We start from the raw sequence: 110,401 nt of genomic DNA on the forward strand, positions 1-110,401 counted from the left end.
AGCCTCAGGCAGTCTGGAAAGAGTCCCCTGGCCTAGGGAAGCCAATGGCCTCCAGCTCCAGGAGGTGGGAGGGAGAGGGAATGGAAAAGTCCTCATAGGCCAGTCTCAGAGAACTAGACAGTTGGCCCTGAGGGCTGGACGGCTGTGAGAAGGGCAGGACAGTGGGATTGGCCCAGGGGCTGGTCCACCCCGTTGTTTCCGTGCCCTCTCCTGTCTCCCACAACTTATTGTGCCCCATTCTGACGCAGAAGCCTGGCCTTTGCTGAGGAGGCTTGGGGCACAGAGCTCTTCCTCCGCTCCCTGTTCTTGAGAGGACGTGTTGAGCCCCAGAGCACTCTGCGGGGGATGTTTCCCTTCTCTGTTCTTTTTGGTTTTTCAAGGCACGGTCTCACTCTAGCCCAAGGCTGACCTGGGATTCACTATGTAGTCTCAGGGTGGCCTCGAACTCATGGCGATCCTGCTACCTCTGCCTCCTGACTGCTGGGATTAACGGCATGCGCCACTGTGTCCGGCTCATTCCTTTGTTCTCATTTGTCCAAAACTCCTGGCAAAGGACAGGGACACCCTGGCTTGTGTTTCTTTGATTCTTTTAATTATTTTTCCCTTATCCTCAGTTTACTTTTTCACATCTTTGTTTCTGATCATTAAAAAAAAAAAGACAAAACACCTTTGGTTCCTGATGGTTTCTCAGCCCCAGCCCGGAGGCTGCTGTTGTCCTGCAGAAGCTCAGAGGAGGGTAGAATTACTGGGCCTTACTGTGTTCTAAATTGGATTTCACAGTGTGCTGAGAAAGTTGAAGGTAGGGAAAGCTCTCAAACCCAACTTTCCTGACCTGTGGTGCCTACATGGGCTCAGGCCTGGGGACAGGAGACCCAGCCTGCTCCTGACCACGCCCAGCCAGCACTGTCCCCTCACTGTCTTTTGCTATTCAAGAATAGACTGTTTCGGGGGTAGGCGGATGGCTCAGCAGTTAAAGGTGCTTGTTCCACAAGCCTGCCAACCAGAGTTCAGATCCCTGTACTCATGTCAAAAAGCCAGACATAAAAAAGCCTGGTGTGGCACATGCCTTTAATCCCAGCACTCAGGAAGCAGAAGTAGGAGGTTTGCCGTGAGTTCAAAGCCACCCTGAGACTACATAGTGAATTCCAGGTCAGCCTGGGCTAGAATGAGACCCTACCTCAGAAAAACAAACAAAAAAAAAGAAAAGAAAAGAAAGAAAGCCAGACACAAAAATGGCACATATGTCTGTAGTCCCAATGTAGTTAACCCAGTAGGAGATGGACTCAGGAGAACCCCGAAGCTCACAGGAGCAGCCAGTCTGCCCTTCCCAACAGCACACACCCCATCTGACAGGGGATTAAAGTTCAATATCAGTACTTTGAGCACTGTCCACGAGCCACACATCAGTTTTGAGGATGCAAAGTCCATGGGAGGGACTGGCCCATGAAGGCCATCAGAAAGTACGGGAGAGGGCTGGAGAGATGGCTTAGCAGTTAAGGCGCTTGCCTGCAGAGCTTAAGGACCCAGCTTCGATTCCTTAGGACCCACGTAAGCCAGATGTACAAAGTGGTACTCGCATCTGAAATTTGTTTGCAGTGGCTGACGTCCCTGGCACACCCATTCTCTCTATCTGCCTTTCTCTCTCTCAAATAAATAATTGTTTAAAACAAAGAAAGCAGGAGAGAGTGAAAGTTGGCAGGATTGCTGTGCCCTGGGGAGGGAGCCGTGGAAAAGGTGCTATTGTAGTTCATTTCTCATTGCTGGCACGAAGCACAACCAAAAGCAGCTGGTGGGAGGAAAGACTTTTATTTTGACTTACAGACACAAGAGGAAGCGCCATGATGGCAAGGGGAATCATGGCCTGAGCAGAGGCTAGCCATCACCTCTGTCACGGCAGATGGCAGGCGCAGCAGGAGAGTGAGCACTGGATTCTAGCAAGCGGGGAAACTGGCTATGACCCCCACAAGCCCTCCCCCAACACCACACCTTCTCCAGCAAGGCTCCCCCTGCCCAGATTTCTACCAGCCAGGGTTCAGGCATTCAGAACCTGAGTTTATGGGGGACATCTGATTCAAAGCACCACAGGTGCATTATCCATGGCCAAATATGTCCCTTAACCCAGAACTTGGGGTTCACAGAGCATACCTATGGGACTGTGGGCTAGCAGAGACTTGGATGCATTGGCTACTCCCCAGAGCCTCTCTCCTAGCCAGTGTCTGTCTGCTCACTGGCCCTCCTCCAACACTGACCTTCTGCACCTAACAGCCCGGAGGCCAAGGGCATCTCTGCGGGCCCCAGGAGGACAGCTAGTCCAAGTGCATGGGCCAGACTCCTCAGTGGAGTACTGTGCGCAGCTCTGTGCACCCCAGAGCAGACAAACACTCGGATACCTCAGGACTCCTGGGGGGACAGGAAGGGCTGCCTGCACCTTCGCCTGGCTTCCTTGTGAGCCCTGTCATGAAGGCGCCAGAGAAGCGCCTTGAAATGCTTCGCTTTCCACACTTGATACAGGAAGCTGTTGGACAGAGAGAAACTGTCACTCACTTTCTCAGCTTCCTCCTGAACAGCGTCTATGTGTCAGAAAAACTGCCATTACAAATGTAAATACCGCAGGCGTACATGGCGAGCAGAGATCCAGCCTCCTCTGCCATCCTTCAGAGTATTCTGAGACAAATAGAGCTTCTTTTTTTAAATTTAATTTCATTTTAGCTTTTTAAGTTTTTTAAAATTATTTATTTGAAAGAGGCAGAAAGAAAGGGAGAGAACGGGCACGCAAGGGCCTCTAGCTGTTGCAAACAAACTCCAGATGCATGCTCCACCTTGTGCATCTGGCTTACGTGGGTCCTGGGAAATCGAACCTGCATCCTTTGGGTCCTTTGCTTTGTAGGCAAGTGCCTTAACTGCTAAAACATCTCTTCAGCCCCACATGGGGCTTTTTTTGGGGGGTGGGGCTTCAAGGCAGGGTGTCACTATAGAGCCCAGGCTGATCAAGGACTCACTATGTAGTCTTAGGGTGGCCTTGAACTCTAGGTGATCCTTCTACCTCTGCCTCCTAAGTGCTGGGACTAAAGGTGTGCGCCCCCACACCCGGTTTAGGACAAGGCTTCTAGAGCACAAGTCTATCCTTCTTCTTCAGGGGTGGTGAAGAAAGGTGTGCAAATGATGAGGCACCCCCAACAGTGCCTCTGCAAACTCAGAGATGCCTTCGAGACTGGGGGCCCTGACTTGGGAACAGATTTCTAGAATCTTCTGCTGAAATGGGTGCCAGGGAAGAAGCCCAAAATGTGGAGCCCCAACTTCCTACCTCACCCATGAAGCACCAGCCAGGCTTCTCTAGATCTCTGTAGAGTGTAGAGGGAAGAGCAAGGCAGAGCTTGGAGGTCAGGGAGCTGAGGAAGGGGAAGGAAGGAGCAAACCTTCTCAAAGGACAGTGCACTCCTAGAGCTGCTGCTCATAAACACCACCGGCGGCGGAGGAGCTTAAACCCGGGGTTCTGGAGGCTGAAAGCCAATATCGAGGTGCGGGCAGGGAGCTGCTCTGCAGCCTCTCTCCTGGGCTTGTGGATGGCTCCTCTCCTGCTGCTTCTTCACGTGCCAAGGTTCACGGTGGTCCACACTCAGTGAGCCCACCATTGCTAATGTCTACACCAGCCACGGGCTTGTTTGCTAGAGACGTGAGCCACCGTTTGCCCACAGTGAAGCTCACGAAATGTCATATTGCATCAGTAGCAAGTGGACACCTTTGGACTAGTGGCCCAGCTAAGCAGGGAGTGGCTGCTGAGATGCAGGCTCCTGGGCTCAGGCTGCCTCTTTGAGGGCCCGAGGTGGCAGCGAGGTGGCAGCAGGAGAGTTGTGGTCATCAGGAAGGACAACCAGAGACGCGGTTCAGGGCTTGTGATCTGCGAAGAGGCGACCCTGCATGGAATCATGTCATTACAGCCACCTTTCGAAACGAGGACATGACAAATGTAGGGATCAGGAACCCCTGTCTGCTAGTGACCTTTGGACCTTTGGGCTGAGATGGTTACTAGAGTCTCCACTCTTGTCTTCTTGAGAGAAAGACTTGAGTCAAGAAACCGTTTATGGATTCCTTACAACGCACTCCTCCAGACACAAAATGGCCTGGATATCCATGACCTTCAGCAGCTGACACTTCCTACACAAGACTATCAGAAGAGCAGGAAAAAATCATGACATCAAAATAAAAGAGAGACTGATTGAGAGGGGGAAGGCGGGCGATGGAGAGTGGAGTTGCAAAGGGGAAAGTAGGGGAGAAGGAAGGAATTACCATGGGTTATTATGGGTTAATTATGGAAGTTGTCAATTAAAAAAATAAATTTAAGAAAAAGAAGCAGTTTAAGGACTGGAAAGGCTCCGCAGGTAAGAGTACTTGCTTTGCAAGCATGAGGACCTAAATTTAATCCCCAACACTCAGGTGAAAATCTGGACATGACCATGCATGCCTGTAGCCCCAGCACTTAAAGGGTGGGGGCAAGACAGGAGAATGGTAGGGTTCACTGGTCAGCCAGTCTAATTAAAAAGCAGTGAGTGGGCTGGGCATGGTGGTGCACACCTTTAATCCCAGCACTTGGGATCCAGAGGTAGGGGGAGCGCTGTGAGTTCGAGGCCAGTGTGGAACAGCAGAGTGAGATCCAGGTTAGCCTGAGCTAGAGTGAGACCCTACCTCAAAAAAAAAGAAGGGGGTTGGAGAGATGGCTTAGCGGTTAAGCGCTTGCCTGTGAAGCCTAAGGACCCCGGTTCGAGGCTTGGTTCCCCAGGTCCCACGTTAGCCAGATGCACAAGGGGGCGCACGTGTCTGGAGTTCGTTTGCAGAGGCTGGAAGCCCTGGCGCGCCCATTCTCTCTCTCCCTCTATCTGTCTTTCTCTCTGTGTCTGTCACCCTCAAATAAATAAATTAATTAATTTAAAAGAGGGGCTGGAGGGATGGCTCAGCAATTAAGGCGTTATCCTGCAAAGCCAAAAGACCCAGGTTCAATTCCCCGGGACCCATGTAAGCCAGATGCAAAAGGTGGCACATGCATCTGGAGTTAGTTTGCAGTGGCTAGAGGCCCTGGCCTGCCCATTCTCTCTCTCTAATAAATGAATAAAAATAAATAGAATTTTTTTAAAAAGCAGTGAGCTCCAGGTTCCATGAGAAGACCCTATTTCAAGGAAATAGTGAGAGAGTAATAGAGGACAGCCTACCCTACAACTCCTCTGGTCCCCACAGGTATGTCCATCTGTACATGTGTGCATATGCCACATGCACACTCCACATCACACATTACACACACACAAACACACACAACATGCACACACGCATGAGAATAAAAAGGGACAATTTAAGCCACATATTATTTAGCAGCGCTAAGCAAAGTAAAACACTCCAAAGAGAGATCCAAGAGATTGCGATGGGCTGCCTAAAAGACAGGGAGGCCCAGTAGAGTCTGTCGTACAATCCCAGTAGTCAATTTTACAGAAGCTTTATGAATATTTATGAGGTGATAGCATATTCATAGAGTAAGATAACCCTTTTTCTCTCCCAAATCATGGTGGACCACATCTCCTTTAAAAATATTTTCTTAAATTTTTTTTGCAAACAGATGGATGGATGGATAGATGATAGATACAGATGATAGATAGATAGACAGACAGACAGACAGATAGATATGGGCATGCCAGGGCCTCTAGCCATTGCAAAGGAATTCCAGATGCATAACACCACTTTGTGCATCTGGTTTTACATGGGTACTGGAGGATTGAACCTGGGCCATTAGGCTTTGTAGGCAAGTGCTTTAACCACTTGATAAGCCATCTCTCCAGCCCACACCTCCCTTTTAAGATATTTTTTTCTTCAGGGGCTGGGGCGATGGCTCATAAATTAAAGGTGCTTGCTTGTGAAGCCTGCCGGCTATGTGTAATTCTCCAGTACCCACATAATGCCAGATGCCCAAAGTAACGCATGTGGCTGGAGTATGTTTGCAGTGACAAGAAGCCCTGGTGTGCATATTCTCTCTCCCTCCAATAAATAAAATGTATTAAATATTAAAAATATTTTCTAGGGCTGAAGGGATGACTTAGTGGTTAAGGCATTTCCCTGCAAAGCCAAAGGACACAGGTTCAATTCCCCAGAACCCACATTAGCCAGATGCACAAGAGGACACACACAATTGGAGTTAGTTTGCAGTGGCTGGAGGCCCTGGTGTGCCCATTTTCTCTCTCTCTCTCTCTCTCTCTCTCCCTTTCTCTGTCTAATAAATAAATAAAATAAAATATTTTTTAAAATATTTTCTAAAAAAAAGATATTTTTTTCATGATGCTCTAGAAAAGCCCACAAAAGGGGGATGTCCAAATGACAAGGCAAGTGATATAATGATGTCCGGATCCTTTGGGGCTGCAGACCCTTCTTAGTGCTCATGTGTGGGAAAGTGCCCTGGAGAGTTGGTGTCTAATGTAGCAGGAACAACCTCACTGCAGCACCAAGGCGGGTTAACCACAAGGGGCGCTCTGACCAGCAAGAGACCCAGCTTTCCTTGTTTGCCTCACATCTAACCCAGCCGCCCCAGCGTCAAGATCTGTAGAAAGGATTGGAGAGCTGGCTCAGCAGCTAAGGTGTTTGCCTGCAAAGCCTAAAGACTTATGTTCAATTCCCCAGCACCCACTAAAGCCAGATGCACAAGGTGGCACATGTGTCTGAAGTTTGTTTGCAGTGGCTGGAGGCCCCAGAGTACACATTCTCTCTCTCTCTCTGTACTTAATAAAACATTTTTTTAAAAGATCTGTAGGAAGCAGAAACAGGCTTGGGTGTGGGTTGCAAGGGGGAATATTGACAGCGTATGTGGGAAAAGCTCAAGATACCAAGGAGTGTGGGCAGCAGCCTGAGCCATTACCTAGAGTGAGCTGGGCTGCCGTGGGGTAGGACCTCACAGACCTCATGACAACTTTGAGAATGACCTGCGTAAGCCCTGGTTCCAGCATGAAGACTTGGAGGTGGGCAAATGTAAAAGAAAACACTGTCACCAGCTCAAACACCCAGCAGACTCCCCTTGGGAGAAAGGGCTTTTGGGAGAACAAGAGATGGTAAATCCTTGGGCTGAGGGATGGCTTCACCGTGAAGGCATTCACCTGCAAAGCCAAAGGACCCCAGGTTCGATTCCTTGGACCCACATTAGCCAGATGCACAAGGGGGTCACAAGCATCATTTGCAGGGGCTGGAGGCCCTGGCATTCTCTCTCTCTCCCTCCCTCTTTCTCTGTCAAATTATATATGTGTGTGTGTGTGTATATGTATATATACATATATATACACATACATACACACATACATACATATACATATATATATACACACATACATATATATATGTATATATATATGTGTATGTATGTGTGTATATATATATATATATATATATATATCTTCAAGTAGAGTCTCACTATAGCCCAGGCTGACCTGGAATTCACTATGTAGTCTCAGGGTGGCCTTAAACTCACAGTGATCCTCCTACCTCTGCCTCCCACATGCTGGATTAAAGGCATGCACCACCACACCCGGTTTGATAAAATATTTTTTTTAAAGGAGAGGGTACATCCTCACTGTCGGCTTCAGGACTTGGAATCATCTAGGAAGGAACCCTCTGGACTTGTCTGCGAAGGTGTTTCCAGTGAATTTCACTGAGCCAGGAATATTCACCGTGAATGTGGTCTGCGCCATCCTATGGCTGGGGCCACCTGAATAAAACGGAGGAGGCGAGCTGGCCACAAGCATTCGTTTCCCTCTGCTTCCCGACTGCACACACAATGCAGCCAGGCGTCTCACGTTCCTGCCGCCAGGCCTTCCTTGCCACGGTTCGCGGTCCCCTCAAACCGCGAGCCAGAATAAGCCCTTTCTTCCTTCATTTGCCTCGTGTCAGGTATTTGGTCACAGCAATGAGAATAGCACCACGGGTCACAATGCGCCCCCCCCCACCACCACCGAAGTACCGATTGTCACACCCGTGACAGCCACATGCTCATTTCCCAGTGATTCATTCACAGGCGAGAGCGTGGGGGGCGTGAACACACAGGCCTGAAGACCTTTCTTCAGCATAGCCAATGCCCAACTCATCAGCTGCCTCAGCTGTGCTAGGACTGAGCATGATGACATTTTTAAAAATATATTTTGGGCTGGAGAGATGGCTTAGTGGTTAAGCACTTGCCTGTGAAGCCTAAGGAACCTGGTTCGAGACTCGATTCCACAGGACCCATGTTAGCCAGATGCACAAGGGGGCACACGCATCTGGAATTCGTTTGCAGTAGCTGGAAGCCCTGGTGTGCCCATTCCCTCTCCATCTGTCTCTTTCTCTCTCCCTCTCTCTCTCTGTCACTCTCAAATAAATAAATAAAAATGAACAAAAAATGTTTTTTATTAACAACTTCCATGATTACAAAAAATATCCCATGGTAATTCCCTCCCTCTTCCCACTTTCCCCTTTGAATCTCCATTCTCCATCATATCCCCTCCCCCTCTCAATCATTCTCTTTTATTTTGATGTCATCATCTTTTCCTCCTATTATGATGGTCTTGTGTAGGTAGTGTCAGGAACTGTGAGGTCATGGATATCCAGGCCATTTTGTGTCTGGACGAGCACGCTGTAAGGAGTCCTACCCTTCCTTTGGCTCTTACATTCTTTCCACCACCTCTTCCGCAATGGACCCTGAGCCTTGGAAGGTGTGATAGAGATATTGTAGTGCTGAGCACTCCGGTCACTTCTTTCCAGCACCCTGGTGCCTTCTGAGTCGTCCCAAGGTCACTGCCACAGGATGACTTTAAAAATATATGTATTTAAGCCACCTGATATTCGATAAAAATGCCAAAAATACTCATTGGAAAAGAGACAGCCTATTCAGCAAATGGTGTTTTGAAAACTGGATATATATCTGCAGAAGGATGAAAATAGATTCTTCTCTCTCGCCATGCACAAGAGTTAAGTCCAAATGGATTAAAGACCTTAACATCAGACCTGAAACTCTGAAACTGCTAGAGGAAAAAGTAGGGGAAACCCTTCAACATATTGGTCTTGGCAAAGACTTTCTGAATACAACCCCAATTGCTCAGGCAATAAAACCACAGATTAATCACTGGGACCTCATGAAATTACAAAGATTTTGCACTGCAAAGAACACAGTGAAAAAAGCAAAGAGGCAACCTACAGAATGGGAAAAAAATCTTTGCCAGCTATATATCTGATAGAGGATTAATATCTAGGATATACAAAGAACTCAAAAAGTTAAATATTAAGGAATCAAACAAGCCAATCAAAAAATGGGCTATGACCATCATGAAAACAAATGATTATAAATGTTGGCGGGGATGTGGAAAAAAAGGAACCCTTCTGCACTGCTGGTGGGAATGCAATCTGGTCCAGCCATTGTGGAAAACAGTGTGGAGGTTCCTAAAGCAGCTAGAGATTGATCTACCATATGACCCAGCTATAGCGCTCCTAGGCATATATCCAAAGGACTCATCTCATTTCCTTAGAAGTACATGCTCAACCATGTTTATTGCTGCTCAATTTATAATAGCTGGGAAATGGAACCAGCCTAGATGTCCCTCAACAGATGAGTGGATAATGAAGATGTGGTACATTTATACAATGGAGTTCTATTCAGCGGTAAAGAAAAATGAAGTTATGAAATTTGCAGAAAAATGGATGGACCTGGAAAGTATTATACTAAGTCAGGTAACCCAGGCCCAGAAAGCCAAGCGCCACCTGTTCTCTCTCATATGTGGATCCTAGCTACAGATGACTGGGCTTTTGTGTGAGAATGAAAATACTTAGTAGCAGAGGCCAGTAAGTTGAAAAGGAGACATAAAGGGTGGAGAAAGGAAGGGAGGAGGATACTTAATAGGTTGATATTGTATATATGTAATTACAATTATTGTAATGGGGAGGTAATATGATGGAGAATGGAATTTCAAACGGGAAAGTGTGGGGGTGGGGAGGGAGGGAATTACCATGGGATATATTTTATAATCATGGAAAATGTTAATACAAATTAAAAAATAAAAATAAAATAAAATAAAAAAAATATATATATATGTATTTATTTGAGAGAGCGAGAGAGGGAAAGAGGCAGAGAGAGGGAGAGAAAGAGAGAGAATGGGTGCACCAGGGCCTCCAGCCACTTGCAAACGATCTCCAGACATATGTACCACCTTGTGCCTCTGGCTCACATGGCTCCTGGGGATTCAAACCAAGGTCCTTTGGCTTTGCAGGCCAACGCCTTAACCGCTAAGCCATCTCTCCAGCCAGCAGTATGACTTTTGTGTGATGGAACCCTGCAATGCCCTATCCTCCTGATGCCCTTAGCCCCTCTCCATGGCACTGGAGGCTTCTGAGCTCAAAAGGCCTGGTTCTGTCATTACCATGGCAGTGCAGGAAGGTGTTTGGGTACGAATGAGGTGTGGACAGAGCCTGTGGAAGCCGGTGGACCATGGGGTATGGGTGGCAGGTCTGGGAGGGGAGACAGAGCACTAGAAGGGCAAAGCATAGACGAAGTTGGCAAGGGGCTGGGATGAAGCATGAGCCAAGGGCTAGGGGAGAACAGGTGACCTTTCTAGGAAACCTAGACAAACGGGGAAGGCTCAGCTGCAGAAAGTGAATAGGCAGGTGCCAGGATTCCCTTGGCCTGCACCAGATCTACAGAGTATTGATCTTTCAGGTAAGATACTAATCAATTAAATTAACAATTTTTGTGTGTGTTTATTTGCATAAAAGCACACATAATTAACAGTGTACATTCTCTGGCTTGGCAGTTAAGGTGTTTGCCTGCAAGTCCTCAGGACCCATGTAAGCCAGATGCACAAGGAGGTGCATGCATCTGGAGTTCATGTGCAGTGGCTAAAGTCCCCGGCACATCCATTCTCTCTACTTGCCTCTCTCTCTTAAATAAATAAAGAGTGTACATTCTTATGCGCATGTGGAGGTCTATGTCTTCCTCAATCGCTCTCCGCCTTATTATTATTTTTTTTATGAGAGTGAGAGCACATGCGTGAGAGAGAATTGGAGCGCCAGGGCCTCCGGCCTACTGTAATAGAACTCCAGACACGTGTGCTAGCTTGTGAGCACGGGCCGCCTTGCGCATGCAATCACTTTGCTCATTTGGCTTACGTGGGATCTGGGTGGTCAGATATGGGTCCATAAGCTTTGCAGGCAAGCACCTTAACCACTAAGCCATCTCTCCAGCCCCACCTTGGTTTTTGAGTCAGTCTCTCTCTCACTGATCCTGGGGTTGACCATTTCAGCTAGACTAGCTACCCAGCAAGCCCAAGAGGCCCTCCTGTCTCCACCTCTCTTGCGCTGGTCACAGGCATGCGGCACTGCACCCAGCTTCCATGGAAGTGCTGAGGATTCAGACTCAGGCCTTCATGCTTGCTTGGCACTTTAGTGACTGAGCTATTTCTTCAGCCCCCAATCCAGCAATATTTTAAAAAGTAAGTATTTCATGAAATGCCAGGCAGTCTGCCCTGGGGATACAGATGTTCACGATAGTCCTTGACTTTACAAACACCTCGGACCCAGCGCTGAGGTCTCTTCCTTCTGCTGAGAAAGACTAAAGACAGGGCTGGAGAGGTGGCTTAGGGGTTAAAGCATTTGCCTGCAAAGCCAAAGGACCTCAGTTCGATTCCCCAGAACCCACGTAAGTCAGATGCACAACGGGGTGCATGTGTTTGGAGCTTGTTTGCAGTGGCTGCAAATAAGAAATAACAAAAAAGACTGAAGACAAGCTGTGAAGGGTAACATGGGATGAGGTTTGGATTCATTACATTCACCTGTAAGGAAAGCATCCATCCCCAATTATTCCTGAGTAAGAGAATGGCCCTTGGGGTGTGTTGATGACATCAAAGGTGGTGATTGGTGTGGCTAAAGGATGTGACAAGGCTCTACCCATCTCTTCTGAGACTCTCGGTGCTCCGTCCCAGACTACCTTTCAGGATGGCTGCGTAGCAACAGGCTTACAAAGGAGCTGGTGTCTCCCTCTGAGCAAGCGTGCTTACTGCCCTCCTAAACTCGGGGCCCCTCTCCTGTAATACAAGCCAGCACGCGCGTAATGGGAGGCAGCACTGATCGTTGCGTGACCAGAGGCATTCACACGTGTGTACAGCAGACAAAAGCAGCTTATCCTGCTTGCTGGGTCCTGCATAATGGAATGCTCCATCTCTGAGCCAGGAGTATTTACCTGCTGCCAGTACCTGGGAACTGGCAGCTGACGTGCTAGCTTTCAAGTGGGGTAAAATCTCAGATCTTTGTACCTCCTGATACACCCTGCTTAGCTTAATCTCACACTTCAAAATTCTTGGTCATTCCGGGTGACTCGGTAGCTGGGCTCCGCACCACTAGCTACAGCGCACAGTCTAAAGTCTCTTGCTATGTTGTTCCATTTTTCTGAGGAAGGCTCTCGCTCTACCCAGGAATTCACTGTAGTCTCCGGGTGGCCTAGAACTCCGTGATCCTCCTACCTCTGCCTCCCAAGTGCTGGGATTAAAGGCGTGCGCCACCACACCCAGCTCTCTTGCTGTTTTGAGTAAGAAATGCCCCCTAGGCTCACTGTCTCGGTCCCCAGCTGGTGGTAAGTGGGAGAAAACTGGAATGGTAGGGACAAAGTAGGTCACTGGGGTCATGTCTTTGGAAGCTAGTGTGTCTTGTCCCAGGCCCCTGTGTCTCTCTCTGCTTCCTGACCACCACAGCACAAGCAACTCTGCTCTGCCTTGCCCTCACCATCATGGTGAAATAAAGCCTCTGAAAGCATGGGCTGGAAAAATCATCCTCCCTTAAAGTTATGTCGGGTATTTTGTCACAGCAAAGATGAGGCTACCATACTCCCTTCATATGCCTCCCCAACAGACAGCATCTAAGCAGGCAGAAGCTAAGGAGGAGGGACAGCAAAAATCTGAAAACACAAAATAACAAAAGTGCACTTGGAATAGTCCAGGAAATAAGCCATTTTTATAAAAAAAAAAAAAAATCTTTATTTCAGTTTTCTATGATTATGCTGGAGATCTTGTCTGAAGTAAACGAGGACACTGATACACAGCAAGATGTTTTTGTTTTTAAATGGTCTTCTAAGCCAAGATTGGTATCTCTGTGTGGAACTGATCTTCCAAAGGACAGAGACGGTCTTTGATCTTTCTAAACCACTTGTCTTCAAATTCTCGGGAGGATGCAGTCACCAAGGCAGCCAAGGCCGCAGGGCCCACACACTTCACCTCCGAGTGAACTTCGTCTTTGATTCTTTCCGGGACGATGTCTTCTCCCATAACCTGTGGCAGGGAAGGACGGAGGGGGAGGTGTCCCGGTTAGAGGCGGTGGGCACAGGATGGAGGGCACTCAGCAGCTGTGAAGGCTTTCATACCAAACTCTGGAGCAGCCTGGGGACACTTCCAACCCACTGAGCTGCCACACAAGCATTAGAGATGTGAACTTCCCCACTGCCGTCCTCATCCTCCCCCTGTGAGGGCCTAACATGGCAGCTGCACCAGATACAGCGTGTTTGTGGGAAGGCAGCTGAGGTTTTCCCTCCTGGTGCAAGGCTGAAAGTAAGAACTAGGTTAGAATGAGGTGCTGGGGGGGGGGGCGGGGCACAGATCTGTCTTCTATAAGTTCACAAAGTGACAGATAGTAAGGAATCAAGCAGCAAGTTGCTGGGGCCACCCTCTGCCCCCAGAAGTGGACTCCAACCCTCCACAGCCAAAGCAAACTTCGGGCATTGGCACACCCACCCAGCAAAGGCGCAACACTGCTCTCTTCTGGCGAGAACAGCTCTGATGAACTCAGGATCCAGGCCCTGGATAAGACGCCGCTAAGTCAAGGGTCTAGGAAACCTTTATCTACCACACTAGGTGATCAGCCCTACCTTTGGGAATGGCTGAACTCAAATGAAGTTCTAATACATTTCATGTCATTTGGCATGTAAGGTTATACAGTCACCTAGCGGGATGTGGTATGGGCATTCAAGACACATGGACTTGGGCTAGATTAAGATTTCTGCAGCTCCTGAAAAGCTAATGTGTTCATGAAAACCCTAGTTAGAAGCGCAATCTAAGAATGGGAACTGCCAATGAGATGCAGAATATCGATTAAAGCATCAGTATTTCATTGATTCTAAGAAACCCGTTTTTGTATTTCGATATCTCGGAAACCAAGATGTTATCTTATAACCCCTGGTATGTCACGTGTAAATGGCAAGTTATTTTTCTTCTATTGGCACATCAATGCCATAGTCTCAAAACTGATGAATCTTTGAAATCAAAGAAAGTCAGTATTTTTATTATTATTTTATTTTTGAGAGAGAGGAAGAGATAGCCAGAAAAAGAGAATGGGTGTGCCAGGGCCTTTCAGCCACTGTGAACAAACTCCAGACACGTGCGCCCCCTTGTGTGTATGTGTGACGTTGTACACTCACATCACTTTGCATCTGGCTATGTGCCACCTGGAGTTTCAACACTTAGGCTTTGCAGGCAAGCTAAGCCATCTCTCCAGCCCAAAAGTCAGTATTTTTAGATCTGAAATAAAGAAATAAAGCTACTTGGGATGCTGAGACAGGATTTCAAGTTTGAGACTGGCCTGGGAAAAAAGCAAGACGGTGGCATAGTCAATCATCAGCAGACATCAGCAACAGTGACACTCAAGCAAAACAGTACCAAAGAAGAGGACAGGTCAGGACAATGTCCACAAGCTCCCTGATGACAGGGAATTTTAAATTTCTGTATCTCAAAAAATCATAAACATAAGAATATACAAGGCTGGAGATGCCTCAATGGTTAAATAGTTTGCCTGCAAAGCCTAATGACCCAGGTTCAATTCCCCAGTACTCACATTTAAAGACAGGGCTGGAGAGACGGTTCAGTTGTAAAGCCTAATGACCTGGGTTCAATTCCCCAGTACCCAATAAAGACAGATACACAAAGTGGTGCATGCATCTCGAGTTTGTTTGCAATGGCTAAAGGCCCTAGCAAGCCCATTCTCTCTCTTCCTCTGACTGTTTTGCTGTCTCTCTCTGCTTACAATAAATAAATAAATAATTTTGTTTTGTTTGTTTGAGGTAGGGTCTCGTTGTAGCCCAGTTCACCTGGAATTCACTGTGTAATCTCAGGGTAGCCTTGAATTTACAGAGATCCTCCTACTTCTGCCACCCAAGTGCTCAGATTAAAAGCATGAGCCACCACACCTGATATAAAAAATTTTTGAGGTAGGGTTTTATTCTAGTCCAGGATGAGCTGGAATCCATTATGAAGTCTCAGTGTGGCCTTGAACTCTCAGCAATCCTTCTACCTCTGCTGCCCAAGTGCTGTTTGGATTAAAATCATGCACCACCATGCCAGGCTTAGTTTAGCAATTCTTTAAAAAGTTCAGGGGGTGGGGGGGGGCGGGGCATAGTGACATATACCTTTAATCCCAGCACTAGGGAGGCAGAGGTAAGAAGACTGCTGTGAGTTCAAGGCCACCCTAAGACTACATAGTGAATTCCAGGTCAGCCTGAGCTACAGTGAGACCCTACCTTGAAAAAAAAAAAAAAAAAAAAAAAGCAAAAGAATAAAACCAAGCTTAGTAGTTAAATGTGCTTGCTGGGTTGGAGAGATAGATGGTTTAGTGGTTAAGACATTTGCCTGTGAAGCCTAAGGAACCAGGTTCAATTCTCCAGGTTCCACGTAAGCCAGATGCACATAGTGGCATGCATGTGGAGTTCATTTTTAATGGCTGGAGGCCCTGGCCTGCCCATTCTCTCTCTTATAAATAATAAATAAAAATAAAACATTTATTTTATTTATTTATTTTTTTTTTAAGGTAGGATCTCACTCTAGCCCAGGCTGACCTGGAATTCACCATGCAGTCTCAGGGTGGCCTCAAACTCATGGCAATCCTCCTACCTCTGCCTCCTGAGTGCTCAGATTAAAGGAATGTGCCACCATGCCTGGCCAAAATAAAATATCTTAAAGGCACTTACTTACAAAGTCTCACAGCCTGGTGGCCAATTTTCCATTACCCACATAAGCCATATGCAAAAAATGGTACATGCATGTAGAGTTCATTTGCAGTGACAAGAGACCCTGGTATGCCCATTCTCTCTCTCCCTTCTTCCCTCTTCCTTTCTCTTTGCAAATAAATAATAATAATTACTATTATTATTTTTGGTTTTCCAAGGTAAGAGTCTCACTCTAGCTCAGGCTAACCTAGAATTCACTATGTAGTCTTAGGGTGGCCTCAAACTCATGTCCATCCTCCTACCTCTGCCTCCCAAGTGCTGGGATTAAAGGTGTGCGCCACCGAAGAAAGGGCTGGGGAAATGGCTTAGTGGTTAAGGCATTTGCCTCTGAAGCCAAAGGAACCCAGCTTGATTCCCCAGGACCCACGCAAGCCAGATGCACAAGGGGGCACACACGTCTGGAGTTCGTTTGCAGTGGCTGGAGGCCCTGGCACACCCATTTTCTCTTTCTGTCTGCCTCTTTCTCTCTTGGTCTGTCATTCTCAAATAAATAAATAAACAAACAAACAAACAAACAAAAAAGTTTAAAAAAGAAAGGAAAAAGTTAAGCACAATTTACCATATGACTCATTTATTCCACTCCTTGATACGTAACATAAAGAACAGGAACTTAAACACACACATGGTGGTAGTTGAATGTTCTGACTAATTGGTTCCCAGGGGGCAGCAAGTTGGGAACGCTGTGGAGCCTTTGAGAGGTGAAACCTTGGGAGGAGGTATGTACTGGTGGGGAGACCTTGAGCTTTATTAGTCCAGCCCTCTGGGTGTTCAGAGCTAACTCAAACTACTTCCTTCCCATTGATGTGTGCACACCTTTAATCCTACCACTCAGGAGTCAGAGGTAGGACTGCTGTGAGACTACAGAGTGAATTCCAGGTCAACCTAGGCTAGAGTGAGACCCTACCTCAAAAAAAAAAAAGAAAGAAAAGAAAAGAAAAGAAAAAATAGAGGGTAGGCATGGTGGTACACACTTTTTATCCCAGGACTCAGGAGGCAGAGGTAGAAGGATCATCGTGAGTTCAAAGCCACCCTGAGACTACATAGTGAATTCTAGGTCAGCGTGAGCTAGTGAGGCCCTACCTCAAAAAAAAAGAAAGAAAAGTTGACAAAGGTTTAAGAATGACATGTGCATTTCTCCATAGCCATCAAAGTAGTGACAGGGTGAGACAGCAAGCAAACAACCTGTGGCTGGCCACATAGGCTTTTGGCCCACCTCTGTCTACCACTGACAATCTGACCTCAAGAAGTCATGACCTTGGGCTGGAGGGATGGCTTAGCGGCTAAGGCGTTTGCCTGCAAAGCCAAAGGAGCCAGGTTCGATACTCCAGGTCCCACGTGAGCCAGATGCACAAGGGGGCGCACACGTCTGGAGTTCATTTGCAGTGGCTGGAGGCCCTGGCGCGCCCATTCTCTCTCTCTCTCTCTGCCTCTTTCTCTCAAATAAATAACTAAACAAATAAAATATATTTAAAAAAAAAAAAAAAGAAGTCATGACCGCTGTGCCTCAGCCCAGCTCTGCCTGGCTTTACTGATGATAGGAGGCCAAAACAAAGTTGGAAATCAATTAGCTAATTAACTAACAGTACTGAGACAATCAACCAGACGTTTGTTCGGGACGTGAGAAGCAGGCAGGTGCTAACTTGCCCTGACAGCCCAAGAAATCCAGCCCTGCACTCTAGCACACCGCAGGATGATGATGCAGGGGCTGCTGTGGTGACTGCTGGATGTTCAACATCACGTAAGGAGGAAACAGAAGTCCTTCCATAGATGAGATCTGCCTTGCTTAGTACAGGTCTGAGCCCTGCCACACAGCCATGCTGCTGTTTCCATAAACCAGAGGAGTCACAGGGTTACTCACCTCAGTGAAGAACAGCAAAGTGTCTTCCTTGAAGCAGAATCCCTTCATTTTATCTTCAATTTCCTGCTGAGTCCTTAAGTTCTTCTCCAAAGCAAATGATGTTTGCTGAGACTGGGTGAGCTGAAGCAGAAGCCTGAAAAACCCAAGTGTTTCAGAGTGCGGGCTGAACTCAGAGGACAGCAGCGAAGCTATTCGAGGGAATTGACAGCTACGTTGCACTGAGTAAAACAGCACTTTCACTTGCTGGAGACTCATCTTTTTCTTAACCAAAAAGTTAAGGACAAAAGCTGCACAGATGGCTTAGTAGCTTAATGGAGAGATGGCCTGTGAAGCCTAAGGACCCAGGTTCAATTCCCCAGGACCCACGTAAACCAGATGCACAAGGTGGTGCATGTATCTGGATTGCATTTGCAGTGGCTGGAGGCCCTGGCGTGCCCATTCTCTCTCTATCTGCATCTCTCTCAAATAAATAAAAATTTTAAAAAATGTTAAGCAGGTGTGGTGGCACACACCATTTTAATCCCAGCACTCCCTTCAGACGCTGAGGGATGGGCCAGACACAGCTATAGGTGCTGAGAGACTGGTCAGCAAGACACCCAGGTGCCTGCCTCTTGGGATGCCAGAAGAGATCGCTCAGGTAGTTCAAGTGTCATGATCGAGGCAGGATGGCTGCAGTGTCTCCTTCAGCAGGGTAGATGTAGGGAGGCCTGGTGCCGTCCCCCCAGCCCCTGCCCCCAGTTCTTTTCACATTACACACCATTCAAGACCTAACTGTTGAGGAGCCTAATGGAGAAGCCATGAGGGACAGGCCTGGCGGGGACAGGGAGGCCCTGATACAAGAACTAGCTTGATGTATGTGTAATCTAAAAGACCATCACTGTAGCCAGAACATAGAAGAAAAAAAAAAAACAACTACAGTTGAATGGGGTGAAAAGAAGGGCAGGGCTAACATAAATAAGCGTGGCCAGCCATGGTTTAAATGTCCTCCAAAACTCACGCTGAGATTTAACTGCCGTCAGGGCAGCACTGAGAGGCGGGTCGGTGCGATCGCACTCAGGTGGTGGACACAGGATGCCACAGTTCAAGGACAGCCAGGGATACGTAGCAAGAGGCAATCTCAAGAAAAGAGAAAGTGATCAGCAGTACTGGGCACGCTTGTAATCCTAGCACTGAAGGTGCTTGAAGCAGGACTGTTTTGAGTACCAGGCCAGCCTGGGTTACAGACTGACCACTCCATTTCAAACAAACATAAGCAAGCAAATGCGTGATCAGCACAAGCTGCTGTGGTGATGCACTCCTACAATTCCACACATGAGGACTGTGGGCCAGCCTGAGCTACACAGCAAAACGCTGTTTCCAAAGAAGAGGGGCCGGAGAGGTGGCTCAGTAGTTAAAGGCACTTGCTTGCAAAGCCTGATGGCTGGCTCAGAACTGATTCCCCAATATTCATGTAAAACCAGGTGCACAAAGTGGTGCATGCAGCTGGAATTCATCTGCAGTGGCTGGAGGCCCTGGTGTGCCCATTCTCTCTTTCTCATATATCTGTCTGTTTCTCCTTCTCTCTCAACTAAATAAATAAAATATTTAAAAAAAAAAAAGAGGGCTAGAGAGATGACCCAGCAATTAAAGGTATTTGCTTGCAAAGCCTAACAGCCTAGGCTAGATTCCCTACTATCCACATAGCAACAGATGCAAAAAATACCCATTCACAGTCTCTCTCTCTCTCCTTTGCAAATAAAATCAATAAATAAAAACAAAAGAGTGATTGTCATAAATGTATCAATGCTGTTACCTAAGGAATGGGTCCTGACAACAAGAATGAGCTCAGGGCTGGGAGATGGCTCCGTGGCCAAGGCACTCATTATACGTGCTATACATGTTCAGACCCCCAGAACCTATGTCAAGCCAGACGCTGCAACGTGAGCATCTCTAACTCCAACAGGCCTATGGCAAGGAAAGAGGCAAAGACAAGAGAATTCCCCCAGAAGCTCGCAGGCCACCTAGCCTGGTGAACAACTCTGCCGCATTTGAGGTGGGGGGTGAGGAATGACACCTAACGTTGTACGACGCCCTCCACGCGTGTGCTGTGGTATGTGTGAGCCTGTACTTACACATATGAACGCACACACACACACACACATACACACCAGGAAAGGAGGAAAGGGGGGAAGGAAGAAGGGAGGGGGGAAAGGAAGAAAGGAAGGAAAAGGAAAAGGAAGGGCAAGCTTAGCTAATTAATCTCTTGTCTGGTCCTCTACCATGTATGGAACAGAAATGAGGCCCTCATGGAGTCATTGAGGCTGGCACCTTCAGCCTGGGCTTCCTGGACTCAATATTGTAAGAAATAAAATATGAGCCGGTGTGGTGGCGCACGCCTTTAATCCCAGCACTCGGGAGGCAGAGGTGGGAGGATCGCCGTGAGTGCTCCCCTCTTCTAAGCCTGGCTCCTAATTAGGAGCTCTAGCTAGATGTCCCAGAGGTACCCGACTCTCAGTACAGCAAGCCCAAGTCGCTGCCTCCATCCCGAATCCGTCCTGCTTGTCCTTTCAGACTCTTCCGTGCACACAGGGATGGCAGACTCTTCCAAGTCACATCCCTCCTCCTCTCTCCCATCCTTCCCACCTGCTCATCTAGTCACCAAGTCCCAGCTATTCCATGTTGCAAGAACATTCTTCTTCTTTTATTACCCCTACACTAGCCCAGGCAGGACCCCATCACCAATCTTCAAGTCCTTGTGGTCTAAGCTCCAAACGCCTTCTCCCAGCTCATCGTGGCACCGCACATCCCCTCTCTGAATCACAGCTCTGACCACACAGCCCAACTCAAAGCCTTCTAGTATTTGCTGGGCCTCCAGCCCAAGTACCAAATCATTAAGATGACACCCTAGCCAGGGGTGATTGCTGAGGCAGGAGGACCACAAGTTCTTGCTAGCCTGAGCTACACAGTGAGCACTGCCTCAAAAAACCATCAAACCAGCCGGGCGTTATGGCACACGCCTTTAATCCCAGCACTCAGGAGGCAGAGACAGGAGGATCGCCATGAGTTTGAGGCCACCCCGAGACTACAGAGTGAATTCCAGGTCAGCCTGGGCTATAGTGAGACCCAACCTCAAAAAAATCAAAACAATAACAACAAATACCAAATACAATGTAGCCAGGCATGATGGCACACCCAGCACTCGGGAGGCAGAGGTAGGAGAATCGCCATGAATTCAAGGCTACCCTGAGATTACATAGTGAATTCCAGGGCAACCTGGGCTACAGCAAGACCCTACCTTGAAAAAAAAAAAAAAAACAATGAAAATACTGATAAGTTACATTGACTAAGTACCTGTCACATACCACACTGTTTCACTAAGCACTTTAGATAAATTTATTCTCCTACCTCATGAGGTAGGCATTTTCCACATTCTTCCATCTGCTGAAATGAGGAATCTACAGCCCAGAGCGTCCGTAGCTTGTGTAAGGTCAGGTAGCTGGCAAGCAGAGAAGTCCAGCCTCATTGGCTCCACACCAGCAGTTTCCTTAAGTTCTTCAAAATTAGACCTGACTCCAGGTCTTATCACCCTACTTTCTCTGTCCCCTGGGGTTGTGGTCTATAGCCCACCTCAAGCTCCCCCCACATGACTGCTTCTCCAATCCTGCAGGGGTGAACATAGGGACAAGGGAGATGCTGTTTCAAGCAGGGTGGAAGGAAAAGACAGCCGCCCCTGCAAGGTTGTCCTCAGCTCTCCACGTGTACACCAAAGCAAGCACACACACTCATATGCACACACAGTAAAAAAAAATAATAATAATAAAAACCCTCGTGATCCTCCTGCCTCAGGTTCCCAAGATTCTGGGCCTTCACCAGCAGCACTGAGGATCTTTAGCATTGCCTTGTGTCCTGTTTGGTTTTAGTTTCATATCTCTGATCAGCACCAGCTTGGGCATCCTAAATGTTAACAAAATGTGAGAGATAAAAATAAAAAAGAAAGAAAGAAAGAAAAGGGCTGGAGAGATAGCTTAGCAGTTAAGCGCTTGACTGTGAACCCTAAGGATCCCAGTTTGAGGCTCGATTCCCCAGGACCCTCGTAAGCCAAATGCACAAGGGAGCACATGCAACTGGAGTTTGCAGTGCCTGGAAGCCCTGGTGTGCCCATTCTCTCTTGCCTTTCTTCCTCTGTCTGTCGCTCTCAAGTAAATAAATAAAAATAAACAAAAAAAATGAGACATCATCACATGCATTTCTTAGTTACTGTAATACCAGAAGTAACCGTGGATATCCAAGAATCTCAGTGGTATATTCACTTAGGCCAATAAATGACCAGGAGTGAGGTAGCTGGCTCACATGGTACTTCTATTTTTGTTTTTTTGATGGACTTTCCTATTGATCTCCATGGTACTGTACCAGTTTATGTTCCCACTAGCAGTGTATAAGGCTTCCCCTTTCTTCTTTCACCACATACTTTAAAAATGTATCTAAAAAAATATATATAAATCTAGGCAGGAGAGATGGCTCAGCACTTACCTGCAAAGCCAAAGGACCCAGGTTCAATTCCCCAGGACCCACATATAGCCAGATACACAAGGTGGCCCATGCATCTGGACTTCGTTTGCAATGGCTAGAGCCCTGGCCCACCCATTTTCTCTCTCTTTCTTTCCCTCTTTCTGTTTATTTTTCTAATATTTTATTTTTATTTGAGAGGGAGAGGGAGGATGGGTGTGCCAGGGCCTCCAGCCACTGCAAACAAACTCTAGTTGCATGTGTTACCACGTGCATCTGGCTTCCATGGGTCCTGGGGAAACAAACCTGGGTCCTTCGGCTTTGTAGGCAAGTGGCACCTTAACGGCTAAGCCATCTACCCAGCCCTTTTTATTTATTTTTGAGAGAGAGAGGGAGAGAAAGAATGGGTAGGCCAAGGCTTCCAAGTGCTGTAATGAACTCCAGACATATGCTCTACCTTATGCATCTGGCTTACATGGGTCCTAGAGAATCGAACCTGGATCCTTTGGCTTTTCAGGCAAACGGCTCAACCACTAAGCCATCTTTCCAGCCTCCTGTCTGCCTCCTTCTCTCTCTCTCTCCCAAATTATAAAAAATATTTTTAAAATAATAAAATAACCAGGTATAGTGGCACATGCCTTTAATCCCAGCACTTGGGAGGAAGAGGTAGGAGGAAAGCCATGAGTTTGAGACCACCCTGAGACTACACAGTGAATTCCAAGTCAGCCTGGGCTAGGGCAAGACCCTACCTCATAAAACCAAAATAAATAAATAATAAAATAAAACAAATCTTTTTTCCCTTTAAAGAAAATAAAAAACCTTCCCTGAGCTCACTGCCATGCCCTGGCATATCCTCTCAGGTTACCTGGTTCGAATCAGAGAGGCACAAGCTTTCATCTGGGTCTCCCTCCATACCGCTTCTCTCCTGCCTGCCATCCAGTTCTGAGTATTTTTAGGTGCTTTCTTGGCCTTCTGGTTATTACTGCCACTTGCTTCCATGGAAAACACTGAGCTCTCAGGCAAAGTTTCAGGGAAACACAAAGGACAGTCTTTCCCTGGGTGGGGAAAGGAGCATTCAATAGCTTTGTCATTTGAGGTGCAACCGTTCTGTCCCTGAGATGGCGCAAATGATGCTGAGCATGCTGGCTCCAGACTCAAGTAAGCCTCTGCCAGTCGGCCCCAGCTCCAAGGGTCCAAAGGATGCAAGGAGATCAGCCTTTGCAGGTACAGTATCATTTTTTCCACATTCTGCAAACTTGAACAAACAGCAAACTGGAGGTGGAGCACAGTGGTCAGATGGTCTGTGTTAGTTGCTTTCTTTTCCTGAGGAGGGGAAAAAGGCAAAAAGCATTAAGTTGCAAAATGTTTTCCACATAAAAATGAAGGTGTCTAAAGCCCAAGCTGTATATGCCATGAATTTCAAGTATTTTCAAGTACATGTACAAGTCAATCAAACTAAATGTACCTCACGGATTTCATGTTTAAAATCAAAAACCTAGAGAAACACATACTACCTAGCAAAATGGTCCCCAGCCATTCTCAAACATCTTAATGTCATAATAATTCTTACAAGAGTGACTTGACAAAAGTTCACCAAAATGTAAATGGCAGACTAGTTTCAACTTTTACTAAAAGCTCATTGTGGTTTAAGGAGGAATGTTTGGGGTGTCATGTTGACAAGGGTGAACTTATGATGGTTAGTCTTGATGTGTCAATTTGTTTGGCTTGAAAAGCACCTAGATTCATGGAGCATGCCTCTAGGTCTGTCTGGGATGGAGTCTCAAGAAAGGACTGACTAAGGAGGAAGACCGCATAGGCTAAGGTCCCAGATGAAGTAACAGGGGACAAAGGAGAGAGCCAGCCACCGTCAGCATCCTCTCATCTCCCTGGCAGCCAAGACAGTCTGACACGCACTGCCCAAACGAAAATACTCTCTGGCCTCACTACAGGCCCAAAGCCACGGAGCCCAAGAACTGAAACCTCTTTAACAGGAGCTGAAATAAATCTTTTCCTCTCAAACTCATGGCTTTCCTCCTACCTCTTCCTCCCAAGTGCTGGGATTAAAGGCATGAAATAAATCTTTTCTCTCACAAGTTGTCTATGTCAGGTATTGTCACAATGATGCAGTCTAACACAAATCTTTACTGTCTTCAGTGGGATCCTGAAAAAGTAAAAAATAAAAACAGCCAATGTTCTTAGAACCTGGTAGAAATGGTTCCATTTTAATACATGTTGCTTTCTAAAGCCCCATAGGTGCTTTTGTCAGGATGTGAACAAACCCATCTGCACATCTGACTCAGCTTGGCCAGCGCACAGGGCAGCCTTGAAGCTCTCAGCGCTTCATGAGCCAATGTAATTGAACACAAATGTCTTCTTTCCCTGCTGTAGCCAAGGCCAATTATTTCTGGCCAGAGGCGGCTTCCTGGGTTTCTTCTGACCAGAAAACCCTGCTCCAGTCTCCTTAACTGGAACCACCATCTCTTGCCTAACCTGCCATCTGGAAAAGCCCTGGAGTTAGGAAAAAGTTAAGGTTGAAGTCTGCAGAGAGCAGATGGCAAAGCAACACCACCTTCGAGAGCCTATGACGTCTAAGGAAAGCCGGGCCTGCCACAGTATGCAGGAAGCTCCTGCCCGGAGCTGTGAGCATGAAACAGGGACCAAGCTATCCAGCATGCAGCCCAGTGAGCTGTAGACTAGCCAGAGAAACATTGCTTTATTGAGTGCAGAGATGAAGCAAAGCCCCACACTTACTCGATGAGAGCACACCGCATTTTATTAGTACTGTTCAGTATCTGTCCTTCCCAAAAGCCTACCCCAAAGGTCTTACGAGAGCCTGGAACACAGCACTGCACCATCCACCACGGATGTCAGCTACTGAGCAATGGCTTTTATCGTCAGATTGGGCCTTTTATGTCTAATAAGGAACATGCCTAGACCACCCCATAGCAAATGTTCCTCTTCTCCACAACGAGCCCGCAGTACACTGTGTTATTCAAACACATGTTCCCGTTAAGGAAGCAGCTGTATTAAGGTGAAGACGCCATATGCAGACTACGATTGTCCCTCCTTTTAAAAACTTCTTGAGGGCTGGAGAGATGGCTTAGCAGTTAAGGCACTCACCTGCAAAGCCAAAAAGGACCCAGGTTCGATTCCCCAGGACCCACATAAACCAGATGTACAAGGTGGCACATGCATCTAGAGTTTGTATGCAGTGGCTAGAGGCCCTGGCACACCCATTCTCTAACATACACACACACTCTCTGCCTGCCCCTCTCTCTCTCTCTCAAATAAATAAATTAATTAAATTAAATATATCTTAAAATATTTTTGGGCTGGAAAAATGGCTTAGTGGTTAAGACAACTGCTTGCAAAGCCAAAGGACCCAGGTTCAATTCCCCAGGACCCACGTAAGCCAAATGCACCAGGTGGCAATGTGTCTGGAATTCGTTTGCAGTACAGGAGGCCCTGGAGCACCCATGCTCACTCTATCGATCGATCTATCTGGCCCTCCCAAATAAATAAATAAAAGATAAAATTCTTAAAAAATGTTTAAAAAACTTCCTGAGATATACTATCACAATGTAGCCCAGACAGACTGGCCTTTAACTTGTGATCCTCCTGCCTTGGTCTCAGCTTCCCAAGAAGTTACAGTCAAGTGTCACCATGCTTGGTTCCACACTGATTCTGACAGCATGGTCAATAAGCACAAGTCTACTACTGAGCTTGGTTAATACACTAGGCTCTCAGAGTATGACTTATGAACTTCTCTTGTAGCTTAGGTCTACTTAAGTGCCCGCAAGGGATTCCTCCAGAATACCTCAGCTACTCCTTCAATAAGATGATAGTAGTGACAGTCACTTGCGGGCCTGCCACACGCCAGGCACTATTCTAGGTGCTGTATTCATTTAAGCCTCATGACAATCTTTTTTTAAATTTATGTATTTATTTACTTATTTGAGAGTGACAGACAGACACAGAGAGAGAGAGACAGAGAGAGAATGGGCGCTCCGGGGCCTCCAGCCACTACAAGCGAACTCCAGATGTGTGCGCCCCCTTGTGCATCTGGCTAACGTGGGTCCTGGGGAGCCTCAACCTGGGGTCCTTAGGCTTCACAGGCAAGCACTTAACCGCTAAGCCATCTCTCCAGTCTGACCACCTTGTTTTTATTAATTCATATGCATGTGTGTATGGGTGTGCCAGGGCCACTTACCACTACAAATGAATGTCAGATGCTTGTGCCACTTTTTTGTGTCCACCTTATGTGGGTGGCTTGGGAACTGAACAGGCTGGCAGGTTTTGCAAGCAAGTGCCATCTTCCCAGACTCTATCTTTTAAGACTGTTACAAGCCGGGCGTGGTGGCGCACGCCTTTAATCCCAGCACTCGGGAGGCAGAGGTAGGAGGATCGCCGAGAGTTCGAGGCCACCCTGAGACTACAGAGTTAATTCCAGGTCAGCCTGGACCAGAGTGAGACCCTACCTCGAAAAACCAAAAAAAAAAGACTGTTACAGATGAGGCAGCCGAATCACGAAAGGTTAGATAACTGGCCTGAGGTCATAGAGCTAGAAAACAGCAGAGCTATAGTCAGGTAAACTAGCGGTATACACTTGCTTTTCTTTCTCTATTCTTTTCAACACTATAGACTAACCTGTCCCCTACAGAGTGTGTCAGGACAACCACCACCAAGACAAAACAAACACGTGCCAAAGCTAACAACAAAAGAGAGTCGGGGCTCGAGAGACTGCTTAGAGATTAAGATGCTTGTCTGCAAAACCAAAGGACCCAGGTTCAATTCCCCAGGACCCATGTAAGCCAGATGCACAAGGTAGTACATGTATCTGGAGTTCGTTTGCAGTGGCTGAAGGCCCTGGCATGCCCAATCTCTCTTTCTCTTTCTCTCTCTCAAGTAAATAAAAAATAAATCAATAAATAAAAAAGAGCATCTTCAAGTATAGAATTATAAAGAAAGGTGAGAGCCACTAGCTCACTGTCCACTTCCAAACCAGCAGTCCTCTACAGTAGGGGGATGGAAATGCCAATGAACAGCTCTCAAGTCCTGACATGCTGCCTATACCTTCAGACAGGCCTTCTCCTGCCTGTTAATTTACCTGAGCTCTGGAGACCCAGTGTCTGCTGACTGGCAACAGCCTCTCTCTAAGCCACACAGCCCCTATCAGTACCCTAGATGCCAGGCCTCCTTCAACAAGGCAGAGGACAAAGCTCAGCAGTGTGTGTGTGAGAGATGGAGCTGATAGGAAAGCAGAGTGGGTAGTGCTTGGAAAGGACCCAAACTGAGAGGGAGACTAGAAATGCGCAGGATTAACCCAAGCTCACCACTCATGCCAGCGCTGCCTAACCAGGGCCATCTACCTACCTGATTAAAAATCAACCACACTTAGGGATTCCCCAGATGTTTCCTAGGGACCCCTCCCAGATGTAGCAGGGCCACTCTTCTCAGCTCGGGAGCTTTTCTACTTCTGCTCTCTTAAAATAACTATCATAATTTAAAAGAAAATTAACTCCCAATAGTAGAGAAGGGAAAAGAGAGACCCAAACACAGCTGTTCCCTACCTTTGTGTGTGTGTGGCGGGGGGGGGGGGGGGTGGTATGTGAGGTGTGGTATGTGTGCAGGGTATGCATATGTCTGTGCCCAGAGGGCATACCAAGAGCTTGCCGACTGTGGGGTGCACTTGCTATGGGAAATGTCGGGTGACCCCCTCCCTCACTCTAATGCTTATTGTGACTTGAGCTGGAATCTCTTACTGATGCTGCACTTTGACATTCTTTCCCTTCTGCAAACCCCAGGGATTTTCCGGTCTCTGCTCCCCACAGGACTTGGGCCTACCTGGCCACACCTAGTTTATGTGGGTCCTAGAGGTACAACTCAGGTGGTCTCTAAGGCATTCTCAGGCTCTCATGCTTGCACAGGAAGTACTCGGAACCACTGAGCCATCCCTCCAGCTGTTTCCCACCAAGGTTTCCCCACACTGCAAAAGGCTGGTGTTCTAAGCGGTGAGACCGAGAGGCTTGTCTTACCTGCATAAGTGCTTCTAGCTGACCTCTGGTTGGCTACACCCTCAGGGCTCCAGATAGTGCCACCATGCTATATTAACTCCCAGGGAAGCAAAAATAGGCACGATGGTATGGTCGTCACAGACTAGGGCCAGAGGACAGATGAAAGCCCACAGAACTTCCCGAAACAACATAAGTAAGCTTTGCATGTCTTAGCCAGAAAACAGAAATGAGCAGAATCTAGAATTATTAAAAAACAAAAAAAAAAAAAAAAAACTTCCTCTAGCCTTTAAAATTCTACAAAGTCTGAGCTGAAGAGTTGACACCAGCCATTAAAAGCACTTCCTGTATGCGCGTAAGGGTACCCACATCGGTGACCCCAGTCCTGAAGGAGAGCAGAGATGTGAGTGAGAATCACCAAACCCTGTGGAAAAATGACAAGCTCTGGGATCAATAAGAGATTCCAGATCAAATAAGAACAGGCGGAAGAGCAATGGAGTGGGTCACCCAGTATTCTACTCCGACCACCACAGGTGAGCACGCAAGGCACCACCTGGGCCCAAACATGTGCATACACCGCACACACAAAAGCAAGCAAAAAATAAGGTAAGGGCTGGATGGATAGCTTAGCAGTTAAGGCACCTGCCTGCAAAGCCAAAGGACCCAGGTTGGATTCCCCAGGACCCACATAAAGCCAGATGCACAAGGTGCCTGGAATTCATTTGCAGTGGACTAGTGGCCCTGGTATGCCCATTCTCTTGCTTTCTGCAGCTCCCCCCCCCATTCAAATAAATAAATAAAAATATTTTTAAAAATAAATAACATGAGCAACTAGGGGAAAATAACCAACATCTATCCAAGCAACTAGTGGTCTAAGCTACTCAGCAGCAAACAACCTGTTGTGATGCTCACACAAGTGCAATAGTGGCACGCAGCCATGGTGGGAAACCAACTGCTCTTGATTTGGCTAACTGATCTGCTCAGTGGAATAGAACCCACAGCTGGTTCTGGGAAACAAGTCATAACCATAGCCAAAAAATGAGCCTGCTCTCCATTATCAAGCTCCCACCAATTGTGGGCTACAAGAGAGCCTACACCTATTAAATTCTCTCTAAGATAATAATGGTTATCCCATTTATCTGGTACTAACTTTACTTTCAGTTGGAGAATTTGCTTCTCTTTTTCAGATGGATGCAGATCCTGAGGAAAGAATCTGCCCATTGTACCTCAACAGCGCCCAGCTGAAAACAAGAGGAATTGGGGAAATGAGCAAGAGTGCTGCTTTCTTGGTGAAGCTGGTACCAGCACAAAGGTGAAGGATATCAACACAGAGAACACTCAACTCCTACAAAAGCAGAGATCCAGAGACACAGAGGCTCCCAAGACCTCATCACTGAAGTAGACCTAAAACAAACCCAACATGGCTCAGAGAAATTTGCGGAAGAGGGGGCAGAAAGAATGTTAGAGCCACATATTGGGTTATTATGCACAGAAACATTGCCTCTTACCCATAACTGATGGCTAACCCCACAATGCACAACCCATATTCCCCAACAAAGAGGGTCCCTGTGGAGGGGGAAGGCAGGGAGGAGGCTAACAATGGTATGGTACCAACATGACTGTATACACACAGTGTACATAACTAATAACAATAAAATAAAAATAATAAATAAGGACTGGAGAGATGGCTTAGCAGTTAAAGTGCAAGCCTGCGAAGCCTAAGGACCCTGGCTCAATTCTCCAGGTCCCATGTTAGCCAGATGCGCAAGGGGGTACATGCATCTGCAGTTCGTTTGCAATGGCTAGAGGTCCTGGAGCTCCCATTCTCACTCTCTCCCTCTCTCTTTTTCCCTGCCTCCTCTCTGTTTCTAATAAATAAATAAACTATTCAACAGTCCCTGGCATAAGAACGTGTATGAAAACAAGTGGCAAAAACACTCACCAAGTTTGCAGCAATCTCCAATGCTTCCACATGTCTCCCTAGGTGAGCCAGACACCGGGCCTGGCCTTCTTGGACATCCCTTTTCATGGCAAAATTGGTAGGTGACAATTTTTCAGAGATATAGGAGTATTCCTCCAGTGCCTTCTGGCAAATAATTGTTAAAAGGGGGAAAAAAGAGGGGAAAAAAAAAAAGATTTAGCTTATAGGGATGCTTTTTTCCTATGCAGAAAGTCTTATGATAATTAACCTCCAATAACCTAAGGGAGATCTAAGTGTTTGTGTATATATGTGCATGATATGCATGCATGCACATACATGTTTATACATGTATGGGCACATGTGGCATGTGGGTGAGCATGTGCATGGAGGCCAGAGGGGACATTGGTGTCTTCCTCAATCTCTCTCCACCTTTTTTTGTTTGTTTTTCAGATAGGGTTTCACTCTGGCCCAGGCTGACCTGAAATTCACTACGTAGTCTCAGGCTGGCCTTGAACTCACAGTGATCCTCCTACCTCTGCTTCCTGAGTGCTGAGATTAAAGACATACGCCACTGTGCCTGGCCTTCTCGACCATTTTGCTAAATTTTTTAATATATTTTTTATTGATAACTTCCATAATTGTAAACAATGTCCCATGGTAATACCCTCCCTCCCCCCACTTTCCCCTTTGAAACTCCATTCTCCATCATCTCCCCTCCCCCTCTCAATCAGTTTCCCTTTTATTTTGATGTCATCATCTTTTCCTCCTATTATGATGGTCTTGTGTAGGTAGTGTCAGGCACTGTGAGGTCATGGATATCCAGGCCATTTTATGCCTGGAGGGAGCACGTTGTAAGGAGTCTTACCCTTCCTTTGGGTCTTACATTCTTTCCACCACCTCTTCTGCAATGGACTCTGAGGCACGGAAGTTGTGATTGCTTCTCTACCATTTTTTTAAACAATTATGTATTGCGCATGTGCGTGTGTATGGGCCAGGGTCGCTTGCCACTGCAAATGAATGCAAGATGCTTTATTGGATTCACAGTTGCATATGCCACATTGCATCTGGCTTTATATGGCTGCTGGGGGATTGAACCTGGGCTGGCAGGCTTTGCAAGAAAGTACCTTTAGAGCCAGGCATGTTGGTGTACACCTTTAACCCCAGCACTTAGGAGGCAGAGGTAGGAGGACTGCCGTGAGTTTGAGGCCACCATGAGACTACGGTAGTGAATTCCAGATCAGCCTGGGCTAGAGCAAGACCCTACCTCAAAAAAAAAAAAAAAAAAAAAAAGAAAGAAAAAAAAGAAAAAGAAAAGAAAAAGGAAAACAAAGAAAAGAGAAAGTACTTTTAATTTCTGAGCCATTTCCCCAGCTCTCTCCACCTGTTTTTTGTTTTGTTTTGTTTTTGTTGTTGTTGCTGTTGTTTTGAGACAGGGTCTCTCTCTCTGAACCTAGAGCTCATCGATTTGGCAGGACTGGCTAGCCAGCTTGCCTTGGAGATCCTCCTGTCTCTGCCTGCCCAGCTCTGGGATTACAGGCATGAGCCACCATGCCCAGCTTTTACATGGGGGCTGGGGATCCAAATTCAGGTCCTCATAAACTTGTTCAGCAAGCACTTTGAAAACTGAACCATCTTCCTAGCTTGAGACCTAATTATTATCTTTTAATTTTATTATTGGTAGGCAGAGAGAGGGAGAGAAAGAAATGGGTATGCCAGGGACTCTAGCTGCTGCAAATAAACTCTGCTTTTGGGTAACGAAGCTTCTACTTTCAGATGGTGGTGACTACCAGGATGATTTGAAAGTTACCATAGTTGATGCAAGTGTGCAAGGTCACATATGTGCACAAAGTGTCACAAGCATCTGGAATTCAATTGCAGTGGCTGGAGTCCCTGGCATACCAATTCTCTCTCATTAAAAAAACAAAACTGCAAAAACAAAAAGTCACCATAGTGCTAAGAAGTGACAGAGGAAATGTTCAGCACTGAGGCATCTCGATCACACCTTCCAAGGCCCAAGGTCCATTGCAGAAGAGGTGGTAGAAAGAATGTAAGAGCCAAAGGAAGGGTACAGCAGCTTACAGTACAATCTTCCAGACACAAAATGGCCTGGATATCCATGACCTCGCAGTGCCTGGCATTACCTACATAAGATCTTCCTAACAGGAGGAAAAGATGATGACATTAAAAAAAAAAGAGAGAGACTTATTGAGAAGGGGAGGAGATATGCTGAATGTTGGATTTGTGAAGGGGAAAGTGGGGGTGGGAAGGGAATTATCATGCTTTATTTTCTGTAATTATAGAAGCTGTCAGTAAAAAAGTTTTTAAAAATTTAAAAAAATATTTATATAATCTGGCCAGTTAGCTTAGTTGGTTAGAGCATGGTGCTAATAATATATATATATATATATATATATATATAAATAACAGACTTTGAAAACTGGTTTTATTGGGACCTTGCTATACAATTTTTTGCAACAATATCTGCATGAAGATGAAATGGGACAATTATGTGAAGCAGCCTACCAACCAGTTGTTTATTCTTCCCTTTTCTTGCACATTTTCGGGTGCCTTGCACCTGTGACTCAAAGTGTCTAAGCTCAGGACTCACACAAAATGAGGAAACTTGGGAAGGGCTGGAGAGATGCTTGGTGGTTAAGGCATTCTGTGAAGCCAAGCACGCAGGTTTGATTCTTCAGGACCCACATAAGCCAGATGCACAAGGTAGCACATATCTGAGTTCATGTGCAGTGGCTAGAGGCCACGGCATACACATCCATTCTCTCTCTTATCTCTCCCTCTCCCTTTCTCTCTCATTGTGTGCGTGTGTGTCAAATAAATTAATTAAATTAAAGAAACTTAGCCAGGTGTGGGGGCGCACGCCTTTAATCCCAGCACTCAGGAGGCAGAGGTAGGAGGATTGCATGAGTTCGAGGCCACAATGAGAATAGAATGAATTCCAGGTCATCCTGGGCTAGAGTGAAACCCTACCTCAAAAAACAAATTTTAAGGGGAAAGTGTTGGGTGGGGAGGGAGGGAATTACCATGGGTATTTTTTTATAATCATGGAAAATGCTAATAAAATATTTTTTAAAAAACAAATTTTAAATATATAAAAGAAATGGACAAACTGACCTACAGGGACCCCAAAACATAGTTTTGTTAGTTACAAGAAACAAGCTCTAGAGCAACGGCTCAGAAGTTAAAGATGTTTCCCTGCAAAGCCTGACGGCCTGCATTCAACCCTCCAGTGCCCACAGAAAGCCAGGTGGACAAAGCAGCGCATGCGTCTGAAGTTTGTCTGCAGTGTCAGGAAGCCCTGGTGCACCCCTACTCACACGATCAGTCTGCCTCTTTCTCTCTCTCTCCCGCTCTTAGAGAAAGAAGTGAAAATATTTTACTCATGTGGACCCATACAGAACAGTACAGAAAGGCGAGAACATGACTCATGAAAGATCAAGTTCATCTGCACAAGCCACATTCATAACTTCGTGCACTGCCATTTACAGAGGCCGTCACTGGTGAGAGCTCACTTCAAGTACCACAGTCCTACACATGTCGACACGTACCTGATACTCCTGCCGCCTGTAGGCCAGGTCCCCTTTGAATTTCTTCACAGTCACAGCTTCGACCTCGTCGCTGCTCTCTCTTTCTTCATCAAACCACTAGCAATCATAAACACAGCATGCAATACAGAATGAAGCGATGCTCTCCCCAGAAGCAATTTCCCATAATGCAATTGATTAAACCCTAAAAAAGACAGGTCTTCATACTCAGAAGGTATCATGGTGATGGAAAGAAATGACTGCAGTGCTCAGTACTGCAATATCTGTATCATACCTTCCAAGGCTCAGGGTCTAATGCGGAAGAGGTGGCGGAAAGAAAGTAAGAGCCAAAGGAAGGGCAGGACCCCTTACAACATGCTCCCTTCAGACACAAAATGGCCTGGATATCCATGGCCTCACAGTGCCTGACACTACCTGCATAAGACCATCATAAGAGGAGGAAAAGCTCATGTCATCAAAAGTAAGACTGATTGAGATGGGGAGGGGGTATGATGGAGAATGGAGTTTCAAAGGGGTAAATGGGGAGAGGGAGGTTATCACCATAGGATATTTTTTATAATCATGGAAGTTGTTAATAAAAAAATATAAAAAAATTTTTAAAAAGACATGTCTTCAGAATAAGCTTCAAGGGAAAACACTAAGCAGAGAATGGCTGTATTTTGGGCTAGAGATGTAGCTTGATTGTATAAAGTGCTTACCCAGCATGCACAAAACCCTGGGTTCAAACTAAGCACCCCAGAAATCAGATGTGGTGGTTCACACTGGTAATTCTAGCACTTAAGTGAAGGCAGAAGAATCAGTAGTTCAAGGTCATCCTTGGTTACAGAGCCACTTGGGATTGTCCAATATACTGTAACCCAGGCTGACCTGGAATTTATGATCCTTTTGCCTGAGTACTCCCAAGTGCTGGGATTACAAGTATGGCCACCACATTGGCTAAAGAGTAACAATCTTGCTGAGCGTGGTGGCGCACGCCTTAAATCCCAGCCCTCGGGAGGCAGAGGTAGGAGGATCGCCGTGAGGTTGAGGCCACCCTGAGACTCCATAGTGAATTCCAGGTCAGGCTGGGCTAGAGTGAGACCCTACCTCAAAAAACCAAAAAGAAAAGAAAAGAGTAACAATCTTAATGATAGCCCAGTTTAAAAAAAATAATTTAATTAATTATTTGACAGCGGGAGAGAGAATGGACGTGCCAGGGCCTCCAGTCACTAAAACAAACTCCAGACGCGTGCGCCCCCTTGTGCATCTGGCTTATGTGGTTCCTGGGGAATCAAACCTGGGTCCTTTGGCTTTGTAGGCAAACACCTTAATCGCTAAGCCGTCTCTCCAGCCCAATAGCCCACCTCCTACTGTAATTACCACAAGAATAAACATACCATCATTTTTGTGTATGTGCTGTGGGCATGTGTGTGTAGACGCACATGGGCAGAGGCCAGAGGCCAACATCAGATGTCTTCCTCCATCATTCTAACTTACGTTCTGAGGCACAGTCTCTCAGTGGACTTGGAATTTACTGATTTGGAATCTTCCTGTTTGTACTCCCCCAGTTCCAAAGAAATATCTCATATACACATAATAAAACACACTGGCTGAACAAAGTCTATACACCACTAATTCAAATGCAGCTGTCACTCCTCATGAGATAATGAGCTGATATCTACACTCATCCCCAGCTTCTTCAATCTGTTTCTCTTCACTCTGAGCTACCACAGCGGGGAAAGCCAGGAGCCAGCCTTTTCTGCTCTCCCTCAAGAGCCACACACAGCACAGGTACTTGACCCATGACCCTCAGTCCTCTACAGCTCTTAGTCATATGTTTTATGTAGCCATTCACAACTTTGTAACAATAATGGATGAACCTCCAATCAACTGTCATCACCCTACGAGGAAGTGATGGTACAACACTGGCTTGCACATATGTATGTATGTATAATTTTGTTTGCTTTGGTTTTTCCAGGTAGAGTTTTGCTCTAGCCCAGGCTGACCTGGAATTCACTATGGAGTCTCAGGGTGGCCTTGAAGGCAAGGTGATCCTCCTACCTCTGCCTCCCGGGTGCTGGGATTAAGGGTCTGAGCCACCACACCTGGCTCTCATATATATATATATTTTAATATTTTTTGTTCATTTTTTATTTATTTATTTGAGAATGACAGACACAAGAGAGAAAGACAGATAGAAGGAGAGAGAGAATGGGCGAGCCAGGGCTTCCAGCCACTGCAAACGAACTCCAGATGCGTGCGCCCCCTTGTGCATCTGGCTAACGTGGGACCTGGGGAACCAAGCCTCGAACCGGGGTCCTTAGGCTTCACAGCAAGCGCTTAACCGCTAAGCCATCTCTCCAGCCCTCATATATTTTTTCTCCCAGGAAACCCATAGGCTTGAAGAATGCAGGCAGATGATAAGTGGAGGGAGAACGGAGGGAAGAAAGAACTCAGTAAACAAGTGTATTGGCTATTTTGCTGTGACAAAATGCCTGACAGAAGCGACCTGAAGGAAGGAAGGGGGTAGGGAAGGATGTATCCTGGCTCACAGTTTTGGGAATATGTCACAGCAGCTCAGAACATGACAACTTGAGCTCACGGGTGGCCTTTTCATCTTTTTTTAATTTTGTTGTTTTATTTTAATTTATTTGAAGTGACAGACAGAGAAAGAAAGAGGCAGATAGAGAGAGAGAATGGGCGCACCAGGGCCTCTAGCCACTGCAAACAAACTCCAGACGTGTGCGCCCCCTTGTGCATCTGGCTAATGTGGGACCTGGGGAATGGAGCCTCAAACCGGGGTCCTTAGGCTTCACAGGCAAGTGCTTAACCACTAAACCATCTCTCCAGGCCCCTTCTCACATCTTGAGAAATCAGGAGGCAGAGCAAATGAGCCTGGCTATGTCCTCCAAGGCCTGTCCCCAGTGACCCACCTCTGCAGGGCGAAACAGGCAAAGCAGGCCCACTGGTAGCATACACACAGCCTGTGGGGGACATTGCAGATCCAAGCCCTACTCAGGGCAGGCGCGCATGGGGAAGGCAAGCAGTGCTGAAGGCTGGAACGGAAGCTTTCTGACCTAAACCCCTAAGTTTTAGTCCAGCAGAAACCAAAGTGACTTCAATAAGCCCCTTTGAGCTTGTCAGCAGTATAGTTTCTTTTTTTCTTTTTTATTTATTTATTTTTCAAGGAAGGTTTTCACTTTAGCCCAAGCTGACCTGGAATTTACTATGCAGTCTCAGAGTTGCCTCAAACTCACGGCGATCCTCCTACCTCTGCTTCCCAAGTGCCCAGCTTCATTCATATATATATATATATATATATATATATATATGTATATATATATATATATATATGGTATGTATTTTTCAAATTTATTTATTTGACAGTGGGAGAGTCAGATAGAGAGAGAGAATGGGCGTGCAAGGGCTTCTAACCACTGCAAATGAACTTCAGACACATGCGCCACCTTGAGCATCTGGCTTATGTGGGCACTGGGTAACTGAACCTGGGTCCTTAGGCTTTGCAGGCAAGCGCCTTAACCACTAAGCCATCTCTCCAGCCCAAGCAGTGTAGTTTCGTATCCACATAACATGTGCTATGTGGACAGCTGTCCGGGTGTTACTTTGTAAGGTTACAGCTCACCACACTCGACAGAACTTTCCTATGCACTATCTCACTACATTCCCTCAATGACCCTGGACTGTTTTTCACAAGTGACAAACGAGGACCTGACACCTTAAAAACAAGTGGTAAAGCCAGCACTAGAAAGTGACAGTCCTCAAGCAAGCTCACTCCCTGTACTTAGTTTCCATGACTGAATTCAGGTGACTTTGAAAGACTCTAAGTAATGAGAAAATATATTGAAATAAAAACACACTTCAGTCACTTCCCAGTGCCTGGCATCAGAAAGCAGTTGAGGAACAACTGAGACAAACTTGTAATGGAACCCAGCACAGAGTTTCCAACATTTCAGGTTTCCAAAAGTATTCGTGGTGGCTGGTGAGTTGTGCATCACACTCAGTAATCCCGGACTAATTCAAAAATATTCACGCAGTTTCTATTTTGAACAAAACTGTTAGGCACCGCAGAAAGTAACAAGCTAAGAACTGTCCTGTCACCATTTGGCTCTGTGGGTCTAAGGACTTTATGGGAATGCTGACAAGAGCCTTAATAGAACTCAAGGAGGGGAGAAGGGTAAGAGGAAAAGGAAAAGAAATGAGAAAAGCCTTCCTGAAGGAAGAGGCAGCATTTAAGGTGTGCGTGACAAAAGGGCATGCTGGAACACTGACCATCTGGACCCGGATGGTGGACAAGGAGTTAGTTCACTGCACAAAGGTAGGCCGGTTTGGGGGATGGAGAGATTGGCCAGTCGTCAAAGTATTTGCCTGCAAAACCTTACAACCCAGTCCGATTCCCCAATACCAAGTAAAGAAAGCCAGATGTACAAACTGGAGCATGAGTCTGGAATGTGTTTGCAGCAGCTGAACCACTCTCTCTCTCTTCTATCTCGCTCTGCTTGCAAATAAATAAAACTGTTTTTAAAATAAAAAATTTAAAACCGGGCATGGTGGTGCACACCTTTAATCCCAGCACTCGGGAGGCAAAGGTAGGAGGATCGCCATGAGTTCGAGGCCACCATGAGACTACACAGTGAATTCCAGGTCAGCCTGGGCTAGAGCAAGACCCTACCTCGAAACCCCCCCAAAAAATAAAATAAAATAAATAAATAAAATTTAAAAAATTAAAGGCTGGAGGGATGGCTTAGCTGATAAGGCGCTCATGTTCAATTCCCCAGGACCCACGTAAGCCAGATGCACAAGGTGGCGCACGCGTCTGGAGTTCCTTTGCAGTGGCTGGAGGCCCTGGCACGCCCATTTTCTCTCTCTCTCTCTCAAATAAATAAAATAAAATTTAAATTTTTCTTTAAAAGGTCGATTAAACAAAAACAACAACACTAGGATGGGCAGTTTCCGAGCCCCTGGCTCTGAGGGCTGCCGGATGGAGGCGGCGCAGCCAGCCCGGGGCGCGGGGTGTCGGGCGAAGCTCCCGGGTATCCGAGGCCCGGAGCCCGCCGTCTCTCACCTGCGGCTCGCAGCGCTTGGCGGCGTAGGGCGCGGGCGGCCCGGGCCGCCGCTCCGGCCTCTCCTCGAACACCGAGTCCTCAAACTCGCCGCCCAGCACCCAGCACTCGGCCTCCATGGAGCGGCCCCCTCCGTGGCGGCCAGGCCGGAAGTGGCAGGCGCCGGCCGAGCGGGGCATGCTGGGATTGGTAGTCTCTTGCGGGGCCGATTTGGGGTCGCGAGAGCGCTGAGATTTTCAGACTTCAAGGTTTGGCTTCTCCGTGGGAGGGGATGGATAGAGCGACCTTTACCTGCGCGCATCGGAAAGCACGAGCCCCGGGGGAGATGTTTAAGCCTAGTAAGAACCATTTTGTACAATATTTGTAAGGATTGAGAGAGAGGAAGGGAGAGTGTGTGAATCGGCATGCCAGGGCCTCCAGCCACTGCAAACAGATTCCAAATGCATGTGTCATTTTGTGCATCTGGCTTTACGTGGGAATCGAACTTGGATCATCAGGGTTTGCAGCTAAGAGCCATCTCTCCATCTCAGTAAGAACCATTCTTAAACCGATGACAATCTTCCCTGCTTTGTGTCAGGCACTGTTTTCATTTTATTTTGTCCTTTCTGTCTTCTTCCAACAACACCCTTGTGGAAGACAACAATTAGCATTTTGCCAGGAAGATGGCGTGTGAAGAGGTCAGGTCAGGTAAGCTTGTCACCTTATATTATTGTTGTGATGAAAGAGCTGGAAAAAAGTTCACGCTGGGCGTGGTGCGCACGCCTTTAATCCCAGCCCTCGGGCGGCAGAGGTAGGAGGATCGCTGTGAGTTTGAGGCCACCCTGAGACTCCATAGTGAATTCCAGGTCAGCCTGGACCAGAGTGAGACCCTACCTCAAAAACAAAAAAAAAAAAAAAAAAAAAAAAAAGTCATGTCCCTGGAGCAGAGATACTACCACCAATAATGGCCACCAGGGTGATACATTTATATAAAACAGACCTGCCAGGGCTCAGGCATTGTTGCTGAAGAGGGGTGGGAAGATTCTAAGAGCTACATAGTGGGTAGAAATATTCTGAGGAGAGGGGATATAAGATTATAAACTATGTAAAAAAAATGAAAATAAATTTTTAAGAGCTGGAGAGAGAGCTTAGCAGTTAAGGTACTTGCTTGTGAAACCTAAGGACCCAGGTTTGACTCCCCAGAGCCCACATAAGCCAACTGCACATGGTGGTGCATACATCTGTAGTTTCTTTGCAGTGTTGAAAGGCCCTGGGATGCCCATTCTCTCTCCGTCTCTCTTAAATAAATAATTTGTGTGTGTGTGCCAGGGCCTCCAGCAGGTGCAAATTCCACATGCATGCACCACTTTGTGTATCTGGTTTATGTGGGCCCTGGGGAATCAAACCTGGGTTGTTAAGGCTTTGGAGTTGTTCGTTTACAGTGGCTGGAGACCCTGGCATGCCCATTCTCTCTCTCTCTCCTCTCTCTCAAATAAATAAATAAAAATATATTAAAATAAATGAGCTGGGCATGGGGGCGTGCGCCTTTAATCCCAGCACTCGGGAAGCAGAGGTAGGAGGATTGCCGGGAGTTTGAGGCCACCCTGAGACTCCATAGTGAATTCCAGATCAGCCTGGGCTAAAGTGAGACCCTACCTCGAAAAACCAAAATAAATAAATAAATAAATAAATAAATAAATAAATAAATAAATAAATAAATGTAGCACCCAATTGTTTAAAAAGGGGGAGGGGGCTGAAGGGATGGCTTAGTGGTTAAGGCATTTGCCTGCAAAGTCAAAGGACCCTCATTCGATTCCCCAGGACACGTTAGCCAGATGCACAATGGGGCACACACATCTGGAGTTCATTTGCAATGGCTGGAGTCCCTGGTGCACCCATTCTCTCCTCCCCCCTTTCTCTGTCAAATAAATAAAAACATTTTTTTAAAAAGAGGGCTGGAGTCAGGTGTTGGTGAAATGCCTTTAATCCTAGCACTCAGGAGGCAGAGAAGTAGGAGGATCATTGTAGGTTTGAGGCCACCCTGAGAGTACATAGTGAGGTCAGGTCAGCCTGGGCTAGAGTAACCCTACCCCATAAACCAAAGAGAGAGAGAAAAGAGGCAGAAGTATCCTGTGGAAGTGGATAATGTTGTGCCCAGGAGCCATAGATTGTTATTAGAAAAATGTCAGTACCAGGGGTAGAATACATTCCAGGGAGTTGTTGGCCAGAGAGGCCCCTGATCCTGATGCCCCCAAAACATTACAGGCTATTGCCAAGATTTTGGGTTTCCTACCAAAACTAGATGGTAAGATCCTATCGCTAAAAAAAAAGCCTGGGGTGGTGGCACATGCCTTTAATCCCAGCACTCAAGAGGCAGAGGTAGAAGGATAGCTTTGAGTTCAAGGCTAGCCTGGGCTAAAACAAGGTCTTACATTGAAAAACAAACAAATAAATAAAAACCTTTAAAAAGTAATTGCTGACCAATTAGAGTCCTTTAAGTCTTGGTCCTTTAATTTTGTGAGTCAATCAATATAAATTTACATATTTCTGTTGAAAGACACTTTAGTCAACAAACATTGTTGATGAATTAGCACTGAATTCGTGGCTGACAGCATTAACTCCTGGCAGAATGAAGCATATCTAACACGTTTTCTCCACAGGGCATATGGCAGGCTTCTTGGACTTAGGAAAACTAGACAGCACTTCAGCAGTACATTTGGAAACTATTTTAAACCATGAAATTATCAGCAAAAAACCACAATACTAAACACAGTTCTAGGCTTTAAAAAGGCTGTTTCTTTGCAGTCTGAGTGCTGAGGTGTGGCAGAATGTCACCTGTTTGACCTAGCTGGCAGTGTGCTCACTTGGCAACTCAGACGGTCTGCTTCCTGTGCATGCACAGGAATGGCCAAGAAAAATGCCATGAATGTTTGGGGTAAGTTTTAGTGAGCAGTATCATTCACAGGTACAGAATCCACAAATGAAGACAGATTAAATCTGCAAAGCACATATCTGGTAAGGCTATAACATCCAGATTATACAAAGTACCCCTAAAAATCAACAACAAAGAGGAAACCAAATAGAAATTGTGCAAAGGATATGAACAGACATTTGTCCAAAAAAGATATATAAGTGAGGACTAGAGGGTTGCTCAGTGGTTAGGGCGTTTTTCCTTCAAAGCCTAACGACCCAGGTTCAATCCCCCAGTACCCAGTACATGTAAAGCCAGATGCACAGAGTGGGCCCTGGCATGTGCATTCTCTCTCCCCTGTCTCTCTCTGCTTACAAATAAATATATTAAAATTTTTATATTTTGCTGGGTGTGGTGGCACATGCTTTTAATCCTAACACTCAGGAGGCAGAGGAAGGAGGATCACCATGAGTTCAAGGCCAACCTGAGACTACACAGTGAATGACAGGTCAGTCTGGGCTAAAGTGAAACCCTACCTCAAAAAGCCTACGTATGTATGTATGTATGTATGTATGTATGTATGTATGTATGTATGTATATTTTATCTGTTTGAGAGAAAGAAAGAGGCAGAGAGAGAAGGGACACACTAGGGCTTTTAGCCAGTCCAGACACATGCACCACTCTGTGTATCTGGCTTTAACCTGAGTACTGGGAATCCAACCTGGGTCTCAAGGCTTTGCAGACAAGTGCCTTAACTGCTAAGCCATCTCTCCAGTCCTATGCAATATTTTTTAAATATGTTAAGTGGTTAGTAAATACATGAGAAGATGATGTCATTAGGGAAATGCTAATCAAAACTGCAATGAAATACTTCACATCTACCCAGATGGCTATAATTTTTCTCTCTCTCTCTATCCTTGTGATTACAAAGTATAATAACTTCTAAAACTGAAAAGAAAATGTGTGGGCAAAGATGTGGAGAAACAAGAACCCCTGCACATGGCTGATGGCATGTAAAATGGATAGATGCTGGGGAAAATGGTTTGGCACTATGGAGATGAGCTTGGTGATTCCTCAAAAAGTTAAACATCCGGGCGTGGTGGTGTACCCGGGAGGCAGAGGTAGGAGGATCACCGTGAGTTTGAGGCCACCTTGAGACTACATAGTGAATTCCAGGTCAGCCTGGGCTAGAGCGAGACCCTGCCTCAAAAAACAAAAACAAAACCCAATGTACATGTAGTGGCCTGTGCCTGTAATCGCAGCAGTCAAAACCAAGGCAGGAAGATGGTGAGCACTGAGTTTGAGAGCAACCTGGGCTATATAGATCAAGAGCCTGTCTCAAAAAGAAAATGGGAGAATTACCATATGAGTCAGTAGTTTCACTCCTGGATACATACTGTACAAACTAAAACCAGGCACCCAAACAGACCTTTTAAAGGTCAGTGCTTGCTGCAGCATTCTTCACAGCAAACCAAATGTGGAAACAATCCACATGCCATCAACAGATCATGAAGCCAGACTACTTGTCAGAGGCCATTTTGTCTCTGGACAGGGTCAGGGGGACACATGGCTTAAAACTGAATGGGGTCTGAGATAAAGGGGGCATCATCCCTTTTTTTCAGAGTCCAGCTTGCCATGATTTTAAATACTTTATAACAATAAGTGGGTAACAAGCATGGTTAGCACACAATGGAATGTAAAAGGAGTTCTGATATATGCTACAGCATGGATGATCTTGAAAATAGTTTGATAAAGTAAGCCAAACACAAAAGGACAAAAAAAAATCAAAACTTTATGATTCAGCTTATTTGAAATATCAAAATAGACAAATCCAGACACAAAGTAGGTCAGAGGTTACCAGGGACTAAGGGAAATGGGGAGTTATTGCTTAATGATTATAAATTTCTATATGGGGTGATAAAATTTTTTTTTGAAATAGTGGGTGACAGTTGTGTAACTGTGCATATAATTTAATGCCATTAAGCTGTACACTCAAAATTAGTATAATGGAGGTATTACTTTACATACTTTTTGCAAAAATGTGTTTTGAGAACTGGCTCAACAAACCAGAAAAAAAAAATCACTGAAAACTACTAATCACTGCTAACTTTTATTTTGTATTCAAGGACACAGTGAACCAAGAGAGAGAGAGACTCTTTTGCTCTGTCAAATAAATATATTTAAAAGCTAGCAAACAGAGCAGAATTTCACCAGGCCTATAAAAGATAATGGAAAAATTATTAACAGTTATTTACAGCTATACAGAGTTAACATATTGCAAGGGAAACATAACATAAATATATCCAAAGGCTTCATTTCTAATACTTGACATTTCAAATTTTGAGAACATTAAAATTACTGTCAAACAAAATTCAGACCACATTAGCAATTGTTTAAAAACAGGAGCAATTTAATCATTATAATACAAAGCTCTTTAAGAAGTGTTTAAATGTGTAAAACAGTTTAGTGCATCCACTGTTACAGTCCTTACATCGCTTCTTGAAAACAAGTTAACAGTAGTATGAAAAAAGCCACCACACAGCCAGCCATCTGAGTGAAGAAATCGGCTAAACTGCAGTATTTTGGAATTGCTAATAAAGCTATAGTTAAAAAATAAAACATTTATAAAATGAAAGCAGCATGCATATTCAAGGCTTTTTCTTAACATATTCATTAGATGACAGACATTTAACTAAGAGCTTAATATCTATTATTCATTAAATTAAAAACTGGCCAAGCACATTGCATGTGATCATTCAGAAAACAAAAAAATTTAAGTCCAAATCTAATTAAATTGAACAAATGTATGAAGAAAGCACATTTTGAAAAGTGGTCCTATGATCATCACCAAAGAAAGGGTCCTTCCCAACATGAATTACAGCACCGGTCTTTACAGAGTTTATAAATTAATATGAACTTTCAGTCTCTTGATATGGCCTGAGTTAACAGTTAACACCCCTATGATTTGTAGCTAACTTTTAACTCATGAGGATTAGTGCAGAATTTTTGTTCTCTCTACTGAAATTACTATACAACATGAAATTTCACTGAAAGATGATTCTTGAAAATTCTGATCTGACAGGTGTAAGAACATTTCTAACTCCCATGATTGTAAGAAAACACTACATATATTTTATTGTTATTCTTTTTCACAGTTTTGGTACAATATTTAAAGTTTAGCCCTATTCAACTTCTTATGCCAGTTTTCTTTTTTTTCCTTCTTCAGTATTATCTTCAGTTTAATTAAAAGTAAATCAGCCGGGCATGGTGGCACATGCCTTTAATCCCAGCACTAGGAAGCAGAAGTAGGAAGATTGCTCTGAGTTGGAGGCCAGTCTGGGACCACATAGTGAATTCCAGGTCAGACTAGGCCAGAGCAATACCCTACCTTAAAAAAAAAAAAAAAGAAAGAAAGAAAAAGAAAAAGAAAAGAAAAGAAAAGAAAAGAAAAGAAAAGAAAAGAAAAGAAAAGAAAAGAGAAAGCAGCAAATCAGCATCTATTGAAAACCAGTGGGAAAAGTACTGCAGGTAGGGCTGGTGGCCGCCGCCTGAGTGTGCTCCACAAGGCTCCAATCATGAAGGCCAGTGATACAAAGTCTGACCGCTCCAATGCAAGTAAGCAGTTCAAACACTGCAATGTGTACAAGCCCTTGCACAAGTTCTCTTGTATTTTGGTTTGGTGCTGGGATTAAAGACATGTGCCACCATGCCCAGCCCATGCACAATTTTTAATCTTGGTGCAGGACCTAATAAATGAGATGCAGAAGGAAATTAGGGCTTGATTTCTTCCCATCTCAACCAATTTTTACTCTGTAAAATGTTTGGTCACTCAAAGCTGTGAGCTTGATCACATGTTAAGGATAAGGAGCAGGGCAGGACAGCCCACCTGACTAGACACAGCAGTGAGAGGCCTAAAAGAAAGAACAAGCCCTAGTGGTCAATAACCCCTCAGAACGCCCAAGATTCCAAAGGTCTCCACCCTGTCAGAATAAAAATGTACTGTATTAAAACTTGACTCTTTACAAGTAGTTTTGTAATTAGTGTTCTATGTACAGCAGAACTCCCGCCAGCTGCAGTAGTTTAACTTTGGCACATTAAGTTCCATTTCTTTTGGATACTGGGTCCTGTGTTTTGAGAGTGTGTGCCTCAAAACGTTTCAGTGTCATCAAAGACTGGGCCCATTCACAGTAAATCACACATCTTGAGTTGAAGAATTGATTCTCCTTCAACATTTTAAGCAGCTATAAAAGAAAAACATAAAAATAACCTGAAACTTTAAAGAAAACCATTATTTTAATTTTTACTACTTTTAGAATAAAAATGACAACCAATTAGCCACAGAAACATAACCTGGGTTTTTTACTGATCCTGAGATCACTTACCACACACATCTCATTTAATGCACTTTGTGTGTAACTCATATGTATATACTATCTTCATGTGCTAGATTTGCTTTCAGATATTTACTACCTTTCTGTAATCACTTATAAAAAAATTATTGGCAGAGGATATATTTCATTGGCAGTATTTGTAAGAAATTGCAAAGTCTAAAATCTTTTTTTTTTTTTTTTTTTTTTTTTTTGTTTTTTTGAGGTAGGGCCTCACTCTAGCTCAGGCTGACCTGGAACTCACTATGTAGTCTCAGGGTGGCCTTGAACTCATAGCAATCTTCCTACCTCTGCCTCCTGAGTGCTGGGATTAAAAGCGTGTGCCACCACGCCCAGCTTAAACTGAACTATATTTAAATGACGAAAATTTTTAGAGGAAACCTATGATGAATCCCATTGTCAGTGAATTTTTTTTTTGTTAAACCAGTGATAACATGCTAATTAATATGCTTCGTAATTTTAGACTTTGGTATTATATATGAAAAGCAAGATATGTATCTACACATACCACAAAATACATGTATAACACATGACATAAACTTTTGGAAACTAGCTTTATGTGAATCTTAAGACCACAATCAGTATCCATAAGCACATTATTATATAATTTAAAGTAAGATCCAGGTACATTGTATGGAAAAATTCACCTATTATCAGAAGATTATGACCATTTCCCCCCCTCCCAGAAAATCACCTCAGAGGGTACAATTAACTGCAGCAACAGATTTTTTGACTTAATTTTGGCTTTCTTGTGCTCAGCAAATATATAAAAAATGCCTAATAGGAGTTATTTTATGCATCTGGGTCAGAACAGCACCTATCCTGAAGCTTCCTGACAGGAGGAAGTGGAGGGCTCTTCTTCAGGGTAAAGCTGTACTAAGCTCTTTAGCTTCTTGTGACTTCACATGATTACAGTAGACTCTACAACCAGAATGAGACTGATACTGCCTATTTAACTAGTCCATCTGCTTTCTACCTTTAGAATGTCAGTGAAAAGAAAACGTGAGAAAGAACTGGCAATGGATATGAAGAGTGCATGGCACACAGTAAGGTCTCTGTAAGTCATTGTTAAATAAACCAGGAAGAAGACATGGAGAATTACAGAAATACTGTGTCGAATAAAAGGACATAACAGTAAAAGGTTATAGGTCTAAGAAACCAAGGAAACACACAGCTGTACTCGGAGGCAAACTAACAATGACAGTATATGCCTGCTTGATGTCTGACGGCACCGCAGGAGCTTCCAACAAGAAAGATGCTATTGGGTCTGTGGAGACATAGACGACATTTCATGACAACTACACTGCTTTTGAAACAGTGTCTTTATCCTGGAACACTCCAAAAGAAATAACAGAAAAGAATAAAACTATGTTCCTAAACTCCAGAAGTAGTAAGAAATGACATCCCAGGCTGAGGAATATAAATAAAGCTCAGTAGTAAAGTGCTTTCTTAGCATGGACAAGGCCCAGGGTTCAATCCCCAGGACCATCAAAAACTAAATAAATGTGGGCTGAAGAGATGGCTTGGTGGTTAAGGCACTTGCCTGCAAACCCAAAGGACTCAGGTTTGATTCCCTAGGACCCATGTAAGCCAGATGCACAAGGTGGCACATGCATCTGGAGTTGGTCTGCAGCAGCTGAAGGTCCTAGAACACACATTTCTTTCTCTCCCTCTCTCAAATTAAAAAAAAAAAAAAAAAAAAAACTAAATAAGTGGGCTGGTATATTCCTTGATGGTTAAAGCACCTGTTTATAAAACTTGCTGATCTGGGTTCAATTCCCAGGACCCAGATAAAGCCAAATACATAAAGTGGCACATGTGTCTGGAGTTTGTTTGCAATGGCTTGAGGTCCTGGCACACCCATTCTCTGTATCTGCCTCTATTTCTCTCAAATAAATAAATTAAAATTTAAAAACCTCATCAAAGGTACCAAGGCATGGTGGTGCACACCTTTAAAATTAAAAAAAAAAAAAAAAAAACCTAAATGAGTAAGAAAAGAATTGCAGTCCTAACTCCAAACTGGATAATTGATTTGCAGCTACAGTAAGATTTTAACTTAATTTATAATCTGTTAGAGACCATTTCATATTTAAACCATATTTGTTTGAACTTTTAAGATTACAGAGACTTAATTTTGGGGTTTTGTTGTTATTTTTCCAGGTAAGTTTCACTCTAGCCCAGGCTAACCTGAAATTCACTATGTAATCTCAGGGCGGCCTTGAACTCATGGCAATTTTCCTACCTCTGCCTCCAGAGTGCTGGGATTAAAGGCATGTGCCACCATATCAGGTATTTATTTTGTTTTGAAAGAGAGTCTAGCTATATCAGGCGGGCCTTGAACTCACTATGTAGCCCAGGTTGACCTAAAATTTGTAACCCTTCTGCCTTGGCTTCTATGTTAGGATTACAGGCATATGCCACCACACCCAGCAAGAATTTTTGTTTGTTTTCGAGGTAAGGTCTCTCTTTAGCCCAGGCTGACCTGGTATTCACTCAGTAGTTTCAGGGTGACCTTGATCTCACAGCGATCCTCCTACCTCTGCCTCCCAAGTGCTGGGATTAAAAGTGTGCACTACCATGCCCAGCTAAGAAAATTTATTTGTTAACCAAACATAGTACTTAGGCTGCTTATGAAAGTTTATGTTTAGCTGGAGAGATGGCTCAGCAGTTTAGGTGTTTGCCTACAAAACCTAATGACTCAGGGTTCAAATCCCCAGTACAGATGTAAAGCCAGGTGCACAAGGTGGCACATACATCTGAAATTAATTTGCAGTGGCTAGAAGCCCTTGGCATGCCCATTCTCTCTCTCTCGAAAGTTTATGTTTCACCAAAGAATAAAAAGGTAGATAACTGAGCTAATTTAACATCAAATCTGTTATTTGCCTTTTGATTTCTGTAAGAGAAATAATTTGTACAGTAGTTTCTCAGAAACAGGTGCCACCTAAGTACATGAGTTTACACAGGACCTAGAAACATACTTTTATCTTTTTTGTTTGTTTGCTTGGTTTTCAAGGTAGGGTCTCTCTTGAGCCCAGCCCTGACCTGGAATTCACTATGAAATCTCAGGCTGACCTCTAACTCACAGCACTCTTCCTACCTCTGCATCCTGAGTGCTGGGATTAAAGGTGTGCACCACCACACCCAGCTTGACTTTTGTCTTTTTAACAGAAAAGGATATTGAATATATAATTCATTTTAAACTCTAGCTAAAATTCTTTCTTTCTTTTTTTTTTTGGTTTGTCGAGGTAGGGTCTCACCCTAGCCCAGGCTGACCTGGAATTCACTATGTAGTCTCAGGGAGGCCTCAAACTCATGGTGACCCTCCTACCTCTGCCTCTCAAGGGCTGGGAGTAAAGGCGTGCACCACCACACCTGGCTTCTAGCTAAATTCCTAATAACGTTTTTAGATGCAAGATAATGAAAAAGTTCTACTTTCACTTAAGTATTCTAAAACTAAGCAATCCTCATCCCTACATTCTCTTCACTATACTTTTCCTCTTTTTAGTTTTTGCAAATAGACATAAAATGAAGCTTTAGTAAAGAAAAGGTCACAAGAAATATCTTTTAGTTATCTAGTATTTTGTTTCCCTTCTCCCTTCTTACAGATGAGTAACTTTCCTTGAAATAAACTAAAAAACATTTTGTATGAAAACAGTTAAAAGGACATTATACTCTGGAGAATAGTCATAATAATCCAATCACATGGTCACCATCCATGCCTAGTGGTGCTGGTCCTCTTGTGAGGGAAAAGTGTTTGGGAAAAGCTATCGTAGGTGAAGGTGACTGCTAAGTAGGGGGGCTGTTAAAACACGTGCATGGCCGGTGACCACATGAAAGTTAAAAACTTACACTCAGTCATCCGATTTGGAAAGCTTCCGCTTCACATGTCGTGGAGGCTCCCAGGTGTCACTATCATCTGTTTCCTCTTCATCATCTTCCTGATCATCTACAACTTCCTCTTCCTCTTCATTTTCCTCAAATAATTCTATGCCCAGCTCGGATCGTCTCTGTCTTTCTGCAAACCACTCTCTTACCTGCTCGTAGCCCATGTGTGATCTGTTGACAAGTTCATCTAGGTCTTGCTCATTGAGAAATCTGTGCTTCAGGTAATAATCCTTAAGTACTGCAGTTCCAGTTTTAAATTTTATGAGTGTTGATACTCTGTCCCAGTGGTTCATCCTTTTGCCTCCTCGAGGCCGCCCGCGGGGTCTGCCTCTCCCTCGTCCTTTGGGTCTGCCTCTCCCTCTTTTCCTAAGGGCAGACAGACCATTCATGCCGCTGGAATTAGAGCTTTGGTAGTAGTAGTACCATTTCAAGTTTCCGTTCTTCCAAGCATAGCGGGTGTCCCCAAACCAACTAACTATGTCTGTCCTAGCCAGCCCACTTTCTTCAGCTAACCTGTCATACTCTTCTGGTGATGGCCACTGTGTTCGGACAAACGCGCTTTTAAGCATGTGCAGCTGCTCGGGGGTTTTCTTACATATCTTGCCTGTGCTCCCTGACTTAGGGGCGGCCGAGTCCTCTCCGGGAGAAGTCTCTCCAGGCTCTTCTTTGGAACTGCCAACATTACTTTCATCTGTTTCTATTTTCTCATCCTTTAAAGCTTTGGATTTCTTCTTCTCTGTAAACCAAGCATCGATTTCTCTTCTGGTCAGCTTGGTTTGTGCTCTTAGCCTGTTTAATTCTTCATCTGTCAGTACAGGGCTGTTGAGGAAACTTGCCTGAAGAACACGCAGCTGCTCGGCCGTTTTCTCTTTAAACTTCTGCGGCGTGAAGTCGGGAAAAGGGTGCCAGGACTGTTTGGGCTGTGATGGAGCCACGGGCGGGGGCTCGGCGGTTTCATCACTGGAGTCAATGATGATGGTGCTGGTGGGGTCGTTGTTGAGATGTAAGCACTGATTGCTCTTAGAATTTCTCTGGTTGTACCGTGTGTCACTAAACCACTTCTTAATTTCACCTTTTGTCAGACCTGTTATTTTCATAAGTCTAATGATCTCTGAGTCGTGGGGAAACTGATTTTTAAGGTAACTACCTTTCAGTTCTGCCAGTTGCTCTTTTGTCTTCTTGGCCCGAATGCCAAATGAATCAGGGTTTACTACTGCTGCTTCCGGCTTGACGTTCTGCGAGGCTGGGGCGGCTGCTGGGGCGGGTTTTGTTTCTGCAGCAGGCTGGGCAGCAGGTACTTGACTTTTCTGGACATTTGTGTGATTTGGAACCCCTGCCACTGTCAAGGCTATGGGTGTTGTTACTGGCAACGTGTTTGTTCCTACTTGAGTAAGGACCAGACCTGGCTGACCAACTATCTGGCATGTCTGTAAAATAGATGGCAAACCATTGCTCCCTGTGGAAAGGTGTGTGGGAATGACAGTGATGGTCTGAGGCACAGTATGTACTGTTCCATTGAACTGTTTTCTTCTTGCCTCCTCAACTTCTTCTGGAGTCCAACTAACACCATGCTTTAGACGCTGGGCTGAAAACCAGATCTTGATCTGCTCCTCTGTGTATTTCGCTTGAGCAGAAAGAACTGTAATTTCTGACATTGTGGGATAAGGAAATTTGTTGTAGGTGCTAAGCAGAAGGGGATTGTTATCCAATGCAGCATGGTAGGAAGGAATGCTATTCACGGGGATTAAGACTTTCGGAATCAAGCTGGAGCCCTGCTGAGCGGACACTGCGGTTATCACCTGCGCCAGTCCAGGGAGCGCAGCCGCGGGGACGGTGCTGGCCGCGCTTGGGTGGACTCGGTTCACAAGGGAAGCGCCGGTACTGGATTCGGAGGGTGAAGAACTTACATTTTCCACATTTTCTTCTTGATCTGCTTTGATTTCATCCTCTTTCTCCTCAGGAAGCTCCTCAGCGGAGTTATGCTGGACGGTGATCCGTTTGTTTTCCACCCTGTTTTTCATCATTTTCATGATGGGGGTTTTGCTGATGGAGATTCCCGAGGAAGTGTCTGTGGACTCGGCCTGCTCTGCACTCTCCTCTTTGACAAAACTCCCATCAAAAGTCAGGTCATTCACGGTTTGCTCAAAGATTGTCTGGTTGTTACGTTTCACCATAATCAACTTGAAATTCTCTTCTCCTGGGTGGTATTTCATATTATGCTCAGAAAGTGCATCATACCTTTTGGTAAGAAAATTGCATTCAACACACACATAGGATGAATTCAGCACTACATTGGGGTGTTCTGAATCCACATGGAAAGTAAACATATTTAGATCTGGTGTTTGAAAAGTACAGTATTTACATTCATAGCCCCCTTCTACTTTTTTATTTTGCTGATTGTCAGAATCCATAGGCTCATGAACTTCATCACTTGAGACACTCTCTGCTCTGGCGTTTTCCACGGGTGTAAGGACAGGTGGACCTTCATCCAAATCTGATGTCAACTCAAGGTCTGGATCCTGTTCGCTAGCAAGGACCATGCAAGGTGTGGTTGATTTTCTCCTGCTGGCCATTTTAATGTGCAGGAATCTCAGTGGTGATTTAAAAACACTGAGTGTTACAACTGTTTGGAATTCTTCATTTGAAAACAATGGCTTTGGGTTCTTCAAGTCCACTTTTGTGCTCAACAAGTCTTGTTAGCAGCTTTTTCATGGTGCCATCAAGTAAAAAGCTTATTGTTGGCAGACAACATACTGCTGAACTGCTGAAACTTTTGAAGTACAACTCCAATCACCTACATTGAAATAAATTTAAAATGAATGACTAGGATTTTTAAGAATATTAGAGTTATATTTCAGGTATGTTAAACTGTTGCAATAGGTCAGTTATAAAGATCTACACTGCAAGAAGAATTGGGAAAAAAAATGTCTTCTAAGGATCAAAATGGATTTATGACTCCAAGCCAACTCACGGAAGGCCATGTAGTACTTATGGGTCAGGCCCAAGCCTGTTTATTTGGACCTTTTAACCAGCTAGTGAAAGGCCCAAGAATTCAGAAGCCCAGAAATACTATCATGCTCCAAAGGGAGCTTAAGCGGGCCCCTGCATACCTCAAACTCCAGGCTTTACTCTCTGTTGAAAGCAAGTAAAGAATCCCTCTTCTCATTATATCAGAGCCCGCTCCTAATATAAAACTAGGTAAAAAGGGCATGAGATAGCCCTCAAGGATGGGAAATGAGTAATGAAGTAAACCACTTATTTGGTTTCTGTAAATAGCCCACACTGTAAGCCTTAGTAGCCTGCACCATAAGCTGTAGCAGCCTGCCTCAGACCACCAAGGTCATAGGAGACTGATACCACACTCTGCTACTCCCACCCAAGGACCTGCACAAATGCTGACCACCAAGGTCATAGGAGATTGATACCACACTCTGCTACTCCCACCCAAGGACCTGCACAAATGCTGACCACCAAGGTCATAAGAGAATGATTGGTCCATGAAGGGCTTGAACAAATTAAACTAATTGGCTTAGAAACTATGGAGTGACACAAACTGACTGGCTCGCACCCCGTGGGCTCCTGATATTAAAAAAATGATTGGTCTAATGCACAGGCTTTGTTAGAAACCCTATAAAAACTGTTCTGTTCCTGCATTCGGGGCTCTGCAGTCCTCTACCCCTGTGCGGTGTACAACTGTGGGCCCCAGCGCGCTTGGAATAAAATCCTCTTGCAGTTTTGCATCAAGACCACTTCTCATGAGTGATTTGGGGTGTCGCCATATCCGGGCAGAGCGTGGAGTCCTTGTTTTGGGGGTCTTACTCTAGGTGTGAGAAGGAAAGAGGAAAGGAGCCTGTTTGGCAATCAGGATGAAGTAACAATGTGTTAGCAAGGAAAAGGCTTTAGAAGTTTAGAATGCAGTCACAGATACTAGAAATTATGGCCACGTTGTGTTAGGAATTCCACCAGTCAGCTAGCTCCTCCTCTGCCTACTGCTCTGTCTCATTAGTCCCAGAGCAAGCTCAAGTACGGCAAAACCAGCAAAGATGGAAGATGAATGATGTGTTTCAGAAACACTATTCTTACTTTGTTTTGTAATGTTTTTCTTTTTAAAAATTTTATTTGTTTTTTATGGGTTTTGTTTTTTTTTCTTTTTTTTTTTTTTTTTTTTTTTTTTTTTTTTGGTTTTTCAAGGTAGGGTTTCACTCTAGCCCAGGGTGACCTGGAATTCACTATGAAGTCTCAGGGTGGCCTCAAACTCACAGCGATCCTCCTGCCTCTGCCTCCCCAATGCTGGGATTAAAGGCGTGCGCCACTATGCCCGGCTCAAATATTTTTATTTATTTGAGAGCGTATGTATGGGAGCACCAGGGCCTCTTGTCCACTGCAAATGAAATCCAGACGTGTGCACCACTTTGTGTATCTGGTTTTATGTGGGTGCAGGGGAGTCAAACGCAAGCCAACAGACTTTGCAAGCAAATGCGTTTAACTGCTAAGCCATTTCCTTAGCCCCAGAAACATTATTTTGAATCATTTTGTACAGGGCTATCAGAATTTATAAAATATGTCTAGTCTCATCATTGCATGGATGGGATCTCTAATGCTGAGAAAACAAATTCTCCTGAAAATATGTGCAATTCCCTTTACTCTCTGGCCTCATTTTCACTTCTCTTCCTCATCTCTTGCACATACATCTGGAATTTATTTGCAGTGGCAAGAGGCCCTCGCTTGCCCATTCTCTCCCTTCCTCTCTCTTTGCTTGCAAATAAGTAATAAAAAGTAAAGAATTTTATCTAAAACAGTTTTAAAATTTATTATTATTTGAGAGACAGAAAGAGGCAGAGAGAGAGACAGAGAGAGAGAATGGGCACACCAAAGCCTCCAGCCACTGCAAACCAACTCCAGACTCATGCACCTCCTTGTGCATCTAGCTCATGTAGTTACTGGGGAATTGAACCTGGGTCCTTAGGCTTCACAGGCAAACGCCTTAACTGCTAAGCCATCTCTCAAGCTCAATAAAGAATTTTAAAGCCAGGCTTGGTGGTGCACGCCTTTAATCCCAGCACTTGGGAGGCAGAGGTAGGAGGATCGCTGTGAGTTCAAGGCCACCCTGAGACTACAAAGTGAAATCCAGGTCAGCCTGGGCTAGAGTGAGACCCTACCTTGAAAAACAAAAACAAACAAACAAAAAAAAATTTTAAAAAGGAGCTAGTACTCAAGCAGGTAATCAATAAATAGCTAATAAACTAATAAATAGAAAAATAGTTCCACAAAACCTAATATGGCCTGTGGGTATCACCAAAGACAGCTGAAATTCACAATAATAGTAAATTACCTGTATGAATTGTACTCAGAAAATACATTTTATTTTTGTGGGTGTGAGTGTGTGTGCATGTGTGTGCATGCTTGTGAAGGCCAGAGGCTGACACTGGGTGTCTTTCTCTGATATTCTCTAGTTTACTGACTGAAGTAGAGCCTCTTATCTGAACCCAGAGCTCACTAATTTGGCCAGCCTAGCTAGCCAGGTTGCTCCAGGAACCCTGTGTCCCACCTCCCAAGTTCTGGGGTTATAGATGGGTAAACACACCCACACAGCATTTGTGTAGATGGTGGGGATCTCAACTTAGCCTCTCATGCTTGGGTGCCAGTTTATCCACTGGGCCATAATACATATTTTTTCCATTTTTTTTTTTTTTTTTTACTTATTTGAGAGCAACAGAGAGAGAGAGAAAGAGGCAGATAGAGAGAGAATGGGTGCACCAGGGCCTCCAGCCACTACAAAGGAACCCCAGACGCGTGCGCCCCCTTGTGCATCTGGCTAACATGGGTCCTGGGGAATCGAGCCTTGAACTGGGGTCCTTAGGCTTCACAGGCAAGCGCTTAACCACTAAGCCATCTCTCCAGCCCCCATAACACATTTTAAAATCTCCAAATTGTACACCTGAAATGTGGGGAAATTTTTATAGTATGTGACAAAAAAAAAACTTGAAACATATGTTTTAGTAATTTTTTTTCTTCTTCTTTTTTTTCTTTTTTTGACTGTTTCAGGGTAGGGTTTCACTCTAGCTCAGGCTAACCTGGAATTAACTCTGTAGTCTCAGGGTGGCCTCAAACTCACGGCAATCCTCCTACCTCTGCCTCCCCAATGCTGGGATTAAAGACATGCGCCACTATGCCCAGCTAGGAGGCAGAGGTAGGAAGATTGTCATGAGTTCAAGGCCACCCTGAGACTACATGGTGAATTCCAGGTCAGTCTGGGTTACAGAGAGACCCTACCTCAAAAAAAAATTAAATAAATATTTTCTAAAATGTTATTTTAAAATGAAATCATGACAGCAAGAAAATGGATAGAACTGGAAATCAATATGTTAAATGACTCCAGTGTGGTGGCGCACACCTTTAATCCCAGCACTCGGGAGACAGAGGCAGGAGGATCACCGTGAGTTCGAGGCCACCCTGAGACTACATAGTGAATTCCAAGTAAGCCTGGACTAGAGTGAAATCCTACCTCCAAAAACAAAACAAAAAAATCAACTATATGTTAAATGAAATAAACCAGACTCAGAAAAACAAATACTGCCTAATTTCTCTGGTATATAGAATCTAGATTTAAATTTGTATATTGTGTGTGTATGTATATATATGTGCATAGTATGTACACTGTATGTACGTGCGTGCATGTGTGTGTGTATGTATGTATGTGTATATGCTGAGTCTCCAGCAGTCTCAAGTCTCATAAGCCCACATAAACTGCTAGGAGTGACTATGTACGGTCTGTCATTCTAATCCCATGAAGAGCAGTGAACAGAAAAACAGTGAGGCTCACAAAAACAGCAAGCTCCAAAGTCAGTGAACAGACTCCACTTTAAGGAAAACAAGCTGATGAGCAACGGAGAGGGACACCTGATGTCCTCCTCTGGACTCAGTGTCATATCCACACACACACATGCATACACTACATACACACACCACATCACACCTACTATACACGCGTGTGTGCACACATGCATACACCACGTACATACACTACACAAATTCCACAGTATTCCACATCACACCTTCTATACACTTGCGTGTATACACACACACACACACACAAAGAGGCTTTAAAAAAAAAGGCTTTTACTAGCATACACTTAGGACCCAGTTTTGTCCACAAGCCTGTTGCTTTGTGTGGTGGTTTGATTCAGATGTCCCCCATAAACTTAGGTGTTCTGAATGCTAGGCTCCCAGCTGATGGAGATTTGGGAATTAATGCCTCCTGGAGGCAGTGTATTGCTGGGGGTGGACTTATGGCTATTATAGTCACTTTCCCCTGGCCAGTGTTTGGCACACTCTCCTGTTCCTGTTGTCCACCTGATGTTGACCAGTAGGTGATGTCCAACCTCTGCTCATGCCATCATTTTCCTCTGCTATCATGGAGCTTCTCTTCAAGTCTATAAGCCAAAATAAACCTTTTCTCCCACAGGAAAAAAAAAAAAAGGCTTTTAAACCTGGTGTGGTGGTGCATGCCTTTAATCCCAGTACCTGGGAGGCAAAGGTAGGAGGATCGCCGTGAGTTCAAGGACACCCTGAGACTACATAGTGAGTTCCAGATCAGCCTGAGCTAGAGTGAAGTCCTACCTCGAAAAAACAAATTTAAAAAGGCGGGGGGCTTGAGAGATGGCTTAGCCTATGAAGCCTAAGGACCCCAGCTGGAGGCTCAACTCCCTAGGAACCATATCAGCCAGATGCACAAGGGGGCACATGCGTCTGGAGTTCGTTTGCAGTGGCTAGAGGCCCTGGCGCAGCGATTCTCTGTCTTTATCTGCCTCTTTCTCTCTCTGTGTCTGTCACTCTCAAATAAATTAATTAATTAACTTAAGAAAAACGGCTTTGGCTAGGTATGCTAGCAGCAACCTTCATTCTCAGGAAGCTGAGGAAAGACAATCACAAATTCAAAATCAATCTGGGCTTTGTACTGAAACCATCTAAAAAAAAGATTTCACTTCTCTTTTCAAATGATGGTGACCACTGGGGTGACTCAAAACTCACCATAGTGCTGAGAAGAAATGACAGTTCAGCACTAAGTGAGACATTTCTAGCACATCCTCCAAGGCTCAGGGACCACTACGGAGTAGGTAACAGAAAGAACTAAAGAGCCAAAGGAAAGGGGGAGTGCTTACAATGCTGTCATCCAGACACAAAGTGACCTTGATATTCATGACCACACAGTGCCTGATATTACCTACAAAAAACCTGCAGAATAGGAGAGAAAAAAAAAAAAAAACTGATGACATTAAATAGAAGACAGACTAGTCAGAAAGAAGGGACCCAGTGGGGGGGGGGCAGGGCAAAAGAGAGGGTGGTGAGAGGGGATTATGATCGTGGTGCATTATTTCTGAAAAAAAAAATATATATATAGTTTTAGAAAGGCTTCAGTTTTAAAAAATTAATTGCAGCCAGGTATGGTGGCACACACCTTTAATACCAGCACTCAGGAGGCAGAAGTAGGAGGATCACCGTGAGTGCAAGGCCACCCTGAGACTACATAGTGAATTCTAGGTCAGCCTGGGCCACAGTGAGATACTACCTCAAAAAACTATTAAAAAAAAAAAATTGTTTCAACCATTGTTTAATTCTGTATCCAACCCATGCAGACCTGTAAAACACTCTTGCCTCTTCTAAAATTGTTTGCTCACTACAACTCACCTTCAGGTTCTCCATGAGTTTATTAATAAAACTAGACTCAGTGTACTATTTAATATATTTTCTTTCTTTGGGTTTTTTTCAACCATTGTTTAATTCTGTATCCAACCCATGCAGACCTGTAAAACACTCTTGCCTCTTCTAAAATTGTTTGCTCACTACAACTCACCTTCATGTTCTCCATGAGTTTATTAATAAAACTAGACTCAGTGTACTATTTAATATATTTCTTTTCTTTCTTGGGTTTTTTTTTTTTTTTCAGGCTAACATGGAATTCACAATGTAGTCCCAGGCTGTCCTCAAACTCATAGAGATCCTCCTACCTTGGTTCTCCATGCTGGGATTAACGTTCATCACCATGCCTGGACATTTAACATATTTCTAAAGGAAGTATGGGAGTGCTCCCAAAGATGTAGCCAAATGACTCAATTCTACATAATACATCTAGCTTCAAACTAGACAAAACACCACCAAAAGTACCTCCAGGCTTCTTACTATAAAGAAAACAAGAGCCTCAGGACAACAGACCCCTTTTAAGGTAGAAGAAAGCCAAGATCAGAATAATTCACAGTGGCACCATGGTACAAGGTGACCATAGGTTTTAGAGGCCTCTCCCTCAATGGTTAGGTATCCAGAAAAACTACTCTGTTTCATCCTCAGATTCTTCTAGAAATTCATTCAACAACAATTTGTGGAATGTCAACCATGTGCCAGGCACTGGTAGGCACTAAGGGTGCAGTGATGACCATGACAGATGGTCTCTGATCCAACAGGCACAAGCAGTGGAGCAAGAAAAAGGCAGTCAACAACTACTTCGGGTAACCGTGATCAAAGGAACAAGAGAATTCTATGCAGGCACTGTATGACCACATTGCAGGAAACTTCTAAAAAAGCAGCTAAGAACACTTCTGGGGAAGGGGAAAGGGAAGGGAATGGCCTACCTCAGAGGCTGACCACGTGACAGTGCTGTCTTCACCCATGCTGCTTGCAGTAAGAGTCTAATTGATGCTGCTTTCCAATCTCTGAAAAATTATTTTGAAAGAATAAGGAATCATTTATTTTTAACATACTTTCTAGCTTGTTATAATCAGCTGACAAGGCACACAAATTGAGTAAAAAAGCAGGAATAACAAGTATTATTGTGGTGTACTTCTAGTTAAACCTTCCCTGTCATTAAAGTACAATAGGGCTGGGCTGACAAGACAGCCACAGACAAATCACTATTCGCTATCAGGCATCTTGTGCTCTCTTTGAACATCAACTACAAATAGGCCAAAATCAATTGGGGGACCTTGCACTATTTACCTGTATAAAATGGTCAGAGGTCAGTTGCACAACTGGGTAGTTAGGTTTCTCTGCAATTAAAATATAAAAATTATGATCTAAATGTATCAGCACAATACATATAATTACTGTTGGAAACTTTTCAGTTAACCTTTCCAAAGAGAAATATGTTTTTTAAAAGAAAACTGATTATATGAATTCTTATGCTGTCAGTAAAAATAATAACCAAGGGCGGGAGAGATGGCTTAGAGGTTAAGGCATTTGCTAGCAAGGACAAAGTAGCCAAGTTTGATTCCCCAGTACTCATATAAAGCTGAATGCACAAGATGGTACATGTATCTGAAGTTTGTTTGCAGTGGCTAGAGGCCCTGGAATGCCCATTCTCTTATCTGCCTCTCTCTCTAATAAGTAAACAAAAATAACAATAACAGGGCTGAAGACATGGCTTAGTAGTTAAATCCTAAGAACCCATGTTCGATTCTCTAGGTCCCACATAAACCAGATGCACAAAGGTGAGGCAAGTGCAAGGTCACACATGCCCACTAGGTGGCACAAGCATATGGAGTTTGATTTCAGTGGCTGAGGCCCTGGCACACCAATATTCTCATTCTCTCTCTCTCTCTAATAAACAATAAACAATAACCAAGCCAAGCATGGTTGTAACTAGTACTGGGGAGGTAGAGGTAGGAGATCATGATGAGTTCAAAGCTACTCTGAGACTAGAGAGAGAGTTCCAGGTCAGCCTGGACTAGAGAGACCGAGACCCTACCTCAAAAAAAGAATCTGAGCCGGGCGTGTTGGTGCATGCCTTTAATCCGAACACTCGGGAGGCAGAGGTAGGAGGATTGCCATGAGTTCAAGGCCACCTTGAGACTCCATAGTGAATTCCAGGTCCGCCTGGGCTACAGTAAGACCCTACCTCGAAAAACTAAAAAAAAAAAAAAAAAAAAAAAAAATCTGGGCTGAACAGTTAAGGTGCTTACCTGCAAAGCCTAACACAACCAGGTTCAATTCCCCAGTACCCACATAAGCCAGATGCACAAAGCAAGACAAAAACTGAATATTCATTATAATAACTAAGAGGAATATTGTGCTTGCAGACAAAGACTAGGTGAGAATATAGAAAATACAAAAAAAATGAATTTTTTATATGACATGGATGGAATTTATATATGTATATTTACATGTTTTCTTTAATACTATTTTAATATTGTTTTATTATAAAATACAGGCTGGAGAGATGGCTTAGCAGTTAAGGCACTTGCCTGCAAAGCCTAAGGACCCATGTTTGACTCTCCAGATCCCACGTAAGCCAGATGCACAAAGGTGAAGCAAGCACAAGGTTGCACATGCCCACTAGGTGGCACAAGTGTCTAGAGTTTGACCACAGTGGTTGAGGCCCTGACGTGCCAATTCTCTCTCTGTACAATTAAAAAGTAAAAATAAATAAATAATACAACAAAGCACATTTTTGTCATCATTCTTTTTTGAGGCAGGGTGTCACTCTAGCCCAGGCTGACCTGAAACTCATTCAATAGCCCCAGACTGGTCTCCAACTCACAGTGATCCTCTTAACTCAGCCTCCCGGGTGCTGGAATTAAAGGCCTGCACCACCACACCTGTCCATAACAAACTACTTCAAGGCCTTAAAATTTCAAGTAGATCAATGTATTTCTACAGTCATTTGCTTCAAGGTGGCTCTTTTGTTTGTTTTTTGAGACAGGATCTTCTTATGTAACTTAGGCTGGCTTCAAACTTACAATGCTCCAGTCTCAGCCATGTCACCCCACCATTAAGTGCTAGAATGACAATTCTATATTACCATGCCCAGCTCAACTTGGTACTGTATTTTATTAATTATTTTTATTTTTAAAATAGTTTTTAAATTATTTTTATTACTTTATGAGCAACAGAGAAACAGAGAGAGAGAGAGAATATGAGGGTAGGCACACCAGGGCTTCCCACTGGTGCAAATGAACTCCAGAAGCAAGGACCACTCTGTGCATCTGAGGAATCAAATCTGAGCTGGCAGGCTTTGAAAGCAAGCACCTTTAACTGCTGAGCCATCTCCCCAGCTCCCTTTTTATTTTTAAGATAAAATACGTCCCATAAATGTTTCTTCAGGGGTAGCAGGAATCAATTCCTCAGTATGTGTAGCATTCAGGCATATTTCAAGATACTTTTTTGAAGTTATTTCCCTATGCTCTGAGGAGCCAGGATGGTTCTAAGTAGCCATCAAAACCCCCATATTCTTTAGATGTAGATGTGGCCAAGCCAGTCTGTAGGTCTACATGGCCTGGCTTTATATCCCTGAGGACAGAAAGCTTCTTAATCAACTCATGATTCTCAACTCATCAAGATAATTATAAAAATTTCTCTACAGATAGACTTAAAGCAAAATTTAATTCATTGTAGCATAAAAATTTTGTCAGTTCTTGGGCTGGAGAGATGGCTTAGCACTTGCCTGTGAGGCCTAAGGACCCGGTTCGAGGCTCAATTCCCCAGGACCCACGTTAGCCAGATGCGCAAGGGGGGTGCGCACGTGTCTGGAGTTCGTATACAGTGGCTGGAGGCCCTGGCACGCCCATTTTCTCCCTCTCTGTCTCTTTTTCTCTCTGTCTTTCTCAAATAAATAAATAAAAATAAACAAAAAAGTTGTCAGTTCTTATACAAGTAAGCATATGTTTGGCTTTTCACTGCATCTCTAGGGTCCAACAGATAGCATATTGGGCCCAATAATATGTACTACTAAGATAATCTTTAAGCGTCTTGGTACGGAGCTCACTAGGTAGAGTGCCTGCCTCGCGGCCCCGACGTCCTGGGTTGACTCCTAGCACCCAGCACCGCGTGAGCTGGTTGTGACAGCACATGTTAATGACCTCAGCACTTAGGATACGGAGGCATCCTTGACTACATACGAGTGAGAGGACACCCGGATACGCATGAGCTCCTGTCTCCAAACAAAAATGCCTTTTTAAATATATCTATACTGTATATTATAACGTACATGTTACTTCATTAAATGCTAATTTAGGCTGGGCATGGTGGTGCATGCCTTTTGGGAGGCAGAGGTAGGAGGATCGCTGTGAGTTCAAGGCCACCCTGAGAATACAGAGTGAATTCCAGGTCAGCCTGGGTTATAGTGAGACCCTTCAAAAAACAAACAAACAAAAAAAACAAAGCTAATTTGTAGAAAGATTATTGAAAACAATTTTTCACTGCTTTACAGCTTACTTGCTATAGTAAATTCCTTCTGGCAAAAAATACTCTGGTCGGCCCAGAAAGCCAAGCGCCACATGTTCTCTCTCATATGTGGATCCTAGCTACAGATGACTGGGCTTCTGTGTGAGAATGAAAATACTTAGTAGCAGAGGCCAGTAAGTTAAAAAGGAGACATAAAGGGTAGAGAAAGGAAGGGAGGAGGATACTTAATAGGTTGATATTGTATATATGTAATTACAATGATTGTAATGGGGAGGTAATATGATGGAGAATGAAATTTCAAATGGGAAAGTGTGGGGGTGGGGAGGGAGGGAATTACCATGGGATATATTTTATAATCATGGAAAATGTTAATAAAAATTTAAAATAAATAAAATAAATAAAAATACTCTGGTCATTAAAATAGGGCTAGAGTGATGGTTTAGCCCTTAAGCACTTGCCTGTGAAGCCTAAGGACCCCAGTTCGAGGCTCAATTCGCCAGGACCCACGTTAGCCACATGCACAAGGTGGCGCATGCATCCAGAGTTCTTTTGCAGTGGCTGGAGGCCCTGATGTGCCTGTTCTCTCTCTCTCTCTCTCTCTCTCTCTCTCTGCCTCTTTCTCTCTCTCTCTCTCTCTGTTGCTTTCAAATAAATAAAAAAATTAAAATATGCTGTAATTTAAAGCATTCCACTCATTAAAATATAGTTATCAGCATTCAAAAAACATTAGCTAACATGCAAAACTCACTAGTAACAATCAGTATATATACAGTGTGTACATATTTGTAGAAATAAGAGTGAAACAAAGGAGATGAAAACATGTGAAGACCTATGACTGCAATGCAACAGGAGAAAAGGACACCATTCTTACATAGTTAGCAAATGTAAACTTAGAATCATTACTTCTGTCCCATGAGAAGCTATAATGATGTCTATTGCATTTGTATATTTTATTTTTATTTATTTGAGAGGGATGAAAAGAGGTAGATAGAGAGAATGGCCGTGCCAGGAACTCCAGCCGCTGTAAATGAACTCCAGACACATGTGCCACTTTGTGCAGCTGGCTTACATGGGTGCTGGGAAATCGAACCTGGATCCTTTAGCTTTCCAGGTAAATGCCTTAACTACTAAGCCATCTCTCCAGCCCTATTACATTTTCTGCTCTAGCCCAGGCTGACACTATGTAACTTCAAGGTGGCCTCAAACTCATGGCGATCCTCCTACCTCTGCCTCCCGAGTGCTTGGATTAAAGGCGCACACCACCACATCTGGCCCCCTATTTTATAAATATGTGTGTGTGTGTGTGTGTGTGTGTGTGTGCGTGCGTGCGTGTACACATACATACATACACACTTTTTTTTTTTTTGGTTTTTCGAGGTAGGGTCTCACTATCTAGCCCAGGCTGACCTGAAATTCACTATGTAGTCTCAGGGTGGCCTCAAACTCACGGCAATCCTCCTACCTCTGCCTCCCGAGTGCTTGGATTAAAGGCGTGTGCCACCACGCCCAGCTCCCCTATTATATTTTTTAAAAGGTTAAAAAGTAACCTTTCAATGTATTATGCATAAAAAGTTACCAGACTACTTACTTCAAATTCTATGCTTACTGCTTTAAAAATAAAATGTCTAAACTGTTATATAATTAGGCAGAGCCATAACTACACTGAATTCCTAAGCCCCCCCCCTTTTTTGGGCTATCTTCTATTTCAAATTAAATGATTAACAGATAACAGTATGTTGGCCTAGTTAGCCACAAAAGCATGTTATTTTCGTAAGATTTTATGTGAATAAATACAACTTTGTTTTTATTTTTTTTTTGTTTATTTTTAATTTATTTATTTGAGAGCAACAGACAGACAGAGAGGCAGAGAGAGAGAGAGAGAGAATGGGCACATCAGGGCCACCAGCCACTGAAAACAAACTCCAGACGCGTGCGCCCCCTTGTGCATCTGGCTAACGTGGGACCTGGGGAACCGAGCCTCGAACCGGGGTCCTTAGGCTTCACAGGCAAGCGCTTAACCACTACACCATCTCTCCAGCCCACAACTTTGTTTTTAATACCAATTCTAGGTCATATAAGAATGTTTTAGAAGCTGGGTGTGGTGGCGCACACCTTTAATCCCAGCACTCGGGAGGCAGAGGTAGGAGGATCGCCGTGAGTTCTAGGCCACCCTGAGACTACATAGTGAATTCCAGGTCAGCCTGAGCCAGAGACCCTGCCTCGAAAAACCAAAAAAAAAAAAAAAAAAAAAGAATGTTTTAGAAGAACTGTACATGTTTTAGATTTGTGTTAGTTTTGACCTAATATCCACTAATAAAACTGTTCTTCTGGAATTTAAAAAAAGTCACACTGAGAATCCTTAGGAATTTACATTTGCAAAAATGCCTTGAGAACTCTTAGGATTCTATAGTCTATTTAGTTTCACTTCTCCCTCTGAGTCACAGTTCTATTTAGCCAGCAAAAAAAAAAAAAAAATTCCATATTTTTACTCAAAGTAAAAGTCACAAATCTACTAACATTACAAAATGTTTAAAACAGTAGAAACAAGATAGCTAGGCAAACATGCAGAAAGGTACAGTAGCCTTTACCTACTTAAGGCATTTTCATTTAAAATATGGACATTTTTTGAAACAATAGTCAGTTCTTAAAATTATTAAATTAGGGGCTGGAGAGATGGATCACCAGTTAATGGTATTTGCTTGCAAAACCAACTTCTATTCCCTAGCACCTATATAAAGCCAAATGCACAAAGTGACACATGCATCTGGAGTTCATTAGGCCAGTGGCAGGGGGTGCTGGCACACCCATACACAACCTGTGTCCGCCTCTTTTTCTTTCTCAATTAAATTTTTGTTTTTCAAAGTAAAGTCTCACTCTAGCTCAGGCTGACCTGTATTTCACTATGTGGTCTCAGGGTAGCCTCAAACTCATGGTGATCCTCCTACCTCTGCCTCCTGAGTGCTAGGATTAAAGGTATGCACCACCATGCCTGGCTTTTTTTTTTTTTTTTTTTTTTTTTTTGAGGCAGGGTCTCTCTCTCTAGCCCAGGCTGACCTGGAATTCATTATGTAGTCTCAAGTTGGCCTCTAACTCATAGTGATCCTGATTTTCGTACCTCTGCCTCTTGAATGCTGGGATTAAAGGCATGCTCTACCATGCCCAGCTTCAAATAAATAAATATTTATTTTATGTTATTTGTAAGCCAATAGAGAGAAGTGAGACAGACAGAGAGAATGGGCATGCTAGGGCCTCCAGCCACTGCAAATGTGCCTCTTTGTGCATCTAGCTTACAAGGGAACTGGGGAATCAAACCCAGGTCATTAGGCTTTGCAGATAAGCACCTTAAGTGCTGAGCCATCTGTCCAGCCCAAATAAATATTTAAAAAAAAAATATATATATATATACTGCCTGGTGTGGTGGTGCATGCCTTTAATCCCAGCACTCGGGAGACAGAGGTAAAAGGATCACTGTGAGTACAAGGCCACCCTGAGACTACATAGTGAATTCCAGGTCAGCCTGAGCTAGAGTGAGACCCTACCTCGAAAAACCAAAATGATAGTAATAATAATAAATACATATATATCCATATGTGTGTAGGGAAAAAATACATATATATACACACATCTCCATCCATCCATCTATGTGCGTGTGTAGGGCCAGGTGTGGTGTTGCACACTTTTAATCCCAGTATTTAGGAGGCTGAGGTAGAATGATCTTTTGAGTTCAAGGGCACCCTAAGACTACACAGTGAATTCCAAGTCAGCATGGGCTAGATGTTTCCTGGTAGCTTCTAGCATCATTTAAAATAACAACTTGGGGCTGGACAGATGGCTCAGTCAGTAAAATGCTTGCCTTACAAACAGAGGACCTGAGTTCCATCCCCAGTACCCACATAAAAGTCCAAGTGGGATGGCATGCACCTGCAGTCCCACACTGGAAGTGAGGACAGGAGGGTCTCTGGTGCTGGCTGGCTTGGTAGGATAGGCTACTCAGTGAGCTCCAGAGTAGCGAGAAACCCTACCTCAAAAGGAATGGACAGCCTTCCTGAGGAGGACCTGAAGCTGGCCTCCGGCCTCCATGAGGACCTGCACACACATCTGTACTCGCACACATGTGCATCCACATACACACTCACTAAAATTACACACCTACATATAATTCACATGTTATATATAATATCTCCTATATCACTCAAGTAATTAGATAAAATATGAAAGAATGCAAAATAGTCAAGTATTTTAATATTGATATTGTTGTTATTTTTATTTATTTATGTGAGAGTGACAGAGAGAGAGAGAGAATGGGTGTGCCAGGGCCTCCAGCCACTGCAAACAAACTCCAGATGCGTGCACCCCCTTGTGCATCTGGCTAACGTGGGTACAGGGTCCACAGGCTTCACAGGCAAGCGCTTAACCACTAAGCCATCTCTCCAGCCCCATATTGGTAGATATTGTTAATAAAGTATTTCATTATTAATATCCTGATTTGTAAAATTGTAACTATTATTAATCATCTATATATTGAAAACATATTTTCAGGTATTTGTATTCTTTACCTATGCCTTGAGATCTTGAGATCGTGATTTTGGCTTGTATGGGGGGGTATCACCCAGTGTGCTTGTCTGTGGAAGCTGGAGTGGAAAGTCGGGTGTGTATGTGAAGTGGTCTGGTGTGTGACGTGGCATCCAGTGTGCTAACCTGTGGTGACTGGAGTGGAAAGTCAGGTGTCCTGCTCCACTGCTCTTCCACCATTCTTTAAATAATACCCCAAATAGGAGCAACTTTTTTTTATTTTTTTTGGTTCATTTTTATTTATTTATTTGAGAATGACAGAGAGAGAGGCAGGTAGAGAGACAGAGAGAATGGGCATGCCAGGGCCTCCAGCCACTGCAAACGAACTCCAGACATGTGTACCCCCTTGTGCATCTGGCTAACGTGGGTCCTGGAGAATTGAGCCTTGTGGGGTCCTTAGGCTTCACAGGCAAGCACTTAACCACTAAGCCATCTCTCCCGTCCCCCATTCTTGTTTGAACCAGAGTCTTTTTGTTTTGTTTTTGTTTTTGTTTTTTCAAGGTAGGGTCTCACTCTGGCCCAGGCTGACCTGGAATTCACTATGTAGTCTCAGGATGGCCTCAAACTCATGGCGATCTTCCTACCTCTGCCTCCTGAGTGCTGGGATTAAAGGCATGTGCCACCACGCCTGGCTTCAGAGTCTTTTTTTAAACATATTCAAGTGTGTGTGTGTGTGTGTGTGTGTATGTGAAGTGGTCTGGTGTGTGATGTGGCATCCAGTGTGCCAGGGATCACCGGATACATGCTTGTGCCACTTTTTTTGCACCTGGCTTTGCAAAAAGTGCCCTTAACCATTACGCCATCTTCCAAGCCACAAATGATTGATTTATATGATTTATTTATTATTGCCTGTGCGTGTAGGATCTCTCGACACTGCTACAAAAGAACACCAGATGCTTGCGTCATGTCTTGTATCTAGCTTTGATACGTGGCTTGGGAATTGAAACTGGGCTGACAGGCGCTGCAAGCAAGCGCTTTTAACCACGGAGCCATCTTCCTAGCTTGAGCATAAATCTCACTGATCCCAGAGCTATGTTTTCATGAGCACCAGAAATGTCCCTGTCCCCAAAAGGCTGGGGTTACAGGCGGGCATGGAGTTCTGGAGATTCAAGCTTAGATGGCCTCAGGCTCTCTCAGGCCCTCACGCTTGTGCAGGAAGCGCACTTAATGCTGAGCACAGGCCGAATATATCTCTAGTCTTTGTCTTTTTTGTGATACTGGGAGTGTAACTTCAGAGCCTCACACATGCTAGGCAAGTGTCCTAGCACTGTGCTATAGTCACAGCCCTTGAAACATTTACAAAGTATTTGTTCTTTTTTGTTTATTTATGCCTATACATATGCTTATGGTTTTGCTAGGGTCTCCTGCCACTGCAAACACACTCTAGATGCTTGTGACACTTTTTTTGGTCTTTTTGTTAATTCTTTTTGTTCATTTTTAATTTATTTATTTGAGAGTGACAGAGCCAGAAAGAGGCAGAGAAAGAGAGAATGGGCGCACCAGGGCTTCCAGCCACTGCAAACAAACTCCAGACGTGTGCGCTCCCTTGTGCATCTGGCTAACGTGGATCCTGGGGAACCAAGCCTCGAACCGGGGTCCTTAGGCTTCACAGGCAAGCGCTTAACCACTAAGCCATCTCTCCAGCCCTGCTTCTGACACTTTTTGCTTCTGGCTTTACATATGTGCCAGGGAATAGAATATGGGCCAGTAGGCTTTGCAAGCCTTTTATCTCTTTAGCTTCCTGAAGCTTTTTTTTTTGAAATAGTATCTCACTCTAGTCGAGGCTGGTCTCAAACTCATAGTGATCCTCCTACCTCAGCCTCCTGAGTGCTGGGATTAAAGGAGTGCACTGCCATGCCCAGCTAAGCTTTTTTTTTTTTTTTTTTTTTTTACTTTTTTTGTTTATTTTAATTTATTTATTTGAGAGTGACAGAGAGAGAAAGAGGCAGACACTGAGAGAGAGATGGGCACGCCAGGACCTCCAGCCACTACAAAGGAAGTCCAGATGCATGTGTCACCTTGTGCATCTGGCTTATGTGGGTCCTGGAGAATCAAGCCTCGAACTGGGGTCCTTAGGCTTCACAGGCACACTAAGTCATCTCTCCAGCCTTAGTTTTTTTTTTTAATATTGGCAAAAAATTAAGCCAGGTGTGATAGTGCACGCCTTTAATCCTGCAGTTCAGAGGCAAAGGTAGGAGGATCACCATGAGTTCAAGGCCAGTCTGGGACTAGAGTAAATTCCAGGTAGCCTGGGCTACATACAGTGAGACCCTATGTGAAATGGCTCAGTGGTTAAGGTGCTGCCTGCTAAACCTAATGGCTCAAGTTCAATTCTCCAGTACCCACGTAAAGCCAGATGCACAAAGTGGCACGTGCATGTGGAGTTCATTTGCAGCAGCTAGAGGCCCTGGCATGCCCATTTTCTCTGCCTCTCTATTTCTATCTGTCTGTCAATCTCTATCTCCCTCCCTCCCTCCCTCCCTCCCTCCCTCCCTCCCTCCCCTCCTCCTCCTCCTCCTCCTCCTCCTCCTTTTTCCCTCTCTCTCTCTCTCCTCTCTCTCTCTCTCTCTCTCTCTCTCTCTCTCTCTCTCTCTCTCTCTCTTTCTCTCTGTGTGTAAGTAAAGAAATAAAAACAGAGGCTGAAGAGATTGTTCACTGTTTAAGGCACTTGCCTGCAAAGCCCAAGGGTCCAGGTTCCATTCCCCAGGACCCACATAGAGCCAGATGCACAAGGTAGCACATGCCTCTGAAGTCTGTAGTTACTAAAGGGCCTGGCACACCCATTCTCTCTATCTGCCTCTTTCTTTCTCAAATAAATAAATAAAATTTTAAAAACAGTAACACTCTTAGGTAACTTCCCACACAAAAGGCCCTGTCCTAATGCTGCCCCTTTGTCTTGTTTACTACTGTTATCACAGTATCTGGTGCAGTGCCTGGTACATGCAGGCTTCAGCAAATAGTCACTGAAAAATCAACTGTAAATATAGCACATGAGATCTATTATGACCTATGATTATTTTCCTTTACAATTAAAGCCGTAAACAAGGTAGTTAAAGTCTGAAAGCCCATTCTTCTTAAGAAATTTCAAGCATGAGCTGCTGTCTTTTACAAGATCAGTACTCTAGCTCTTGAGGTATGCAGCCAGCTTCCAACAGGCAGCTGTTTTCTTTTTATTTATTTGAGACAGGGAGAGAGAGAATGGGCATGCCAGGGCATCCAGCCACTGCAAACAAACTCTAGATGCAGGTGCCATGTGCTTACGTGGGTCTTGGGGAATTGAACCTGGGTCCTTTGGCTTTGCAGGCAAGTGCCTTAACCACTAAGCCATCTCTCTAGCCGTCTTTTTTTTTTTTTTTTTGGTTTTTTGAGTTAGGGTCTCACTTTGGTCCAGGCTGACCTGGAATTAACTCTGTCATCTCAGGGTGGCCTTGAACTCACGGTGATCCTCCTACCTCTGCCTCCCGAGTGCTGGGATTAAAGGCGTGCGCCACCACGCCCAGCCTCTTTTTTTTTAATGTATTTTTTATCTATTAGACATAGAGAGAAAGAGAATGGATCCACCAGGGCTTCTAACCACTGCAGACAAACTCCAGACACATGCGCCACCATGTGCATCTGGCTTACATGGGATCTGGAGAATCAAATCTGAGTCCTTAGGTTTTGCAGGCAAGCTCCTTAACCTCCACCTCTCCAGCCCAAGTAGCTGTTTTCTAAGGAAAGTTTATAAAAGCCGAATCTAGTATCACAGAACCTAAAGTGAGTGCATTCGTACTGTACCACTTCTGAATGATGAAACACATACTTGCCATGGCTTCCTCAGCATTCTGTTCATTGAAATGGAAGGGAACCCCTTCAAATTAGGTGTTAGCTCAGGCCATCATTACCAGCAGTCCCAACGTAGCTAGCAGTCTTTGCCTACAAAAGAGAAAAGTACTATTATTTTATATTCTAGTTATGGTTTAGACTTGCCGAGAAAATTTTATAGTTTATGCCTTGGCATTTCAAAAAATACATGTGATTTTGGGGGGGGGAACATTATTTTCTCATAGAAAGAAAAATCAGTGGCAAACTCAGTATTGATAGAAAATATTAAATCTCAAGTACATTTAAAATTTATTTACATTATATTGAACAACATAACTATACTTCTGAAATAAAATTTTCAAACTGTAGTTTTCATAAGCTGTGTGGCAGAAGCAATTTGAGGAAAGAAGGGCCGATTTTGGCTCACAGCTTCATGGCAGGGAAGCCATGGCAGCATTTGTGGATGGATCAGGAAATACAGAGCCCACACAGGAGGCGGAGCTGTGATACAACCCACAAGATGTGCCCCTCAGAGGTTCCCACCCTCCAGCTAGGACCCACCTCCTAAGGGTTCCTTCCACAACCTCTCAAAAGCGTTCCATTAGCCGAGGACCAAGCGTTCAAGCACGCGAGCCTATGGGGACATTTCACATTCAAGTCATAACAGTTTTTCACTAGAAAGCTACTACTAGATGGTACTGCAATCAGTATGTTATGAAGTATTACTACTATGTAATCAAAATATTAAAAGTCATCCTCTGAAAATTCAGACTGTCTAAAAATGTCTGGTATATTAACCACAGTAGCTAAACCACTCAGAAAAAAATTAATAAAAACTGAAAAACTATTACTGTTCTCTTACTAGAAAAATGGTAATTTTGCAAAAGCATTTTACTCTGTTTTGATGTGTGTATATAGTATGTGCAGTATGTGTCTGGTGTATGCATGTCTACGTGTGTGCACACAGACACACATGTCGAGTATCTTCCTCTATCACTCTTCTATTCTAAATAGATTTTTAAAATTTTTTTCATTTATTTATTTGACAGAAGGGAAGAGAAAGAGGCAGATACAGAATGGGTACATGAGGGCCTCCAGCCACTGCAAATGAACTCCAGACACATGCACCCCTTCGTGCATGTGGCTTACGTGGGTCCTGGGGAATTGAACTTGGTTCCTTTGGCTTTGCAGGCAAGTGCCTTAACCACTAAGCCATCTCTCCAGCCCACACACTTCTATTTTATACTGAACCTGGGAGTCTTTCAGCTTGACTGGCTGACCACTAAGCCCCAGCAATCCTATTTCTGCACCCTCCTCCAGCACTGGGGTTAGGGTTTCAGGTATATATGGCTATGACTGGCTTTTTGTTAAAAAAAAATTATTTTATTTTATTTTGGGGAGGGGGAAGAGAAAGTGAGTGTGTGTAAGGCCTGTCAGTACTGATTCCCCAGTACCCATGTAAAGCCAGATGCATCAGGTGGTACATGTATGTGGAGTTTGTTTGCAGCCACAGTAGGAGGCCTTGATGTGCCCATATTCACTCACTCACTCTTGCTCTTACATAAAAATATTTAAAATAAAATACAGAGAATGAGTAATAAAATGAGTTTATTAAAATACCTTATCTTAGTGGGGCGTGGTGGAGCACGCCTTTAATCCCAGCACTTGGGAAACACAGGGGAGACAGAGAGAGAGAGAGAGAGGAGAGAACAAAACATTTTTGAAAGAAGAGCCAGGCATGGTGGCACAGGTCTTTAATCCTAGCACATGAGAGGCACAGGAGAGAGGATCACTGAGTTCAAGGCCAGCCTGAGACTACATAGTAAATTCCAGGTCAGCCTGAGCTAGAGCAAAACCCTACCTCAGAAACAAAACAAAAACCTTATCTTTTTAAAACTATTATTTGCACTTGCACTTATGTGTGTGTATGTGCGCGCGCGCGTTTATACCAGGGTCTCTTGCCATTGCAAACAAACACCCATTCAGCTTTACATGGTGGGGAGGGAGAGATGAACCGTGACAGTAGGCTTTGCAAGCAAGTGCCTTTAACCATTAAGCCATGATTTTCCCAGCCTCTACCCAATATTACATACAAGTTTATGAAGAGCCTGCTATCAAAACTTTATCTAGCCGGGTGTGGTGGTTCACGCCTTTAATCCCAGCACTTAGGAGGCAGAGGTAGGAGGATCACCATGAATTCATGAGACTACACAGTGAATTCCAGATCAGCCTGAGCTAGAGCGAGACCCTGCCTCAAAAAAAAAAAAAAAAAAAAAGCTGTAGTAAAACTTCTAATCTGAGCAAAAGCATAGGCTGAATAACGCTATACTCATGGAAAGCAAAGATCATTTTCCTAGCCAGGCATGGTGGTGCACACCTTTAATCCCAGCACTCAGGAGGCAGAGGTAGGAGGATCTCCATGAGTTCAAGGCCACCAACCTGAGACTGCATAGTGAATTCCAGGTCACCCTGAGCTGGAGTGACATCTCAAAAAAACCAAGAAAAAGATCATTTCCTGGTAGGCCCAACATCTTGTTTCTCTACATCCAGCTACTCCTTACCCATCCATCTACAGGATATGGACTCCGAGAGAAGATAGGAAACAGCTGCGATGGAGAAGTTATTTTCTAAAATGAATTATTAATGTTATAAGAAATTGGTAACCTATTTCAATCCATTCTTAGATCACACAGTAAATGCAAGATGTTTTATGGAGCGGAGCGAGTGTCTCTTCATACAAGCTGCCAAGACACGGAAGGACACAAAGCAAGCAAGAGCAACAGGTGAGCTCTCTGACACTTCTGAATAAAATCTTGCTGTCTAAGGTTATTCCAACGCCTGATACTGGGATTCCTTTACATTTCTCTCAAATTCATAGTAGTTTTACAACCTTAGGATGAATGGATTTCAGAAATTAAAGAGCTAGCTCACCTCAACCATGAGCATTACAGAATAAGAAAAGAACGTGCTGGGCGTGGTGGCGCACACCTTTAATCCTAGCACTTGGGAGGTAAAGGTAGAGGGAGGAGGATCACTGGGAGTTAGAGGTCTCCCTGAGACTACACAGTGAATTCCAGATCAGCCTGAACTAGAGCGAGACCCTGCCTCAAAAAAAAAAAAAGAAAAAGAAAAAGAATAATAGAACGCATTGTTCTAACAGTAGCTATCCTAAGACTCAGGGCTCTGGAACACACTGGATTCTAATCCCTGCAGTGCCACTTACTGACTACCTGCTTGGCTCTAGACAAGAGACTTGCCTGCCTAGGCCTTACCTCTCATCTACAAAATGGAGCAAATAACAGTGTTGAGTTAATAGGGTGTTTTGAGAATTAAAAGCTTCCCTGGTTGTCAGTAACCTAATGAATGAATGCTGTATTGTTTTCCTGATTTTATTTAAAGTAGTGCCTTCAAGTTATATAACAAAGGCAAGAACTTTTGTTCAAAGATTAACAACAGGTAAAATATTTTTAAAATCTGGGTAATTATCAACAAATAAATTTAATTTCTCAAGCCAGGCGTGGTGGCACCCATCTTTAATCCCAGCACTCCGGAGGCACAGGTAGGAGGATCACTACAAATTTGAGGCCACCCTAAGACTACATAATGAACTCCAGGTCAGCCTAGGCTAGAGCAAGACCCTACCTTGAAAAATGAAAACAAAACCAGACATGGTGGCACACACCTTTAATCACAATCCCAGTACCTGGGAGGCAGAGGTAGGAAGATCACCGTGAGTTCAAGAATTCTAGGTCAGCCTGGGCTCAAGTGAGACCCTACCTCGAAAAACCAAAAAAAAAAAAAAGAGAGAGAGAGAGAAAGAGAAAGAAAAGAAAAACAAATTTATTTCCCACTTGAACTCTGAACTTCAAACATATTAAACCATGCTGGAACAAGTTGACTTAACAAGCAGACGAGCAATAGGCCATAATTTAATCCCCTACACAGACACACTCTGACCTAATTGCAAAATGAATCATCAACTAGATGATACATGTTAAGGAGTATTTCATAGAATTAACAAATCTCTCACATAAATAATCTAAATTGGGACTGGATAAGGACCCCGGTTCGAGGCTCAATTCCCCAGGACCCACATTAGCCAGATGCCCTGGCACACCCATTCTCTCTATCTTCCTCTTTTTCTCTCTGTCACTCTCAAATAAATAAACAAAAATAAACAAAAAATTAAAAAATAATAATAATCTAAATAATCTTACAATAATGAGGAAAAGTGAATTCCAGATCAGCCTGGACTACAATGACAACCTACCTCGAAAATCCCAGAAAGGGGGGGGGGGACAGGACAGGAAGGAAGGAAGATAGATCACAAGACTAAAGAGATGGCTCAGTGATTAAAGATGCTTGCTTGCAAAACTTGCCAACCAGGTATTCATTAGTAGTGACAAGAGACCCTGGCACAGCCATACATATACACAAATAAATAATTTTTTTGTTCATATTTTATTTATCTATTTGAGAGTGACAGACACAGAGAGAAAGGCAGAGAGAGAGGGGGGGGGGGAGAGAATGGGTGCACTAGGGCCTCCAGCCACTGCAAACAAACTCCAGACACATGCACCCCCTTGTACATCTGGCTAACATGAGTCCTGGGGAATCGAGCCTCAAATCAAGGTCCTTAGGCTTCACAGGCAAGCGCTTAACTGCTAAGCCATCTCTCCAGCCCACAAATAAATATTTTTTTTAAAAAAGAAATAGTTGTTGGGCACAGGAAGAACACTGAGTTCAAGGCCACCCTGAGACTATAGTTAATTCCAGGTGAGCCTGAGCTACAGTGAGAACCTATCTCAAAAAAAAACAAGAAAAAAAAAGAAAGGAAGAAAAGAAAAAGAAAAAAGAAATAGGCGTGCTGGCACACACTTTAATCTCAGCACTCCAGAGGCAGAAGTGCTATTATGAGTTCAAGGCCAGCCTGGAACTACAGAGTGAGCACCAGATCACCTGGACTACATAATACCCTCGAAAAAAGAAAAAAATTAAATCCCAGAACTTGGGAGACAGAGGTAGGAGGATCGCTGTGAGTTCGAGGCCACCCTGAAACTACATAATTAATTCCAGGTCAGCCTGGGCCAGAGTGAGACCAGACCCTACCTTGAAAAACAAAACAAACAAACAAACAAAAAAATCATATGGGAAATATAAAGTCTTGAAAAATTTGATGACAGCTGTTATTTTAAACAATAATTATATACATATGGCTTTAATGCTTAAGTTTCTTAGATAAGCTCTAATAATAATACTTTTAAAATTCTAATTTAAGGGTTGGAAAGATGGCTTACCAGTTAAGGCACTTGCCTGCAAAACCAAAGGACCAAGGTTCGATTCCCCAGAACCCTCATAAGCCAGATGCACAAGGTGGCACATGCATCTGGAATTTGTCTGTAGCAGCTGGAGGCCCTGGCGCACCCATTCTCTCCCTGTCCCTCTCTCCCTTCAAATTAATTAATTAAAAATTCTAAATTAAAAACTACATATTAAAATTCTGCATTAAAAATAACTTATGAGAAGCCAGGCATGTTGGCACACAGCTTTATCCCAGCACTAGGAAGGCAGAGGTAGGAGGATCGCCATGAGTTCAAGGCCACCCTGGAACTACACAGTGAAGTCAGTATCAGCCTGGATAGGGTGAGCTCTTCCTTTAAAAAAAAAAAAAAAAAAAAGATTCACATCTAGAAATGTAGTTTGGTTGGTGCAGTGTTATACTAACATGTACTTGGGAGGTGGAGGCAGGAGCATCAGAAGTTGAAGGTAACCCTTGGCTGCATACAAGTTTGAAGACATGCTGGGTTACATGAGATTCTGTCTCAACAAAACAAATGAAATTAAATTTTAAAAAAATCTGCCGGGCGTGATGACACACGCCTTTAATCCCAGCACTCAAGAGGCGGAGGTAGGAGGATCACAGTGAGTTCAAGGCCACCCTGAGAATACACAGTGAATTCCAGGTCAGCCTGAGCTAGAGTGAGAACCTATCTTGAAAAACCAAGAAAAAAGGTTCATTCAAGCTGGGCATGGTGGCATGCGCCTTTAATCCCAGCACTCGGGAGGCAGAGGTAGGAGGATAACCATGAGTTCAAGGCCACCCTGAGACTACAGAGTGAATTCCAGGTCAGCCTGAGTTACAGTGAAACCCTACTTCAAAAAACAACAACAACAAAAAAAAAATGGTTCATTCGAAGTCAGGTGCATGCCTATAATCCTGGCATTCAGGAAGGAGAGGCAAAACTGAAAGTTCCAGGCTATCCAGTTACACAGAAAGACCTTGTCTCAAAAATACAAGCATATGCTCAATTTATAATAGCTGGGAAATGGAACCAGCCTAGATGTCCCTCAACAGATGAGTGGATAATGAAGATGTGGCACATTTATACAATGGAGTTCTACTCAGCGGTAAAGAAAAGTGAAGTTATGAAATTTGCAAAAAAAATGGATGGACCTGGAAAGGATTATACTAAGTGAGGTAACCCAGGCCCAGAAAGCCAAGCGCCACATGTTCTCTCTCATATGTGGATCCTAGCTACAGATGACTGGGCTTCTGCGTAAGAATGAAAATACTTAGTAGCAGAGGCCAGTAAGTTAAAAAGGAGACATAAAGGGTAGAGAAAGGAAGGGAGGAGGATACTTAATAGGTTGATATTGTATATATGTAATTACAATGATTGTAATGGGGAGGTAATATGATGGAGAATGGAATTTCAAATGGGAAAGTGTGGGGGTGGGGAGGGAGGGAATTACCATGGGATATATTTTATAATCATGGTAAATGTTAATAAAAATTAAAAAAAAAAATACAAGCATGGAGTAAGGTGTGGTGGCACATGCCTTTAATCCCAGCACTCGGGAGGCAGAGGTAGGAGGATTGCCGTGAGTTCAAGGCCACCCTGAGAATACAGAGTGAAATCCAGGTCAGCCTGGGCTACAGTGAGACCCTAACTCGAAAAACCAAACCAAAAAAAAAAAAAAAAAAAAAAACGAACATGGGCTGGAGAGATAGCTTAGCCGTTAAGGCGCCTGCTTGCAAAGCCAAAGGACCCTAATTCAATTCCCCAGGTCCCACATAAGCCAGATGCACAAGGTGACGCATGCATCTGGAGTCTCTCTGCGGTGGCTGGAGACCTTGGTGCACCCATTCTCTCTATGTATATATATGCCCCCCCCTCAATAAATAAAATAAATTTGAAAAGTATATAAGTATAAGCAGGGCTTGGTGGCTCACGCCTTTAATCCCAGCACTCAGCAGACAGAGGTGGGAGGATCACTATGAGTTTGAGGCCAGCCTGAGACTACATAGTGAATTCAAGGCCAGGATGGGCTAGAGCAACACCCTGCCTCAAAAAACAAAAACAAAACAAAAAATACAAGCTGAAAACAAAAAAATAAAAATAAAATATATATATATAAGCATGAGGCTGGAGAGATGGCTCAGTGATTAAGGTGCTTGCCTGCAAAGCCTAGGGACCCAGGTTCGACTCCCCAGTACCCACATAAAGACAGCTGCATACACTTTGATACAATGGCCAGTCACCACCTCCTGCACTGGCCACAGGTTCTGTATCCCGCTACTGGAGCCGCCAGTTTCCACGCGGACCCCTGCAAGGGGCAGTGCTCGCCTCACTGAAGTGCCTGTTCAGGGTGTCAGAAACTGAAAAGGCCAAATATTTTCATGGTCACTTGCATGTAGTCATCCAGAAAAGATCCAGAGGGATTTTGAAGACCCAACTGTATTTAACCAGCCTCAAGTTGTGCATCAATGATTATAATAAAGACTTTGAAACAAAAAAAAAAGAGAGAGAGAAGGGAGGAAGGTACTTAATAGGTTGATATTGTATATATGTAAGTACAATGATTGTGATGGGGAGGTAATATGATAGAGAATGGAATTTCAAAGGGGAAAGTGTGGGGGGTGAGGGAATTACCATGGGATATTTTTTTATAATCATGGAAAATGCTAATAAAAGTTTTAAAAAATTTTTTGAAAGAAAAAAAGAGACAGCTGCACAAAGTGGCACATACATCTGGAGTTCATTTGCAGTACTTGGAGGCTCTGGCATATCCATTCTCTCTCTCTCTCTCAAATAAACAAACAAAAATATTTTTTTAAAAGCAAACAAATAAACAAGCCAAGTGTGTTGCTTCATGCCTGGAATCCTTGGTAAGCTGAGGTAAGAGAGTTACTATGAGTTGGAGACAAACCTGTGCTACATTATAAGTTTGGGGCTATCCTGGATTATATGGGACCTATAACAAGCAAGAATAGGGATGGAGAGATGGCTTAGTGGTTAAGGTGTTTACCTGTAAGTCCAAAGGATTCAGGTTCAATTTTACCCACGTAAAACCAGATCCACAAGGTGGCACATGCGTCTAGAAATTGTTTACAATGGCTAGAGGCCCTGGTGTGCCTGTTCTCTATCTGCCTCTTTCTCTCTCTCAAATTAGTAAATAAAAATAATTAAAAAAAAAAAAGGCTGAAAACAGACATGTAGATCAGTGGAACAGAATAGAGGACCCAGATGTAAGCCCAAGTAGCTATAGCCACCTGATATTCGATGAAAATGCCAAAAATACTCATTGGAGAAGAGACAGCCTCTTCAGCAAATGGTGTTTTGAAAACTGGATATATATCTGCAGAAGGATGAAAATAGATTCTTTTCTCTCGCCATGCACAAGAATTAAGTCCAAATGGATTAAAGACCTTAACATCAGACCGGAAACTTTGAAACTGCTAGAGGAAAAAGTAGGGGAAATCCTTCAACATATTGGTCTTGGCAAAGACTTTCTGAATACAACCCCAATTGCTCAGGCAATAAAACCGCAGATTAACCACTGGGACCTAATGAAATTACAAAGATTTTGCACCACAAAGGACACAGTGAAAAAAGCAAAGAGGCAACCTACAGAATGGGAAAAAATCTTCGCCAGCTATATATCTGATAGAGGATTAATATCTAGGATATACAAAGAACTCAAAAAGTTAAATAATAAGGAATCAAACAAGCCAATCAAAAAATGGGCTATGGACGGTAAAGAAAAATGAAGTTACGAAATTTGCAGAAAAATGGATGGACCTGGAAAGTATTATACTAAGTCAGGTAACCCAGGCCCAGAAAGCCAAGCGCCACATGTTCTCTCTCATATGTGGATCCTAGCTACAGATGACTGGACTTCTGCGTGAGAATGAAAATACTTAGTAGCAGAGGCCAGTAAGTTGAAAAGGAGACATAAAGGGTGGAGAAAGGAAGGGAGGAGGATACTTAATAGGTTGATATTGTATATATGTAATTACAATGATTGTAATGGGGAGGTAATATGATGGAGAATGGAATTTCAAACGGGAAAGTGTGGGGGTGGGGAGGGAGGGAATTACCATGGGATATATTTTATAATCATGAAAAATGTTAATAAAAATTAAAAAAAAATGGGCTATGGAGCTAAATAGAGAGTTCTCAAAGGAAGAAATACGAATGGCATATAAGGATCTAAAAAAATGTTCTACGTCACTAGTCATCAGGGAAATGCAGATTAAAACTACATTGCGATTCCATCTCACTCCTGTCAGATTGGCCACCATCATGAAAACAAATGATCATAAATGTTGGCGGGGATGTGGAAAAAAAGGAACCCTTCTGCACTGCTGGTGGGAATGCAATCTGGTCCAGCCATTGTAGAAAACAGTGTGGAGGTTCCTAAAACAGCTAGAGATTGATCTACCATATGACCCAGCTATAGCACTCCTAGGCATATATCCAAAGGACTCATCTCATTTCCTTAGAAGTACATGCTCAACCATGTTTATTGCTGCTCAATTTATAATAGCTGGGAAATGGAACCAGCCTAGATGTCCCTCAACAGATGAGTGGATAATGAAGATGTGGCACATTTATACAATGGAGTTCTGCTCAGCGGTAAAGAAAAATGAAGTTATGAAATTTGCAGAAAAATGGATGGACCTGGAAAAGATTATACTAAGTGAGGTAACCCAGGCCCAGAAAGCCAAGCGCCACCTGTTCTCTCTCATATGTGGATCCTAGCTACAGATGACTTGGCTTCTGCGTGAGAATGAAAATACTTAGTAGCAGAGGCCAGTAAGTTAAAAAGGAGACATAAAGGGTAGAGAAAGGAAGGGAAGAGGATACTTAATAGGTTGATATTGTACATATGTAATTACAATGAATGTAATGGGGAGGTAATATGATGGAGAATGGAATTTCAAATGGGAAAGTGTGGGGGTGGGGAGGGAGGGAATTACCATGGGATATATTTTATAATCATGGAAAATGTTAATAAAAATTAAAAAAAAAAAAGGCTGGGCATGGTGGTGCACACCTTTAATCACAGCACTTGGGAGGCAGAGGTAGGAGGACTGCTGAGAGTTCAAGGCTAGTCTGGGACTATAGAGTGAGTTGGAGGTCAGCCTGTGGTTAGAGTAAGACGCTATCTCAAAAAAAAAAAAAAATGGGGGGGCAGGCTGGAGAGATGGCTTAATAGTTAAGGCATTTGCCTGGGAAGTCAAAGGACCCAGGTTCAATTCCCCAGGATCCACTTGAGTCAGATGCACAAGGGGCACATGTGTCTGGAGTTCCTTTGCAGTGGCTAGAGGCCCTGGTGCACCCTATTCTCTCTCTGTCCGTTTCTCTTCTCTCTCTCTGCTTGCAAATGACTAAATAACTTTTTTAAAAAAAAAATCAAAACTAAGTAAGTAAAATGGTAACTACATAAAAATTTACATTAGTAGTTACTTACAGCTGTATAAAATACATATCTCCAAAATATAAAGCCAAATTATATATGTATATACTGATTAGTAATCTAAATCGCCAATTTTACTCATGAAAATCTGTTTATTCACGCCTACAGATACAACAGAGCAACCAGGATACAATAAATATTTAAGTAATATAATAGAAACACTAGCTGTTATTTAGGGGGCCAATATCAATGTGTTAAAGATAAATATAATTTTTTCTTGTTGTTGTTTTTTTAAGGTAGGGTCATAATCTAGCCCAGGCTGACCTGGAATTCACTATGTAGTCTCAGGCTGGCCTCAAACTCATGGTGATCCTACCTCTGCCTCCAGAATGCTGGTATTAAAGACATGTGCCACCATGTCCACTTTTTAAATTATTTTTGAAAAATTACACAGGGTTATTTTAAAAGATTTTATGTTTTTGTTGTTTCTTATTTTTATTTCTTTGTTTTTGGTTTTTCAAGGTAGGGTCTCACTATAGCAAAGGGCTCACCTGAAATTCACTATGTAGTCTCACGGTGGCTTCGAACTCCTGGTGACCTCCTACCTCTGCCTCCTGAGTGCTGGGATTAAAGGCATGTGCCCCCTTGCCCAGTTTATTTACTTATTTATTTTTATTTTATTTTAGAGAGAGCATGCATGTGCAAGAGAGGGAGGGAAGAAGAGAAAGAACTGGCACACCAGGGCCTCAGTCACTGCAATGGAACTCCAGACACTTGCGCCACCTAGTGGGCATGTGAGACCTTGTGCTTGTCACACCTTTGTGAGTCTGGCTTACGTGGAATCTGGAGAGTCAAACATGGGTCCTTAGGTTTCACAGGCAAGTACCTTAACCACTAAGTTATCTCTCCGGCCCTGTGGGTTTTTTTTTTTATTTTATTTGATGGGGGAGAGATAGAGAAAGGTAGATCAAAAGAAATAATGGCTGTGCCCAGGCCTCCAGCCACTGCAAATGAACTCCACATGCATGAACCACCTCGTGCATCTGGGTCTTTGGGCTTTGTAGACAGTGCCTTAACCACTAAGCCATCTCTCCAGCCCAAGATTTTATGTTTGAAAAGCTAAAATTTAAAAGTAAACATGTTTACTGTAATGTAAACAGTTATAATTTTAAAATATGTCTAATACTGGCTATTGCCATGAACAGTACAATTGCAAGCAGCCTCCTGAATAACTCCACGTCAGCCTGGGCTAGAGCTAGACCCTATCTCAAAAAAATGAAAAAGGGCTGGAGAGATGGCTTAGCAATTAAGGTGTTACCTGTGAAGCCTAAGGAGCCAGGTTTGATCCCCAGTACTCATGTAAAACTGATGCTCAAGTGGATGCATACAACTGTATTTCTCTTGCAGTGGCTAGATGCCCTGATGCGCCCATTCTCTATCTGCCTCTTTGTCTCTTTATCTTTCTCTCTCTCAAAGTGGATAAATAAATAAATAAATAAATACAAACAAACCTAACTTAGGTACTTAACTTGAAACCCTACTGAAATTCAAATAAGCAAGGTTTGGGACCCAAATACACACTGCTGAAACAGAAATTGTTTTTTACAGCATATTTCCTCAAGAGCATTTGTAATCAATTTAATTATTTCAAGAACACTTTCATTTAAGTATTCAGCCATACCTTATGGCTTACTAAGTCTCAGGGATCAAAACATTTTGTCTTCAACAGAGAAAATGAGGACTGCTGTAGTCAGCTTCACATTGCTAGCAGAAATCACCTGACCAAGAGCAACTTTTGGGAGAAAAGGGTTTACTTTGGCTTACAAACTCAAGTGGAACTTCCATGATGGCAGGAGAAAACGATGGCATTAGCAGAGGGTGGACATCACCCCCTGGCCAATATAAGGTGGACAATAGCAACAGGAGAGTGTATCAAACACTGGCAACGGAAAACTGGATATAACACCCATATGCTTATCCCCAACAATATACTGCTTCCAAAAAGCATTAATTCTCAAATTCCCATCAGCTGGGAACCTAGTATTCAGAACACCTAAGTTTATGGGGGACACTTGAATCAAACCACCACATTCTTCCCCTGAACCCCATAAAATGATATCCATACATTATATAAAATATAATGCATTCAGTCCAACTTTAAAAGTCTCCATTATTTTTGTCAATCCTAATGATGTTCAAACATCTCCATAATTCAAAGTCTTTTAACTGAGCCTTAATACCAAAGAAATTCCAACCCCCCCCAAAAAAAAAACCCACAATGGCACAGAATAAATATTCACACTGCAAAAGATGACACTGGGCATAGCAAAGAAATATTCAGCCAATACAAGATTTAAACAGGGCAAACATTAAACTCTAACTCTTAAGTCCAACTACTAGTCAGTGACAAATCTCCAAGTCCAATAACTCGAACCACTAAAGTCTCTGTAGTTTCAATTCCACCCCTCCAGCTAGGCTACTCACAGGAAGACTTCACCTGGAGCCGCAGCTCTCATTAGCAGCCATGTTGTGGTCCTGGCATCTCCACTGGGTCTCCACTACAACCCACCGTCCATCCTCATGGCTCCATCGGGTCTCCATGCAGGCATCCAGCAAACCTGCTTCACACTGCCCATGGTCATTTCCAAAACACAAGACTGTGTTGCAAATTCAATAACCCTCTCTTTCCTGCATTTCTTACACTTCATAATACAAGGTGGGGTGTCAATTTGTTAATCCAGTGGGGGAATAAAGCAGACTTTGAAGAACAGGACACTCCTTGAGCACTCAGCCCCTTCAAAACACTGCATTCTTTCTGTGGTCCCAATGCAGGTCAGCTGGCCCAATCTCGATGGTTGTAATCACTCAATTGCAGCTGAACAAGCAGCAATTTGGGCCTAAGATTTCTTTCTGTGCTACATCCTTCTGCTCACACCAGTCCATTTCTATGCAAAACAACCCTGCTCAAATTCTCAGGACACGGGTATAACAGCAAGCCTCTCACACAAACTGCTTCTAGCTCAGTCCAGGCAAAGCCCTTTCTCACCCTCACAAGCTACACCTCACAGTCCATAGTTCTTATTGCATTCAGGTCTTGCAACTCTGACCAGAATAATCCATCAAGCTGTACTTGCAACACTGCAAGGCATCTCTTAGGCCAAGGTTTAAAATCCTTCCACATTCCTCTTGAAAATCAGCTCCAAAAGGCCAAAACCACACAGTCAGGTGTCTAGCAGCAACTCCACTCTCAATACCAAGTATACTGTTGCATTCAGGTTTGCACTGCTGGTAGAAATCACCCAACCAAGAGCAGCTTGTGAGAATAAATGGATTTATTGTGGTTTACAGACTCTAGGGGAAGATCCACGATGGCAGGGAAAACAATGGCATGAGCAGAGGGCAAACATCACTCCCTGGCCAATAATAAGGTGGACAATAGCAACAGGAGAGTGTGTCAAACACTGGCAAGGGCAAACTGACTATAATACTCATAAGCCTGCCCCCAACAATACTGCCTACAAGAGGCGTCAATTCCCAAATTTCCATCACCTGGGAACCTAGCATTCAGAACACTAAAGTGTATGGGGGAAACCTGAGTCAAACCACCAAAGGGACTAAGCATAGCTTTTACTAAAAACCAGTAAAAAAGAATGCATGACAATAAAGAAGACAAGACATCATCATATCATCTTTCTATCTAAATATGAAACATATAAAATGGAGAAAAGTCTTCAAAATGAGCCACCACAGCTATGCTATTAATTTCATTAATAAAATCACTATAAAGCTCTATTCCTAGTCATTAAAGAAAAACCTTTCAGGTATCCTTAATGAGATCATCCAAGCACTACTGAGTTTTAATGACTTGGCAACCCAAGAGAATTAAAAGTAATAATTTGTGTATGGTATTCTGTAGGGAAGACTGCATTTCACAGACTTGATAAGAAAGAAAATGTAAAAGTAATTAATAATATACCTATATTCTTCTGTGTTTAAACAACATACTGCATTTCAGACAGAGTCAGTAAAAAAATCTTAAAAATTTAAAGGTGAAATCATTGCAACATCAATCACATACATGCTCTCAAATCCAGTGAGATCATAAGCTCAGCTATAAGGGAAATAAAACTACTAATGAGCGTCTTCCATGCAGACACATTTATGTTTTCAGCCTTAGCATATTTTCAAACCATCTGGCATCAGTGCCTCCCTGGTTCACCAGCAGAATCTGTTCAAAACTGAACATAAAACTAGAGCTACATGTATTTGGAAGAAAGCAAAGAACTGCGCACACACACAGAGCACTGTTCCAACGTGAATGTCTAAGCGAGTTTACACTTGAACTTTAAAACATTTCCACTGAAGGCATTAAAGCTTTTGAAAACAAAAGGATGGATAAAGAAACCTGCATGAATTATAGCATTAGTTACTCAAGTTACTTTTTTTTTCTAATTTTAATTCGGTGATGAGGTATTTCTATAAAAATTCATTAACACATGGAATGCCATAGAATTGTTATATTAAAACTATCTAAGAGTACTTAGGTATGCTGGTGCACAGCTGTATTCCCAACACTCAGGAGGCAGGAGGATTGCCATGAATTCAAGTCCAGCACGGGCTACATACCCAAACTATAGCTCATAAAAAAGTATGCATTTTGCTTTGCTTTGAATTAGTCTGTGTACCCTTAAAATGTCTGCAGGAAAGAGAGAAAGACTAAGAGGAAAAAATATTCATGAACGCCCCTTCTCTTTTATTTCTGTTATCAAATTACTGTCATCAACAACATTCACATTTCCCTTGCTTAAAAGTAGTTTGGTTGCTACTTTAGAAATTAAAATAATCTATGCATATGCTAGTGCCAATAGCCTTATTAGAATCAATTTTGGCTAATCCTCACTATCAGTTTAAAAACAAATAACTTTTTTCCAAGGCAATTCTTCAGAAACAAAGATAATCCACAGAGCATCACCTAACAGAAGCTAAAGCTTTTAGACAAAGACTGAGAAACAATGACCAACAGCAACAAATATATAAATGACCTCCGAGAGAGCTGCAGCTTCAAGTTACATGGAATCCCAATTTCATTTCTTTTCTTTTCTTTCTTTTTTTTCTTTTTTAAAGCCGGGTTGACCACAAAGAAGTGCTGTGGGATTCCTGCTCTAATCCACCCTCTCACCTGCATTCTATGATCACCCCATTCCAGTTTCCTTATTCCTTGCCCTGGGTTTCTACTGATGCCTGTCCCAGAGGCTGGATCTCTGAGCGGCTGTATTTTCCTTCTCTTGCCTCTATGCTCCTCGTGGAAGACAGGAAGAGCGCAGATGCACAAAAGAAGAGAATGTCAAGTCCCTTGACTTGGAACTTTGGTGGAACTACATGAGAAGCGGCATCTTCTGGGACTCACTGCCCTTTCACTCCCCTCAGCCGATAGATCGTCCCCTTTAGGCCCCAAGGCTTCGAGGACTCTCTGGACCATTTCCCCCGCAAGTCCCCCCTGCACTCACATCCCTTCTTGTGTCCAGAAAGAGACGGTGTTTCCATCCTCTTGAACCAACTTCTCCCCTAAGACCCGGGGGATTTCACTCGGGTGTCTTCCCTGAGTGGGGACCGAGAGGGTTTCCCGCGGATCCGATCGCGCAGCCCAGCTCCAGCCGAGACTCTTCCCCCCGACTTCCCAAGGCTGCGTGGCGTCCCCACGCCCCCTCCCCCCGGAGGACAGCGCTGCGGACCTCCCCGGGGACCCGCGGTCCTCTGGGGGGGGGACACCCCGTCCTCATTCCCCTCCACAACCCCAAGTTGCTCAGTCCTTCCCGAAGCCCGGATTGCGGCTCTCCGCTTGGGAGCGCCTCCCCGCCGCCCCCCAGAGCCCGCAAAGCCCCGAGAGCGCCTGGGACCCCCGGGGGACGGGAGGGAGGCTCTGTCCGCGGGCGGTGACACGACGGCGGGCGGGCTCCGTCCGAAGGGTCCTCTGCCCCGGGTGCCGCCCGCCGCCGGCCGTGCCCACGCCGCTCGCTCTTCCACGCCCGCCGCGGGTTCGAGCTCAGGCTCGGCCGGCTTGCTTCCCACCCGCAGCCCCGGCGACCCTCGCCCCCGGCCGCGCAGCTAGCGGCTTACCTGCTGCACGGGGCCGCCGCGCCTCTCAGCGCCCCGCCGCCGGCGCCATCTTGCATTTCAAACCCACTGCACTTTTCAGGGAGTCAACTCTGACCCGTGAACCCTAACCCCGGAACCAGTCCACGAGCCGGCGCGAGGGACGAGGGGGTGGGGGGAGCCCGGAGCGCCGCGAGCGCCTCGGAGCTCGGGGAACTGCGAGTCCCGGAGTGCGAGCAGAGGCGCGTGCGTGCGTACGTGCGTGCGTGGGTGCGTGCCTCAGCTCGCGCACACCCCCGCGCCACGCTGCGGGGAGGTGAGATGGGAGGGGGTGTCCCCACAGCGGGAAGCCCGCCGCTGCCCTGACACGCGACCCCGCAGCTAAGCCACCGCCAAACGGGCCCCGCGGGAGCCGCCCCGCCCCCTGTCAAGAGAGGCCACGCCCCCCACCAGGATAAGCCACGCCTTCCCCGCCTCGCCGCGGCCCCGCCCCTCTCGCGGTCGTCAGGAAGCCCGCTGTTCTCGCGGGTCGGCCCCAGAGGTCGTCCCGCTGTCACCGCCCGCGGATCCGAGAGGTAGGCACGCGCTCTTCGCAAGCCGCATCTGCCAGTGGCCGGACTGCTGAAGCCACGCCCTCTGCCACGAGAAGCCACGCCCCTCGCGCTCCGCCCCCGGGGCTCTCTCTGGGTTCCGGCCGCACGCCCCGCCCCCTGTCAGCGGCCGGGCGCCTCTGTCAAGTGCAGCTCCACCTCCTCCCGCCCCGACTTCAAAAGTTCAAGGCCCCCTCCCCCCCCCTCCCGACGTGGAGACGGAGTTCCGCTCCCCCCGAGAGTCACTCACTCTTCCGTGGGGCGTTCGCCCCAGCCCTGGTCATTGAACCCCTCGGGCTCGGGGTGCCTGAGCACCCACAGCCAGGCCAGTCCCAGGACCCGGTCTCGGAGGAGTCGCCGCCCCTTCTCACCTCCTATCCCCTGCAGTCCCCCCCCCACCAACCCCGCGCCTCATTGTTGAAGTGACAAAAGCAAAAAGAAACGACTGGGCCCTGTTCTTGGGCCGCCCTGGCGGGTGAGAGAAAGCTCTTTGGCGCCTTGGTGTTTAGTCTCCGCCCCATCCCAGTCCTGGACCCTTTGTGTTTTCATAGCACTGCTCACCAAGCCACATGGATCCCAAAATATGCCAGTGCTGCTGAAATGCTCGTTCGCCGGTTTCTTGCATTTGCATCCTAAAATTCTAGAACTTGGGTATGCAGGGCATACAAATCTCACCAGCAGAGGTACTGAACCCTGTCCTGCTAGGACCCCAGTGCTTACAACAGTTTAAGGGCACTTTGGTGACTTGCAATTAAATTCAGAATGTGAAATTGTTTCATAAATAATTCAAGAAATGAATGTGATGCTCTAGTAATATAAGGGCTAAAAAATGAAAAAGTTTATAGTGAAATTTTTTACTAACATCAATTAAAATAATAAAATGAAAAAAATAAAAATAATAATAAAATAGGGTGTTTTGCAATGTATTTAAGTATTTTGGCTCTTCATAAAATAATTACAAGACATATAATCATGGAAAATGCTAATAAAAATTTAAAAAAAAAAAGAAAAGAATTACAAGACATAAAGTATCCCTACAAAGTTTCAAGCACTCCCCTCCACACAGTACTGTGCCCTCTGAGAACGTCTGCTTTAGAACTTAGCTCTGAGGAAAGCAAGTATTTCAAAATCAGAAATTCATTCTTCTGTTTATAACTTTGTTGTTGGTGTTTTTTTTTTGTTTGTTTGTTTTGTTTTTTGAGGTAAGGATCTCACTGTAGCCCAGGCTGACCTGGAATTACTGTGTAGTCTCAGGGTGGCCTCAACCTCCAGGCAATCCTCCTACCTCTGCCTCCCAAGGCCTGGGATTAAAGGAGTGAGCCACCATGCCCGGCTCAGCCACATGCTTTTAGACAGGGTCTCTTTGTCCTGCAGTTCACCAATTAGGCTAGACTGGCTGGCCAGCCAGCCCCAGGGATCTTCCTGTCTGCCTCTCCAAATTACAGGCACACATCACCATGGCTAGTATTTTACACGGGTTCTGAGAATCAAACTCAGGTTTTCATGTTTGTGTGGCAAACAGACTGAGCTATTTCCTTAGCCCCTTAACCATTAACTTTTTGAGCATTGTATGTGTCAGGCACTGTGGGAGATATAAAGCTGAGTTAGGCTATCCAGCTGTCCACTGGTATCAAAACAGGGATTGTTCTAGAATCCTCCAGGATATTAAAATGAGGGTTGATCAAGTCCCTTATATAATTAGTATAACATTGGTACATTATACACATTCTCCTATGTTATCTAGATTATTTGTAATACCTAGTACATTGCAAATATTATGTAAATAGTCATACTATATAGTTTAGGGGATAATGATAAAAAAAAGTTGACACATGTTCAGTAGAGATGCAGATTTCTGTGTGTATGTACCTGTGTGTATGTTAGCATGTGCGGGCACTCATATAGGGTTCAGAGGACAACTTAGGGGTATTTGTCATCATCATCTATCTTGTTTGAAATAAGGTCTCTCTTGTTCACTGCTACTAACACCTGTGAGATTTGGGATTCTCCTGTTTCCACCTTTTACTGCCATGGGTACATTAGAATTACAGATGCATGCATCACTGCGTCTGGTTCTATGTGGGTTCAGAGGATCCAAACTCCAACTGTCAGGCTTACATAGCAAGTTCTGTTAACCACTGGTCCATCTCTCCAGCCTCAAAATGCAATTTTTTTTTCTGAACATTTTTGATCCATAGAGGGTTGGATCGTGGATATGGGAATTGTGGATTCTGAAGGCTGTGTGACCTCTTCCAGGAGTTTCCAGTCTGGAGCCCAAGCAAAAGCACTGAATTTAGCTGGGCATGGTGGCACACACCTTTCTTTCATCCTAGCAATGGGGAGGCAGAAGTAGGAGGATCTCAGGGAGTTTGAGGCTGAAACTACATAGTGAATTCCAGGTCAGCAAGGCTAGAGTGAGTCCCCACCACAAGACAAAGTATCAATGTGAAAGCTAAGATCAGGCTCTTGCAGAGTGATCTTTTGGGGACATGAACTGACGAATCTGAACTTCACTTCTCCCCACCTTCCCTTTGTTTTTCCTTTTCCTCCCTACCCCCTTCCCATTTTGCACTGCTCTGTAGTCTCCTCCTCTCTGTACAAGCAGTTAGGCTTGTTCACTGTCTAATGCCTGCAGCCCAGAATCCTCCCAATTTCAGGTCACGCCCACAGTGCATTTCTGTCCAGGAAGACAATTTCAATAGCCCAGTGCTGAGAACAGTATCTTTGGCTGACGTGCTGCCAGTGATCTGGCATCACTGTACAAAGCAAGACTGTTACCACCACTTGGGGAAAAAAAAAACCCAACTGTAGACTTAAGCAATATGCATATATGTTTTGAATAGCAGATTGTGCCAGCCCACATAAATCTGTTTAGAGGCGACGTTTACACTGTAACTTGTTTTTATTAAAATAAACTCATTTATGAAAATTGTAAATATGGCTGATTTTTCAACAGCTGCATGGCTGCAGAAGTAAATTTTTACCCATGTATTGGAATGGTTAGAAGTCTAGAGATTTTTTTGTGCATATACTTTGTGGTTTGTCATAAAGATGGGTGTGGCAAAACTTCTGGACTGTAAGAGATAAGAGGTTTCATAGCTTTAAAAAAAAAACCTGTACTTTTGGTCTTCAGAGCCTTCCCCATCTTTGGATGAGTGAAAAAATATTTTTAGGACACAAAGAACTTTGAATAAAAAGTTCTACATGCCAGCACCGTCTAAAGAACAGGCTTCCAACAACACTTTATCTGCCTGTTATTATTTTCTCTTTTTCTACCTTTTATGAAAAGCCATAAAAAAAAAACATGATACCATTAAGATGCTTTAAATTTTTGACTATAGTTAGGTGAACCTGAGAATTTAGCCTCTATGAAAAGACTTCACAATTTTCTCTATTGCCTACTTCATAAGGTGTACATAAGATGGAGGGATGGCTTAGCGGTTAAGCGCTTGCCTATAGAGCCTTAGGACCCCGGTTCGAGGCTTGATTCCCCAGGACCCACATTAGGCAGATGCACAAGGGGGCGCACACGTCTGGAGTTCGTTTGCAGTGGCTAGAGGCCCTGGCGGACCCATTCTCTCTTTCTCTCTGTTGCTCTCAAAATAAATAAATAAAATAAACAAAAAATATTTTTAAAATATGTTTCTACTAACAGTAGCTCAGGTGAACAAACCTTCAAAGTCAATTTTGGCCATGTCCTTACTGATTCCTCTTACTACTTGCTCTGTAGAAATAATAAATAAATAATAAATAATAACAGTAAAAGCAAGTCAGTGTTCTTGTTACTTGTAAGAGACCCTTACTACTCCTTCCTATTTCTGAATCTAGCATAGGAACATAGATGAGACTAAGACACAAGAAAATGCAGAAGAAAAAAAGCTTATTTCCCAGTAATTAGTCAAGGAATAACACTTTTTATTTTTAACAAGGAATAACGGACACACACCTTTAATCCCAGCACCCGGGAGGCAGAGATAGAATATTGCCATGAGTTCAAGGCCACACTGAGACTCCATAGTGAATACCAGGTCAGCCTGGGCTAGAATGAAAACCTACCTCGAAAAAAAAAAAAATAACCATAGTATAACTTGGGTTGCTCACTCATTGAGGTGTAAATCCATTTCCACCAAAAAAAAATTCAGTGACTCTGTCAGCACTATGCAGGTCTGGAGAACAACACAGCAGTGTTTTTTTTTTTTTTTTCTTTTTTTCTTTTTGGTTTTTGGAGGTAGGGTCTCACTGTAGCTCAGGCTGACCTGGGATTCACTATGGAGCCTAAGGGTGGCCTCGAACTTGGCCATCCCTCTGCCTCCCGAGTGCTGGGATTAAAGACGTGCGCCACCACACCCGGCTGGCAGTGTGTTTTTAAGTTTAGATTTTTAAGTAGCTGGACCTGGTGCTTTAATCCCAGCACATAAGAGGCTGAGGCAGGAGAACAGTTTGAGGCCAACCTGGTCTACAGAGTAAGTTCTAGGTCAACCTGTGCTACAGAGTGAGACCCTGCCACAATAAAACTGAAACAAAACAAAACAAAAAAGTCCTTAGGACCCAACAGTAGCCGATCACACAATGAGGAAGCAATATGAGAGTGACTCACTGTTTCACAGCCCCAGCAGAAGCTAAGTAGCAGTCCTTAAACTTTAAGGTGCATGAAAATTACTGGGAAACTGTTAAAAAAAAAAAAAAACCTGGACTGGAGAGATGGCTTAGTGGTTAAAGCACTTGCCACTTGCCAGCAAAGCCAAAGGACCCAGGTTCAACTCCCCAGGACCCACATAAAGCCAGATGCTCAAGGTGGTGCATGCATCTGGAGTTTGTTTGCAGTGGTCAGGAGGCTCGGGCATGTCCATTGTCTCTCTCTTTCTCAAATTAATAAATAAAATATATATATATTTGAAATCTAAAGCAGGATGTGGTGGTACATGCCTATACCCCAGCCCTTGAGAGACTGAGGGAGGAGGATCTCTGTGAGTTCAAGGCAGCCTAGAGCTACAGAGTGAGTACCAGGTCAACCTGGGCTAGTGAGACCCTGCCTCAAAAAAAAAAAAAAAAAGATTATCAGACCCCATTCCTGGTAGGAGATGTGAATTTAGTGGGTCTGAGATGAGGTGGTGAATCTTCTTTTGATGTGAGTGAGCTGAGGGCCTCACTGAGAAATACTGGTCATGATTAAGGAAGAATGTATGGCATTCTTATAAAATTAAAAAAATTAAAAGCTACAAAAAGTCAATATATCTGAAAAGGGATATCTATTCCACAAACCATCAGTAACATGGCCATCAACCTAGGAAGGAAACTGTACTTCAGTTTCTAAGAACGTTCAGACCCATTACTGATTTCGATTTTCAAGGAAACATCATGGCTCATTAAATCGTGAGCACTTTAGAATTATTATCCCGCTTTGTACTCCTGGAGTCTCTGAGACAGCTCTGTTCAGTCAGCATAGAAGGGAGCTGAGGTTTGGAGAGGTTAACGTGCCTCTCAAAGGCGAAGAAACTGGGTTTTGAATCCATCCTGACCAGTCCTGCAACCTAATAAAGCAGCTGAATGCACTGTTTCCATGAAGACAAGCATTGCATTGGTCAATCTACAGTGTGCATAGGATCTGAACACATTCGTGGGCGCTGAGGTTAAACGCTTAGGGTTCAAGCCTCAGATCCTTTGTCTCTTGTTAGCTGTAGCAAGCAATTGTGGCTGCTTAATAAACCCACCGGAGCTGTCAGCTGAGGACCAAGCACGCGACTAGGGGGCTAGCTCAGTGAGAGAGTGTCTACCTAGGATGCATGAGCTCTGCGTTTGATCCCAGCACTGCGAAGCACTAAACAGTGGTGACACAGCCTTTAGTCCCAGCGCTTAGCAAGCTGAGGTAGGAGAATCACCATGAGTTCCAAGCCAGGGCCACAGAGTGAGTCAACCTGGAGTAGAGTAATACCTTGCCTTGAAACACACACACACACACACACACACACAGAGAGAGAGAGAAAGAGAGAGAGAGAGAGAGAGAGAGATTAAGCAGTTCTTTAGCTCACTAGACCACCAGACTTCGAGGCAGCTGGGTGGTCCTGCCGATCTGGATCAGTTTGGGTGGTCCTTACAGGACTTGATCATGTGTCTGTGGTCAGCAGATGGTTGTCTGGGGGCTGCCTTGTCCAAAGTAACTGCATCCACATTACTGGGAGTGACATCTAGGATGGCCTCAGTCACACTTGCAGTGTTGGCTGGCTGTTAATCCCAAGCGTGACTGGCCACAATCCCATCGTTCAGTGGGCTAGCCTGCACTCATTCCAACGTAGCCACTTGGGTCCAAGTGAGAAGCAGGCTTCAAGTCTTCCTAAAGCCCAGGACTGACACATTTAACACTTTTGCCATATTCTGTTCACTAAAGGCAGTCACAGAACAGCCCAGATTCCACTTCTTAGTGAGAACAGCTGCATAGTCCTACTGCAAGAATGAGATTACAGGGCTAGGGAGATGGCTCTGGGGTTAAAAGCACTTGCTGCACAAGCCTGACGACAGGGGTTCAGACCCCCAGAACCCACACAAAACCAGAAGCAAGTAGCACATGCATCCATAATCCCAAGGTGTCTACAAAACGGGAGGCCAAGTCAGGAGAATTCCCAAAGCTCCCAGGCCAGCCAGCCTGGTGTTCACAGCAACAAAACAGTAAGAGAGACCCTGTCTCAAATAAGGTGGAAGGCAAGGACCAGCAGCCTGAGGTTATCCTCTGACTCCATACATGCTTTCATACATACACACATATTGTACACACCCACACACCCACACAATCATAACCATTCTGCAATCAAATTCACCACACTGTGTGACCAATGGCAGGTTTCTTGACCTGTCTACATTTTTAAAAATATTTATTTATTTATTTATCTGGCATTATGTGGGTACTAGGGAATTAAACCTGGGTCTTTTGGCTTTGCCAGCAAGTGCCTTAACTGCTAAGCCATTTCTTTCTTATTTTAATTAGTTTCATATTTATTTTATTTACTATTTGTTAAATCATATATATTTATTTATTTGAAAGAGAGAAAGAGGGAGAGAGAGAGAGAATGGGCACGCCAGGGCCTCCAGCCACTGCAAGGAAATTCCAGGTACATGTGCCCCCTTGTGCATCTGGCTTTCTTGAGTCCTGGAGGGTTGACCCAGGATCCTTTGGCTTTGCAGGCAAACACCTTAACCACTAGACCATCTCTCTAGCTTTTTTTTTTTTTTTTTAAGTAGGGTCTCACTTTAGCTCAGGCTGACCTGGAATTCACTATGTAGTCTCAACGTGGCCTTGAACTCTCGGCGATCCTCCTACCTCTGCCTCCCGAGCGCTGGGATTAAAGGCGTGCACCACCACTCCCAGCTCTAACTCCTTTTAAGACTCTAGACTATGGTCCAGGTGATACTTCAGACATGAAGTACCCCTCAACTGGTCCCCAGCTGGTAGTGCTGTTGAGGGGTGATTGACTCATGAAGGCACCGCCTTCTTTAGTGGGTTAGCTCAGGGATGAATTCATCCCAGAATGCACTGACAGGAGGTGGAGCCGAGCTGGAGGAAGTGGATCACTGAGGAATGCCTTTGAAAGGTCTATCTCGGTCAAGGTCTTGCACTCCCTGGTCCCCACCACTTCCTGTCTGTCATGAAGGGAGCAATCTCCTCTGCCCATGCTGGCTCCATTATGATATAATGCCTCGCCACAGGTTCGAAAGCAGCGGAGCCAGCAGACCATGGTCTGAACCAAAATAGACCTTTCCTCTTTCAAGTTGTTACCCTTGTGTATTTTGTCACCGCTAGAGAAATGTGCCTAACCCTCCCAGCCAAGTGACCACATGACTCTGGATGGGTTTTTTCTTTGTTTGTTTTTTTGAAATAGTGTCTCACTGTAGCTCAAGCTGACCTGAAACTCACTCTGTAGCCCCGGCCTGGCCTTGAACTCACAGTGATCCTCCTACCTCAAGTCTCCCAAGTGCTGGGATTAAAGGCATGTGCCACCACGCCGGTATGACTCTGCTTATTAGTGCTAAATGTCATGCGTCTCAGTGTGCCAACTCCAAACTCTCAGTGGCCCAGTGCATCTTTTCTTCAAAGGTTAGCTTAGGGCTGGGATATAGCTCAGTGGTAGAATGCTTGCCTAGCATGCACAGAGCCCTGGGTTCAATTCCCAGTGCCACAAAAAGAAAGAAAAAGACAGTTAGGGGTGATGATGCACACCTTTAGTTTCAGCATTCAGGTATCTAAGGTAGGAGGATCATGGTGAGTTCAAGGCCAGGCCGGGGCTACAGAGCGAGTTTCAGGTCAGCCTGAGCTAAAGTGAGACTGTACCTCAAAAAAACACAAAACGAGGGCTGGAGAGATGGCTTAGTGGTTAAGCGCTTGCCTGTGAAGCCTAAGGACCCCGGTTCAAGGCTCGGTTCCCCAGGTCCCACGTTAGCCAGATGCACAAGGGGGCGCACACGTCTGGAGTTCGTTTGCAGAGGCTGGAAGCCCTGGTGCGCCCATTCTCTCTCTCTCCCTCTATCTGTCTTTCTCTCTGTGTCTGTCGCTCTCAAATAAATAAATAAATAAATAAATAAATAAATAAATAAACGAGCCAGGTGTGGTGGTGCATGCCTTTAATCCCAGCACTCGGGAGGCAGAGGTAAGAGGATTACCATGAGTTTGAGGCCACCCTGAGACTCCATAGTGAATTCCAGGTCAGCCTGGGCTAGAGTGAGATCCTACCTAGAAAAAAAGGAAAGTAAGGGCAGGGCATGGTAGGGAAGGAAAGAAAAATAAAGAGAGAGAGAGAGAAAGGAAGCAAGGAAGGAAGGAAGGAAGGAAGGAAGAGGGGAAGGTGGCAGGCAGGCAGGCAAGAGTTAGTTCAGTCTGCCACAGCACAAGAGTCAGGCACCCTTGGGAGAAAGGACAGCATTATGCGGGCATCAGAGGCCGTGAGCCAGGGCAGCTCCTTCAGAAGGTGCTTCAAACCCCTTATATTCATCTTCCCTGTGCACAGGTTTAAAATTTTTTATTTTGCATGTAAATGTATGTGTATGTGGTATGTGTCCCTGTATGTGTGGATGCCCATGTGTGTGAATGGGTGGGCGTGCAGGGCATGCAGGGGCTCATGTGTGTGGAGGCCAGAAGTCAAAGTCAACGTCTTCCTAAACCGCTCTCCACCAGTTCAGCTGGACTAGCGAGCCACAAGCCCCAGAGAGCCCATCTCTGTCTCCCCAGCGCTGGGATTCCATGTGCTCGCTGCCATACCTGGATTTTTTTTTTTTTAACATGGCTACTGGGAGTCCAAATCTAAGTCCTTGTGCTTGTACAGTGAGCACTTTACCAACAGAGCCGTCTGTCCAGCTGTCTGGACATTTCTTGATCAAATGAGACACTTTGTCTATTTCACCAAGTGTCTATCACAGTAGCTCTCACACAGGTATATGATACTAGGACTTCCATTAAAAAATATATATATATAACAAAAGGGGTAGGACTGATGGCTTAGCAGTTAGGTACTTTCCTGTAAAGGCCAAGGATCCAGGTTTGATTCCCTAGTACCCATGCACAAAGTGGTGCATGCATCTTGGAGCTCATTTGCAGAGGCTGGAGGCACTGGTGTGTCCATTCTCTCTCTCTCTCTCTCAATCTCTGTCATCACTCTCTGCTTGAAAATAAATAATATAAAAAACCAGATGTGGTGGCCTTTAATCCCAGCACTCAGGGAGGCAGAGGTAGGAGGATCACCATGAGTTCAAGGCCACCTTGAGATTACATAGTGAATTCCAGGTCAGCCTGAGCTAGAGAGAGACCCTACCTCCAAAAACAAGCAAACAAACTGTGTGTATATATATATATATATATATATATGAAGCCTGGAGTGATAGCTTAGCAATTAAGGTGCTTTCCTGTAAAGTCTTAAGGACACAGATTCAATTCCTCAGGACCCACATAAGCCAGATGCACATGGTGACGCATGTGTCCGGAGTTCATTTACAGTGGCTAGAGGCCTGGCACACCCATTTACACACTCTCTCTCTCTCTCTCTCCCTCTCCCTCTCTTTCTCTCTCAAATAAATAAATAAAATGTATTTTTTAAATACCATGGCCTTGGGGATTCAAGGGCAGCGGTCACAGTCCTTACATTCTGAGGGCTGGAAGTCCAGGATCCAGGTTCTGACAGGGCCAGTTCCTTTGGAGGACTGTGAGGGAAGTGTTTTTCTTGTTCCAGGCCTCCCACCCTGGCTTACAGATGGCTGCCTTCTCTCCATCTTCACATCGTTTCACCTCTGTATCTGTCTGTGTTCAAATTTCTCCTTTGCGGGCTGGAGAGATGGCTTAGCGGTTAAGGCGTTTGCCTGCAAAGCTGAAGGACCCAGGTTCAACTCCCCAGGACCCACATAAGCCAGATGCACAAGGGGGTACGTGCATCTGGAGTTTGTTTGCAGTGGCTGGAGGCCCTTATGTGCCCATTCTCTATCTGCTTCCTTCTCCTTTCTCTCTCTCCAATAAATAAAATGAAAAATTCTCCTTTGCTAAGAATACCGGTCACATAGTAATGATTAGGGCCTGTCTTAATGACCTCATTTAAAGTAATTATCTCTATAAAGATCCTAACTATGATCGCATACTATGGTGCTGGGACATAGAACTTCAACTTGTAAATTCTGGGGGAGGCAAGAGTTCAGCTCATGACAATAGGAAAATGGCCATCACTATAAACAATGCGAGGAGTGTCTGATGGGGTTTTGATGCTGCAACATGAAGGAGCTTATCTCAGGAAGTGGTCTGAGCACCTCAGAGGAGGATCTAGTAATTATTTTTAAAAATAGCTTGTTTTAGCTGGCATGGTGGCGCACGTCTTTAATCCCAGCTCTCGGGAGGCAGAGGTAGAATTGTCGTGAGTTTGAGGCCACCCTGAGACTCCATAGTGACTTCCAGGTCAGCCTGGGCTGGAGTAAGACCCTACCTTGAAAAAACAAAAACAAAAAATCTTGTTTTTATTTATGTATTTGAGAGAAAGAGGCAGAGAAAGAATGGGCGTGCCAGGGCTTCCAGCCACTGCAAACAAACTCCAGATGCATGCGCCATCTTGTGCATCTGTCTTACGCAGGTCCTGGGGAATTGAACCAAGATTTTTTGGCTTTGTGGGCAAGCACCTTAACCGCTAAGCAATCCTTCCAGCCCTAATAATTATTTATTAACTCTGTGTTAGGAGGTTTAACCCACTCCACACCTGCCTGCTGCATAGTGTGATCCATGGATTCATGGACCCATGGTGCTGAACCATAGATTCAACACATAATATATACATGTATATATGTGTGTGTGTGTGTGTGTGTGTGTATTCTCTGCTGTTCTGGTTGTTTGTTTGTTTGGTTTTTCGAGGTAGGGTCTCACTCTAGCCAAGGCTGACCTGGAGTTCACTCTGTCGTCTCAGGGTGGCCTCGAACTCACAGTGATCCTCCTACCTCTGCCTCCTGAGTGCTGGGATTAAAGGCATGCGCCACCACACCCAGCTCTGCTGTTCTGTTTAACAAGGCTGACATACTGGCCATAGTTTTTCTACCACCCCTGCAAGATCCAACGCTTACTCTAATTCCTCCCTGTCTTCTCTTTCAAGTACACACTCCTTTGATGATTAGCTTCTAGAAAGAATCCCTAGGTGTACTCTCTCTAAACTCCCTAATTAGTTACCTACCTCTTGCCTACAACCTTGTTTTAAAAAATTATAAGAACTAGCTGGGCGTGGTGATGCACACCTTTTATCCCAGCACTCGGGAGGCAGAGGTAGGAGGATTGCCGTTGAGTTCGAGGCCTCCCTGAGACCACATAGTGAATTCCAGGTCATCCTTGAAAAAACAAAACAAAATTATTAGAGAGAGAAAGAATGGGTATGTCATTTTGTGCTTCTGGCTTTACATGGGTCCCTGGGAAACAAACCTTGGACTAGCAAGCTTTGCAAGCAAGTGCCTATGATTGCTGAACCATCTTCCCAGTCCTTGCCTAAAACCTTGACGGTAGATAGATATGCCTTCCCTGAGATATACTCACTTAAAATTTCTTAATTAGCTACTTCTATTTGAACCTTCACGTATGACCTTGAAAATGAGCAGATGTACTTTCTCTAACAAAAGACAAGCACCCCTCTGGGCTCAGTGATTCTAACCTGCCTGGAGTTTCCACCCTGCAAGGCAGCTCAAAGACAATTTTGCTTGAGAGAACTCTTGTCTGCAATTCTGTCAACTCCATGTCTATAATTTATTAATAGACCTTTTTAAAAAGCCCCACCTCTAGCCAGGCGTGGTGGTGCACACCTTTAATCCCAGCACTCGGGAGGCAGAGGTAAGAGGATCACTGAGAGTTCAAGGCCAGCCTGAGACTACATAGTGAATTTCAGGTTAGCCTGGACTAGAGTGAAACCTTACCTCTAAAAGCAAAAACAAACAAACAAACAAAGACACAACTCCATGAATAAGTAGTGATGTTTGGTACTTTTTAAGAATTTTTTATACTACGAAACCTCGTAAGTATTTACTTATTTATTTTTATTTCTTTTGAGACATGTTCTCACTGTGTTACCCACGCTAGACTTGAACTCCTCCTTTTCTGCTGCCAAGTGCTAGGACTACGAACAGGAGTCACTGTGCCTGGCTAGCCTCTATTCTATATTATGTAGAATATAATTGCATTTTATTGCTTAAGGCAGTATTTTGCAACCCTGGTTAGATAATAGAACCTGGTGCTTAAAAGGAAAAAAAAAAAATCTAAACCCTGGCCCCTCTCCCAATGAATCTGATTTATTTGGTACTATGAAGTAGATACACATGCTGTTTTTTTTGTTTGTTTGTTTGTTTTTGTTTTTTTACTTTTTGGGATGGGCTCAAGGCAGGGTCTCTCTAGGCAAGGCTGACTTAGAATTCACTATGTAGTTTCAGGCTGGCCTTGAACTCATGGAGATCCTCCTACCTCCGCTTCCTGAGTGCTGGGATTAAAGGCCACCACATACATACATACAGTTGCCTTTTTTTAAAAAAATTTTGTTTATTTTTATTTATTTATTTGAGAGCGACAGATGGAGAGAGAAAGGCAGAGAGAGAGAGAGAATGGGCACACCAGGGCCTCCAGCCACTGCAAATGAACTCCAGATGCGTGCGCCCCCTTGTGCTTCTGGCTAACGTGTGTCCTGGGGAATCGAGCCTCGAACTGGGGTCCTTAGGCTTCACAGGCAAGCGCTTAACTGCTAAGCCATCTCTCCAGCCCTCCTTTTTCTTTTTTTAAAGACCAAAAAAAAAAGCTGGACATAGTGGCGCACACCTTTAATCCAGCACTTGGAAGGCAGAGGTAGGAGGATTGCCATGAGTTCAAGGCCACCCTGAGAGTCCATAGTGAATTCAAGGTCAGCCTGAGCTAGAGTGAGACCCTGCCTTGAGAAAAAAAAAAAAGAAAAAGAAAAAAAGAAAGAAAAGAGAAAGAAAAAAAAAAGAAAAAAGAAAAACAATGATTCTAAAACAGTCAGTACTGAGACTCCCTGGCCTCAGGCAAAGGAGAGGGAAGGCAGCCCACTCTTTTGAAAGGTTCTATGGTCCACGCTTTACTATATAGTTTAATGTTTTTTCCCCCAAACAATGCTATGAATAGTATTATTACATATTCCATTTAGTAGGTAAGAAAACTGAGCATCAAGAAGACTGGGAAATTAAGAGGCAGAAGTTCAAAGGAGGACATTAGTCAGGACATTGCCACTGTCTGCTGGGGCCAACACACCACGTGTTTGACACCTTTGTAAACAAATCTCACAGACTTACCTGCATATGAATGGTTCCATCCTAGGGTCAGTGAATGTCAACATCCTACCTCCACTGTCAGGCGATCCAGGCTCTACTGCGGTGACAAGGCAAGACTCAGCACATTACTTTTGTCCAACAAGGATTCCCAGCGCTGCCAGGGCCTCTAGGGAGCAACTCCCTTCCAAAGTGGCGTCCCAGGCATCTAGGCTGCTTCTGGTTGCCTACAGAGGACCTATGGGGAAACAAGTAGATATTTTGGTGAGGGGTAAGGTCTCTACCATGCTACTTTATCAAATGGAGTATTTAAAAAAAATATCTTGGGGCTGGAGAAATGGCTTAGTGGTTAAGTGCTTGCCTGTGAAGCCTAAGGACACTGGTTCGAGGCTCTATTCCCCAGGACCCACGTTAGCCAGATGCACAAGGGGGCGCACGCATCTGGAGTTCGTTTGCAGTGGCTGGAGGCCCTGGCATGCCCAATTTTTCTCTCTCTCTCTGCCTTTCTCTGTCTGTCACTCTCAAATAAATTTAAATATATGTATGTATGTATGTGTGTGTGTATACACACACACACACACACACACACACACACATATATTGTAAAACAGGGTAGTCATGAGCCCTAGGGATGTAACTTTTGCTGCTATCTGGCTAAATGCATATACTAAGCTCACCAAACTGCCCAGTAAGCACTTCTCTTAATGTTCATACCCTTATGTTAATGCTACTCTCACTTTTCGTAGAGAATCTTCTCTTTTCAGATGGCAGTGACCTTGGGATGACTCAGAAGGCATCATGGTGCTGGAAAGACGTGACCAGAGTGCTCAGCACTGCAATATCTCTATCACACCTTCTAAGGCTCAGGGTCCATTGTGTAAGAGGTGGCAGAAAGAATGTAAGAGCCAAAGGAAGGGTAGGACTCCATACAATGTGATCCCCCCCAGACACAAAATGGCCTGGATATCCATGACCTTGCAGCATCTGACACTACCTACACAAGACCATCATAATAGGAGGAAAAGATCATGACATTAAAATAAAAGAGTGATGATTGAGATGGGGAGGGGATATGATGGAGAATGGAGTTTCAAAGGGGAAAGGGGGGGGGAAGGTATTACCATGGGATATTTTTTTATGATCATGGAAATTGTTAATAAAAATTTGAAAATATACATATATTATTTATTTATTTATTTATGAGAGAGAGAGAGAGAGAGATTTGCAATGGGTATGCCAGGGCCTTGGCCATTGCAAAAAAAACTCCAGATGCATGCACACTTCATGCATGTGGCTTCACATAGGTAATGGGGAGTAAAGCCTGGGCCATCAGGCTTTGTAAGTAAGTGCCTTTAACCTCAGACCTTTCTCTTTCTCTCTAGCCTCCTAGAATCTGTTTTGGCGAATGTGTCCAAGACTGAAACATACGTTTGACTCCACAGGCCCTTCCTTCCTACCACACATAGTCCACCTAGTGCCATGAATGGCAAAAAAAGTATAGTCAAACTCTACTGAGATGTAATGCAAGTAGATGTTTAAAATGTTTGCATTTGCTTATGGAGGTGGGCCACACTGGAGATATGGCTTAGCGGTTAAAGCCCTTGCCTGCAAAACCTAAGGACCCAGGTTCAGTTCCCCAGTACTCACACAAAGCCAGATGCACAGAGTGGCACATGCATCTGGAGTTTATTTTGGTGGCAAGAGGCCCTGGTGTGCCTATTCTCTCTCTCCTTGCAAATAAATAAATATTTTTTTAAAAAGTTTGTTTAGGCTGCAGAGATGACTCAGTGGTTAAGGCGCTTGCCTGCAAAGCCTAAGGACCAAGGTTCAATTCCCCAGTACCCACATAAAGCCAGATGCACAAGGTGGCACATGTGTCTAGAGTTCGTTTGCAGTGGCTAGAGGCTCTGGAACACCCATCCTCTATCTCTGTCTATCTGCCTCTTTCTTTCTGTTATCAATAAATAACTAAATAAAATTGAAAAAAAAATTTTTGTTTAGAGCTGGAGAGATGACTTAGTAGTTAAGGCACTTGCCCGTGAAGCCTAAGAACTCATGTTCTAATCTCTAAGTTCCATGTAGCCAGACACACAGTGACGCAGCATGCAATCTCACACAGGGGGGTGCATATGTCTAGAGTTTGTTCGCAGTGGCTGAAGGCTCTGGTGCACCCATTATCTCTCTCTCTCTGCCTCTTTCTCTCTCTCTTAATAATAATAATAATAATAATAATAATAATAATAATAATAAATTTGTTTAAATTTAGATTAGGGGATGGGTAGATGGCTCAGCAGCAAGGCACTTGCCTGCAAAGCCTAATGACCCAGATTGACCCAGATTTGATTCCCCAGTACCCAAATAAAGCCAGATGCACAGTGGCACATGCATCTGGATTCATTTGCAGTGGCTGGAGGCCCTGGTGTGTCCATTCTCTCTTTTTCTCTTTCTCTCTGGCTATCTCTCTGTGCTTGCAAGTAAATAAATAAAAATAAGCCAGGCATGGTGGTGCACATCCTTAATCCCAGCACTGGGGAGGCAGAGGTAGGAGGATCACCGTGAGTTCGAGGCCACCCTGAGACTACAGAGAGAACTCCAGGTCAGCCTGGACTAGAGTGAGACCCTACCTTGAAAAACCAAAAAATTAAAATAAATAAATAAAAATAAATTTAGATTGGGGGGTGGAGGAGATGGCCTAGTGGTTAAAAGTGCTTGTTTGCAAAGCATTCAGACCCCGGGTTCAATTTTCCAGTATTCACACAAAGTCAAACCTGCAAAGTGGTGCGTGTGTCTGGAGTTCACTGGAGCTGCAAGAAACCCTGGCACACCCCTATTCTCTTTCTAAAATAAATAAAATGAATAATTTCTTTTTAAAAACCCATTAGATTAGATGCCACTAGGCTTATTTTACTATATTATAAACTTGTTACAGGGGCAAACACATATCTCACTCCAGTCCAGGCTGACCTGGAATTCACTATATAGTCTCAGGCTGGCCTTGAATTCACAGCCATTTTCCTACCTCTGTCTCCCAAAATGCTGGGATTAATGGCGTATGTACATCACTATGCCCAGCTTCTCGTTCTTATTTTTATCTCTCCTAGTGCCTTCCACATAATAGGAAGTCTTCAAGCTGGGCGTGGTGGCGCACGCCTTTAATCCCAGCACTCAGGAGGCAGAGGTAGGAGGATCACCGTGAGTTTGAGGCCACCCTGAGACTCCATAGTGAATTCCAGGTCAGCCTGGGCTAGAGTGAGACCCTACCTTGAAAAAGAAAAAAAAAAAAAAGGAAGTCTTCAACAATAGTTTATACCAGAGTAGAGAGATTGCTTAGTGGTTAAGGCACATGTCTGCAAAGCCTATGGACCCAAGTTTGATTCTCCAGGTCCCACATAACCCAGATGCACATGGTGGCATGTGCATCTGGAATTGTTTGCAATGGCTAGAGACCCTGGCATGCCCTTCTGTCTCTCCTTCTCTCTGTCTATGATAAATAAATAAATAAAAATAAATCTTTAAAAAATAATTTAGCCAGGCATGGTGGCACACGCCTTTAATCTCAGCACTCGGGAGGCAAAGGTAGGAGAATTGCTGTGAATTTGAAGCCGCCCTGAGAATACAGACTGAATTCCTGGTCAGCCTGGGCCAGAGTGAGACCCTACCTTGAAAAACCAAAAAAATTAAATTAGATTAAATAGTTTATACCAGCAAATATTGATTGACTGGCATTGACATAACCCCTACCCTTATGATTATAATTAAAATACCTAAATAAGAATTGTGTTGGTGTTAGGTCTTGTCATTTATAAAGTGATTTTAACTACTATGAATTCAGCTTAATTATGAATGTTATAAATTGAAAATATGGACCTGTTAACTTGATTTCTCATTAAATTACATGCTTAATTTGTAATCTACTCACACATTTCTTTCCCTTCCTGTTTCTAGGCTAGATAAATGGTCTTAAAGGAAGTTAGATAATATAAAACTGTGCTTGCATAACACACATATCCAGTGATTAAAACCCTTCATTTTTGGGGGGGGTTTCAAAGTAGGGTCTCACTCTGGCCCAGGCTGACCAGGAATTCACTCTGCAGCCTCAGGGTGGCCTCAAACTCACGGTGATCCTCCTATGTCTGCCTCCTGAGTGCTGGGATTAAAGGTGTGCATCACCATGCCCGGCTCTGAACCCCTTCTTTTTGTTCACTGGAGACAGGGTATCACTAACCCAGTATGTCCTTGAACTTGTAATCCTGCCTCAGCCTGAGTGCTAGCTAGGATCACAGGTATGATCCACCACACCTGGCCTTAATAACTTTCACAAATAATATTTACCCAAAGATAGTTGAGGGACAAGTATAAAAATTTAAGAAATACACAAGATTTCAGTTTAAATATTTTTCTGATGCTTAAGGTCAGCCTTTAAATATTTCTGATATCATAACTTCTTAAATTACTAAAAATAATTTTCAAATTTTATAAAACTTTTTTTTGGGGGGGTTGAGGTAGGGTTTCACTCCTATCCTAGGCTGATCTGGAATTTACTATGGGGTTTTAGGGTGGCTTTGAACTCATGGCAATGCCTCACAAGTGCTGGGATTAAAGGCATGTGCCACCACACCTGGCTTCAAATTTTATAAAACTTTTTAACAGAGGAGTATAAACATTGCAGATACTTTTTAAAATACAGAAGAAAATTGCATTTGTGTTTTTCCCTTCCTAGCCATTATTAGCTTTTTAGTGTATTTGCAGATTGGTTATTTTTAATTTTTTAATATTTTATTTTTATTATTTATTTGATAGAGGGGGAGAGAGAGAGAGAAAGAAAGGCAGATAGAGAAAGAGAATGGGCTTGCCAGGGCCTCCAGCCACTGCATACTAACTGCAGATGCTTGCGTCCCCTTGTTCATCTGGTTGATGTGGGTTCTGGGAAATTGAGCCTGGGTCCTTAGGCTTCACAGGCAAGCGCCTTAACAGCTAAGCCATCTCTCCAGACCCAGATTGGTTATTTTTAGATGAAAGAAAATTTTAGGTTATCTGTTTCTTCTCCTGCAAGGCTATTTGGTCTAAGAATATTAGGAAGCTATCTTTTTTGGGTAGACAATTTTAGTTAGCTAGCATTTTGGTGATTGTATTTTATGCCGCAGCTGTGGGGTGAAGGTTCAGAAGAAACCAGGGTATTCATTTTGAGAGGTGGTGGTAATTTACATTTTTCTCCCTACTGGGCTGGGCAGACTGGAAACATTTAAGGAAGAAACAGAAAAAAAAAAACCAAACACATATGCCTTGGTCCTAAATATATATATAAAAAAACACACACAACATATAAACTGAGTGAAAAAAATAATTACAGAGCATAAGATTGGTGGTAACTTATTTTTCTCCCTAAATAATTAAAGCAAAAGCTTGTCTTTTTTTAAGACTCTGATTTTCCTAAATATTCAACACAACAAATAGCTATAATTAAGATTCACTACACGTAATCAGTTTCCAAATTATTTCATGAATACATTATCTATTGCAACGAGTCCCTTTTTAATTCCCCAAGTCACTCTTCAAGCCAGTTGAAGTTTCACAATGGTCTTTTAAACCAGTATTTGTAGCTTACAAGCTTACAATGTCTGCATGTCCAGGGCATCCGCGTCCCCGTCTCTCTTTGATACATGAAGTGTTTTAGTCCCATCTCTTTGGGGCATCTAAATCATTTTGATCCAGCATGTGCTCCAAGGCCTCTCACTGCGTGTTCAGCGCTGTTTGCTGACTCCCAGCCACAGCTCCAATGTTGGCAGACTTGACTGCTCAAAATGTACTGATTTCATTTCCAACTTTTTTTTTTTTTTAAGTTTTTCAAGGTAGGGTCTCGCTCTAGCCCAGACTGACCTGGAATTCATTGTGTAGTCTCTGGGTGGTTTCAAACACAGGGCAATCCTCTGAGTTCTGCCTCCCAAGTGCTGGTATTAAAAGCATGTGCCACCACACCTGGCTCATTTCCAACTTTTGCATACTAATGTTACACAGCTTAAACACATCTTCCTCTTAAAAACAGAATAAGCCGGGCATGGTGGAGTACACCTTTGATCCCAGCACTTGGGAGGCAGAGGTAGGAGGATTGCTGTGAGTTCAAGGCCACCCTGAGACTACACAGTGAATTCCAGGCCAGCCTGGGCTAGAGCGAGACCCTACCTTGAAAAACAAAACAAACAAACAAACAAAAAATACACACACACACACACACACACACACACACACACAGGCATTAATTAACAGAAACTTGGTTTTTGTTGCAGCATTTCATGTTTTTCTACTTCTTTTTTTTTTTTCTTTTTTCGATGTAGGGTGTCACTCTAGCTCAGGCTGATCTGAACTTCATTATGTAGTGTCAGGGTGGCCTCGAACTCATGGCGATCCTCCTACTTCTGCCTCCCGAGTGCTGGGATTAAAGGCGCGCGCCACCACGCCCCTCTCTTCTACTTTTATTTTATAAATGAAGAGTCCTGGTTTGGACTGTTCTAGACCCTGAGAAAAGGATTGCTTAAGCAAATGGTTTATTTGACAGGTGGTGCCAAGCTACGAAGTGTTGGCAGGGAAGTGGGGACATAGGAGAAAGAAGGGAGGGTGCCACCCGAGGACAGTTTGAAGCAGCGCTTGTACTTGGCTGGGCAATTACAGTGCAGCACACACTGGAGAGCTGTTCTACCAGAGGTGAGTCAATGGTTATTTTCCACCAACTTCTATCTTTTTCTAGCTGTCTAGCCTTTTCACAGGGGTGTGGACTCACTGTCACTTCAAGCCCATCTCCTGCTCAATCATGACAAACCCTGTTACAGACGCTTCCAGTAGGTTGCCATTGGCTAGTTCTGAAATGCTAAATGCCAAAGGCAGATGAGGGGACATGTTCAAGGGATGTGACAAAGATCATGGGTTTTTGAACTAGGGAGATGGCTCACCAGATGACGCATTTGCCACATGTGGTGGTTTAAAAATATGCCGTTCCACAACCTTGCACATGCACCTCCTTGTGCGTCTGGTTTACGTAGGATCTGGGGAGTTGAACATGAGGTTTTTTGTTGTTGTTTTGTTTTGTTTTTCCTGAGGTAGAGTCTCACTGTAGCCCAGGCTGACCTAGATTATTCTAAAGTCCCAGGTTGGCTTTGAACTTACAGTGATCCTCCTACCTCTGCCTCCTTAGTGCTGGGATTAAAGGTGTCCACCACCATGCCCAGCTCATTTGTGCAATTTTTGGCTCTGCTTTCCAGGCACTAACAATGTTACCTCAATATTGGAAATTTTTGTATTCTTTGAATTGTTTAAGACAAGAGAGTCAATACAATTCCTGCTATTCCAATAATGTTGGTCAGCTTGCTATCCCTGTGACAAAGTGCTCTGGAAAAAAACAAATTAAGCAGGAGGTTAAAAGGATGAATTGGGCCTTGAAGGAGACTTAAACTAAACCCTAGAGACCAGCGAAGGATGGGTGGGACATCTCCCGCCTTGTTAAGGGCCAGGTGTGCCCCTTATGTAAAAGGAATTACTCCATTTAAAATTATGTATGGAACCTCTCCCTACATCCTGCCCAGGATGGGTCATGAACAGATAACTGACTTTACTAATGAAAGGCTTCT

General features: G+C 44.1%; 2 protein-coding genes across 5 annotated transcripts; both read right to left on the reverse strand.

Annotated features, from left to right (window-relative positions):
- Window positions 1-12,956: 12,956 nt before the first annotated feature.
- LOC101597317 (uncharacterized protein C8orf76) lies at window positions 12,957-39,042 on the reverse strand. 2 transcript variants are annotated; one of them, XM_045142753.1, is made up of 6 exons: window positions 38,925-39,042; window positions 33,866-33,961; window positions 30,321-30,461; window positions 23,233-23,690; window positions 17,883-18,015; window positions 12,957-13,301 (listed from the first exon to the last, which is right to left on the reverse strand). In XM_045142753.1, exons 1-6 carry the CDS (start codon window positions 39,039-39,041, stop codon window positions 13,104-13,106), a joined length of 1,143 nt encoding a protein of 380 aa, XP_044998688.1. In that variant the 5' UTR covers window position 39,042; the 3' UTR covers window positions 12,957-13,103. The 2 variants fall into 2 exon arrangements, with proteins under 2 accessions (XP_044998688.1, XP_044998687.1); XM_045142752.1 differs by having other exon boundaries at window positions 30,321-30,464.
- A 6,233-nt stretch (window positions 39,043-45,275) lies between these two features.
- Zhx1 (zinc fingers and homeoboxes 1) lies at window positions 45,276-88,598 on the reverse strand. 3 transcript variants are annotated; one of them, XM_045142750.1, is made up of 7 exons: window positions 88,456-88,525; window positions 72,196-72,268; window positions 71,633-71,745; window positions 60,076-60,125; window positions 59,712-59,792; window positions 50,050-52,879; window positions 45,276-46,053 (listed from the first exon to the last, which is right to left on the reverse strand). In XM_045142750.1, the coding sequence occupies exon 6, from the start codon at window positions 52,656-52,658 to the stop codon at window positions 50,052-50,054; it is 2,607 nt and encodes an 868-aa protein (XP_044998685.1). In that variant the 5' UTR covers window positions 52,659-52,879; window positions 59,712-59,792; window positions 60,076-60,125; window positions 71,633-71,745; window positions 72,196-72,268; window positions 88,456-88,525; the 3' UTR covers window positions 45,276-46,053; window positions 50,050-50,051. The 3 variants fall into 3 exon arrangements, with proteins under 3 accessions (XP_044998685.1, XP_044998684.1, XP_044998686.1); XM_045142749.1 differs by lacking the exon at window positions 72,196-72,268 and having other exon boundaries at window positions 88,456-88,598; XM_045142751.1 differs by lacking the exons at window positions 60,076-60,125; window positions 72,196-72,268 and having other exon boundaries at window positions 88,456-88,598.
- Window positions 88,599-110,401: the final 21,803 nt, after the last annotated feature.

Source organism: Jaculus jaculus, chromosome 2, assembly GCF_020740685.1.
Source record: "Jaculus jaculus isolate mJacJac1 chromosome 2, mJacJac1.mat.Y.cur, whole genome shotgun sequence".
Lineage (NCBI taxonomy): Eukaryota > Metazoa > Chordata > Mammalia > Rodentia > Dipodidae > Jaculus > Jaculus jaculus.

What these genes read in the sequence shown, in the direction of transcription:
- LOC101597317 (XM_045142752.1), bottom strand. Translation starts at nt 39,041, where the DNA reads ATGGAGGCCGAGTGCTGGGTGCTGGGCGGCGAGTTTGAGGACTCGGTG. An exon ending in TGGAGATTGCTGCAAACTTG is followed by an intron (nt 23,691 to 30,320) that starts GTGAGTGTTTTT and finishes TCCCCTCCTCAG; the next exon opens with GAAAAGAAAGCAACTAACAC. An exon ending in CTTTGCTGTTCTTCACTGAG is followed by an intron (nt 13,302 to 17,882) that starts GTGAGTAACCCT and finishes TCCCTGCCACAG; the next exon opens with GTTATGGGAGAAGACATCGT.
- Zhx1 (XM_045142751.1), bottom strand. Translation starts at nt 52,658, where the DNA reads ATGGCCAGCAGGAGAAAATCAACCACACCTTGCATGGTCCTTGCTAGC.